This window comes from Aethalodelphis obliquidens, unplaced genomic scaffold, assembly GCF_003676395.1.
Source record: "Aethalodelphis obliquidens isolate GAN/ISIS:26980383/991018 unplaced genomic scaffold, ASM367639v1 scaffold8, whole genome shotgun sequence".
NCBI lineage: Eukaryota > Metazoa > Chordata > Mammalia > Artiodactyla > Delphinidae > Aethalodelphis > Aethalodelphis obliquidens.
The window spans coordinates 58,343,409-58,473,919 of NW_020837952.1; the positions used below are offsets into that span (position 1 = coordinate 58,343,409).

A 130,511-nucleotide genomic window follows, 5' to 3' on the forward strand; every position below is an offset into this window, starting at 1 on the left:
AGTCATCCTTGGTCCTTCCCAAGACTTCTCTAGGCCTGGGTGTGAGAGGTGAGAAAAAGTTGGATTAAACTAGTTAACAGTTATTAAGGGCTTTACATGGACTCATTAGCTTAAATTTCACAACAATCCTATGAGATTATTATCCCATTTTACAGATGCAGACAAAGAGACACTGGTACTGATAACTTACATGTCACAACCATGTAGGTTATCAGCGTCAGAACCAGGATTGAAACCCAAGCATCAGGCCATGGCATCTTAGGTAATAAACAGTTCGTCACACACATTTTTACAAGGTTAGTCCTAGGAAAGGGATAATAGTTCAGGATTCTTAAAAAACCAAAAAACAACCCAACCTCAGATTGATTATTATACCATTTCTTTATATGCTGCATTAATCATTTTTGAAAAACCAATTTCCATTTAATATTTGTGTTCTTGAAAATAGCTTGGGTTTATGAAACCTTCACCACACCGTACTCAACTGTCCACCAATAGGGACCATCATCCGTAAAAGGACAGAGGCAGCTCTGCACAGTTGCTACGGAAGGTGACAAAGGTTGTCCTCCACCAAACTTCAGTCAGGTTCCTCTGAGTCCTCTTCTCCACTAGACCTCAACCTTGGCCTGCAAGAACTGCAGCTTTTAGCGCAATCAATTTCAGCCACCTCCCCACACCAAGAGACTTGAACAAACACTAGCATGTTTCCAGCAGCTCAAGGCTGTCCCTAGGATGGGGACCCCAAGCCCCTTAAAATGTCTGCCTGAGAAAGCTCAGGCGGCCGAAAGAATGTACCTGAAGAATATTCAAGAATATTTTAAAATAAGTTATTTCTCTCATGGACATTTTTATTTTGACTATTATTTCAGAGGTCCAGCTAGTAATAGGGATAATAACAGCTAAGCTGAAGTTGAGCACATACTATATCAAAACTGTGCTAAGTATTACATATTTTATAAAATTATTTATATAAAAATAAAGTTAAATTAAATATAAGTATTTTCTTTAATCCTACAATAAGTTTTAAGTATGTAGCTCAATTTTTTAAAATACTTATGCATTTTAAATCAGTAATGCCAAAATATAAACATTCAAATGAAATGTATGCAGCTTACAATAACTTGACACAGTCTTAAACTTAAAATACATCACACCAAGAAGCTTAAAAAGCAGTTAAAATTGCAACCTTTGAACATTATATGTCAGTTTTCACACAGTAAAACAGAAGAGTTTTGACTGTGTACATAAATTGCATTTCCAATAGGCTAAAAAAGCATTAAGAAGTTTTCTATCTATAGTCTCTTTTCTCACTGAATAAATTTTTCATGCTATTTTTATCTACCATTTATTTTGTGTAGGACGCCGAGCCAGGCACCCTACTGGCATTATCTCATTGATTAAATGATTCAGTGCACAAAGTTCTAAGACCCATGCTGGGCATAGCTAGTGCTCAATAAATGTTGGCCATTATGATCTCACTTAATCTTCACATGCCGCATCATTCCTAACGAGGGAAGGAGTATTGTGCTCCACCACAAATCTGGACACTGTGTTCAGTCCAGAGTGACCCATCTAGTACGTGGCAGAGCCCAGCCTAGGTCAGGTTTGTCCCTTCTTGCACTGCCGCTTCTCACTTCGTACTCGATTTCAGAACATTCTTGGAAAGGATTTGGTGGCTTGTCAAAAAATATAGTCCATTTCGGACACATGGCATAACGTAGATTACATGTGGACTGGAGACTACTGACTCATTCCCTGTGGGAATTGGAGGAGATCCGTGGAAGAGGGAACACAGGGTGCAGAGACTGCCAGAAGAACAAATGAGACCTGGTCCTACCCTGAACACAGCTTCTGAGAGGGCTCTGCCTCTGTGCCAGGCAGAGGACTGATGCTGAGGTGCTGACTGCCCTGGGGAGCTAACTGACTAGCAGCAAAACAGCCCAAAGACAAAGAGAAAATAGCTGCAAACGGGGATGGATGACGAAAGCAAACAGGGTGCTGAGCTGGGGACCAGAGTTACAACTTTAGATGTTCAGGTAGCAGTTTCTTATACTTTTCCTACCAAATGTTTTATAATCAAATGCTATGGACAAGGGAAGCTATATACTCTCCTTCTTCCCTATCCATCTGGCACTTTCCATAATGGTAAACTGAATGGATACGTTTTCTTTTCTTTTTTTTTTGACTTCATAGGACAAAATTCTACTCTTGGGTGACAAGTACCAGAGTATCAAGAAAGTTTTGTATGTGCCTTGACAACGCGAAACGTCTAGAACGGGACAGGGAGGGGGGGAGGCGGCGGTGGCGGCGTGGCATTTGCTAGGTTAAATACCTTTTTTTTTTTTTTCATGTTTGCTTTCAGGATCCTCCAACTGGGAGTTTCTGGGGCAAAGGGTAGATGCCCAGACATTCTTCTTTGGAGCTGTCTCCACAGACAGCGATTGATAAGAGGCAAAGGAAAACACAAAGACCTCAAGGCAGATTTAGACACTGAGTAGGTGTGTGCTGCCCCATGAATTAGTAATGAACTACAAACCTCCCAGGATGAACCAAACAGATGAGGGCTTTTTTTTTTTTTTTTTTTTTTTGGTTTTATAAATTTCAGTTACTCTCCAACTATGTATCTAAAGCATAAGGCTCCAAAAAAACAAAAAAAAAAGCATAAAGCTCCCTTGGGTAAAGCCCACAGCATTTGCCTCATTGTCTTAGTAAAATCCCAAGTGAGGAAAGCAGAGTTTTATTTCAACTGAAGATATTATTTGACCTGAAAACAGTTTTGAGAAACAGCTATATAAACAATATCCAATCTATTTCCAAGCTGAAGGCAGGGGGTAGCGTCGTTGGTGCTGGGAGTGGTTGGGTGGCTATTTCCACATATACTTGGTCTAAAAGTTAGGACTATGAATTCTTCCAATATGAGCTGGTCTCCCACTGTCTCCAAGGATATGAAGACATATATGCAATGTATAAAGATGGCATTTGGGATGCTTAATTTACATATTCTTTGTGAGCATTATTATTATAATTATTATGTATCATTGTACAGTTTCATGTTTGAAGATGGATGAAAAAAGCTGGAGAGAGAAGAGACAGAAAATACATGATATGAAGATAGGTTAAAGACTTTCATTATTTAACCTGGAAGAAAGAAGGTTGAAACGCATACAATTAATAATTGTCTTCAATTATTTGGAAATTTATCATGTAGAAGTTAATGATAAATTGCCCTCCATTTCCAAAAGCAACAAGAGATGGTGTGCTAAAAGTGTAACAGAAAGTGTTTGAGTTAGAACTTCGGAAAAATAAATGTTATGAGACCAAGGAAGAAGATGAAATCTATTTCTTTCTAGCCCTGTATCGATGGACCAATAAGTACGTTCTTCTAAATGATGCAGGTACGGTGGGTCTTATCACTAAATCGGTTACATTCGGAAGCCCTTTCTGTCTTACACTACTTTGATAAACCGTACTCTATCAACCGCTAGCCCAACGTGGGCACAGTTCTAGAATACTCCGAGGTCCCAGAATGTCCCTGGTACCATCGATTCAACCTAAAACAAACTGACGATCCTTACAATTCCTGCCTGGTGAATCAAAAGTATTCTCCAATACTGGTTCTGAGTTGACCCCGAAGGTCCTCCCGGCAGTTTAAGAAGCAACGTTCAAAGAATCAAATCACAAACGAATCAACAATTTGTAAAAACATTATTCTGTTTTCTGTACATATCTGAAACCCCATTCCCAAGTGCCAAATCTAACTTTTCAGTGACTGTCCAATTAAAAGCGCCCTAAGACTTTGTACGGCGGCAGCAGGAGATGTGCTTTAGAATCTTTGACCCCGAAGTGGTCCTTGAACCAAAAACGTCTAGAGAACCCCACCGGAGTGTATGTGTATTCCTCTCCATTTTCTCACACAGGGGTCGGAAGGAAGACCCTTCCTCCCTTTCCTCTTTAAATTAAGGCCAGATCAGTAGCAGCCTAAGCGCGAAGGGACTGCAGGCCTTGGTAGGAAGCTGCTGGACGCTCTCCCGGCGCCTGCCCGGGTCCCCGCGTCCGCCCGGGGAGGACGCGGGCAAGGGCTGCAATAAGGAGGGAGGCCGCCAGGGGGCGCTCCAGTCCCGCCCGGGAAGCGCCGCACGGCTTCCTGGGGGTTGACCCGCGCACGAGGTCCTCACCGCCCGAGGTCCGCGCGGCGCTGCGTGTTTGGCGTCCCGCGGCGGCCGGGGCCTCCATGGACCGTCCAGCGCCCCCTCATGCGTCTCCCCCTTTCTGCTCGCGCTCACCCTAAACCCCGCAGCGCTCACCTGCGTCCTCGCACCGGCCGGGTGCCGGTGCGGCCCGAGCCGCTCTCGAGGGGTCGAATTCCGGGTCTGCAGGAGGCGGGTCTTCTTCGAACTCTATGTCCCGGTAAGGATGAAATGCCTCTCTCCACTTCCATTCGGCCTGTCACCCCACTGCCCGCAATTAAGGAAGCTCTCTTTCTCCAAAAAAGTGTCGCGTAAGTCGCGGCCGGGATGGAGACTCGCCCCGCCCCCGAAGGGGTTCTAGAAGGAAGGAGAACGGGGTGGGGGGCGGTGAGGACCACACACACACACACTCGCTCTCTCCCTCCCTCCTGCACCCCTTCACCCCACCTCCCAGCCACGCAGGCAGCCCCCGGCCCCAGAACGGCTCCTCTGGCCCCCACCCGCCCCCGCTCCCCTCCCCCACGGTACCCGCCCGCGCCCCGCCTTCCCCGCGCCCCTTGCGCACCTGGAAGCAAATTCACGCCTGGAAACCATCCAAAGGGCGGGAGGCGGCTGCTGCTGGGTGGTGAGAGAATCAAATTGAAACGAACCTCTCAGTCGTTGGAAAAGCATTTCCCCACCCGCCTGTCCCGACCTGCAGGATTGGTTAAAATACTTCTGTTTCCTCAGTGGCAATACGAGAGGTTTGGATGAAATTTTTTTTCTGGAGCCCATCTGAGGGCCTCTGAGCGTCTATACCGCCTTCAGCCTGGAGACTTTTCCAGATTTTAAATGGGGACTGAGCTGCTGTCTCACCAGAGGAGGAAATTCCTTGAGACCAGGAACAGGAACCCAAGGGAAAGCACCGTGGTAAAAATGCAGCTGGTGGGAATTAATGCATGTGTGTGTCGCCTACTGCAGGGATCAGAGATGGGACCTGGTCCAGGGCACTGTGATGGCGAGATGGGTAAGGGAAGGAGCCCCGCACCTTGTGGGCCCTCTGTCCTTGTTGAAAGAGAGAAGCCGGCTGGGCTGGGTGAAGCACCTCACATCTCCGCCCTAGGACGGTGGGGGGACCTGATGGGCTGTGTGAGGGAGGTTCAGAAAAAGGATGAAGTGCCAAGGCCAGACTTTACCTCCCTTGCAAAGTTTTCCCCCGGCCTACTCTGCTATGCTGGAGGCTGAAATGATTACCACCCTGACCTCCCTCAAACTATGTTCCATTTAGTAAACATTAATCTAGGAAGACCCAACACTAGAGCCAGCAAGGGAGCAGAGATGCTTATTGGGAGGAACTACTGCATCGTCATAGCAACCATCAGTTATACCACCAGTCCCTTTCAACTATAAGCCTCTTATCTTAGGTTGGGTGCCCTGGGAAACAAAGCTGGAGTCTCTTATTCGTGCATGCAGACAGCTTATTGGGCAGCCTCTGAGTAAATCAGAGAAGCTGCACTGGACAAAAGTTGAACTTCGATGCAGCTGGGAGCCTGACCCAATTCCATAGGGAGCTCAGGAGCTGGGATGGTTCTTTAGAGTTGTCCTGAATCAAGGTAGGGGGCCAGCCCTTTGTACCCCTGCATGGACCAGTCGGTGGTGGTGGACTGCGCGAGGGAGGTCATATCCTTGGTCATGGCTGGTCCCTTCAGTAAAGGGCAAGTCTCAGGGAAGAACTCAGCTGTGAGCTGTCACAGCCGATGGCTGGAGGAATGGCACCCCGGCCCTCGGAGGATCTGGCTGGCACACCACAGCACCCCCTCCACGCCTTGAGGGCATCCTGTTTCATTCTCTGCTGCTCTATGCACATCTGATTTTTTTTTTTTTCCCCACCGCTTAGGTTGCAGGGATAGATGATGGTCATACTACAGCTCCTAATTTTTTTAAAAAATGTGTTCCATTCTGAAGACAGGCCTAGAGTAAGGCTGGAATATCAAACCCAATTCCAGATTTGCGGGACAACTTGGCCCAACTTGGATCAGGTTGCCCACCCCAGTAACTGGTTAGGGACCCGGGTTCGATCCCTGGTCAGGGAACTAAGATCCCACATGCCACGGGGCAACTGAGCCCGCGTGCCGTGACTACTGAGCCTGTGCACTCTGGAGCCCTCACGCCACAACTAGAGAGAAGCGTGTGCGCTGCAACGAAAGATCCCGTGTGCCGCAACTCAGACCTGATGCAGCCAAATAAATAAATATCTTTTAAAAAATAAAATAATGTAGTGTAGGCAGAGTTGACCCTTGTCACAGTTATTGAGCAAAAAGAAAGAAAGAAAACCCCACTTATTCTGTTATATGGTAGGAGTTGAAGAATTCTAGTCTGTGTTGCTCTGGTTGCTTAATCAACTAGGAAGAACCTACCCCCTTTTACTGTAGAGACCATGGCGGGCAGGATGCAGGATTCAGGGCAAGGACGTTCCCTGAAGCTGACTGGGGGGTGCTAACACGTTAGAACTAGGAGACACGGAGACCATACACTGCTTCATTTTACAGCAAGAAAACGTGTTGCATACATGACTTGGAGTCAGAAGAACTAAACGCAGTTGGGCTCCCTGTTCTGTGCTCCTTTCATAACTCAGGGAAGATTTGGGTCCTGGGCTCCTCTGTCTGACTCTGGCAATAACTACATTGACAATCTGTCAGCCCTGCTCACTCCTGTCCCTCTCCCCGAGCTCCCCCCTGTGGCTTGAGGATAATGATATTGCCTATTATTATTGAATGCTGACCGAGTGCCATGCATCGGGCTAGGAGCTTTCTCTGCGTTTTCTAGTCTACCCTATGGATCAGGTGTTAGGGATCTACTGGATTGCTTCTCTTCTCTTCCCCTGCCTCTTATAAGACAATCGATTTAATAAAAGATAATCCATACTATGTGAATTTTTATAACAAGAATTTATTCATTGTGTGATCAGAAAGGTAAAGCAGTTATCCATATGTGTGACCATACGTGAGCCCAAGCTGTAATGACATTTTAAGGAAGGAAGGACAACCTAGAATGCAGTTCCCTTAATTGTAACCTTTGAAAAAAAGAGAAGCCCAAAGTGAGAGAATCTCTGCCTGTCAGGATCGTATTTCCTGGGCAACAGCAAAGGTCTGTGGGTTATGCAGTCCTCGGCAACTCAAGGGTCTATGGCTAATGCCCAGGTGGCAGCAAGGGTCTCTGGGTAATGCCCGGGAGGCAGCAAGGGTCTCTGGGTAATGCCCGGGCGGCAGCAAGGGTCTATGGGTAATGCCCGGGTGGCAGCAAGGGTCTCTGTGTCATTTAGTCCTGGAAAGCGCAAGGGTCTTTGGGGCGTGTGTTTCTGGGTAACAGCCAGTGTCTATAGGTAACGCAGTCTGTCGCTGTTATGTGACGTGAATGACATGGTTTTTCTTAAACACCCAGAACATGTTTCCAGTGCATTTGGCTACACCCCCTCTTCCTCGTGGAAGGACTCTGTTTGGGTCAGCCCCTCACCCACTTTGCACTTGTTCATTGTCAGCATGGGTAACGGGAAGCCCTTCTGGAGGCTCACACCACGTGGACTTCACCGTAGAGGCCCAGGCGGCTATCATCCTGTCCCAAAATGTCCGTGACCAGGCTCCAAAACCAGAGATGCCTATGTATCGTGTTGTGTATCGTTTTTGGTCATTAATTTACTTTTAAACATTCAGTAATTCTCATCCCAGCATTCTTCCGCCTTTGTTTCATTTACGGGGGTACCGTGTTCTTGTGCCAGCCGGGGCCTCACGTCAGAAATCTGAACCTCAGCCTTGTGGAGCCTCGTGCCCTAAGCTTCCCAATCCTTCCTTATTCACGTTTACCTCAGCCCCAGAGGTGCTCGCCTCTGCTGGGTTGCTACCTCAGTTACGCCTTCTCTTTTATTCCACCCACTAGTTAACCATCTTTTACCTCGTTAATAATTCTTTGTATTGAAATTTTCCCTGTTCAAATCACTTGTATGATTTTTGCCCCCTGCCTGGACCCTGACAGATAGATACTGGTAGAAATTCCCTGTTTGACTCACAGACTTAGAGAACAAACTTATGGTTACCAGAGGGGAAGGGATAGTCAGGGAGTTTGGGATTGACGTGTATACACTGCTTTATTTATTTATTTTTGGCTGCATTGGGTCTTCATTGCTGTGCGCGGGCTTTCTCTAGTTGTGGCGAGCGAGGGCTACTCTTCATTGCAGTGCAAGGGCTTCTCATTGCAGTGGCTTCTCTTGTTGCTCAGCACGGGCTCTAGGCGCATGGGCTTCAGTAGTTGCGGCACGCGGGCGTCAGTAGTTGTGGCATGCGGGCTTCAGTAGTTGTGGCTCGCGGGCTCTAGCACTCAGGCTCAGTAGTTGTGGCGCATGGGCTTAGTTGCTCCACGGCACGTGGGATCTTCCTGGACCAGGGCTCGAACCCGTGTCCCCTGCATTAGCAGGTGGATTCTTAACCACTGCGCCACCAGGGAAGTCCCTACATTGCTATATTTAAAACGGTTAACCAACAAGGACCTACTGTATAGCACAGGGAACTCTGCTCAATGTTATGTGGCAGCCTGGATGGGAGGGGAGTTTGGGGGAGAATGGATACATGTATATGTATGGCCGAGTCCTTTTGCTGTGCACCTGAAACTATCACAACATTGCTAATCAGCTATACTCTAATATAAAATAAAATGTTTTTTTTAAAAAAAAGCCTGTTTGAAGTAGGTTCAAGACAGCTGGGCAGAGAGGGGGCAAGTCAGTGGGAGGAGACATCTCTGAAGGAATTTTGATATGAAGCTGAATTGAGAAAGGGGTTGAAAGGGGATGGGGGGGTTGTTTTGTTTTGTTTTGCTTATTTAACATTTTATTATGGAAAATTTCAAACGTATACAAAAGTAGAGAGCATACACCCCATATATAAACAGAGTATAACAAACCCCCATATACCCATGCTATGGGTTGAAATGTGTCCCCCCCAAAAAATATGTTGGCATTCTAATCCTCAGTACCTGTGAATGTGACCTTATTTGGAAATAAGGCCTTTACAGAGATAATCAAGCTAAAATGAAGTCCTAAGTGTGGGTCCTAATCCAATGTGACAGGTGTCCTCATCAAAAGGGGAAATCTGGACACAGAGACAGGCACACACAGAAGAAAGAAGATGTGAAGACACAGAAATCACCATGTGAAGATGGAGGCAGAGATCAGAGGGATGTATCTACAAGCCCAGGAACACCAGAGATCTCCAGCAACCCCCAAAGCTGAGAGAGAGGCCTGAAGAGATTCTCCCTCAGGACCAGCCTTGCTGACACCTTGATCTTGGACTTCTAGCCTCTAGAACTGTGAGACAATAAATGTCTGTTGTTTAAGTCCCCCAGTTTGTGGTACTTTGTCCCGGTGGTACTTTTGTACCCAGGTGGGTTGGGTACAACCCATCACCAAATTTCCTCTCCACCCATACCCACTTCTCCTTCTCAGATGCTTTAAAGGCAACAGTAAGGGGGAGGAGACATCCCAAATGGAAGGCCATCCTGGGCCAGGGCCTATGTTGGGGTGGGGATGGGTGCCATGGTGGTCCCAGGAGCCCTCTGGAAGGAACATGCAGAGGAACTGGAAGCATTCAGTTGTTTCAGTGATGGGGAGACAGGCTTGGACAGGCCTTTCCTTGTGGAGTACGGTCCTCTCCACTGCAGAGGCCAGGCCGAGCCTTACTAACTTTTCCCTGAGCCTTTGCACTCACTCCAGACAGGTGGCCGGGATGTATGAATACATAATTATAACACAAGTATACAAATTCAACAAAGATGCTTCCTCTTCCTTCTCCATTCCAATCTCTAGACAGACCCTAATCAGTTTCAGTTGGCAGGGATGTCACTTCACCCTTTTTTGTGACTCTTGTCTTTCCTCTTCTACTGTTTTGATTTGAGCTTTACTACACTTTTCTTTCAAATACTCCCAGGTGCCTATGTACCTTGTCCTGCCCTTGAGATGGAGCCTGGCCTTGTTGCCTTCCCACCTCACCTTCTGTTCACTCCTCAATGCACTGTATCAGGATACTGACCCCCTCTCACCAGTGAACCGAGTGATAACCATCCCCTAACCTTACACTCCCATTAGCACAGCTCCAGCTTCAGCTTGTGCTGTTCTCTCTGCAGTGCTTGATTCTGTTGACCACTCCTTTTTTTTTTTTTTTTTTTTGGCTCTGTACATTAGACCACTCCCTTCTTGACAGTCTCCTCCTTTGGCTTTCCGGAGATCGCACACTTCCATGGGTGGCAGACCACTTCTCCTCCCAAGGGTCTGACTGCACTGCGTAAGACTCCCTTTGTGGGCCCCCGTCCCCTTGCCTGTCCAGGAAATGCCAGGGCTCCTCAGGATCTCCCAGACCTTTCCCCTTCCTGCACTGCACGCCCTCCAAGTAGACCTCATTCATCTCCATGGCATCACCTGCCAGCTGTAGGCCCATGGTTCCAATTCTATATCTCCGTCGTTAAAGACACTAAACATTGTATTTTAAATTGTATGTCATATATAGAAGAGTATGTAAGATATCTGTAACACTTTGAAGATTTATAAAAATAAGGCAAACACTTATATAACCACCAAACAGTTTTGGAGCTAGAACACTGCCATCATTTTAGATGGTCCCTATGTGTCTCTCCCTGATCACATTCCCAAGACTAACATTCCTCCCCTTGTTATACCTTATAGTTTACCACTATGTATTAATCCGTAAGCTGTATTTTTTAGATATTCCACTTCTATTGAACCAAGCTTCCACAGGTAACAATTGTAAATTCTGGGGAAAAATATAAAAAACAATGACCTGAAGGCACCAGAAAGCAACCGAAACAAGCAGATACTGGATGGGGGTTGACACTTGGAAAAGAAAGGAACCGAGTGAGTTTCCCACTTCTTAAAATAGATTTAGGCTAAAAGCAGGCCCCAATCCTCACAGCTAAAAGAGGTAGACAGACAGCTAAAACCTGAATAGAGCCCCACAGTCTTCCTAGTTTGAAAACTGAAAAACAGATTGTGGCAAAAGCTGGCGAGTTAAGTAGGGGAGTTCCAGAGCAGAGAACGAGAGCTGAGGAGCCCCAATCTGCATATATATCCTGTCCAGACCTCTGATTGACCACCGAGTTATGTAGGCATGGGGTAGACTCCAGGAAGCCCAGCTGAGGCTAAAAGAGCAACACTGAAATTTGAGCTGCTTTTTGCTAAAAGGGAGACCTAATTTGCGGAAGGAGTTCAGCCAAGTTAATTGCTAAAATAGATAAATCAATATTCTGTGGAGGAGCTGTATCCAGACTCCATATCACGTATTATTCACAATAACCAGAACAGAATCCAAATTACTCAACATATAAACAGGAAAATATGACCAAGAGAAAAAAAAAAAAAAAAAAAGCAATGGAAACTGACCCCAAGAGAACCCAGATGTTGGAATTAGCAAAGATATTTAAAGTAGTTGTTATAAGTGTGCTTAAGGACATGAAAGAAAATACACTAATGACTACTGGAAAGACAGTAAATTTGAGCAGAGTAATAGAAGCTAGAAAGAAGACCCAAATGGAAATTCTAGAACTGAAAAGTACAATATCTGAAATTTAAAATTCATTGAATGGGCTTAGCTACAGATTGAAGATGACAGAAGAAATAAAGAACCTGAAGACAGATCAATAAAAATTATCCAATCTGAAAAACAGAAAAAGATTGAACAATATATATGTATTAGTTTCCTATCACTGCTGTAACAAACTTAGTGGCTTAAAAACAACACAAATGTATTATCTCAGAGTTCTGTAGGTCAGAAGCCTGACACAGGTCTCACTGAGCTGAAAATCGATGTGTCCACAGAGCTGTGTTTCTTTCTGAGGCTCTAGAGGAGAATCCATTGCTGGCCCTTTCCAGCGTCTCGAGGACACCCACATTGCTCGGCTCATGACCGCTTCCTTCTTCTTCTAAGCCAGCAACATTTCACATCGCTGTGCCTTTCTTCTGTAATCACATGTTCCGCTCTGACTTTTCTATTTTGCCCCCTTTTCTGCTTTCAAGGACCTTTGTGATTTCTTTGAGCCCACTTAGATAATCCACATTAATCTCCCCATCTCAAGGTCCTTATTATTGCATCTGCAAGGTCTCTTTTGCCACGTGAAGTAACACATTCACAGGTTCCAGGTATTAGGACACGAGCGTCTTTGGGAGGCTTTTTTCTGCCTACTACAATGTACTTTATAGTTTTTCTCCTTTTTGAACTCCTTGTAAAGTGTATTACACTGTCATTCTCTCTCTTTTTTAAAAAAAATAAGTTTATTTATTTATTTTTGGCTGCGTTGGGTCTTCGTTGCTGTGCAGGCTTTCTCTAGTTGTGTCGAGCATGTGCTACTCTTCGTTGCGGTGCACGGGCTTCTCATTGCGGTGGCTTCTCGTTGCGGGGCACGGACTGTAGGCACGCAGGCTTCAGTAGTTGCAGCATGTGGACTCAGTAGTTGTGGCGTACAGGCTTAGTTGCTCTGCGGCATGTGGGATCTTCCTGGACCAGGGCTCGAACCCGTGTCCCCTGCATTGGCAGGCGGATTCTTAACCACTGCTCCACCAGAGAAGTCCCTGTCATTCTCTTTTGTGTACTGCTGCTTTCACTCACCATGATGTTTGTAACTTCCATGTCTGGTAATGTGTGTAGCGCTCATTCATTTTTTTGTCATTGCTATATCGTAGTCCATTGAATTTCATATACCACAATTTATTCATCTTTGTTGATGGACATTTAGATCATTCATCTTTTGGCTTTCACAAGCAATACTACTTGTACATATATCTTAATGCATATGTATACCATTTTCTCTATGTTTTATACCTACAAGATAAACTGTTGGGTCATAGAGTTTCAACTTTAATAGCTGATGTCGAACTGTTTTTCAAAGTGCCTCAATTTATACACACACACACACCCCACCCCTGCCATCAGCAGCTTCAGTTGCTCCACATCCTACCCAATACTTGGTATTATCAAACTTTAAAAATGTTCCCAGACTTCCCTGGTGGTGCAGTGGCTAAGAATATGCCTGCCAATGCAGGGGACACGTGTTCGAGCCCTGGCCCGGGAAGATCCCACATGCCACGGAGCAACTAAGCCCATGCGCCACAACTACTGAGGCTGTGCTCTAGAGCCCGCGAGCCACAGCTACTGAGCCCTCGCACCACTACTACTGAAGCCCACGTGCCTAGAGCCCGTGCTCTGCAATAAGAGAAGCCACCTCACTGAGAAGCACGCACACCGCAATGAAGAGTAGCCCCCACTCGCCGCAACTAGAGAAAGCCCGCACGCAGCAACAAAGACCCAACGCAGCCAAAAATAAATAAATAAATTGATAAAATTAAAAAAAATTTTTTTTTGCTGATCTGGTGGGTATGTAATCACAGCAACCAGTGTCTAGTTAAGTCAACAGAAAAACTAGGTATTTCAACAGAGGGAATTTAATGAGGGAAATTGTTTACAAAAATGTTGATACAGAAGGAAGGGCAAACTAAGAAAGATTACAAGATTAGTAATTGCAAGAAGCTGACACAGCTCCTAGGGCTGATGCAACAGGAGGAAGGTTGACACATCCTCCAACACTGGCTGCTCAGAACTGATAGAGGCGCACTTGACATTCTCTGGGAACACAGAAGGGGCTCCTCCTATGATGCTGTTCCTGCAGTTCTGCAAGGACAGTCACTATTTCTGGTACATTCACTGTAGCTTGTGAGAGCACCTCTTTGTAGCCGATGGCTCAATCCCAGTATCCACCCGGTCACCCTGGTCAGAATCCTTGGAGCCATCCTGATGCCCTCCTCTTCCAGTCTCTTCCCCACTCCTCAGCCACCCCAAACCCTGTCTGTTCTACCTTCCAAATCTCTCTAACCTGGGCTGTCTCCTCCCTCCTGTCATCGCGGACTGCAGGGACTCCTGACACATCTCTCTACTCCAGCTCCCAGTACTGGGTCTGGCGAAAACTGCCTGCCCACAAAATGTTTCTTTGATGATCTGAAAACAGAAGGGTTGGGGGCAGATGAACCATAAGATCCCCTCCAGTTAGACATTCTGGGATAAAGAGAGAAAGCGGCTTCCCTTTCTAACCTGAGTCAACAGGAGGACAGTGGTGGCCACACTGATGGTGCAGCTGGACCAGTTGTTGAGCTACTGAGATGTTCTCACACCTGCTAGTGAGGAGCCTCCGCGAGCCCCTCCAGGGACGCCCTGCAGACCTCCCCAGCACTGAGGGGTTAAGGTGGACCCCAGCCTGGTGAGTGCTTAAACATTTGAACATCACTCTGGAAGGGTGAGTCTGGGAGGAGAGTTAGTTTCACTGAGTCAAGGTCTGTTGGTTTGGGTGAACTCTATTCTGTGACTTTTTACATTAATTGATTAATTATACAGTAGGTCCTTGGTTATCTATTTTAAATATAGCAGTGTGTCTTTTGTGACTTTTTGTTTTGTTTTAATAGAGGTATAACTGACATTCAATAATATTTTTAGTTTCAGTTGTATAACATAGTGATTCAACGTGTGTACACATTGTGAAGTGGTCACTACAATAAGCTTAGTTACCATGTGTCACCTTACAAAGTTAATACAATATTACTGACTATATTCCCCATGCTGTACATTGTATCCCTGTAATTTTATTTTACTAACATCTTTATTGGAGTATAATTGCTTTACAATGTTGTATTAGTTTCTGCTGTATAACAAAGTGAATCAGCTATACATATACATATATCCCCATATCCCCTCCCTCGCACCCTCCCTATCCCACCCCTCTAGGTGGTCACAAAGCACCGAGCTGATCTCCCTGTGCTATGCAGCTGCTTCCCACTAGCTATCTATTTTACATTTGGTAGTGGATATATGTCATTTTGTGACTTTTAAAGTCTAAATGAAATGAGGTGAAAACCCAGACTCCCTGGGCAAAAGGGAAGCTGTGGGTATTCTCAGAAGGGGCTTGCTATTTAGCCCCTCAAAGAAGGGGCTTGGGCTTAGTTGCTCCGTAGCATGTGGGATCTTCCCGGACCAGGGCTTCCCTGGTGGCGCATTGGTTGAGAGTCCGCCTGCCGATGCAGGGGACACGGGTTCGTGCCCCGGTCCGGGAGGGTCCCGCATCCCACGGAGCCGCTGGGCCCGTGAGCCATGGCTGCTGAGCCTGCGCGTCCGGAGCCTGTGCTCCGCAACGGGAGAGGCCACAGCAGTGAGAGGCCCGCGTACTGCAAAAAAAAAAAAAAGTTTCCTTGCCTTGTTTGTGGCAAGGAAACAGAGAGCAGAGTCAATTCCCTCCATCTCATCAGTCACCTTGGGGCTCTAAGGAAACAGGTCAGGCCCTGCCTCAGGGCAGGAAGGCGGGGGGAGGAGGGAACAGCTGGCTTGGCAGACGGTGCTTAGGCCTCTGTGCTTCAGGCCCGTAGGACAGGGCAGGCTGGCAGCCAACTCAGCCTAAGGACAGCAGGGCAGACGCAGCTTTTGTGACTACACGTAGTGGAGTGACAGAGTGTATTAGCAGCCCTGAGCTCAGGTTTCAGCAAAGGCTTTTAATAGCTCCGGAGGGTTTGCCAAGCTGCCCTGGACTATGTCACTTACTCTGAAGCTACTTGCCCAGGGCCAGGCACACCACAGGGACCCAGCATTTCTGTCCATCCCCACCTTCAGGCATTCAAGTAGCCCTCGCCGAGACCCCGGGCACACCAGCCCCTCAGTCCGACCAGGTTGGGCCAACACCCGTCACTGTTTCAGTTGGCTCTGGCTATACCCTATGTCCCCTAAGTTACAACCAGCATCCCTGAATCCGTGCCCAAACCAAAGAGGATCTGCTGTCCTGAAGCCTCAGGAGTGTGCGGGCGCTCCCTCCACGCAGAGCCCCGTCTTCAGGGGGTGGAGGGGGGAACTGCCCTGAGCCCATGAGGGTCACCCTCTGTCAGGGCCCCCGTGACAGGGTGTGTATTTGTGTAGAGTAGGGAACTCCCTAACGTTTTTTTCTAACGGTGTGAAACTACCTGACCCACAGGGGACTGAAAATGAGATATGCGCAACGTCCCACACAGAGACTGACCCACAAAACTGGAGACCAGAGGCCCACTCTCCGGGCACTCTAAGGAACTAAAAAGAAAAATACAATTTTTGAGGTGCACTGGTTTTCCGAGGTTATGTATCATTCCTTATTCTTTCATTTATTAATTCATTTAACAAACAAACTTCCAAGCTCCTTTCACGTGCCATAGCTGTTCCAGTAAACCTACTGCTGTGTAACCATCCACCCAAGACTTAATGACAAAGGCCTTTCTGCGGATGACTCAACTCTACAAGTGAAATAAGAAAAGATGGCTGATTTGACTACATAAAAATTTAAAAACTTCTGTGTGGCAATAGATTCAAATGACAAGCATTTAGGAAAAAAATATGCAACTCATATCACAAAAAAAGAACTAATCTCTCAAATAATTAAGAGTTCTAAGAAATGGGGGGGGGGGGGAATAGCAAAAATAGAGACAGCACATTCTAAAAACACAAATGGCCCTTAAGTTCATAAAGAGATCAAGCCCATTAACCCAAAAAGAGAACTTCTAATTATAAGTACCCTGTGATACAATTTCTCATCTATCAGACTGACATAAATTCAAAAGCTGGATACTGGCCCCCTCTGTCAAGGCCACAGGGGAGTAGGCAGGCTTGTCCAGCACAGGTAGAGGGCAGAATGAGACAGTCTGGCGATGTGGAAGCATCCAGCAACATCACGGTTGTGTTAGCCTTTGCTCCAGTTCTCCCTCCTCTGGGAGATTAACTTACAGTGATCCCTGACCGTGGTATACTATGCAGCATTGCTGTGAAGCAAAAAAATGGGAAACATTTCTTTTGAGAGTCAATTTTCTCTCCGTAAGGGACAGATAAATAAAACTGTGGCTTATTCACACAGTTGAAGACTACATAAGTATAAAAATAGCATGAGGAAACATGTTTTTTTTTAATGAATGTGGACAAAGCTCAAGGATATACTGCTAAGGCACAGAATAGTGAGTATAGCAAGCTATTCCTAGTGCCAGAAAAGTGGGAAGATTTGCCCACACGTACATTACAAACAAAAAACAAAAAACCCCACGGGGCTTCCCTGGTGGCACAGTGGTTGAGAGTCCGCCTGCCGATGCAGGGGACACGGGTTCGTGCCCCGGTCCGGGAAGATCCCACATGCCGCGGAGCCTGCGCGTCCGGAGCCTGTGCTCCGCAACGGGAGAGGCCACAACAGTGAGAGGCCCGCGTACCGCAAAAAAAAAAAAAACCCACGAAGAATACTAAGAAATTAATAGAAGTTTCCTGAAGTGAGTGGTGGGAGTGGGTTGGCCAGGGATGGGGTGAAAACAAGATACCCCACTGCACACCTTCTTGTGTGTTTCTTCTTTGAACTACATGAGTGTGTTATCTCTTTAAAAAATTAAATATGCATAACTCAATGAGAAGGAAATATACCATGTCGAGTTATATGGGACACAGCTAAAATCGTCTTTAGAAGTTTAAAGCTTTAAATACATTGAATAGGATACAAGGGGGAAACTTTTTTTTTAGTTAAAGAAAGTTGGAACAGAGCAAAACAAGCTTGTTAATAATGGCTGTACATTTCACAGTGCAACACACAGGCTATATTATATTTAATCAAATTAAACTATAAGTCAAGTTTCTTGTCAGGGTTGTTTTTTCTTTAATGAAACTCTTAAGTTTTGGTATAATTTTAACTCAGAAAAAGTTGCAGAGGTACTACAGAATTTCCTCTATGCCCTTCACCTAGTTTCCTGTGATGTTAATGCCTTGCATAACCATGATACAAAGCTAGAAATTAACATTGGTACATTACTGTGAACTAAACTCTAGATTTTAGATTTTTCCAAGAATGTCCCTTTCCTGTTCCAGGATCCAATCCAGGATACCACACTGCATTTAGTATCAAGGATTGCTTTTATTTCATAAACTTAGCCGAGGGACTTTCCTCTTGCTGATGAAGGAGGAACTCCTGGGCACATTTCTGGCTCTCACTTATTAATCCCTTCCCACCTCTCTGGATGTGGTCACTATTTTAACCTGAGGAACATAGCAAGGTAGTAAGGACGTAAGACCTTAAGACTTACTCCCTGACTTCCCGCACTGTGTGCTGCTGCTTTGGTGAGCCCAGAGGGACGGGCTGGGAGGGAATGTTCTTTGTAATTCTCAGCCAATTCAGTCGGCAGAAGTTGACTGAGCCTCAAACTGTGTGCAAGGTACTCTGGTAGATGCTAAGGGGGAAAACAGAGTTGAGTAAGACCTTTTCCTAGTTTTAGGAGCTGACCCACCCAGGAAGTGGACCCAGTTGAATACAACACCAGACAGGGGGTCAGAGGCAGCATACCAGCAGCAAAAACAAGAGATGGGGAGATGCATCCCACCTGAGAGGACTGAAGAGGGCTTCCTGGAGCAGGAGACTTTCGAACCATGCCTTGAAAGAAGGGTAGGGTTTCAAGGGTTGGCAAAGGGGAACGGAATTCTGGACCGAAGAGATGGTATAAGCAAAGGTGCAGCAGCGTGAAAATGTGGGCACATGCAGAGAACCAGTAGCCCGGGATTCCTGGTGCTGGATATGTGTGTTAAAAGGAGGGAGACTGACCTCAGGGAGGGCCTCCAGTGCTGGGCAGGAGATCCACCTCCCTCCAGAGGGTAGTGATGCCAAAGGTCAGAGCTGCAGCCATGCTGTAGGGTGAGCTGGTGGCAATGGGATACGTGGGGTGGAGCAGGGGGCCTGGGGGAAGGGATTTCTCTTGTCTTCCTGGGGTGATGGGCACCCAGCCCAGGGGGGGGTCACTGGAATGGAAGGGGGCAGAGGCAGGCAGGGAAAGGCTGCGGTGGGATCACGGTCAGGATGTGAATGTGAGGATGAGGAAGGAGGCGGAGGTGGGTGACTGAGGCGAGCCTGAGGGACAGAGATGAGGCAGCGGATATGGTCTGTGCTGAAGGGGCCGGTTGGGCTGAGGGAATTTGAGGTCAAATGTGCTAGAAGTCCCCACTCAGAGGTCAGGCTGGATCCTGGTGCCAGGTATAAATGTGGCATCATCCATGAAGAGGTGGCAGTGTGTCCCCAGGGCAGAGGAGGAAGGAGCCTCTTCACAGGGGCCATGTCCCCATTACTTCCGTCAGCTAAAAAAATATATTCACAACCTAAAAGTTGAGAGTTATGTTTTATTCGGTGGGAATTTTTTAGGACTTCAAGCCTGGGAGGCAGCATCTCAAGTAACCCTGAGAGAACTGCTCCGAGGAGGTGAGGGGTGGGGGGACCCAGGATAGATGGGAGTTTTGCAACAAAGGGCAGGTAGTCTGAACATCAAAAGATTATTGTTAATTAAAGAAAACCAGGGACTTCCCTGGTGTTCCAGTGGCTAGGGCTCCGCGCTCCCAATGCAGGGGGCCCGGGTTTGATCCCAGGTCGGGGAACTAGATCCCGCATGCCGCAAGGAAGATCGCACATGAGGCAACTTGAAAAAAAAAAAAAAAAGATCCCGCATGCTGCAAGGAAGATCCCGCATGTGGCAACGAAGAGCCCTCGTGCTGCAACTAAGACGCAGCGCAGCCAAATAAATAAATATTAAAAAAAAATAAAATAAAAAATAAAACCAGATATCTCAAGTTAAGGAATTCAGTACTTTCCTGTGTATGGGAAGATGCAAGAGTCTGGGCTCACTGAGATTATTCCTTTGATACACAACCTCAGCTATCTGGGGCCAGTATCCCGTGTTTTCACATTCTGAGTTTCCTCAGGGCTCACCATAGGGAGTGGCTGCAGTCTGATGGCTGCTAGATGGCAGGTGTTCTTTCCTTCCTAAGTCCGCTTAGGACTCACCAGCTCACCACTGGCTGTGGCTGCAACTGCTGATGAACTGTGACATATAGCGGTCAATATTCCATTGATCACTTCTGTCACCTCAGGATCTGTGACCCCCTGCATAACTTGTCAAGGAAGCCAAAGCATTTCTGGAACTCATGGACACCACTGTGCATGTAACCACCTAGAGATGGTCTCGTCAACCCCAGCTCCCAGCCTCCCCAGACCCCCACCACTCAGTAAGGTCCAAAATCCTTAGCTCCACACTCAGACCCATCCTCACCCTTATCCACATTTTCCAGCCACCAACTTTCCCTGCATTGTGACCCGCCCCCCAGCATGTCCACCAGCCCTGTCTTCAGGACCAGGGTCTCTGATCACCTCCCCCCCCGCCCCCGCACACACACACCCCAGGGAGAATTTACTGTACAGCTCTCTCTCCAGCCCTCAGCCGGCTGGATTCTGGTTCCAGTTAGGAGCTCTGCTGGACTGTGACCCCTCAGGGACCACATGGATTCTCTCCTAGGCCTTCCAACTAGCAAATGGTGCTGAGTGAATAGGAAATATTTTCCCTTACTTGTCCTAGACTAGCCACTTTCAGAGACTCAAAGGATGCACACTACAGTGCCTTTATTATAGGATTTAGCACCCCAAACATCCCCTTGGGGTACTTGATCCTCTCCAGGCTCAATCGTCTATAACCCTTCTTCACATGGGGGGTTCCTCATGTTCCCAATTTATACATTCATTCCTTCACCCATACAACAACTATTAAGGCTGGCTCATGCCAGGCAGGGTGAGGACCCCAGGACACAGTGAGAACACGGTGGACGCAACCCCTCCTTCCAGGAGGACATTAAACCACTAAATAAAGAGTCACCCCACCTTTAGGCCTACGGTACTGGTCAGTGAGGACCCACGGGGTGCCCCGCTCGCTGGGGCAGCTCCTGGGCCTTCGCCAGCTCCTGGTCCCGCGCAGGGGCAGGGGTGGCCATGTGGACTGTCCAAGGGTCGCGGTTCCACCACCCACGTGTCAAGCAGGGCCGGCTCCGCTCCCTGCGACGCGGCCCCGGGTGTAGCCCGAGATTTTGAAGGTCGTTTGGCCACAGCCCCAGGGTTCCCCAGCCACTCGGCTCACAGCCTGCGCCGGGCGGGCGGGGACGGCTTTCCCCGCGCGGCGGCGGCGGCGGGAGCTGAAGGTCAAATCCGACCACCTTCGGGATCCAGCCAGCCCGCCGGAAGTCCTGCGGGCGGGGCGGGGCGGGCGGGGCGGGGCGGGGGTCTGGCCGCTGAAGGGCGGAACCCGGAACTCTGGCGTCCCTAGGCTCCGGCGCGTCTTAGCTGGATGGAGAGACGGCCGCCTTGAGACCGCGGGACGCGAGCGATGGGTGAAGGTTCCCAGTCCGGGGCCCCCGAGACCGGAGTGTGATGGGGGAGGCCACGTGGGCGCTTCCATCCGCCCACCCACTTACTTGGGACCGCGGCGGGGAGGGGCTCGCCGCCCTCCTGGCGGTAGCAAGTCCTGCGTCCGCAGCCTCTGGAGCAGGCCGAGCCACACCGGCGGTGGGGGGCGCGGGGGGACGGGGGGGGCGGGGACCTGGCCTCACTTGACCTCCCAGGGTTCCGGGAGCCCCAGGTCAGAGAGGCAAATTCGCGGGCGTCTGGGGGTAGGCAGGTCTCAGGCCCGGCCGGGAGAGCCTGAAGGGCGAAAATGTTAGCTCTGGGCGACGGAGGAAGCAGCCCTGACTTGAGCAGGCCGGAGACAGTGTAGTGCCCGGTGGTCGGGACTGGGGCCTGGGGTCGTGCCGCCCGCGCTAAATCCTCGCTCCGCCCCATTCTCTCTGTGTGACATGGAGAATGGCCTGCACCTCCCTGTGCCTCAGTTTCTGGGTTTGCGAAGGGACAGAAAAGGAAACTGAGGGTTGAGAGGTTTTACTAACTTGCTCAAGGTCACACAGCCAGCAAGTGGCAGAGCCCAGGCCTAGCTAACCCCCCAACCTATTCTAGAAAGTTCTGCTGTGAAGCCCTCCCAAGGTTTTCCTCACCCAGTGGACCCAGCTTAGCTTTCCTCATCTGGCTCTCTCCCCATAACCCCCGGGGGCAGCGCAGGCAGCTGAGCCCCCTGGGTAGTGCCAATGCTCTGGACACACTGGGTGTGGATGAGGGGCTCCGGAAGTGCAGGCTCCATGAATGGTCGCTCTGTGTTTCAGGTCTCATCTCAGAGCTGAAGCTCGCTATGCCCTGGGGCCACATTGCTGCCAAAGCCTGGGGCTCCCATAAGAGCCCCCCAGTTCTCTGCCTTCACGGGTGGCTGGACAATGCCAACTCCTTTGACAGACTCATCCCTCTTCTCCCAAAAGGTGGGCGTGAGGCTGAATGGAAGCCAAGGGGTGAGGCAGTGGGACTGCAGGAGAATCAGGAAGGGGAGGTGGCTGACCTAGACGCCTTCCCCTACCCTTTCCCTCTGTCTCAGACTTTTATTACGTTGCCATGGATTTCGGGGGTCATGGGCTGTCATCCCATTATAGCCCAGGTTTCCCGTATGACCACCAAAACTTTGTGAGTGAGGTCCGAAGGGTCGCAGCAGGTGAGTAAGAGACAGAGCCTGTATGTTCATCTCTGTGTGTTGTGGGGGTGTGTGTGGGGGGGGGTGCTCTGGGACATGCCCTCATCCTTGGAGTTGGTTGTGGCCAGGAAGCAACGCTGGCTTGGGCGTGACTTGAGGTCTGGCCCCAGTTCTGCCAGGAATTCATGGGTGACTTTGGGAAAGCTGGAGAGAGCTGGCAAGAAGAGCACACTTCTTCCTGCGAGTTCCACCCCTGCTGTGGAACTGGGACTCCTTTAAGTGGGTTTCCTGAGTGGGGCATCCCAGATGCTGGGGAGGGATTTCCAGAGCACAGCGACTGCAGGACAGAGGGTGCGGGGAGGCTGAGCCCATCCAGACCTGGCTCCGTGTGTTTTCAGCCCTGAAATGGAACCGTTTTTCCCTCCTGGGCCACAGTTTTGGTGAGTACGCTTTGGCCAAGACCTGACTGGTCTTGGGCTGTGGGGCTGTGAGGAAGGGAGGGGAGTTGGTACACAGGTATCTTTCCCTTGCACTTCTGGAACCGCAAGGGGAGATGGAGGGGGTTCATCAGACATTGACCCTTGGGCACCATGCCCTCTGGCCTCAGGTAGCTCCCCAAGGACACGTGGCCCCGTAGATAGCAGTCTCCGGATCTGACGAGGGAAACAGGGTCATGTCTGATGCAGGGACCCCGTGGCCCCAGAGAGGGAGCCTCAAGTTTGATAGTGAATGCAGAGCCCGGCCTGCTGGTGGGGGCCAGGAGCCTGGCCCCTGGCTCGGGGCTGGCTCGACCCCGGGGAAGGAGTTTTAGAAGGACTTTGAGAGCTGGGGAATATCAGCTAACTACTCTTTCGTCCCCCCAGGTGGCACTGTGGGTGGAATGGTGAGTAGCTTACAGTGACCGTCCCTGCTCGTGCACCAGGTGGGTGGGGAGAGCAGGACGACGAAGGGGAACTTGCCTGGAAAGGGGAGTGCCTCCTCACATCGGGAGTTCCAGGCAGCGTTTTAGTGACTGTGCCAGCTTCCTTTGTAGGCCCTGTGATAATCACTGTTGTGAGGGCATTCCTGATGGAGTTAAGTGTTCCAACAGTGCCCATCTCCTCCGTCACAGAGAACCCTGGAGTCCAGCCCCAGGGTCGGGAGCTTGATGCTGAATGCAGACTGGGAGTAGGGGAGAGAAGGGTGCCCTGAAGGGATAGGAGATTCTTGCTGGCCTCTTGGGCAGCACCCTTTCCCCAGCCTAAAACACCGGTGTCTCCACAGGAAAGTGAGTCCCTTTCCCTGCCTACTCTCCCCTTCATCTTTCCCCTTTTGTGTCACATTATAGTTTTCCTGTATCTTCCCTGAGATGGTGGATAAACTTGTCTTGCTGGAATCCTCGCCATTTATCCTGGAAACTAACGTAAGGACAGGGCTTTTCATGCATGCTGTCGCTGGGGAAGACCTGGGTCCGGTCCCAGGTAGTGCCCTCAGCCCTGCCTCCCTCAGTGGGGCGGGAGGAGGTGGCAGAGGGTAGACAAAGGGCCTCAGGGCCCCCCCCCCCCCAGAGGACAGGGTTATGCTACTTACACCCTAGGAGTGGGCAAGGAACAGGGCGTGTGGGCCTGGGTCATCCTTGGGAACCCTGTGTGTGGCCTGGAGTCTGCAGGATGCCAGGTGGGTCACGAGGCGGCAGGGGTGAGAGAGGGTAGAAGCAGTGGGTTGAGGAAGCTCTGGGGGCGCACGGTTGGGTGCGCCCACCTGCACTTGTGCTCAGTCAAGTACCTTTGAGCTGTGCACACACTGCACAACTGCACACAGTAGACCTGAGTGTGGACCCGTGGGAAAAGTGCTGACCCCTCTCGCCACCACCACCAATGACAACAACCAGTGCTAACTCTGCATCTGAGTGCTGGCTCTGCCGTTTCCCTGCTCTGTGACCCTAGGCAGGTCACTTTGCCTCTCTGGGCCTCAGTTTCCTCACCTGTAAAAGGAGGAGGTTGGAGTAGAGGACTGTGGAGGTGCCCTCCAGCTCTGACAGGTGGTCGTTCTGTTCCCGAGGGCTCAGCCTCACATGGGTCCTTCATCAGTTTCAGTTTTCTTGTCCATAAAATGATCACAGATTCCATAAGGGCAAGAACCGTAGCTGCCTCTTTACCACCACCTGCCGAGTCCCGGCACACAGTGGGTGCTTGATAAACGTGTGTTGCATGAGCAGAGAGCTCGTAGGTTACTGTGAGGATTCACTGAGACAGCGGTGGCTGCCACTCTTGCTGCTTTACCGGTTTTACCCACTGAGTTGACACACACAGTGCCCCCAGGGGCTTCCTCCATCTTCAGCCTGATCGTCCAGCTGTCCCGGGCCTCAGGCAGGGCTGGGATGGCTGTGACCGAGGCAGTCACAGGGCTAACTGGCAGGGACTGATCCCATGCCGCCGCCCGCTGGGCCAGAATGCATCTTGGGCCAGGCGGGTGTGCAGCTGAGGGGCTCTTGAGGGTGGAGGGTGGGGCTGGGCGAGGGAGCAGGCCCCTTTGCGTGCGTGCAGCTGGGAGCCCCGCCCTGCCCACCCAGCAGAACCCATGAATCCTTAGGAACTGGAGAACATGCTGAGCTACAAGCGGAAAGCCATAGAGAACATGCTGCAGGTGGAGGCCTCCAAGAAGCCCTCTCAAGTGGTCAGCCCAGAGGAGATGCTGCAGGGGTGGGTTCCGGCGGGTGAGACCGGTAGCGTCAGAGGCCTGGGGGAGCTCTGGACCACGGAGGGAAGAGATCTCTGGGGCACAGAGGAAGCTTCCTTCTCCTACTGGCAAATCCACAGCAAGCCTGCTTCTCCCTGTGCTCACCTGGCACTCCTTAGCCGCCCCAGCTGGGGCTTGAGCTGCATTCTCCCCACCCCTCCGCATGCTCTCTGCCCCCCTCTCCACACACACACACACACCCACACCGATGCGAACATCCCCATCGGTACAGGCCTGTGTCCTAGTGGGGTAGCCTTTTCCCTGCCCTCCTCTCCTTTCATCTGGCCTCCCCTGCCCCAAGGCATCCAGTGTCCTCCTTGTCTCCCCCAGGTTCCTGAAGAACAACAGTCATGTGGGAGAAGAGTGTGGGAAACTCCTCCTGCAGAGAGGAACCACACAGGTGGCCACAGGTAAGGGACTCGCTGTCCAAGGCCGTTGCTTATTGGCACTGTGCTTACTGAGGAATGATGATGGCTAGGCTTTATGGCTGCTTGCTCTGGCCCAGGCATGATGCTTAGTGCTTTACAAAAAGTATCTGCTTTAGCGCTCCTACTGCCCTATTTTCATCCCGTTTAAAGCAGGGGAAACTGAGGCTCAGAAGGGCCAAGCGGCTTGTGCCAGGTCAGGCGGCTACTGCCTATCCTGGAAAGCCACGTCCTGTGGGGAGCTTGGTCAGGGGTCTTGGGACTCAATGTTGGGGTACAGCACAGCCCTGCTCTGCTGATCCTGTGTGGTGGGTGCCTGGTGTCCGAGGCTAGACTTTGAGGACTCCCGTGGGGCAAGCGACTTTGAAGATGGTTTTCAGAATGGAGAAGCGGAGGTGGGGGCACCTTGGCTTCAGGGCAGCATCAGGCCTGTGTTTTCTACACTTTATCTCCCAACATATTCATTGAAGAAACCTTTTACTCGGAGTCCGCTCTGTGCCCAGCCCCTTGCAAGGCTGCAGGAGCATGGTGAACCAGAACAGACACCCGCCCAGCACAACTCCAGGGGGCGCCACCCACAAGCGCCCTTGCTGGCAGCGACTGCCCCAGGAACTCAGAGATTGTGGGCAAGCTCCTTCCCACAGTCAGACTCCCTGGTCTTCTTAGGTGACTTCAGTTTGTAAAGAACCAAACGAGGCAGGGGTCAAAACCCCAAATGCCTGTGGGAGCTGAACAAGTTGTGAAATTATGCCGGCTGCTGGGAGTGGGGCCGTGAGAAGTGGTGGGGATTGTGGCACTGAGACCGTGCGCCCTGCAGGAGGGCGGCTCCCAGGGCTTATCACATGGGAACTCGGGGCTCCTGTGGCCAGAATTTCTAGCTGCTCAAAAGGAGCCAGAGGTCTGCTGTGCTGTAATATTTTTTTTGGCCGCACCACGTGGCACGCAGGATCTTAGTTCCCCAACCAGGGATCGAACTCGTGCCCCCTGCAGTGGCAGCGCGAAGTCTTAACCACTGGGCCGCCAGGGAAGTCCCTGCTGTGTTGTAATGTTTCTCAGAAGTTGCCAACACACCATTAGGTCAAGTGCAATATACCTAAGGGGGTTGGAGACCCGTTCTTGTCTTGGTTACCGTCTCTGAGCGTTTGTCTGGCCCTTCCTGCAAATCCATCATGGAGGAGGGAGGTCGATGGCAGAGGGCGTGGGCGCCAGCTTCCCTGATGTGCTGGTACAGATGGCGGGCCAGAGGGGCCCCCGTGCAGAAGTGGGCTAATCCAGAATTAGACGTGCACCTGGCCTGGGAAGCCGATTTGGCCAGCCCAGGGTCACATGAAACAGTGAGCAGACGTCCGCTAAGCCACTTGTCAAGGGGGTGGGCAGAGGAGGTGGGAGGGGTGGGCAGTGGGCAGGTGGCTGGATCGTTGTGTCGGGCCCAGCCCCTCCGCAGCAGTGTGGCCCTTTGAGGCCCGGGGTTAACCTAAAAGAAGACCAAGCAGCCTCCCAGACCCAAGTGGGCGGGGTGACAGCGGGGGAGCCGGCATTCCAGGACCCTCCTGAGCCCGTTCCCTCAGGCCCCAGAGCCTCCGAGAGCCCCCATTCCGTTCTGGAGCTGCACACACCTCCGTCATCCAACCCCATACCCCCCAACTCTGAATTCCTTCCCTAGGGCTGCCGTCACAAAGTCCCACAGATGGGGCAGCTTCAACAGCAGACGTTTACGTTTACTGTCTCACTGTTTCAGAGGCCAGAAGCCAAGGCCAGAGTGTTGGCAGGGCTGTGACAGGCTGTCCGTGCCTGTCTCCTGGCTTCTGGTGGCCTCAGGTGTTCCTTGGCTCATGTGTGACCCTCTCCCCACGTCTTCACAGAGTGTGAGGTGAGAGCACTTTGGAAAAAACAGCGGGTAAGGGGCTCAGGATGTTCAGTAGAAGGGCCTGGGTTGGCCTTGTGGAGAAGGTGACTCCTGAACCCCATGGTGCAGATGAGCTGCCGGGAAGGGCTTGGTGCACGAGCTCCATCAGGCTTGTGGGAGAAACGAGGCCGTGAGCCAGGGCGAGGAGGGAGGCCAGCTCCTATCTTATCTACCTCTTATCTGCGTTCCCATCACAGCCCTGGCCCAGGCCTTCGAAATGAGGTCAGCGTGTTAGCGTGAAGGAGGGAAGGTCCAGCTCCGGGTGGGGTTAATGACCAAGGACGGTCTGTTGTCAGCATCCACGGCCTGCAGCCGGCCCACCATGTGGGTGCTCAGACCCTGTCACAGGCTGGGCTGCTCTGGGGCTGTGGGCATGATTTCTTTTGACTCGCGCAGTTTAAACACAACAATTTGGCACGAGGGGGATTTTGAATAGGTTGCTCATATTTAGAATAGAGAGAGTTTATGTAAAAATGGAGATTTCCGGTTTCTTTTGAAAAATGGCAACACCTGGCAGCACATTCTGCCTTCCGCATAGGTAAGAACAGCTGCGCGGAGACCCTGCTGTGTGCGAGTGGGCGCTGCACCCACTCTGCCCAGCCTCTGCGGTGAGTCCGTGACCTTGGCAGGTCCCAGCAGAGGAAGCGGGTGGTGCACCCACCATCCTGATACCTCCCGGTATCCACCAACACAGAGGCTGTCCAAACTCAGAGATTTTTATGGGGGCTTTATCACATAGGCGTGAATGATGGTTAACCCAGGCTCTAGCCGCTCTCCCTTCCCCGAAGGGCCGGGCTGGAAGTTCCACCTTCCTAATCATGGCTTGATCTTTCTGGTGACCAGCCCCCATCCTGAAGCCATCAAGAACCCACCAGGGGTCACCTCATTAGAACAAAAGACACTCCTATCGCTCAGGAAATTCCAAGGGATTTAGGAGCTCTGTGTCAGAGATCAAATGTTCGGACAAAAGATGCTTCTTGCACTTTCACCACTTTAGGAAATAACAACAGTTTTTAGGAGCTCTGGCTAGGAGCCAAGGACCAGGACTAAAATATATGTTTTGTTATATCACAGTGTCACAGTCCCTAACTGTTGGCAGGGAAGTGGGGAGTCTATGGTCCTGATAATATCTCCTGCATTCAAGACCATTTCATTTTTTAAAATTATTTGTTTATTTATTTATTTATTAATTTTTGGCTGCGTTGGGTCTTCGTTGCTGCACACCGGCTTTCTCTAGTTGCGGCTAGCAGGGGCTACTCTTCGTTGCGGTGTGCGGGCTTCTCATTGCGGTGGCTTCTCTTGTCGTGGAGCATGGGCTCTAGGCGCACAGGCTTCAGCAGTTGTGGCGCCAGGGCTCAGTAGTTGTGGCTCGCAGGCTCTAGAGCGCAGGCTCAGTAGTTGTGGTGCACGGGCTTAGTTGTTCCACGGCATGTCGAATCTTCCTGGACCAGGGCTCAAACCCGTGTCCCCTGCATTGGCAAGCGGATTCTTAACCACTGCGCCACCAGGGAAGCCCCTGGACTCCTTATTTAAGTGACATCTGCACTGGCCCACTGGTCTGAGAAACACCATTCCTGCCCTCACAAAGGTCACTGTCACAGGAGAGGCAGACAGAAAAGCAGCCGGCTGCGGGAGTGCCTGGGGCACGTCAGGATGTGTCAGGTGGAAGCAGGCTTGAAAAGAGCTGGAGGACTTGACCACAGGGAGGAGCAATTCTTAGGGCAGAGAAAACAGCACGATGGGGGTCCCCAATACCTGGGGGGTCACCCCACCCCCAAGAAAACCCCCTTTTTAAGTCTTTTCACATCCTCTCAGCACCTGAAACCCAGGCCTGGAGGAAGGAGGAGGGCAGTGAGCCTGGGGGCAGGGGCACCCAGGGGTCACCCCTGGTCCTGCACATGCAGCAGGGCCAGTCATCTGTGCAGGGAGGTCGTGGCCGGAGCTGAAGGCAGCCCAGAAGCCTCAGCCGTGGTTTGATCAGGCTGAGATGATCTAGTAGTGTGGAAACCAGAAAACCTTCCAACGACATGGTCCTTCTAAGTATTTTGAGTCACAGATGCCTAAGAACCTCTATCAACAATTAGCTGTGGGACTTCCCTGGTAGCACAGTGGTTAAGTATCCGCCTGCCAGTGCAGGGGACACGGGTTCGAGCCCTGGTCTGGGAAGATCCCACATGCCGCGGAGCAACTAAGCCCGTGAGCCACAACTACTGAGCCTGTGCTCTAGAGCCCACGAGCCATAACTACTAAGCCCATACGCCACAACTACTGGATCCCACGTGCCTGGTGCCTGTGCTCCACAATAAGAGAAGCCACTGAAACAACGAAGAGTAGCCCCCGCTCGCCGCAACTAGAGAAAGCCCGCGCACAGCAGCAAAGACCCAACACAGCCAAAAATAAATAAATAAAATAAATTAAAAAAAAAAAAACAGCTGTGAATTAAAAAGAGACCAAACCCCTTGTTGTCCTGGAAGATATGATCTAGCAGAGGGTAAATGATAGAGTGCATTAGAAAGTGCCGGAAGGGACTTCCCTGGTGGTCCAGTGGTTAAGAATCCACCTTCCAGTGCAGGGGATGCGGGTTTGATCCCTCGTCGGGGAACTAATATCCTACATGCCATGGGGCAGCTAAGCCTGCGCCACAACTACTGAGCCAACATGCTCTGGAGCCCGTGAGTCACAACTAGAGAGAAGCCTGCGCACCACGATGAAGATCCCAGGTGCAGCAGCTGAGACCCGATGCAGCCAAATAATAAATACTAAAGAAAGAAAGAAAGTGCTGGGAGTTACGGAGAGAAATAAATCAGCGGGGGATGGAGGGGCTCTGGTAAGATGTTTGTGGGTGTAAAGGGGAGGTCCAGGAGGCCTGGCTGGGATGGTGGCATTTGAGCAAAGGTGTGTAGGGAGGAGGGAGCAGCCTTGCTTCTCCTGGCCGGCACGTTCTCCTGGGGTGACCCACGTCACCGTATCATCTCCCTTTCTCACTCCCTGCGCTGCTCACATCAGGCAGCCTCCAGGGTCTGAGATTCTGTGACCTCCCTGAGACCCTGCAGCCCTTTTCTTTGTTTTTTTTTAGTATTTATTTATGCATGCATGCTGCGCCAGCTCTTAGTTGCGGCACATGGGAGTTTCGTTGTGGCACACGGGCTTCTTAGTTGCCGTATGTGGACTCTTAGTTGCGGTACGTGGACTCTTAGTTGCAGCATGCAGACTTTTAGTTGTGGTAGGCATGCGGGATCTAGTTCTCCGACCAGGGATCGAACCCGGGCCCCTTGCATTGGGAGCACGGAGTCTTATCCACTGAACCACCAGGGAAGTCCCCTGGCAGCCCTTCCTTGAGGAGACATTGCCCAGGCGGGAACTGCTGGGTGTCCATCCTCATTAGGTGAGGCCAAGTTGCCCCCACTGGGACCGTGGCAGAGAACCCAGCTGGAGCTGGGACGACCCAGGCCTCTCAACCCCTCCAGCCTTTCTTTTTTGGCTCGATTTCTCTCCAACAAGTGAGGATGCAATCCTTAGCTCTTAGGCACTTCCTGGTGCTTAAAGATCCGAGTGAACATTTTAAGGTTCTCAGAGATGAGACTACGATGCCGGGTGGGTAATTGTCCCACCACCATCATTCTGTGCTGCCCTCTGGGATGGCCGGGGAGGCACCTGCATGGGCTTTCCTGTCCGTGGCAGGGTAGCTGTGGGCAAGCTCTGCTCTGGCTGAACCCCAAGAGGATATTGGGGGTGGTCTCTGCAGGTCCAGGCTGAAGAAATGAGCCCTGGCTGCACGGGGCCCAGGGTCCCAGGGGAGCCGAGCTGAGTTCCCCCCGCCCCCCGCCCCCTGACAGGCGGCGCTGAGGCCATGTCTTCATGCTTCCTTCCAGGTCTGTTTCTGAACAGAGATCGGAGGATCACTAGGGTGAGTGCTGCTGTCTTCCCACCCTTCACAGTGTGCCTGTCAGCTTCTTTCTTTTTCTTTTTTTATGGTAGTAAAATATACACAGTACGATATTTATGCTATATGTAAATTCTGTGCCCAGTAATCCCAGTCCTAGATATGTACCCGGCAACAATGTGTGCTGTGCGCTCCATAAGACATGTATGAGAACATCCCTGGCAGCTTTATTCATCATAGCCCCAAAAGAGGAATCACCCAAATGTCCATCAACAATAGAATGCATAAACTGTTACACATTCATACAATGGAACACCACACAGGAATGAAAAAAGCACAGTTACAGAGCAAAAGAAGCCCAAACCAAAAAAGAACACAATGATTCTATGTATATGAAGTTCAAAAAGTGGCAAAATTGATCTAGGGGGGTGCCCTTGGAGAAAACCCCTGAAGGGAGCCTGCTGGGTGCTGAGGGGTTCCAGGCCTTCATCCGGGTCATGGCTGCACGGCCGTATCCGTATGTCAAAGGCCGTAATGGGCTGACACCCAGGTCTGTGGACTTGGCTGTAAGTTATACTTGAATTAAAAGAAAAATACAGATCTGAGGATGTAAGTGGACTAGGAAAAGGAGGTCAAAGGAGAGATGGAGAGGAAGAGAAAAAAGAAGCCAGAGGGACTTCCCTGGTGGTGCAGTGGTTAAGAATCCACCTGCCAATGCAGAGGACACAGGTTTGAGCCCTGGTCCGGGAAGATCCCACATGCCACGGAGCAACGAAGTCCGTGCACCACAGCTACTGAGCCTGCCCTCTAGAGCCCGCGAGCCACAACTACTGAGCCCACGTGCCACAACAGCTGAAGCCTGCGCGCCTAGAGCCCGTGCTCTGCAGCAAGAGAAGCCACCGCAATGAGAAGCCCGCACACCTCAATGAAGAGTAGCCCCCGCTCGCCGCAACTAGAGAAAGCCCGCGCGCAGCAACGAAGACCCAGTGCAGCCAAAACATAAATAAATTAATTAAAAAAACGAGGCTGAGAAGCTGGGGTAGGAGGAGGTGAGGGGCAGTTCACGCCTGAGCTGAGTCCTGGCACCACCTCCTGTTAGCTGTTGACTGTGACATAGGGACTTAGCGTTTCTGATCCTTCGGGGAGGAGATAATGTGTGACGTGTCTGGGTCCTCAGTAAATGCTCATGCATTGGGCCTCGTGGTTGATAGGGGAGCCTCTGCTTCTGGAAAAGCCCCTGAGGTCACTGTGGCCCGAGGAGCAGGAGGTGGCTGGGAGGGGTTAGTGCAGAACGACGACAGTAAGTGGCTGAGCAGGCAGCTGTGTGCCAGTGTCTTCACAGGAGTCGTAGCTTCATCGTGATGCTGTAGCACAGCGCGACAGTCGGTCCGTATGGGAGCTCTCTTGAATTAACCCGCTCAGTACACGCTCACTGAGCCCCGCCTCTGTCGCGCCGTGTGCCAAGAGCTGTGAACACAGAGAAAATCCTGAGAGCTTCTGCCCTCAGAGGCTTCTTGGCCTAGAGCGGCACAGTCCAATAGAAGTATAATGTGAGCTCGTGTTAATGTCACGTCTTCTAGTGGCCGTATGAACAGTGAAAACAGGTGAAATCAACTTTAATAATATTTTCTAACTCAGTGTATCCAAGGTGTTACCACTTCAGCATGTAATCAACATAAAAAATTATTGAGATATTTGACATTGTTTTCTTATACTAAGTCTTCGAAATCCAGTGTGCAGTTTACACCTACAGTGTGTCTCAGGCTGGACTAGCCCCATTTCAAGCTCTCAGTAGCCACAGATGGCGGATGGTTACCGTGTGGACAGTATAGACCTCTTAAATGGTCGTAAGACGGGGAGGTCAGGGCTGTGATGGAGGCCAGCAGTGGCTGCGGGGACACCAGGGTGCACTCTTTCTGCACTGTGGCCTAAGCAGGTTTCTTTCTCATGGAAACAGTCGGTGGAGGTAAGTGGGCTGTGCTTGCCGAGAGTCCAGAGCCCAGGCTGGCTGGGCAGCGTTACAGGGCAGCCCGTGGACCGGGAAAGGAGGTGTGGAGGGGCCACGCCTCAGTCCCAAACCTAAGCCCAGAAGTAGCCCAGGTCACTTGTCTGCATTTAGTTGCATGGCCACACCTGGCTGAGGGGAGTCTGGGACATGTCTAGCTGGGCAGCCATGAGCCCAGGAAGAGGGAGAACAGATTTGGAGGTGGAGGGGGGGAAGTCTCTGGCCTGAGGGAGTTAAAGCCCTCTGTTGAGGCAGTGATACGGTTGGGCAGTGGGCTTGGTCCTGGTTAGGTGGCCGAAGGGGCCCCCACTGTTCCCAAGAGAGACCGGTTTCTGCCCCCGCAATGCCAGAGCCTTGTGGTGAGAATTCTCTGGGGTTTTGTCTCTGCAGCCAGAGTATTACTTCAATTTCATCAGCAGGGAGCTGTTTGTGCATTCCATCAGGAAGCTGCAGGCCCGCGTCCTGTTCATCAAGTAAGTCTGAACCAAGCGCCCCAGACAGACGTGAGTGCCAGGAATCTCCAGGTCTCCTGGTGTGAGACCTCTCCACCATCTTTCTTGGGCAGCCCCCGGGCTGCTGGTGTGTGGAAGGCAGGCAAGGCAGTGGGAGGGCTTGGGCAGCTGGGGATGGGAAAGGACCGCACCACACTTTTCAGCAGGTGTCTGTATCTGTGGGGGGCACGCCCAGGTAAGGCAAAGAGACTGGCAGACACTGGAGTCTGGCCCTTGCCCTCCCCAGTCCTCCAGCCACCCCAGGTCCCTGACATCCCCAGGCCTACACTGCTCCTGTCTGTCCTCCCTTCCCCCACCTGCTAGCCAGAAGCCATCCACTGCCTCTGGGTGCCACAGCACGGTGAACATCCTTTGGTGTGGCTTAGGTGCCACCACCCACTCCACTGCAGCCATCCTGGACTGGCAGGAACTGTGACTTCCAGGGACACATCTGCCGAGCACAGGGGTTTAGAAGGCATGGACTCGATAGGGGCAGATCCAGACCACAGTGAGATACACTGCACACCCCTAGGATGGCCAGACTCTAAAAGTGAGATAACAAGTGTTGGTGAGGATGCAGAGAAACTAGAACCCTTGCATGCTGCTGTAGGATTGTAAACTTTTTTTTTTTAAATGGCTGCATTGGGTCTTCGTTGCTGCGCATGGGCTTCCTGTAGTTGCGGCGAGCGGGGGCTACTCTTCGTGGCGGTGCGCGGTCTTCTCATTGTGGTGGCTTCTCTTGTTGCAGAGCTCGGGCTCTAGGCGCGGGCTTCAGTAGTTGCGGCGCGTGGGCTCTAGGGCATGCGGGCTTCAGTAGTTGTGGCGCACGGGCTTAGTTGCTCCACGGCATGTAGGATCTTCCCGGACCAGGGCTCAAACCCATGTCCCCTGCATTGGCAGGCGGATTCTTAACCACTGCACCACCAGGGAAGCCCCTGGTATTGTAAAATGGTGCAGCCGCTTTGGAAAAGTCTGGCAGTTTCTCAAGCCATTAAATTACCATGACCCCGCAGTTCCACTCGTAGGTGTTTCCAGCATCTGTGCACACAACAGCTTGTACTGATGGCACACAGCAGCATCTTTCCTAATCGAATGAATAGTGTTGGAGGCAACCCAGATGTCCATCAATGGACAGATGAGCAAAACATGCTCCATCCACACAACGGACTATTGTTCAGTGACAAGCGGAACGCAGCACTGATACACACTGTGACGTGGACGGACCTTGACAACATTAGGCTAATTGAAGGAAGCCAGGCACAGAAGTCCAGGGAGCATATGATTCCATCCACATGCAAGTCCAGATAGGGAAACATACAGAGACAAGGCCGAGCAGTGGTTGTGTAAGACCAGGAGCTCTATGTGGAAACTGTAGGTGCGGGATTTTTTGTTGTTGTTTAGGTGATTAATTATGTTCTAAAATTGACAGTGGTGATGCTTGCACAACTCTGAATATACCAAAATCCACGGAATTGTACACTTTAAATGGGTGAAATTATCTCCAGAAAGCTGCTAAAAGAGAAAGAGAACGCACGGACTCTGAGCCCGTTCAGATCCCAGCTCCGCCATTCAGTGGCTGTGACCATGGCCAGGTCCCCTGAGATAAACCTGAATTGCTTCACTTGAGCAGGCCTCAGTGAGCTGTGAGTGCCTGCGGGGACCGAATAACTCAATCCTGAATTAAACCTGGGCTCCAAGGGACCCAGCTGTGGGAAGATTGGAGGGACGCCCAGGCTGGTCTCAGAGCCTGGAGCCCAGGGCTGGGGGAGAGCATGCAAGGAAGTGGTCCCAGATGAACCTTTCTTCTCGTTTCCCAGAGCAACCCAAGGGTTTTACGATCTGAGGAGAGAGAATGATGCCAACACGGAGCTCGTGCTATTCGTGACCAGCTCACTGAGATCCACCCTGAAAGAGGTGGGTACGTAGGGCTCAGGGCAGCTGGGCTCCAGGAGGGGCTGCCAGGCCGCCCCGGGCTCCAGCTCACCCATCTCTTCTCTTTTCTTGCACTGGGACCTCTGGTCTGGCCCTAGGTCTAACAGGTGACCCCCAGGAGCTACCAGACCTCACTCCCTGCTGCGGTCCCTGGAGACCTGGGGGGTCACGTAGATCAGCACAGAAAGCAGCCTTCTCATTGGCAGCATCTCCTGGCTTTATTGTCCTCACATGTTCCCTGCGCCACACCCAACTCAGCACTGCCACGATTTCCTAGGGTCCCACATGGGAACAGATGACCAGTCTCATCAGTGGGTGCTGGCCTCCCAGTTGGAGGGCTGGGACGTGTGCTGTGACTTTGCCCTTTGCCTGGGTTCCTGGGAGCACCTGGCATTTTATGACCATCATCCACCATAAACACCTGACCCTGGGGCCTGTGCAGACGACTGGGTGTCACTAGAGGGAAGCCCGTGTGGCTGGCTGGCCAGCTGCAGTGCCTTCCTGCCTTGTCAGCCTTTCTCCCGAGCAAGGGCGAGTTTGAAAGGCTGATGGTCTATTCCTTTTGCAAGTGGACCTTATAAGATGCTCAGAACCAGCAGCAGCCCCGACTACCAGCCCCCTCCCCAGCCTAGCTCTACAACTTCAGCTCAGAATGGCCTAGAACCCCAGGGTTTGGGCTCTTCCCTCCCAGACAGGCCTTTCTCACTGGTTTTGAACCAGGCCCTGACACCCCCCAGGGGGTGCTGTGACTGACTGGGGCCCGCGAGGCCACAGGTCAGGCACTGCCAAGGCTCCTGTGGTGGACACTTGGAACCACTGGGAGGCAGCAGGCCGTGGGAAAGCCCCAGTGCGCCAGAGGGGCCCGCAGAGCCCTCCACTGGATCATCTCACCACGTGTCCCCTCCCTTCCCCAGAGGTTCCAGTACGAGCAAGTCCCCGGCAACCACTACGTCCACATGAACCAACCCCAGCACATGGCTGGTATCATCAGCTCCTTTTTACAGAGCAAGGAGAGGATCCCAGCCCACCTGTAGCCCTGGGCCAGGGGCTACAGACGCCTGCTCAGCCCCAGACTCCCAGCTCCCAAGCCCAGGCCAGGCGTGGTGGGGACAGGGCCCCCTGGTCCTGAAGACCAGCGTGGCCGGAAGAGAATCCTGTGGCAGAGCCGGGGCGGGGGGGGACGGGGGAGGGGATACAAGATTCTGACGCTAACATCTGTGACTTCAAGGGGGAGACGGTGTCTGGGTGTGGGAGTTACCTGTTTTGTGACTGGGTAGCAGGCAGAGGGAGGGGCTGGGATAGGCCCACCGGCCTTTTGTAGCCTTCTCTTGGCACCCAGCTGGATGAAAAATAAAATGTTCTTGTATTCTTTCTGCGTTTGAGGCTGTCTCACTGCCCATGGGGCTTCTCCGTTAGGCGGAAGGGGAGAACACAGCAGACACTTAGCCCTAAGAGGAGAGTCCAGAGACAGGCTGGGGACAGAGCCCATGACAGGGAAGGAGCCACTTCCTGGGCCAGTGGCTTCCGGAGTCCAGGTCCTTGCGCCGGGCCCCAGGACTGCCAAAGCACAGGAGCCAAGGGGTGACACTGTCCTGTACCCCACATGACGTGGGCTCAGATCTCTGGGGCTGACGTGTGGTCCCTCAGCCTGGGCACGGCTGCTGAGATGAGTGTTGCAGGCCCTGTGTCCTCGCTGGCCACGCACTGCCACCCAGTCCCCACCCCTCTCCACGGGGCCCGCGGTGGGTGAGGCTCAGTAGGGTCGGAACTTGCGCTGGGCCCGCATCAGCTCGATCCTCTGCTTGTCCTCCTGGAACTTCTTGCGCAGCTGCGCGAGATCTGGGGCGAGAGGGGGTAAGACGAGACAGGGCCGGGATCAGACAGGCCGGGCGGAAGCTGCTCCCGCTGCCCCCTACTCACGAGGGCAGCAGCCCCTCCCTCAGTCCCCACTCCCCGCTGGGGGCGCTCCGCACGGCCGCCCCCCTCCCCCGTCGCCTCTGCGGTGGGAACCGGAACCAGACTGCAGCCCAGTCGGAGGGCAGAGGCTGAAGTGGAGCAGAAGGGACACCAGAGGTTTCAGGCGGAAAATTCACCAGGTCGAAGAGAAAGCAGAGAAAGCCAAAAGGCACTTGCCCCCTTACTACCCCGCCTCCAACACGCCCCCCAAGGTGAAGGAAGAAGGTTCTGGGGCTGCTGGGAGACCCCCGGGACACCTCTCCCAGCCCCTCCTCACGGCAGCTATCAGGCCGGGGGCGCGTGTCAGGAATAAGGGGCCTCCACCTCGAGACTGCCACAGAATACATGCGGCGACTCCGGTCACCGGTCAGGACGCCGGGTGTGGGGTTTTGAGCCCAAGGGCGGGGAGGCTGGTGGAGGCCCGTCAGGCGGGGCCAGAGGAGCGCAGAGCGAAGGAGCGGTGGGCACGGTGTGGGCAGGAGCAGTGAGGCAGGTGAGGGCGTGGTGTGACCAGGCGGCGGGGTCAGGGCCTCCCCCGTGCAAGGCCAGGACCCTCTCCCGGGTCCACGGGGAAGCCGTCCTGCCAGCAGGAGACCAGGCAGCCCGGGCCGCGAGCTCGGCATCATAGCCCCCGAGAGCAGCCACAGGTGGTCAGGGGCTCCCTCTGCGTGTGGCTCCTTGCCGGAGGCTGACAAGGGCCTGGAGGTGGGGCCTATATCCCAGGTGCCTGTGCAGCCTCAATACCCAGAGGCACCCGCAGCTGCCTCGGGAGCAACAGGGAGCCCATGACACGGGGACGCTGCCAGGCTGGGACCATAACCCCAGAGCCTGTTAGGAAGTCTGCGCCCAAGAACGCCCTACCCGCCCGCAGGCCTGGCGCCTGCCGTCAGGAGCTCCGTGTCTGGCCAGGGCTGGCAGAGCGGCCACAAGACCGCGTCCACAGCCTGGGCGCCCAGGGCAGGGGGCCGAAGGACAGGGGCCTGGGGCGCGCCCTTACGCTCCATCTTGGTCTCGCGGTGCTGCCAGGCATAGAAGTTGAGCAGCTCCTTGCGTGCACGCTTCCGCTTCTCCCTCTCCAGCACCCGCAGGCTGGCCGCCTCCGTCCTCGGGAGCACCGGCCGCCGGCCGCGGCGGGTCACCTTCACCCAGCCCTCCTCGTCAGGGACCCCTTCCTCCTCCTTGGCCTTAGCCTCCTCCTGCAAAGAACGTAGCCCTGGGATGGGCAGGTGCCTGGGAGCCGCCCTGCGGCCCCAGGAGCACCTCACCTCCCCCTCTCCGCTCTCCCTCCCGTGCCCAGGACCGCCCTGGCGCCGCTCACAGGCACCCAGCACCGTGTGAGCGGCTGAGTGTGGGGGAAGGGCGGGGGGCAGACGTGCCAACGCTGCCTCCTCCTCCACCCTCGACCGTCCTTTCCCTAGAGACCATTCCTCCTTTCCCTAGAGACCATTCCGAGACTAGATGTTACCCAGCCAGGAGGCCCAGGGCTCAGCAGAGAGAGAGGAGCCTGGACTCCACCAGCTGCCCGTGTGGAAGCCCCACCTCAGCCATCTTCTCGTCGTACGTCTCCATGAACGTGTCCACCTCGACTCTCAGGGCCTCGGGGTCCGGCACGGAGTCTGCGTAGTCTCTGATCCACTCTGAGGGAGGAGGGAGCGAGAGAGACGGATTCCAGGCCCGCCCCTCGGGGCCCCGCCCAGGACCTTGCAGGCCAGGTGGGATCATCTTGCACAGGCCGCGTGGAGGGAGACTCGTGGGCCAGGGTTCGGGGCGTGAGGAAGAGCCTAGTGGTGGCAAGCTGGGCCCTCACCTATGCCCACCCCGAATGCCAAGCTCAAGCCTCCCACACCTGCTCTGAGGGCGAGGGGACACGGCAGACGCCAGCCCACAAAGCTCCCCTCCCCGACCCAGGGCCCAGGGCCCAGGAAGGAGGCACCCGCTGGCACCCGAGGTACTGACTGTGAACGCCGCTCTTCACAGGGTGACTCTCTGTTGAGACCAGCAGAGGGCCCTTCAGGGCCAAGGCAGCTGACACCGCACGTGGCTTCTGGAACACCACGTAGGCCACCTGGAACCCCTGGGAGGGGGAGAGATGTCAGTGCCAGGAGCCTTCCCATCCTCCCAGCCATCCCAGGCCTGGCCCAAGGGCTCCCCCCTGCCCTCAGCCTGACTTGTCGTGGGGCCGGGGGAGATGTGCTGGGCTGTTCCTGAACGTGAAGGTAACCAGGAGGTTGTTCTAATCCAGGGGAGGGGCGGCCACACTCCTAGTTATGCAACTTCTGCTAAAAATGACCTGATCCCACCTCTTCACCAGGGAGAGGTGAGACACTCAGGACTTTTGTTCCAGGTGTGGGAGGGACTCAGGGAAGAGCGTGTCTCCCTGGGCCAGGAGTGGACAGACAGATGGGGCGCTCACTAGTTCAAACTCCACTAAACGGGAGGAGGTGTGGACTCAAGGCACACAGGGAAACGAGGCCCAGGCCACCAAGCCTAAGAAAGAATCGACCTCAATGCGGGACGCAGCGGGTGGCTCAGGGAGGCCCCTTGGGCAGTGAGCAGAGATGCCCCTGAGCTTTCACCCAGGACAATGGAAAGAGCCAGACAGGACACGGCAAATCTGGGAAAGGAGTGGAAGCTGTTTACCTGACAGCCCTCCTAGACCACACAGGCCAGGACTGGCCTGAGCACAGGGAACGCTTGCAAGTCCCACTGCCACCCCTGACACCACCTTCCCCTTACACACTGGGGACACTGCCCTGGCCCGACCCACACCATCCTTCAAGCAGACCCCAGTAGTGGAGGCTCACAGGAACTGGCTTGGGGTGAAAGAACTTTGACTTTGGCTCCTTTGGGCTCTCAGCAAGATCCGGCTTCTCCTGTAACTCCACCGACTGGACAGGGCCGCAGGGGGACAGCAGGCGGGACAGGCACTCCTGCCGTGGCCGGAGAGAAGCACAGTATGAGCGGCTACAGGGCCTTTCTGGAGCCTCCCTCTGCCCTGGGCAGCACTGCCAGGGCACCGGGGCCCAGAAGGTCTCGGAGTCCAACCTGGGGGCCTGCACAGACGGCCTGGGCAAGCCACCACCTCCTCAACACAGAGGTCACAACCCCGGCCCCCCACGGCCCCAGACAGCAACCTTGTGAATTTTCATGTTCAAAGCTGTGGGTAAAAAGTCCACTGGCCGGGGACTCGGGAGGGAGGACACAGAGGTGAGACAAAATTCAGGTATAAGCTTTTTGGCTTTATGACAGGACCCTGCTAGAAGCACGTGCCCAGGATACGCTTGGTCTGTTCCTGAAAGGGATTTCTCCGTTTGAAAGTGAATGATCTGGGACTTCCCTGGTGGCGCAGTGGTTAAGAATCCGCCTGCCAATGCAGGGGACACGGGTTCAAGCCCTGGTTTGGGAAGATCCCACATGCTGCGGAGCAACTAAGCCCGTGCACCACAACTACTGAGCCTGCGCTCTAGAGCCTGTGAGCCACAACTACTGAAGCCCGCGTGCCTAGAGCCCGTGCTCCGCAACAAGAGAAGCCACCGCAATGAGAAGCCCGCTCACTGCAACTAGAGAAAGGCTGCGCGCAGCAACAAAGACCCAACGCAGCCAAAAATAATAAAATAAATTTTTTTAAAAAAAGTGAATGATCCGTAAAGTAGGAGTGGGTTCTCAACTTTTTAAAAAAATTATTACAAGAACAGGTAGGGACATTTTTACTTTTATTCTGAGTACTCTGATTTTATACGAAAACCAACTAAGTTTTACTACCTGAATCAGCCATTTAAAAAGAGTTAAATCTGGGAATTCCCTGGCTGTCTAGTGATTAGGGCTCCATGCGTCCACTGCAGGGGGCACGGGTTCAATCCCTGGTTGGGGAACTAAGATCCCACATGCCGCGAGGCACAGCCGGAAAAAAAAAAAAGAGTTATATCTACTCCGTTGGAATCAGGATGCTGGTTATCCTTGGTGGGGGGAGGGGCATGACGGGACTTCTGGGGGTGCGGGTGATGTTCTGTTTCTCCACCTGGGTACTGATGCCACAGGTTTACTCAGTTTGTGAAATGCAGTGAGTGCTACACTTCGGTCCAGGCCCTTCTCCATACATACACTAGTCTTCAGGAAAGGTTAAAAATGACACCCTCTCCTCTCACTGTTACTTTGTCTCTTTAACTGTAGAGGAATCGTTTAGAAATTAGTATTTCTTTTCTGTAAAAAAAAAACATCGAAAATCCAGCAATTCCCTTAATTTCTCTTCTGTAAAATAATGAAATACCAAATTTAACAGCTTTTGTGAAAAAAAATTTAACAGACATGTCTGCATAGTAGACTCAGAGGTAATTTTATTTTCTTCTACTTTTCCTATTTTTTACTATGGACATGTATCAGATTTTTATTTTTTTTAACATTTATTTATCTATTTGGTTGTGCTGGGTCTTAGCTGCGGCACGAGGGATCTTCGTTGTGGCATGCAGACTCTTAGTTGCAGCATGCGGGATCTAGTTCCCCAACCAGAGATCGAACCTGGGCGCCCTGCACTGGGAGCACGGAGCCTTAACCACTGGACCACCAGGGAAGTCCCGTCCCTCAATTTTTTTAAAAAAAGACAATGATTATGTTGTCAGATGTCACACAAGTAGTTGGCACAACTTTCACAATACTCAAGAAAAATGTTTGAGAACGTGTGTCTCTGTCTTCATATGGAATTATGGTAGACAGAGACAGTTATGCATCGATCGCTTTAAGCAACAGAACATTTCAGCTGTATTATTAACAGTACCTGCAATGGACATAAATCAATTTTATAATCAAGGATAAAAAATACATAACTCAAACAATTCTGGGTAACATACAAAAAGCTCTGGGTTCCCTAGGGAATTATATTTTTTACAACACACCTTTAAAAGGCCAATCTCCTGTCACAAGAGAGGCAGCCTTACAGATACCACCCCTCAGGGCTTCAGTTAGCTGTTTCCACTGCACCACTAAGGACTTGGTGGGGGGCCCGTAGGAGCCCAGTTCTGCCTGGAGCCCCCGCCCCAGGCTCAGGTTCCCTCCCAGACACCAGTTTACCTCTGTGCAGTATGGGGGCACATTGAGGACAAAAAGGGTCCGTTTCTGAGGCCAGGAAGACTTGGTGCCTTCTCGAACTTTGTGCTCTCTCACATAGAGGTAATGAGAAGACTGCTGCTTTTCAGAGAATTTGATGGGAATGGCTGGAAGGAAAATGGGGACGGGGAGGGACAGCATGAAAGTCAGGTTCAGGCTGTCCATTTCCAGTCCTGTGTGTCTGTCTGTCCATCCATCCTTCACTGAGCCCTTCCCCTAGGCAAGGCCTGTGCAGGGTATTATGCAGGCTGGGAGGGTGAACAGATAATCTGCCCAGAAAGGGCTCCCAAGCTTGCGGGAGAGAGAATGTGAACAGGATGCGAAAGGAGAGAAGTTCCAACTCCGCTGCTCTTGGGGTAAACAGCCAAGTCCTTACCGTGGCCGCCTCTGCAGCCTCTTCTCACCCCACCCTCCCCCCTCCACACCACATGCTGGCCCCTCCGGCCTCCTCTCTGTTCCTCCAATAAGCCAGGCCCTCACACACGCTCTCCCCTTCCTGAAACATCAACCCTCGTCCTTCCACCCATCCTTCAGGTTTTCACTTCACTTCCTCAGGAGAGCCTTACACGCCAGGTTAGATCCACCTGCTCTGCGCCTTCTTACCTTCTCTCACGGTCTCTATGTCTCTATTTGTGTGATTTTTTTTTTTGGCCACACCATGGCATGCGGTATCTTAGTTCCGCGACCAGGGATCGAACCCGTGCCCCCTGCAGTGGAAGCACGGAGTCCTAACCACTGGACCGCCAGGGGAGTCCCTTGTGCGATGATCAGGCCGATAGCTGGCATTCCCATAAACTTTAACCCTCATCAAGCTAAGGACTGTTCTGCTTTTCTCACCACCTTCTTCAGAACACAGTGAGGATACAGTTGCAACCCCTGCGCTCAGGAAGCTCACACGGCGAAGGGAGAAAAGGACAACAAGTAAGCATGTAACAAGGTCGATCAAATAGGAAGGAAACACACAGAGTGAAGTAGTGCAGGGTGATGGGTGGCAGAAGCCTGAGGACAGGCCATCGATCGGGACCAGCTCTTCGAGGAAGAAACATTAAAGCTTACACCAGAATGACAGGAAGCCGTGGAACAGCGCAGAGCTGTCTGAGGAAGAAGACCCAGTAAGTTACAAAAACGCTGAGGGTGTAAAGAGCTTGTTGCCTCAGAGGAACAGAAAGACAGAGCTGTAGGTCAGCAGGAGCCAGGCTATGCGGGGCCACGCAGGTCAATGGTGGGAAGTGTGGATCTTGTTTTAGGTGCTAACTTTCGCCTCTGGAGGGAGTTCAGTGGGTATGGGCGTGTGAGGCAAGCTCTGATTTAAATCTGACTTTAGAAAGAACATTCTGGCTCCTGGGTGGAAAACGGAAGGCAGAAGAACCAGTGCGGAGGGCACAGGCCAGGTGAGCGCTGAGGGGGCTGGACTAGGAACTGCAAAGGGGAGCTGGTAAGCGGACGGGCGCACCTCAGGGGGAGAGTGTAGACGGACGCGGGTTCGCCCTGGGAGAGTGTAGACAGAGGTGGCTTCACTCAAGGGAAGCGTTAAGCAAACTAGGCTCGTCCCAGGCGAGTGGAGCCAGATGGGAACAGGGCGCCGCGCGGGTCTTGGGGGGCCCCGGGCCTCACAACCTTCCGGGCCTCATGTCCAACTGTGTGGCTGCTCCTGGGGGCCCAGAGCCACTGCCGACCCCGAGCCTCCTGCCGACGAAGCCTGGCCGTCCCCCGGCCCCGCGTCCCGCAGCCCCTCACCTGAGTAGCCCGGCGGACTCAGAATCCCCTTCTCAGACTCCCGCGCCGCACGCTTCCTCCCGCGCGCCACCATCTTGCCAACCGGAAGCCGCGGCGGCCGCTGGGCGTTGTAGTTCGGCTCAGGGAGCCGTTTCCGTGACGACGGCGCCGCCTGGGGCCCCGCCCCTCGGTTTCAGGCCCGCCTATCCCGGCCCCTACTCCCCGACCCCCCCGCCCACTCCCTCCCGCCGTCCTCCCAGGGCGCCACCTCCATTTGCTCGGATTAAAGTCTGCGCGTGAATGTGGGGGTAAATTCCGTAGAGCTGGGCCGCTCACGGGTGCGACCTCTACTTTCCGTTCATTCATTAATCCATTCCACAAATAGCAGTGGATACTCCTGGCACTGTCCTCAGCGCTAGAGATACAGGGGTGAAATAAAATAGAGCCTTCCCAGAGTTTATTTTCTAACGAGGGAAAGAAACTATGACCACAGGGACTTCTCTGGTGGTTCAGTGAGTAAAACTCTGCGCCCCCAATGCAGCAGGCCCAGGTTCAATCCCTGGTCGGGGAACTAGATCCCGCATGCATGTCACAACTAAAGATCCCGCATGCCGTAATGAAGACCCGGCGCACCCAAAAATAAACAAATAATTTGAAAAATTATAATAATAAAAAAGAAACCAGTAAACATCTAAGAAGCAACATATAAAGCACACGCATCAGTGCAAAGTGCGGGGAGTGTGGTGAGAGAAGGTGTTGTCATTTTAAATAAGACGAAGCCCTCATTGAAGTGACATTGAACAAATACTGAAGGAGGTGGGGGAGCAGGGCGTTCAGGTGAAGAGATTCTGGGCAGAGGGAACTGGCGAGGGGCCCTGAGGCTGGAGCCTACCTGGTGTGGTAGAGAAATAGCAGAGAGCACAGTGAGCCAGAGGAAGAATCGGTCAGGGGGCAGGGGCCTTGGTGGGTCAGGTAGGATCGGGGAGGCCACTGGAAGCACTTTAACTGTTACTCTAAGTGTGATGGGGGCCACTGTGGGATTTTGAGCAGAGAGGAGTCACTGTATTACAGTTAGACTGTGGGGGGCAAGGGCAGCAGCGGGGTTGTTTAGGACACCATTGCAATAATCTGGGGGAAAGATGATGGCTTGGTCACCAAGGAAGTAGTAGTGGAGGTGGTGAGAAGTAGTTGGATTCTGGGTATGTTCTGAATAATTCCAATGGGATTTGATGACCAATCGGGTATGCAGTGTGAGAAAAAAGAGAGATCCAGGACTACTGCCAGGTTTCAGTGTCTGAGCAACTAGAAGAATGGTGTTGTCATTTACTGAGATGGGAAGACTGTAGGAGAGGTGGGCTTGGAGCAGGAAAGGGTGGGCAGATCTGGACTTTGCTGTGGACCACGTTGAGATGCCCATTAGTCATCCCAGGGGAGAGGTCAGGTGGTCAGAGAGATATGAAACTGAAGATCACAGAAGAGGTCTGACTTGGGAAATACATGTGGGAGCTGGTGATGTACAGATGTTACTGAAAGCTATGAGAGAGGGTGTCATCACCCAGGGAGTGAATGTAGACAGAGGAGAGAAGTCCAAGGACTCTATTTATCTGAAGACCAAAGGCCCACTCAGACCATGTACCCAACTCCCCTTGAAATTTCCAGTATTCTCCTTGTCCCAGTGTACAGTTACTTCTTGGAAGTGGCTGTGGGTCCCTTTGGGGAAGGCCTGGTGGAATTGCTACTACAAATGTTTGCTCTGGCATTATAGCATTCTTCTCAAGGGAACCCAGCCTCCCTTTCAATCAGTGACCTCTGGGTCTGAGGACTGACTTGGGCCTGGAAACTGGATGAGGGGTTGAGATTTTTTCCATTAGCAGCGGGCGTTAGCCTCCTGTTTACTTGTTTTCCCCCTTTCTTTGATGATAAAAGTCAAGAAATATCATGGTTGCCATAGTCCCTGGGAATACCATGGTCTGCGAGCCATCAGCACAGAACCCTGCAGGCCCACGCTCCCTGGCTGCCGCTTGGCCTTGCTCCCGTTCTGGTAGTTACATCAACCCCAGCCTCTGCTCTCTGGAATCCTGTCATCCCCACTGACCTCTGGGAGCCCAGCTCCAAGGTACTGTCCACCCCTGTGGCCTCAGAGGCAGCCCCCCGAGCCCCCTGTGGCATCAGTGATCCTCACTCGTGCATCCCTTGTGCTTGAGTGAAGGCAGCTCCTGTGGGCCCTCTGAGCATGCAGCCAGCTGGGTTCTCTGGTCTTACGTCCACCTCTGAGCCTTTTGGTCCCTTCTCAATACCCTGCCAAGATCGTCCTGTTACCTCCCTCTTATTTAGTGGGGCCACCATTTCTTCCACACTTCAAGGAGCCATCTCAGTGGCATATCAGGACTGGCTCCAGGGCTCTTGCCAGATCACATCCTGAGCCTCGGGGGAGTGGCTCCATGTCTGTGAACCCTCCCTCACCCAACCTAATATTCTGCTCTCTTCCCACCGGAGCCCTCAAGACCCACCTTGGACATGGTCTTGTTCTGCTGGCACATCTCGGCCAGTTTCTGCAGCCAGTGTGGGGAATCATCTCAGTTCTCTCATGGCAGGGGCAGGACTTCCCCAGCTGGGCTGTGGGGAGACGCGATCATAATTATTGGTCCAGAAGCAAAGAGGGAATTTAGGGGAGCAGATCTTGAGGAGGGAAAGCATTGCTTCAAGGCTTCTACCTTAGGGGGTGTATTAGTCAGGGCTCTCCAGAGAACCGGAACCAGTAGGATATAGAGATAGATAAATAGATAGATAGATAGATAGAAAGAAGAGATTTATTATAAAAATTGGCTCATGTGATTATGGAGGCCAAGAAGCTCCATGATCGGCTGTCTGCAAGCTGGTGGTTTGGTTAAGTCTGTGTGTGGAGGTCTGAGAACGAGAAGCGCGGATGTCTGAGGGCAGAAGAAGATGGATGTCCCAGCTCAAGCAAAGGGAGCCAATTTACCCTTCCTTTGCCTTTTTGTTCTGTTTGGGCCCCCAACAGACTAGGTGATGCCCACCCACACTGGTGAGGGCCATGTCTTATCCAGGCTACCAATTCAAATGCTGATCTATACTGGACACACCCTCACAGACACACCCAGAAAGAATTTGTTTACCAGTTATCTGGGCTCCCTTATCCCTGTCAAGCTGACAGAATTAACAATCACAGGGAGCTCCCTGCTGGCCTAGTGGTTGGGATTCTGGGCTTTCATTGCTGGGGTCCAGGTTTGGTCCCAGGTCAGGGAACTGAGGTCCCGCAAGCCTCATGGGGAAAAAAAAAAAAAAAAAGAATTAACCATCACAGGGGGGACTTTGCGTGGTCTCCAGGTAAGAGGCTGCTATTCTTAAGCAAGAGGGAATGGGCCACTTCTACTGGCTCAGGGGGTTAATGGGAATCTGGGGTTCAAGATCCTTAAGCCCATCTACCAGATGTCCCCCTGCTAGGTTTCAGTGTCCCACTCCTTCCCTTCTGTGACCATGACTGGAGCACAGGCTTTAGCAGAGTCATCTTTTTGGCCTGCTTCAGAACTCCCCTCTTCTCAGGCAGGTTCTGGGCCTTCACCAGTACAGGCTGCAGTAGACAAGAGTCTTTAAACACTGATATTGAAAACTCCTGGCTTTCACACTGGGCCATGGATTGATAAATGTCTGTCCTGAGCCTGTTATTTTCTCCCTCAGCACATCATTGCCACTTAATAATAATCAAGTTCACTTTCCATATAAATTACCATTGCCCCATGTATCTCAAATGTTAGCGACATTGCCTAAGCCAGTGTACCCCCTTCCCCAATGTGCCCCATCCCAGGGCAGAAGAGATGAGTCTTAGTAATTATGAGATTCAGCATGCCAAGTGTTATCACAACAAGTTTCAGCTAGCTGTTGCTGCATAACAAATTTCCCCACAACTTAACTGCTCAAAACAATAGCTGTTTTATTACCTCTCATGATTTTGTGGGTTAGGAATTTGGGCCAGGTGATTCCTTTGCTCCATATGGCATTGACTGAGGTCATTCAGTTTGCATATGGTCTGGTCTGAAGGGGCCAAGTCAGGTTCACACATATGTGGCATCTTAGCAGGGATGGCTGGAAGGCTGGGCTCACGTGGGACTGTCAGCTAGAGCACCTACCCATGGCTTTCCCAATATATGGTCTCAGTAGTGAGTCTTCATACGTGGTGGCTCAAGGCCACCAGAGGGTGTTCCGGGGGTAGGAAGTGGGGAAGTGGCCAACCTTTCAAAGTCTGGGGCCAGAAGCTGGCTGAGTCATGTCTGGTCAAAACAGTTACAGAGCCTACTCAGATTCAGGAGGGGCACAGACCCCACCTCTTGAAGGGAAGAGTGTCAAATAATTTGCAGCTATCTTTAATCCACCATAATACCTACTCCAGTTACTGTCACCAACTGGATCTTTGTTGCCATCTAGCTGTTGAGCCTTCCAATTCCAGAATCTAATTCTGAGTATCTATTTCTTAGACTCCCTTCTGGTACCAATTGTTCTAGAGTGGGTTCTCCCAGAAGCAGACCTTGGAACAAGGATTCAGGCGCAAGTAGTTTATTTGGTAGGTGATCCCAGGAGACACCACTAGGGAATTTAGTGCATGGCTGTAAGTTCCAACACTCCACCTTGAGTAGACTGATAGCTTTGTCTCCTCTTCCCTCTTTAGCCTTTGAAATCCAGTATTTAAGTCCCTGTATCAACAAATACCTGTAAGGTAGCTATAGCTTCACTGCTAACTTAACATTCCAATATCTAGATTCTTCATTTTTGTGCCTGGAGATATTCCTTATTTTCACAGGTGTACAGCACTGAAAGGAAGGTTGTTATATGAAGAGTTTCTAGGTGTTTTGTAAGGAGAGGGTTTTCCATATAACTTAGTTCTGCTTATTGCTGGAAGCAAAGGTCCTATTTTTTCAGCTTCATATGATCTCTGGGAGATTTTTTCTAAAGATGGCTGCCAACAATTCCTCCCACCCCTGTAAATACCTGCCACTCCTTTCATCAAGAGCTGGAGGCTATGTCCCCACTTGAATCTGGCCAGTCTTGTGACTTGCTTTGACCAACAGATTGTGACAGAAGTCATATACTGGGGTTTTCAAGCCCAGGATTTAAGTTTATAGCCTCCAACCTCCTGGGATCTAGCCATATAAACTTGACCTAGACTTCTGAGAGACCACATGGAGAGAGGGAGGCTGCCAGCTGAGTCGTGTGAATTAAGTTGTATCAGTTGTTCTAGCCCCAGCTGTACTGATGGAATGAAGCTGTAGGAGTGAACCCCACTAACACCATGTGGCGGAGAGACGAGTCATCCCTGCTAAGCCCTGCCCAAGTAGCAGAATACTGAGAACATAAATTATTCTTGCTGCTTTAAGTCACTACGTTTTTCATAACAGCTTTATTGAGATATAATTCACATACCATAAAACTCGCTGTTTCAAAGTATGTAATTCGGTGGGTTTTAGTATATTCACGAGATTGTGCCACCATCACTGCTATCTAATTCTAGAACATTTTGAGAATCCTAAAAAGAAACCCCATATCCATTACCAGCCACCCAGTCTTCTCCTTCTGCCTTCAGCCCCTGGTAACCACTAGTCGCTGTGGACTTGTTTATTCTGGACATTTCATATATATGGAAACGTACAATATGTGGTCTTTTGTGACTGGCTTCCTTTGCTTAGCATAATTTTTTCAAGGTTCATCCATGTTGCAGCATGTATCAGTACTTCATTCCTTTATTTAAAATTGTGGTAAAATAAACATAAAACTTACCATTTTAATCACTTTTAAGTGTACAATGTAGTGGCATTTGGTACATTCACATTGTCGTGCAACTGTCCCCATTATCCACCTCCAGAACTTTCTCACTCTCCCAAATTTAACGTCTGTACCTGCTTTCCCCTTTTCCCAGCCCCTGTTAACCACTATTCTACTTTCTGTTTCTATGAGTTTGACTACATTAGGTACTTCATATAAGGTCTTCTTGCATCTTATTTCACTTGCCATGTTTTCAAGGTTAGTTAATGTTGTAGCATGTATCAGAAGTTCCTGTCTTTTTAAGGCTGAATAATATTTCATTGTATGTATATACCACATTTTCTTTATCCATTCATCTGTCAATGGACATATGGGTGTTCCTACTTTTGGCTGTTATGAATAATGTTGCTATGAATATTCATGTACAAGTTTTGTGCAGACATGTTTTAATTTCTGTTGGGTATATATCTAGGAGTGGAATTTCTTGGTTATATGGTAACTCTATGTTTAACTTTTTGAGGAACAGCCAGACTGTTTTCCAAAGTGACTGTCCCATTTTAAAATCCCACCAGCAATGTATGAGGTTTCCAAGTTCTCCACATCCTTACCATGACTTGTTATTATCTATCTTTCATTAGAAGTATCTTACTGGAAGGTACTGTACTGAAGTGGTATCTTACTGGAGTTTGATTTAATTTCCCTAATGACTAATGAGTTTGAGCATCTTTTCACGTGCTTGTTGGCCATTTGTGTCTCTTTTTTTTTTTCTTTTGAGAAATGTCTATTCAAATCCTTTGCTCATTTTGGGAGGTTATTTGTCCTTCTATTTTTATTTTTTAAACTATATATTTATTTATTTGGCTGTGCTGGGTCTTGGCTGCAGCACGCGGGATCTAGTTCCCTGACCAGGGATCAAACCTGGGCCCCCTGCATTGGGAGCACAGAGTCTTAACCACTGGACCACCAGGGAAATCCCAGTCCTTTTATTGTTGAGCTTCCGTTATTCATCTTTTCTGAATACAATTCCCTCATCAGATATATGATTTGCAAACATCTTCTCCTATCTCCTGAGTTGTCTTTTCACTTTGTCAAAGGTGTCCTTTAAAGCACAGATTTTTAAATTTTGATGAAATTTATTTTTTGTGGATATCCACTTGTCTGCACCATTGTTGAAAAGACTATTCTTTTTCCTCACTGAATTGTCTTGGCACCCTTGTCAAAAATTGATTGACCAGGGGAATTCTCTGGTGGTCCAGTGGTTAGGACTCCACGCTTCCACTACATGGGACACGGGTTCGACCCCTGGTCGGGGAACTAAAATCCTGCAAGCCACCGGACGCAGCCAAAAAAAAAAATTAATTTACCAGATATGTGAGGCTTACTTTTGGACTCTCCACTGCATTCCATTGATCTATATGTCTATTCTTATACTAGTACCATACTATTTTTTTTTTTTAATTTTCTCTTGGGCTTCCCTGGTGGCTCAGTGGTTAAGAATCCGCCTGCCAATGCAGGGGACACAGGTTTGAGCCCTGGTCCGGGAAGATCCCACATGCCACGGAGCAGCTAAGCCCGTGCGTCACAACTACTGAGCCTGCACTCTAGAGCCCGTGAGCCACAACTACTGAGCCCGCGTGCCTAAAGCCTGTGCTCTGCAACAAGAGAAGCCACCTCAGTGAGAAGCCCATGCACCGCAACGAAGACCCAACACAGCCAAAAATAAATAAATAAATTTTTTTTTAAAAAAGAATTTTCTTCCGTTTTCAAGACTTTCTATACTTTAATAGTTGGGGTTTTTTTTTGGGCCACGCCACACGGCACGTGGGATCTTAGTTCCCCGACTAGGGATCAAACCTACATCCCCTGCATTGGTAGTGTGGAGTCTTAACCACTGGACCACCAGGGAAGTCCCATTACCACACTGTCTTGATAGCTTTGTACTTAAATTTTGAAATCAGGAAGTGTGAGTCCTTCAATTCTTTTTCAAGACTCTTTTGGCTACTCAGGGTCCCTTTAAATTCTTTAAAAATATGTTTTATAGTTTTCAGACTATGAGTTTAACCCTTGTTATATTTATGTATAAGTATTCTAACACTTGTTACATTTATGTATAAGTAGTTTATTCTTTTTGATTCTATGCTAAGTGGAATTGTTTATTTTCTTGTGATTTTTAGATTTTTCATTGCAAGTGTATCGATATCCTGCAAGCTTGCTGTGTTTATTAGTTCTAGTTGCCTTTTAGTGGATTACTTAGCATTTTCTATATACAAGACAATGCCATCTACAAATAGAGATGAATTTACTTCTTTCTTTTCAATCTGATGTTTCCCCCCCCCCCCCACTGAACCCCCTGGCTAGAACTTCCAGTACAAAGTTAAATAGAAGTGGTGAAAGTGGACATCCTTGTCTTGCCTTTGATCTTAGAGGGAAAGCTTTCAATCTTTAACCCAGGGATTATTGATTCCACTGTGACCAAGGAGCTTGTATGGTCTCAATTCTTTCACATTTGTTGACTTTTGTTTTATGGGCCAGGATATGGACTATCTTTGTATACATTCCATGGATATTTGAAAAGAATGTGTCTTCTTTTGTTGGGTGAGGTATTCTATATTAATTGGATCATGTTGGTTGATAGTGTTGTTAAGTTCTTCTACATCCTTACTGGTTTTCTGTCCAGTTGTTCTACCTATTGTTAAGAGAGAGGTGTTGAAGTCTCCAGTGGAAGTGTGGATTTGCTATTCTTCTTTCAATTCTATCAGTTTTTGTATCAGTTTTGCAGCTCTGTTGTTTCATAAATACATATTTAGGATTGTACCTTCTTGGTGGGTTGACCCTTTTTTCATTATATAGTGTCCCTCCCTGTCCCTGGTAACTTTTCTTTGCTCTGAAGTCTAATATATCTGATACTAATATACCTACTTCTTTTTTGATTGTTTGCATGATATATTTTTCTATCCTTTTACTTTCAACCTTATAGTTATATTTGAAGTGAGTTTCTTGTAGATAGCATGTAGTTAAGTCACACTTTTTCATCCACTTTGCCAATCTCTGTCTTTCAATAGATATATTTAGACCACTTGCACTTAATAGAATTAGTGATGTTAGGGCTTGAGTCTCCCATCTTTTTTGTTTTCTGTTCTTTTCTTTTTTCTGCCTTCCTGTGGGTTACTTGAATTTTTTTTTTGAATTCCATTTTGATTTATCTATAGTGTTTTGGGGTGTATTATCTTTTTTTAGAAGTTGTTCTAAGAATTACATTAAATACACATAAGTTACCACAGTATACTGTTGACATTTTATCAATGTTGTTGACATTTCTAAGCATAGAAACCTTCCTTCTCTTGATATCCCTTAGTACTTTCCCATTTATAAAGTAATTGTTTTAAATATTTCCTTAAATACATTGAGAACATCAATTTTATAATTTTTGCTTCAACCATCAACCATAATTTAGAAAACATAAAAGGAAAATATTTACCCAAGTTTCACTATTTCTGCTCTTCCTTCTTCCTTCCTTTTTGATGCTCCAAGTTTTCTTCTTTTATTTTCTCCTTTATGTTCAGAGCTCTTCTTTAGCCATTCTTTTTTTAAAATAAATAAATAAATTTATTTATTTATTTTTGGCTGTGTTGGGTCTTCATTGCTGCGCGCGGGCTTTCTCTAGTTGTCGCGAGTGGGGGCTACTCTTTGTTGCAGCGCGCGGCCTTCTCATCGTGGTGGCTTCTCCCGTTGCGGAGCATGGGCTCTAGGCATGCAGGCTTCAGCAGTTGTGGCTCGTGGGCTCAGTAGTTGTGGCTCATGGGCTTCAGTAGTTGAGGTGTGGGCTCTAGAGCACAGGCTCAGCAGTTGTGGCACACGGGCTTAGCTGCTCCGTGGCATGTGGGATCCTCCCGGACCAGGGCTCGAACCCGTGTCCCCTGCATTGGCAGGCAGGTTCTCAACCACTGCGCCACCAGGGAAGCCCTAGCCATTCTTTTAGGGTAGGACTGCTGGCAACAAATTCTCCTAGTTTTCCTACATCTAAGAATGTCTAAGTCCCCTCTACGTTCTGAAGGGTATTTTTCACTCGATATAGAATTCTCAGTTGACGATACTTTCTTTCACTACTTGAAGTGTGCCACTTCCTTCTGGCCTCATGGTTTCTGATGAGGAATCTCCTGTCCCTTTATAGGTAAGATATCATTTCTCTTTTGCTGCTTTTGAGATTCTCTTTAGTTTTCAGTTTAGCTGTGATGTGTCTTGGTGTGCATTTCGTTAGGTTTACCTTGTTTAGGCTTCTCTGAATTTGCAGGGGTATTTTTTCTTTTTTTAATCTTTTGGTCATGCTGCGTGACATGTGGCATCTTATTCCCTAACCAGAGATTGAACCCACGCCCCCTGCCTTGGAAGCGTGGAGTCTTAACCACTGCCAGGGAAGTCCCATGCAGGTTTTCATCTTTTGCCATTTCTGGGAAGCTTACAGCCATTCTTTGTTTTGTTTTTTTTTTTTGCCATTCCACATGGCTTGTGAGATCTTAGCTCCCCAACCAGGAATTGAACCCAGACCACAGCAGTGAAAGCCCAGAATCCTAACCACTAGGCCACCAGGGAACTCCTGACAGCCATTATTTCTTCAACTGCTTTTCAGTCCCACCCTTACTTTTCTCCTTCTGGGACTCTGATGACACAGACTTTAGACTTTTTGTTTTAGTACCATAGGTCCCCATAGTCCTTCATTATTATTTTTTAAGTCTATTTTCTCTGCTGTTCAGGTTGGGTAGTTTCTATTTTTTAACTTCAAGTTCACTGATTCTTCTCCATTGGGGGGGGCGGTAATTGTATTTTTCAACTTTATTTGGCTGCACCGCACAGCTTGTGGGATCCTAGTTCCCTGACCAGTGATAAAACCCACAGCCCCAGCAGTGAGAGAGCTAAGTCCTAACCACTGGACCTCCAGGGCATTCCCTGTTTTTTTTTTTTAAATACATTTAAAAAATTTATTTATTTTTGGCTGTGTTGGGTCTTTGTTGCTGCACACAGGCTTTCTCTAGTCGCCGCGAGCAGGGACTACTCTTTGTTGCGGTGTGCAGGCTTCTCATTATGGTGGCTTCTCTTGTTGCGGAGCAGAGACTCTAGGCACGCAGGCTTCAGTAGTTGTGGCACGTGGGCTCAGTAGTTGTGGCTCACAGGCTCTAGAGCGCAGGCTCAGTAGTTGTGGCGCACGGGCTTAGTTGCTCTGCAGCATGTGGGATCTTCCCAGACCAGGGCTCGTACCTGTGTCCCCTGCATTGGCAGGCGGATTCTTAACCACTGCGCCACCAGGGAAGCCCTGTATTTTTTGACTTTAAATGGTTCTTTACATTTTCTATTTCCTTGCTGAGACTTGTTGCAGTGTTAATTGCTCATCAACACATTTATGATGGCCACTTTTAAATCCCTGTCAATAATTCTAACATCTCTGTCATCGTGGTGTCGATGTCCATTGTCTTTTCTCCTTCAGGGTGTGATTTTCCTGATCTTTGGTATGAGTGACTTTTGACTGAAACATGGACATTTTGGGTATTATGTTAAGAAGACTCTGGATCTTATTTAAATCTTCCTACAGCACACCTCCTCTGACGGGCATGAAAAGGCACTGCTTCATTACTGCCAGGTGTGGGAGGCAGTGAGCTCCATCATCCCACCACACCTCTACTAAAACCCTGGTTGGGAGGGGCTGGGGTGCCCCATTTCTCCTCCCATGGCCTCCACGGACATCAACTTAAAGTCCCAGCTCCCTATCCGGCCTTCTCTTGACTCCACCCCTGCAGAGATTTGGGGGTGCCCCCAGTACAGCCTAGCAAGGATTGGAAGTCTAGGACCCAACTTGGCGTTTACTGGTGAAGGTGGGGCTGCAGTTCTTCCCGTGGTGTTTCACTAGTTTTCTTTCCGTCTTGTTAAGCTAACCCCTTTCCGGTCCTCACTTGGGTTTTTTGGTTGTTGGTCTGCTTCTCTAGCACCCAGCTTGGCTTATATGAAGCAAAAAGAAAACCCAGGGAACTCAATGCCAGTCGTTCATTGGGTCCCAAGGTCCCCAGCCAGTCTTTCTTCTCTCCACCTTCCAGTCTTATGTTTGTTTTATATAAAATATCCAGGGTTGTATTTAGTGGAAAGGATAGGGATAAGTACTTCCATCCCATCTTCCCATATAGGAATGTAAAATGGTGCAGCCACTGTGGAAATCAGAATGCTGATTCTTCAAAATATTAAAGATAGAACTGCCACATGATCCAGCAATTCCACTTCTGGGTATATATCCAAAGAATTGAAAGCAAGGTCTTGAAGGTTTTGAAGAGATATTTGTACACCCATGTTCATAGTATTATTCACAACAGCTAAAACATGGAAGCAACCCAAGTGTCCAACAGATGAATGGATAAGCAAAATGTGGTATATACATACAGTGGAATATTACTCAACCTTAAAAAGGAAATTCTGACACATGCTACAACATGGATGAACCTTAAGGACATTATGCTAAGTGAAATTAGCCAGTCACAAGACGACAAATACTGTCTGACTCCACTTACATGAGTAGTCAAAATCATAAAGACAGAAAATAGAATAGTAGTTGCCAGGGGCAGGGGAGGATCTCAGGAGAGGAATGAGGAGCTGGTGTTTAAGGGAGAATTTCAGCTCCTACAAGATGAAAAAGCTCTGGAAGTGGATGGTGGTGATGGCTGTACAGCAATGTGAACGTATTTAATACCACTGAACTGTACACTTAAACATAGTTAAGATGATAAATTTTGTGTGTATAATTTCTTTTTTTCTAATGCATAGTTGATCTAAGAAGTAAATTTCACCCGTAAGTGTAACTTCCAAGGCAAAGGCTCCCCTGTTCCCTATGAACAGACCTTACTATGTTGGAGCTGACCATGCTTAATACACAGTGAGGCACTTTAGGCCCAGAAGGTACCGAGTTCCTCTGCCAGGTGCTTCCAATACACTGATGCTCACATTCTCTCAGCTGCAGAGACTGCAGTTCAGTGAGTCCTGGGAACAACTGTCCCAAGGTCATAGCTGGTGAGCCGTAAAGCAGAGGTAAATCCTCGTTTCCTTGTGCCAAATTCCATGAGGCCTCTTAGCATAATCTTTTGAGAAATGACAGCTCTAAAGTAGGAATAACAAATGTTTATTCAGAAATGGGTAACACAGTCTCCTCCATCCCTTAATGCCTCTTCCTCTCCTTTTGAACAAAAGAGACACAGATGGGGAATGCAGGGGAGTGGGAGGTGAAGGACACAAGGATTGGCCTACCACCTTCTGTTTCCCACGATACCATCCTGTAGAACAGGGGGGCAAACAGGCTTTGCCCTGCAATGTACCATATGGCCAACCAGAGGACAGGGCCCAGATGGCCAGGCAGCTGCAGGTGGGCTCACTGAAACCCTGTGATAAGCAGAGCAGCCTGGCATGGTACTGGAGGGGAGACAGGAGGATAAAGCCATGCAGTCGGGATACGTACCGTCCCTCCCGAAAGCAGAGTCCACGCAGTGATCTGTCTCCAGTACCTGCGAAACCAGGTCCTAGTGTCTTATGGACATTCTCTGGGGCCAAGGAGGGGAAAGTGTAGGAGGCGTGTCTCCCAGCTGCTGAAGAGAACTAAGTTTGCACCCATTCAAAGAGGGAGAAGGGAACGAAAGCAGCCTTCTTTAAAGTACTAGAAAGTGGAGCAGCAACAGGCAGATTCCTCGGGTTTCCCAGGCCTGGGCAACCTCAGACCTGGAGGACTGAGCTCGGTTCAAACCCTGGGTCCCCCCTGCTTGACAGATTTAACTCTGTGGAAACATGAGTTTCCAGGTTTTTCTTCACTGGACTGGCCCCAAGTAGGTCATGAGAGATCCTTAGTGTCTCAGGTCCCGTTTATACTTTCTAGGCTTGTGCCTTCCATACCACCTGCTACTGATCTGTAGCCCTCCCAGAATCCCGCTCCCCAAAACATGCCAGCTCTGCTAGGCTGGCTTCCCTTTACAGTCCCAACAAACCGGCAGGAAACTGAGAATGCATGTCACTGGAGCAATGCTGTGCTGGTATATTCTGGGGCTGCCCCAGGTTCTACAGTTTTGCCCCAAATGCCTGGAACCATACTGAGGGAACAACTCACCAGCTTGCCTGGAAAGGCTGCTTTGCTCTTTCACCTTCCTCCCCACCACCCATCGCTCCCCTACCCCGACTGCCAAGGCAGGAAAATACCCTCCCGTCAGGGTGGGTCCCTCACAACAGTGGAGCAGTGTCCCCTGGTGGCTGCTGGATATATGCTGCCTCTCAGCATCCCTAACTATTGTCCTGTTCCTGTACCTAAGGCCAGAAGAAAAAATCTAGCAGTAAGTCAACAACTCCTATTCAAATAACCCCCCAGACCCACAGAGTCACAGAACGGGAGGCAGACCCTTTGAAACACCCAACTAGCAGAGAGCTGGCATTTGCACCAAAACCAGGGTGTGACAATGCTGTACTGCATGAGAAATGGCAGGCTAATGATGAAAGCCCCTCCCAGCAGTGACACCCAGAAGGCCAAGAGAGCTGGGGTGGGGCACTCGGCACAACGCAAGGGAAGAGGGGAGTGTGAACTCAAGAATTTACTCTAGGTTGACAGAGACAGTACAGGTCCCCCAAACCAAGAGCCAGCGGTGCACTCTTCCTAGCGAAGCAAGTCTCACCCTGCCCTTGCCACAGGATCCTCTCCAGACCACACTGGTCTGGAGCCAACTGCGGTGAGAGGACAAGGGGCCTGTGACCTGATCCCCACCTAGGCCACCTCCACTGACCAGGAGAGTGAGCGGCAGAGATCTTGAGCTGACCTGGTTCCTATTAGGATGGCAGGGGCTTCCATTCCCCACTTCGAAAAGTTTAAAAAAGAGAAAGGGGAGTCAAACCCTCACCCCTGAAGAAAGAGCAGTGTCCTTCAAACAGCCCCTGGTCTGCATTCCATTGGGCCTCAAGAAGGCCACCCAGAGAATTCAGGGCACCATTTCCAGATAGAAAAAAACAATTTAGGGCTGAGTTTAGGGGGAGACACTCTGAGCAACACAAGCTTACCTTGGTGATGAGGTGGAGAGAGAAGAGACATACTACAGGAAATGTTAACATACAGAAGAGCACAGGGTAGAACACAACACAGAAAGGCGGGTACCATCCAGTGAGGAAGCTCTCTACCCCCGGCGACCCTTCCCACGCTCAGGGGCCTCCAGTCCAATGGCCCATAGGTCACAAGCTTTGTTTTGGGAAACAGAGCCACCCTCCTCTGCCCCCGCTTCTGGCTGTCTCGCTCCCCAGCTCAAAGTTTGATTTTGAATTCTGTGGGCTGTGTGGTCACAGAGGCCCCTGAGGACTTGAAAAGTGCCTTCAGGATGGTGTCAGGGTCCACTTCGGCAGGAGGGTTGGATGAGGCGGCAGAATTCACCCTGCGAGGCAGCTCACTCTCCTTTTTCACTGAGGGGCTGTCGCTCAGCCGTCTGTAGAGAGCAGAGAAAAGTCAAAGTCCTTGTGGGTTTCCCTTACGTAGAGAGCGGTCCCACTGTTAGCTGAGGATCTCTCAAAAGCTGAGCACCAAACATAATGCTTTCCGTACCCTTTTACTCCATTTCTTATAGCAAACCTATCATTTTTTAAATTTGCTGATGAGACAATTGAGATGCAGTCTGCTATGATCTGGGGTTTTAAGTTTAGGAAAACTTAAAGTTTTAAGTTTAAAGTTTAGGAAACACTGCATGTCCCTCAGGGATGGTCAAACACACTTCTGAGAAGTCTTATAGATTTAACTGGGTTTAGCCCAGTGGTTCCCAAACTCACTAGGTCATAAAACGCACATTTTTCAGAATACAACTTAATCCTGGAACACGGTTTAAGAAACTTATGTAAGTCACACGACGCAATATCCAGGGTTCAAAGTGCCATCTTTCGGTATTTCAAAGTCTATTTCAGGCCTGCCCCACACTACCCCTCCCACCTTGGCAAGGCTAACATTCTCCCTGGGTCTGTGTATCCTTGTCTACAAAAGGACTTCCTTCTGAATGTCAGTCTAGACATTTTCTGCATCTCAGGCTTCAAAAAGTCCTCAGTCCTGGACCAGGCAATGTATGCCTGGGTATGTAACAAAACAAGGGGTAGCACCCAGCACTGCCCCCCAGAGTCAATCATGAGGAGGCAGGGTTTTCCGCTCACCCAGACAACGCATACACAGTTATGCAAAGAGGGACACAACTGGCCTGCTCGCCACTTTCTTCTCAGGTGTTTCTAAATTATAAGGCTGGGAACGAGGTCTTAATGTTAGCCCCTGTGGGGTCAATCCCCTGCAGAAATGATGTGACAAGCTACTTTGTACAAATTTAAGCTTCCTGATTGGCTGCCAACTATCAGAGCAGAGGAAATGGAATGGAGCTGTGATACAGGCAGTTTACCCCTCAGAACAGAGAGATGATCATGCAGAGTAGGCAAGCAGAAAAGCTCCACTTGGTCCCCAGCACCCCACCTTTGGAACTTACAGCAGGATGGGCTGGTCTGAGGTGATAACATTCCCATTCATGTGGAGGTTGCATTTCATTGGTTGCCCTGAAAAACCAAAAAAGAAAAGGCTCTGCCATGGGACTTCAGCTCCTCACACAAAAGGACATGGACTGCCATTTTCGTTACCAGGAGTCAAAGCGTACACCACTGGCAGCTCTGGCTGCACAGCTAGGGATGGGGCTGTCAGGTTTTGGCAAAGCCAGAGACTAAGAAAACCCCAGGGTTATGAGGTCCATGAAACCTTGCCAATGATGGCACCAAGAAGCCAGGTGGCAACAGAACTGGCTTCATGCAGGAGGATCAGAGTCAAAGTAAGGGAAAAAGTGGACTCAGCATGAAGCAATCCAAACTTGTTTGTGAAACAAGTAGTAAGGGAAAATGCTTACGGTATAAAATTAAGTGAAAAAAAGATTCAAAGTCTATGTTCAGATGTCTACTTTGTCCATGAAGGATTAACCTTACAAGGACTGGATTCCCACTTTATATAGCATGTGATAAGTGTAACAGTAACAGCACAAAAAAACGGGAAGAGGGAATAGAGCCCTATAGGAGTAATATTTCTAAATCTCACTGCAACTGCGTTAATACTAACCTGAAATAGATTCTGATAACCTACAATGTATACTGTAAACCCTTGAGCAACCATTAAGAAAGTGACTCAAAAAATATAGTGGAAAAAAATCATTAAAAGAACTAAAATGCTGCACTAGATTTTCATATAATGCAAAAGAAAGCCACATAAAGTGTGAACGGATTAAATAATCCAATAAAAAAGCAGAGGCTGAGATAACCAACAAGGATCTACTGTATAGCACTATACTCAATATTTTGTAATGACCTATATGGGAAAAGAATCTGAAAAAGAATGTGTGTGTGTGTGTATCTATCTCTGAATCACTGTGCTGTACATCTGAAACTAACATTGTAATTCAACTATACTTCAATTAAAAACATAACATCTCTGCTTGCTCTTAGTACACAGGTGGCCCCGGAGGGTTTAATGCACCAGGAGGTCAAACCACCCATCTCAGAGGAAGGCCTGCTGTGAGCAGTGAGGAGCAGCAAGGTGAGGTGGCTGCTTTCTCCCTGACTTACCATCCAGACACCGGTTGTTATACTTCTTATATGCAGTGATGGCATCGTCCTTCTTCACGAAGACCACCTCTGCTACCCCAGGATGGACCAGCCGAGCTCGCTTCAGGGCTCCACAAACACAAAAAAGCTCCTGTGAAGAACAAGAGGAGTTAGTTAGGGTTGAGGGAGAATTTTGGGCAGTCATCCTTCCAGCCTGCCATTCACACACTCCAGACAGGGCTCTGGGTTGACTGATGGCCGCACTCTGACTGAACATGCCCAGCAGCCAAGATTTCAGGGAGGCTCCATTTTAGGTGGTCCTGGGACATCCACAGGCCTCAACCTGGGACCAGATGAGGGGAAGAGCTATTCTGGCAGTGAGAACTGAGTCTGGGCTTACAAGCCTTGGAGTCCCTGTGACTCCAAGTCACCCCCAAAGTCCTCCTGCCTCAGTGCCCACTTCCTCAACAAGGGTAATAGTTATGGAATATGGAATTTCTGTCAAGAGTGTCTGTAATGAGAATGGAGACATATAGGCTCATCAAAGACAGTGGCTAATATATCATCTGGAAATCAGTTAGAAACACAAATTCTGGAGTTCTATATAGGGTGACCAATCATCCTGGTTTGGCTAGATTGAGGGGTTTCAACTGAAATCATTTTCAAGGCAGTGCTTTGTACACCTGTGTCATCATCATTTATTCCAACTCCAATCCCTCCTCATTTCACAGACTGAGGCCAGAGAGGGAACCCAATATGGATACAGACTGCAAAGGCCAACTAGCACCCAAGCCATTTCTTCACCTGCAACTGCCTTCACAAGTTGGTTATAGGGACAAAAAGAAGATTTACGAAAAGGTCGTTGAAATGATTTGTTTCTAATGATAAAAGGGAAAATGCTACATATCAAAACCAAGATACGGAACTGAATACTAAGTGTGATTCTAACTCTATTAGTTTTTCTTTTAACATTACCTATTTGGGTAGAAAAGAGGTGAGGATGACTATTATTGGCAGTTCACTATGATTATTGGCAGTTTACTATGAGTAGTAATCATTACAGGTAATTCGTTTTTCATTCCTCTGTAATTTCAAAGATCCTGCATACAAAATGCCTGCCACACAGTAAGTATATAAATAATAATAGCTATAATTAACTCAATAAATAAAAGCTATTATTACTTTTATAATCAGGAAAAAAATTACTTTCTTTCTAATTTGTCAAGTCTTATACAAAGTAGGCAACAATTTCTATTCTCATGTGCACTGTTCACAAAGTGATCACCCAGCACTCACATTTCACAATTAAAACCATTAACAAACGTGGCGGCCAGTGTGGGCTGTTATAGAACCTGGGACTCAGCTGCAGGGAGAGGCTGGAGTCCAGCTGCATTCATTCTGTGATCTAACAGTTGAGTAAAAAGGACACCTGGGTTCTTTAACAGTCTTATTGGTGCCTGAATGAAAATGAGGTTGAAAAGTCCTGGCTGAAAGACAAATACCGTATGCTAACACATATATATGGAATTTAAGGAAAAAAAAATGTCATGAAGAACCTAGGGGTAAGACAGGAATAAAGACACAGACCTACTAGAGAATGGACTTGAGGATATGGGGAGGGGGGAAGGGTAAGCTGTGACAAAGCGAGAGAGAGGCATGGACATATATACACTACCAAACGTAAGGTAGATAGCTAGCGGGAAGCAGCCGCATAGCACAGGGAGATCAGCTTGGTGCTTTGTGACCGCCTGGAGGGGTGGGATAGGGAGGGTGCGAGAGAGGGAGACACAAGAGGGAAGAGATATGGGAACATATGTATATGTATAACTGATTCACTTTGTTATAAAGCAGAAACTAACACACCATTGTAAAGCAATTATACTCCAATATAGATGTAAAAAAAAAAAAAGAAAAGAAAAGTCCTGGCTAAGTCTGGGCCACCCTTCACTAGGTACCTGAATTGGGTTTTGCCCATGACTGCCAAGGGTGGGACAGGATAGACCAGAAGCGCAATCCAGAGGGGCCAACCACTAGGTAATACCAGTCCATTTCATCCCTTTTACTTTGGAGCTATCATGAAAACCCCTAAAGGAGGAAGAAATTCCAAAGACTGAGGAAAATATGAACCACTGGATTTTGTCCAGTGGGACTAAATGATCCCATTCTAGCACAATTCCATGGCCCTGAGATTTAGGTTGGGCACCTGGCTCTGTTTTTGTTGTTTTAGTTTTTTTTGGGGGGGGGCCCATACTGCATGGCTTACAGGATCTTAGTTCCCCGACCAGGGATTGAACCCAGACCCCGGCAGTGAAAGTGCCGAGTCCTAACCACCGGACCACCAGGGAATTCCCCTGGCTCTGGTTTAGAAGCTGTGAGGAAAAGGGTTCACATACCTGGCCTGACTGCTCTCCTTTGGAAGGTCTGCTTCCAAGGCTGGCCCTTGGCTGGCATCTGGGAACTTAAGATTCTGGGAGGGCTCCCATAACCCTAACTGGTAAGAGTGGCGCACTGAGCCTAAATTGTTTGTGCCGACAATGCAGTTTATGCTAAACACTTGCTTTCCTTCTGAGTCTGGAATTTTGGTGTTAGGCAGAGGGTGCCTACATGACTCGTCCCTGATAAAAACCCTGGGCACTGAGTCTCTAATGAGCTTCCCTGGTTTCACACATGTCATTACAACCAACTGCTGGGGGAATAAAGTGTATCCTATGTGGCTCCAATGGGAGAGGACTCCAGAAGTTTGAGTGTGCTTTCCTCCAGCCTTTGCCCCACGAATATTTTCCCTCTGTTGATTTTGCTTTGTTCCTGTAATGAATCTTAGCCCTGATTCAACTCTATGCTAAGTCCTGTGAGTCCTCTTAGAGAATCAGCTAACCGGGGGGTGCTCTTGGGGACCCTTGAAACAGAAGTGGCTTGAGATTTGAAATTCTGGCAGGCCACAGTACTCACAACAATGTCCTCCTCGGTGACTCGAGGGTGCAGATTATTCACGGTCATCTTGGTGCCTTCCAAAGGGCTGAGGACAGGCTGCCACAGACAAAAGAACGTTACCGGAAGTCAGTGAACAGCAGAGCTCACTTCAGGCAAACGACCAGGAAGGCCCAGAGGAAACCCCCATGGACAGCCTGTCACAATTGGGCCCCTCTAATCATGCCCCCATCACCCTATGCCAGGGAATGGAACCTCTCATCATCTCCCAAATACGCCAGGCCCTTTCGGGCCAAGCCTCTGCCTGGAAGGCCATTCACGTTTCACGACCCGCCTGGCTCAGATGGCGCTTTCTCTTTAAAGCCTTCCCGTATCTGTTCAGTTGAATTAGATGCTCTTTCCTCAGTGCTCCTGGCAGCCCTCTGTTGTATCACCAGGCACAGTGCTCTGTCTGCAGCTCTGTTTTCCCTATTTGCCTGTGAGCTCTCTGAGGGCAGGGGCCACTGGATCTTGGTTTGCTCATTTGTAAAACAGGGGTGGCAACGCCCACCTCAAAGGCACTATGAGGACCCAACCGGATGCACACAGCACACTGCCCACCCAGCACAGGCTAACTCTCAACTAGTGTGGTCACTTCCTCTCCTTCACCTTCACCTCACCTCAGCAGGCGGCAGCTCTTTGGGGGGATCCTCCTTGTTCACTAACGTCCGGGACATGTTGGTCAAGGCTTTTGTTCGAACAGAGGAGGGGAGAGCAGGAGCTGTGTATGCATCATTCTGAACCACTTTGGTGAGAGGAAGGGCCTTGGACATGGAAAGCTTGGAACTGCTCACCCCAGCCTAAACAAAGAGGAAGAGAGGAATCTGAAAAGCTAGGGACCCAGACACCCCAGGGGGCTGACAACCCCCAGTATCTCAAGGCCTCCCACCTCCCAGTTCCATTATCGATCTAAAGCCAGAAAGGTGCCAGCTGCCAGGGAAGGGGCAGGAGGAGAGAAAAACGGCCTGCACGTATGTTCACAGAAGCCACTTTCCAGTGTGGGAAGCCCTTTCCAAGAAGCTTCCACGCAGTCCTGAACAGGAGCCACAGGCTCACCCATACCGTTTAGACTTTATAAAAACCCTACAATTTGGAGTTAAGAGGCCAAAAGCTCGGGGTCAGGTTCACTCCTAGATACGCTTCTATCACGGTGGGCTGGCTGGGAATAGGAACTCACTCTTAAGAAGGCCTGGACTCCCAGCTTTTTGGTCCCTGTTCTGCACAGAGGAACAATGTGTAGCCCTGCCTCCTCAGCTCCCAGACTGTCAGGGACATGCTGGCAGAGTCAGTATGTGCAAACCAGCAGAAACAGCTCCATCCCTCACTCCCCTGTTACCCCTAAGTGCGGATGTGATCCCTTGGAAATATAAACCAGTGAACTCCCTGGTTTTAATGTGTCTGAGGAAAAAAAAATGCATGAGGCAGAAGTGGCAGGTGGTCTTGTCGTAGGAAAAAGGAGGAATGCAGCAGTCAGACAGGCAGATGATGGGACAGGGTCAATTCACCAGCTTCTGCCAATCCAGGTGAATCTAGATTCATGCTGGATCCCACATTTCTCAAGCTGTTTTCTGAGTCTCAAGAGCCAGTGAGTGTAGTGGTTAAACACATAGCCTGGGAGCCAGACTGCTTAGGCTTAAATCCTTGATCCACTACTTACAAGCTGAGCAGATTTATTTCACCTCTCTGTGCCTAATTCCTCATCCGTAAAATAGGGGTAATAATAGTACCCATCTCACAGGGTGGGAAGGAAAGGAAGTCTTAAATAAGTTAATATAAACACAGGGTTTTTTCCAGTTAGGGTTAGCCACTAACTGAGTTAGGAAAGGCCCAGCCCCTTTGTAACAAACTGGCATCATTCAGCTTCACACATCACATTAAGAGCTTCAACGGTAACCAGGAAATTAGTCCACATATTCAGTGCAGTGACCAAAACTGAGTCTTTGGGTCTCTGAAGACCAAACAAAGGCACTTAGCTTGGGCACCCACTTGCCTCCCTATGTGTAATCTGGCCGCATGCACTGAGCTGAGCATGATGTTCAGAGGTCCCTGATATTCTGAGGAACTACTTTCTTTCCTTCTCTGCATCAGCATCCTAGTCCATCGAGCTTTCCCTGCACGCAGGCTGCACCTGGTGGAGCCTTCAGGCAAGGCTCAGTTTATTCTTGCTAACACACTGCCAAGGGAATCCAGACTCAAGAATGGAGCCAGAGCTGCTGACCATGGAAGGAAGGGGACCAGGCAGAATGTCCTGCCACAAAGGAAATAAAATGTGATTCTGTCCTGTGGGATCACTCATATTTCCCCTGCAGTGACTCAGACACAGCAATTGGGAGCTGCAGCTCTGCACTTCACTATCTGTGGGATCTTGAACAAGTCAGTGGATGCGCTGTTGGTCTCAGCATTTATAAAAGCCAGGGGTTGGACTAGTTCCGGTTTTGATAATCTCATGACCCAAATGAAGAAATATTTCTGAATTGAAAGGCCCTACTCTCCACCACCTCTCCCATGAACCTGATCAGACACACCCAGAGTGTAGGAAGAAGGTAAGATGTCATACCACGTGGTGGAGAAAGCTGCCTGAGGCTGCAAATTTCATCTGTTTACTAGGAATGGGAGCTATAACATCATCATCTTCATCCAGGTCATATAAATTCTGAAAATAAAGAAATATAAGCTAACGTGGTATGCAGGCTCTCAACAGACATTTGGAGTAAGGACAACAGGGAGATGAGGGCTGGAGTAAGTGAGGTGGGGGGAGAAGTGGGTGCAGGGGGAGTGCCTGGGGAAACTGGTCTGGGAGACTGGGGCTCAAGTCCTGGCAGGCTGCCTCCCTGCCCCCAAGGGCGCAATGAAAGTGCTGCAATTCCAGTTACATCAGAAGTACCTTTCTACAAGTGGGTACCTTGTAGTTACCTATCAAGGGCCCCTAAAATGTCTGTTTATATCCTTTGGCTTACAAAGTCTGTGCCAGGCACTCTGGCCTATAGAAATAAACCCAAACTCTAGAAAAAGCTTTTTTCCTCCAAGATGTTCATAGAAGGATTTCTAACAGTGGAAATTACAGGAAAATGGTTGAAATAAACTCGAATGTCAACTCAATGGATCAAGCAGTTATTAAAATGTTTACAGTAAATGTGAAACAGAAAAACGCTTGAGTTATAAAGTGAAAACAAACAACATGAAACTGGATAATAACATAATCACAACTACAACTACGCATTAAATAAATAATAATCACACACACACACACACGCACAACACAGGAAGGAACCAGGGCAGAATTTCAACAGGGGCTGGCTGTAGAGAGCCAGAGTGTGAGGACTTTTTTATCCCCTTCCTTAACCTTTCTCTGTTTTGCAAAATTTCTGTATAAGCACATACTACTTTTATAAAAAAAATAAAAATAAAAAAATTTCAATTTGCCTCTCTCTCCCTATGCATTTAAGAAATTTCTTTTTAAAACTCATACACTGCAAAAAGTGTCAAATGTAATTAACCCCTCCTCCAACTCTTCAAATTGGAACCTTGGGCCAGGCCTCAGTTAATCCACTTGGAAGGCCACATCAAAACACACAAGTGTGGGGGACTTCGCTGGTGGTCCAGTGGGTAAGACTCCGTACTCCCAATGCAGGGGGCCTGGGTTTGATCCCTGGTCGGAAAGCTGGATCCTGCATGCGTGCCGCAACTAAGAAGTCTGCGTGCCGCAACTAAGAGTCTGCACATCGCAACTAAGAAGTCCGCATGCTGCAACTAAGACCCAGCACAGGCAAAATAAATAAATATTAAAAAATTTAAACAAACAAACAAAACCACACACGTGTGTATACACACACACACAGTCCACCTGTTTGGCCTGGTGGTTATTGACGACGTTGATCTTCATTCCAGCAGGATGGGCATGAGTTGGTGCCATGGCCTTCTGCTGTGGAACCTAGAAATACCCAGTGGTCACAATTCATCCCACAGGGCCTGCATGTGTTCTCTATATGAGTAGAGGATCACTTAACTTAAAATATGGTGGGCACTCAGTTTTGGTCTGTGGTAAAAGGCCCTACAAGACCGCCTTATGCCCAAAGCAGGAAAGCGACAGGAAGACTCATCATCCCAGAGATCATGTGACAATGCATTTGCAGGGCTCAATGAACCTGGCTTAATAAATGTTCACTGCTGCTGCTGTTCCTTTTACCAAAGATGCTGAGAAGATTAAATGATATTGTTTCCATTCCCTTTGGGGCAGCGGCTGTGCAGGTGGCCAAGACCCTGCACTAAGAGGCAGGTCTGATTGGGCTTCTATCCTGGTCCTCCCTCCCACTGACCGGTTGTGTAACTGTGCACAATTACTCACATCTCTGAGACTTAGATTCTTCTTTTATAAAACTGGGTAATAATCCATGGTTGCAGTGAGGAATACATGTTAAGTACCTGCTACATAGCACGCGCTCAATCAATGTTTTGTCCTTTCCTCTCACTTCCCTCTACTACCATCTCACTTAGAAAATCACTTAATTTCTCTGGACTACACCCCACCCTTTTCTTTTACAGAAAAGTGAGATGATATCTTGCCTACCTCATATGGTTACTACACAAATAGCTGGGGGAACTGTCACTTTGCCTAAACACTCCTGGTCCTTGGCCTGAAACTACAGCTGTTACTGGTTTCCAGGAATCTGTGACAGGAGCCACAACCTACCTGGATGGTTTTAGTGAGCTTCAGAGCAGGGGTCACTGTCCCGATGGGTGGGCTCATGAAGGCAGCAGGGGAATTCCGCTTCAAGCTGATCTTCTCCCGGGCATCAGCCACCTGGTGGGGCTTCTGGGGCACCGTGCTCTGCTGCTTGCGGGAATTCAGCATCTCTCTGGCATCTTGCACTTTCCCTTTGATCCGGAACCTGGCATCTTTCTGCAAAAGCTTTTCCCGGGCATCCTTGACTCCCAGCTTGAGCCGGGCATCTGAGAGGCCAATCTTCTGCCGAGCATCAAATCTCTGCTGGAAGGTGGCTGTGCGTGCTGGCTGGCCGAGAAGGCTCTGTTGGATCCCAACACGAGATCGGACACCTCCAACTCCTGGTCTGGCATTGAGCCTGCAAATAAAAACTGCAACATTAAGAGGATCTGGATATCAACAGCAGGCTGTGGAAGTAGAGCCATGGTAATACCGGAAACAAAGAAAGTCCTGGAGAAACCAGAAAGCTGCTCCCTGTCAGAGGAAACAATGAATAGAGACTTCCGTAGTTTTATGACTTTTAACTCTGCACTGTAAACAACGTTAGGAGGGAGGGCCTGCTGGTTTCTATCACTAGGTAAGACTGTTTTTGCTCCCAGACCAGGTGTTTTTAGACAGTATGATAGACACCGCCAAACAATACCACAAAAAATAAGAATATTTCCCAGATATCAAAACCCCACACACCTGAAGAGCAACTTCAGTTTCCAAAGTGCTTCCACATCCTTGCTCTCAATCAGCACTCTCAGCACCCTGTGAAGCAGGCATTATTATGCCCATTTTACAGTAGAAGAAACAGGCTTAGAGAGCTTGAGTGATTAACGAAGGGTGCCCAGCTGGCCTCTGGCAGCCTCCTGCCTCCAGGGCAGGCAGATATCCCCACTGGGCTGGGACCAAGAAAGCCAACACATGGGTCTGGCTTGGAGCCAGAGGACTAACAGACTAAGATATAAAGACTTGGTAGACAGAAAAATAATCACTCTGAACTGTTTCTATTCACAATACTCTGACTCCAAATGTGTACGTTTTTTCCTCACGCCAACTAATTCTCTAAGTCTCTAGACACCAACTGGGTGTCTGACAGCTCAATTCTGACACTAACTACCTAGAGCTGGCATAGACTCCACAGGTTAAAGGCTCAGTCCCACAAGACTGCCCTCAAGTCAGAGGTCAATTCCAAGTCCTGGGCCTCCTGTTCATCTGATCGACGGGCTATAAATGGAGGGTTCACACGACCCCCCCTCCTCAAGTTACATAATTTGCTAGAATACCTTATAGGACTGAGGAAAACAGTTTACTTATTATTACCAGTTTATTACAAAGGATACAATTCAAGAACAGCCAAAGAGAAGATATGTGTAAGGCAAAGTACAGAGAAAGGGTATGGCAACACCACCCTCCTGGCACATGGATGTGTTCACCAACCCAAAGTTTCTCCAAACTCAATTGTATAGGGGTTTCTATGGAGGTTCCATTACCATAATTGATCAAATCACTGGCTACTGATGATAAGCTCAATCTCTAGCCCCTCTTTTCTCCCTGGAGGTCCAGGGTAGGGAGTGGGGTGGAGCTGCAAGTTCCAACCGGCTAATCATGCCTAGGTCTTTCTGGTGACCAGCCCCTGTCCTGAAGCTCCCTAGGGGCCTACCAAGAGCTGCCTCATTAGAACAAAAGATGCTCCTATCACCCTTATCACTCAGGAAATTCCAAGGGTTTTAGAAACTGTGTGCCAGGACAAAGACCAAATATATACTTATCACAGTCTGCAACAACAACAATGTCAATCCAGAAACTGTTAAAACTGGAAAGGAACGAAACTCCATAAAACAAGTCCCATTCTCTTCTGGGGCTCCTTCGTTGGCTCTTCTAATGGCTTGCGAGGAAACAGAAGACGCTTCTAGTCCAATCCTGGAAGTCCTCTCTGGGATCTGTGGGCTTCTGCCCACCCCACCATAAGGCTTCCAGCCACACAAACAGTCCTGTGGCAGGTGCCCTGCCTAGGGACACCAACTCCTATGCCTCCTCTTTGGGAAACCCTCTCTGATTCTTCCAGGACAGCCCTCCTTTGTGTCTATTATCCTTTGTGTTCTTCCTTTCGCTCCCTACCCTGGACTGGGAGGGAAGTGGCGGATGGGGCTCATTCCTGATTCACTGCCCCGTGCTTTGTAAGTGTTGCTGAGCCCTGACTCAGTATCAGAAACATCTAAGGAGCTTCTTAAAAATATAGATAGCTCTAAAAAAAGGAAAGAAAACTAACAAACAAAAAAATACAGCTCTCTAAACCCCACCCCAGAGCTACTGAGTCCAAAATCTGGGTGAAGGCCTGGGCATATGCATTTTTCACTCGACAGGTGATCCTGGAGAACAGCAGTGTTGAAAATCTCTGACCTGGAGTTAGATGGTAAAACTAGTGAATAAACAAGTTCCTATACCATGTCCCACATCACTGCACAGGCCTCCCAGGAGGCATCCTTCATAGTGGGCAAGCCACTGGGTTCTCCTACTGCCTCTTTCTTCCTCAGCCAGCTGGAGTGAGACTGTCCACCAGCTCCTCTGCTAATAGCAGGAGTGCAACCAAAGGTGAGTCTTCCTGGCACCAGTAAAAGAAAACCTGGACCTTCATCTTGTTATTCTAAGCATAGTGGAAAAACACCTGCTGCCACTACTATGCCAGAGCCAGACCTAAGGCAGTGATGCATAACGTCATTTTTCTTTGAAAAATGGCAAATTAGGATTTAAGTACTTTCCAGTGGGTTTATACAAAAAACAGGTGGAAGGGACTTCCCTGGTGGTCCAGTGGTTAAGACTCCGCACTCCCAATGCAGGGGGTCTGGGTTCGATCCCTGGTCAGGGAACTAGATCTCACATGCCACAACTAAAAAAAAGATCCTGCAGGCCACAACTAAAGAAAGATCTCACACGCATCAACGAAGATCCCACATACCACAACTAGGACCTGGAGCAACCAAATAAATAAATATTTAAAAACAACAACAACAAAAACAAAACAGGTGGAAGAGAGAGTGGAAGGGGTCATTTACAGAATCAATCAGATTAGGTTTAAGGTGGGTAGGTGGGACTGCTTGTCCATCCCTGCTCTATTTTCTCATGTAGAGACTCTGGGAGACTGAGGGGACTTCCCTGGTGGCACAGTGGTTAAGAATCTGCCTGCCAATGCAAGGGACACTGATTCAATCCCTAGTCCGGGAAGATCCCACATGCCGTGAAGCAACTAAGCCCGTGCGACACAACTACTGAGCCTGCGCTCTAGAGCCCATGAGCCACAACTACTGAAGCTGCGAGCCTAGAACCTGTGCTCCGTAACAAGAGAAGCCACCGCAAAGAGAAGCATGCACACTGCAACGAAGAGTAGCCCCTGCTCGCCGCAAGTAGAGAAAGCCCACGTGCAGCAACAAAGACCCAATGCAGCCATAAATAAATAAATAAATTTATATATGTTAAAAAAAAAACCCAAAACTGAAATTGAGTTATTTGTAGTGAGGTGGATGGACCTAGAGTCTGTCATACAGAGTGAAGTAAACCAGAAAGAGAAAAACAAATACCGTATGCTAACACATATATATGGAATCCAAAAAAAAAATGGTTCTGAAGAACCTAGAGGCAGGGCAGGAATAAAGATGCAGACATAGAGAATGGACTTGAGGACACGGGGAGGGGGAAGGGTAAGCTGGGACAAAGTGAGAGAGGGGCATGGACATATTTACACTACCAAATGTAAAACAGATAGCTAGTGGGGAGGCAGCCGCAAAGCACAGGGAGATCAGCTCGGTGATTTGTGACCACCTACAGGGGTGGGAGAGGGAGGGTGCAAGGGAGACGCAAGAGAGAGGGGATATGGGGATATATGTATATGTATAGCTTTGTTGTACAGCAGAAACAGAACACTGTAAAGCAATAATACTCCAATAAAGATGTTAAAAACAAAACAAAGTCTGTGGGGCCGTGGGAGGGCTTAGAGGTAGCCCAGGGTTTCTGGAAAGAGTAGTGTCAAAAGGCACCCTAGGCAGACCAAATGTGGAGAGCGGCCCCTACAGCCCACAGCTTGTAGTGTCTTTGCTCTCGCAGAGGGGGAGGGGGAGCTGAGGAGGCGTTTAAGTTCTCCCCATTTCCCCACCCTCAAGAGCATTCCTTCACTTCTCCCATATAACTTCCACAGCTGAAGGCTCTCTCCTTGGAGCCCTCAAAGCACTGAATAAAGCTTCTATTAAAGCACTTACCACGCAGCATCACAATGATTTGTTTACAAGCCTGCATCATCCACAGGATTAAGAGCTTCCCAGGGGGTACATACTACAGCTCCTCCCCTATGTCAACAGTGCCCCAGGGGAATGACAAAGGCTCAGAGAGCTATGTCAGGGATCTTACAGGGCTACTAACTTACATTCTCCTTTTAGGCTCACAATCTCTGAGATCACCTGCCATCACTTCCATTTTACAGAGGAGAAACCAAATCAAAGAGCTAGTGGCATGGCTGGGACTGGACCCCAGACTCCAGACCCTTTCCATTATAACAGATTCCAAGCTTCTCTCTTTCCTACTCCAAGCCCCAGGGGAGGTAAGACGGGAGAAGGGGTGGCTGCCCTGGAAGGGCTTCTCCTAGAGAAAACTGCCCCTGCAAAGCCAGTCCTCCACCCAGCCCTCACCAACTGGTCCAGTGCCCCGCTAGGATCCTGGCCACCAATCGCTCTCCCAGCTGAGAGAGGGGCACCCACACAGCCATGGCACAGGGCCACTCTGGCCCTTACTCCAAAAGTGGGACCCACAAGGATCTTGCCGAGCTGCAGGAGCTTCAGGAAAGGTCTCCCGGAAGAGAAAGCAGCTAGTCTCTTTGTAATGAGTGGACATTACAAAGGGAACCAGGCTGCATACACATTGACAGTGGAATACTTCATTGATGACCAGGTCCACCACACAGTGGAGGTCAGCCACATCCTAACCCAAACCTGAGCCTGGCCTCCTGAATGAAGATTTCCTATCTTCATCTGTCTTCTCCAAATCCCACCTCCTCCCATCACCAGGGTACCCCTACCAAAGGTTCCTGATATTTATAACTACAGGAGGTGGGATGATCTTATCGTGTGATACGCCATGATTTTACAATACCATAAAATTGGGCAAATCTAGACCCAATGGCATAATTATGCTTTCAAAAAGTCAAGTTACCCAATTTCACCAGTCATTCAAGCAATTAAACATTATTGCCAAGAAAAAAAAGAAAAAGCTACTGAAAGCAACTATTTTGAATAATTAAAGGAACAACGAGATTCTTTTTTAAATGGATGTAGGATTATCAGCTTATCTCTCTTTTTTTAAAAAACAATTATTTTATTTGTTTTTGGCTGCGTTGGGTCCTTGTCGCTGCGCAGGCTTTCTCTAGTTGCAGGGCGTGGGCTTCAGTAGTTGTGGCACGTGGGCTCAGTCGTCGTGGCTCACGGGCTCTAGAGCGCAGGCTCAGTCGTTGTGGTGCACGGGCTTAGTTGCTCCGCGGCATGTGGCATCTTCCCAGACCAGGGCTTGAACCCGTGTTCCCTGCATTGGCAGGTGGATTCTTAACCACTGCGCCACCAAGGAAGTCCCAATGATGAGATTCTTGAAAACAAAATTCATATCCTTGAACAGACAATGAAGAAAGGGGCAGATTCGAAAGTTTTCTGGTTCATTCCAATTGGGTCTGAACAGTAAACCTTTGCAGAAGGAAGGGCGGGGGAGATTAGGCTTCTGAAACCTTAATTTATTCATATTCCTCAACAATTTCCCTTCTCTGATAATTTGTAATGGCTGTTTGAAGTGTTGCATTGAGAATTCACAGAAGTCTCTGGTTGATAAGCAATGTCTGCCATGGCCACACAAGGGGCAACTGGCTACCACGGTTTATGAAAGATTTTACAAAGAAGGCACTCTCAACTAACAGTTTTGAGCACTTACTACAGATCCATAAACTCTGACCCACCTCCTTTAACCCTCACAACTCTGAGAATTAGGTTATTATCCACCTTTTATAGATGAGGAAACTGAGATTCAAGGAGAGTAACTATCCCAAATAACAGAGCTATAATGGTGAAAGCTGGATTTGAACTTCACTATACCTAGTTAAAATACCAATAAATCAAGCGTGGGTCAAAAATAAACAACAGGACTCAAGGAGTTAAGGAAGGGTGAATACTGTCCCCAAGCTAAGGAAAAAATTAGGACTCCAGTCACATCCAGGGATATAGCATACCCTCTAGTGACGAGAGGGTGAGCACACACACTGAGGCTGGCGGACAGGGTGCTCACCAGAGACCCACACACCATACTGCTTGTCTAGCAAGGAAGACCACCAAGATGTCCCGTGCTGGTATTTTTATCTATTTGAACAGCACAAAAAGGTACATTTTGGGGAGGGAGGTGATACAGCTGTGGACGCAAGAGCACGAGTAAGCTACTTTCCCTCAATTCCATGTATTCAGTTCCCTGGTTACACCAGTTCTTTCAACTCCTTTCATAAGCAGCTTTAGGGGGTTTCAGTGTTCAGGCTTTTTATAATCATTGCTCCTCTCCCTGCATGAAAAGACAGCCATTCATCCCAGCAAGCAGCAGTACTGCTTATATGGCAGGCATTAGTCATCAGGAATTTTTCAAATAAACACTCCTGCTAGAAGCAGGTCTCTAAAACATAGAACCAGTTATGTTACCCTCCTGCTCCAAGAACTGCTAAGAGTTCTCTAACAAAGCCCAACCCCTCAGTGGAACCACTAGTCTGGCCCCCACTGCCTGCAGCCTCACCTCCCACGGCAGACTATCTGATGTTCCCGAAACACATTCTGCACTTCTGGCCTCAGTAAATGTTCGGGATGGGGAGAGAGGGAGGTTTTGAGCAAGACTCTTAACTGCCTGGCCCCATCACACCTTAAACAGTGCAACTGTACACTGCTTCCAGACGCTCCCCAGGCACGCCACCAGGTCCTAGGAAGAGTGGTGTGGGCGAGAGGGCAAACGCCCTCTGGAGCCTGTGCCCCTCCCCCAGCCCCCTGCTGGAGCCTGGCATCCACATGACCAGGGAGAGTCTGTCTGAGGCTAGGAATGCCTCACCCTCTTGGATCTACCTGTGGAGAGCAGAGTGGCAGCTGGCTCTGGACAGATGTCCAGTCCAAAGGATTCGGGCCCACAAGGGGGACCCTGGACTATTCTAAAGTGGATTTTAATCCATGGGGGTCTCTGGGTTAGAACGTGTGTGTTGAGGTCATCTTAGGGAGGAAACACAGTTTAGTTCTAACAATTACTGAGGGTCAATTCTGAACTATGTGCTTTAGAGACACAAGGAAAAACAAGACATGATCCCCTTACCCTCCAAGAGAGTCTTGTGCAGATGTTTCATTTTAAATTATAATTCTTCCCTTCTAAGCTAATGTAGCAACTCATCTACCTCCTCCTTGTTTTAGATCTAATTTCCTTTACCTTATTTTAATAAGGAAACCAGCAGTGAGTACCAGGACCAGAGCCCTGGCCTGAACTCAAAAGTTCCCTAACCTCCTCTCCCCATGGCTCCAAGGACTCTCACATATGCATCTGGCCCAGAGCTGCTCACCTCCAGCACACTCAAGGCCCAACTTCCCTACTAAGGCTGCCGTGTCACCTTCATCTAACGACATGGAGGGAGTGACAGATAGCTATCCCGTGAGGGGTGAACTGAGCAAACCAAAGACGGGGTGACTTGACTAACCAAATCAGTGATACTCTCACATCTAAAGGAAGAAATCGACAAGAGGGGCAGGCTCACGCCACGGCTGGTGCCCAGTGCTGCCCTGGAAGGACTCATCTATGGGTCTTGAACAACTGGAGCCACTAGAGATGTGCTGTGTGTGGGGAAGGAGAGCACCTCACCATGGCCTGGATAAAGTACCATGAAATCATTCCCCCCTTTCTCTAATTTCATATTAATCAAGGAACCTTTTGATGATTAACTGGGGGCCAGGTAATAACGATGATGATGACACCTTTCTTGACTCACACAATCCGATGAACACAAAACAGAATGGCTGCTCTGAAGAACAAGCAAATTCCATGACCTGTGAAAAGGGGTTATTCACACTTCCACGGGCTCAGTCCTTTGCTATTTCCACTAAGAAGAGGAAAGAAGTTTTCTGAGATGGTCATAGGTTCTTTCTTCCTAAATTATTAAGCACAAAGTTCTTCCTGGGACATCCATGCTACATTAAACCAAAGTTTCCAGTAAGGTGATTTCTTCTAGAAAGCATGTAAAATACCCATTTGTTTACTGTAGGAACTGACGTTTGTTCACTGAAATTTGTTCAGACCTTTCAGTCCTTGCTGGGGACTCCCTCCCCACCCCATCTAGTTTTTCCCTTTGCTGGCTGTGCAAGCAAACTAAAAATGGAGATTCCAGCAGGTTTAACCCAAACACAGCATGCAGTCCAGTTTCTTCTACACTGTCTCTTGGCCTGCACTTCCCCCAATCCAATCTTCACATAAAAGCAAAGCAATATTCTCACACTGAAGACTGGATGTTACTTCTGTACTTAAAAGCCTTCCTTAACGATGATGATAACTAACATCTATTGGGCACTCAGTACCCATCAGATGCTTTCTGATGTACTTTAGATACATTGATTGACTAAGTCCTGACAACACCTAATGAAGTGAATATTATCCATGTTTTATAGATAAGGGAAGAGAGGCATGAAGTGGTTAAGTAATTTTCATAAGATCATATGGAAAGTGGGAGAAGCAGGGATTGAAACTTGGCAGTCTGACTCTAGGACCCCAATGCTTAGCTATTATGTCCCCTGGGGGAAGGGATTTGGGCTTCTACTCTTTATTTATTTATTTTTTTTTGCAGTACGCGGGCCTCTCATTGTTGTGGCCTCTCCCTTTGCAGAGCACAGGCTCCGGACGCACAGGCTCAGCAGCCATGGCTCACGGGCCCAGCCGCTCCACGGCATGTGGGACCTTCCCGGACTGGGGCACGAACCCGTGTCCCCTGCATCGGCAGGCGGACTCTCAACCACTGCGCCACCAGGGAAGCCCTGGGCTTCTACTCTTTTAAAGTCATTTGCTAAACCCTTACTATCTGGTACAAACTTTAAAATATACATTCTTACATTCTCATTTAATTCTCTCAACCACCTACCAGGAACCATTATTACAAATGAGGAAACTGCCCAGCTCAGAAGTCACCTGGCCAGGGAGGCACAGACCCAACAATGGGCCTTGCCAAGCGACCAGGTCTGCCTGGCGGCACAGTCTCTGCTCTTCCCAGGGGTCCACATATCCTCCCTTCCCTGCATGCCCACCCAATGCCCAACACAAGACTGCACACATCAACACCAAAAAAAGTACAGACGGCCTGCAGTCAGGAACTGAGGGAAGTGACTGCAGGAAGCGCAGGTCCTGGGAAGCTGGCCCATTCGGCAACTGTCGAGCAAACCTGTGAAACCTGGATGGGCTTAGAAGTGGCCCAAGGACCCAGCACCAATTCCACACCAGTTACTAGAGGGAAGACCTAGGAGAGAACCACTCACACGTAATGGTAGAGTAAATTAATGCTGGGTGCCTGTCATGAACCAGAAGCCAGGTGAAGTGCTGGCTGGTGAATTCCGTGGTGGCGGGCGCAGTGGCTATGTGTGCAGAGGTGAGGGTGGGGGGATACCTTTCAGAGAGTAGAAGAATCCGTTTTCTAGCCACAGGCACGCAGGCAGTGTTAATAAATTCACGTCTGCTGAATGAATGACTATCTGAGAAAACTACACCTACCTTTACAGCCCGGCTGTTTACAGGACATGTGAACTAATTTAACGCGTGCTGGAAAACTACTGGCCTAAGTTCCCACTCTTTCATACAGGTGAACTGGAGCGCACAAAGGCTGGAAATGACTAACAACATTTGAAGGTCCAGAGGAAGTCCGGAGCACCTAACTGCGAACCATCCCCGCGACTCCTCACCCAGATACAGAACAGTCTTCTCTGCGAACCATCGAGAAACAGCCGGCCTCCAGCCCCGTCCCACCTGTTTCTCTGCCCAAGCCTGAGGCCAACTCAGCCAGCTCATAAAGTGCACTCGGCACCGATCTCAGCTCTCCGTGGCTTCGGGCAACTCACTCCGCCTCCAGCTCCTCATCTGGAAAATGGGGAAAACATTAAGAGCGGGCCAGCAGGGCTGCGAAAAGAGCAAAGACCGCCTGGGCAGCAAAGCGCTTAGAGAACCTGAAATGCCGCACAAAAGGAGTCGAGTGTTAGAGAACAAGCAGGCGCAAGATTTGGAAATTAAAGGTCTGGGTGTGGATCTCGGCTTCGGCACTAACAGACCGGCAGAGTCTGAGCAAATCACTTGCCCGCGCAACTCCAGTCGTCCTAACTCTGAGGCCGCGCTGAGACCGTGGGGCAGCGTCCGGCTCCTCAGACGAGGGGCTTTGCCGGAGAGACCCTCTGGGCCGCGGACAGCGCGTCCCCTCCACAACCGCAGCTCCGCCCCCCGCGGGGCGCCCCTCGGGCCGCTCCCACAAGCCCCGCAGTCCGGCCCCTCCGCCGTCAGCGGTCCGACCGGCCTCTCCCCGGCCCGCCGGAGCGACGGCGCCTGCAGCCAGTGGGCAGCCGGGCGGCCGGGCCCGCGGCGGCGGCGGCGGCCGGGCCAATGGGGAGCGCGGCTGTGGCAGGGGGCGGGAGCAGACGGCCCTCCGCGTCGCGCCCAGACCGTTCCCTCCTCCGCCCCGAGCCCCGCTAAGACTCGGGCCGTACACCCCGAAAGGAGAAAAGGCCGCTCACCGCCCCTTCGCCGCAGCCCCTCGCTTCCGGATGAGCTCGTCCAGGGAGATGTCCGCCATCTTGCACCGCCGCGCGAGCCGCGAGCAGCTAATCGTCCCTCAGCCCTGGAGCCCGCCCCTTCGGCCGCTACGGAGCAACTAGCGGCTTCCGGCGTTCGGCTGACGAAGTCTCGCGACAGATCAAACCGAGCAAGAACCGGAAGGGGCGGGGCTCTCCCCGTGAGCCTTTGCGACGTCCGCTGCTTATCTGCATACGGCGGGTCGTAGCCCTACCGTTCCCTCTTTCTCCAGACGAGCAAATAAAATGAAAAGCAACAGAAAAGAATTAAATGAGTAAGACAATCTTCAGAGGAAAGAGGTTCTCGGTTCGACGGTCAACTTTGCCACTCACCGTAGGGCTAATGAGAATGGGATTCATTACCTAGGAAGTAAGCGTTAGTAGAGGTTTATGCCTTAAACTTATGAGTAAGGAAAATAACGATTCGGGGTGACGCCCGAATCCTCACTGCTAATGTGAGACGAATTTTTGAGCGGGTAAAGGTTGCCCCTACGGTGACCCGCCTACTTTGCGGGATGCCTGGGTGTTGCGATCTGCCCGTACCCCTTGCATTTAAAAGGTAGAATTTAGAAATAAACCCAATTGAGGAAAGTTAAAAACGAACTAAGGAATTACGTTGTCGATTAACGGTGGTGGTCAAACCTCACGCCCCTATCCGGGGTTGTTAACCCGTAAAAGGGTTAATATTGGGTTAAAATAATATAGTCAGTTCTTTGGAGCTTACTAGCGGCGTCGGCTGGGAGTGTTACCAGTTAATTGTTAGGGGGAGACAACGTGCAGTACACGGGAGCCTCGTTGTGTGGGTTATAATGCAGTGCTTACGTACCACGGCTCACACTTCTGGGCCGTAGGACGTTTACAACCGAATGTTTTTGCCAGCCTGACCGTTGTCTTCCTGATCTGCACAATGGGGCACATGAACTACGTCGCTGCGAGGGCCAAATGAAGTGTTCCGAATCTGTATTTTTTTTTTTAATTTATGTAATCTCAGTCTCCAGCACTGATCCCGGTGGGAGGTTCAGTATGTCGAACCAGTGAATGAAAAATACAACAACAGCAGGAAACGGAATTCCTTGGCGATCCAGTGGTGAGGACTGCGCGGTTCTGCTGCAGCGAGCCCGGGGTTAGATCCCTGATCGCGGAAGTAAAACCCCCGCATGCAGCGCGGTGTGGCCGAAACACCACAAACAGAAACATAAAACAAAGACTAAACGTGCAACGCGTTTTAGACGAGCGCCGAACAAAGATTAAGTGCCCTATGAATCACTGCTGTAAGTACAACGGGTGAGTGGAGTTTTGTGTTCTCGACAGAACATCACACCGCAGATGAAAACCTGGCATCAGAAAGAAGGTCCGTGGAGAGACGAGCTGGTGAAGATTGGGCACTGGAGGAGGGAAATCCAGGTCCCCGCCTTCGCAGCCGTGATTGGCTGCTGGCTGGCCCTCCTTTTCTCAGTCGTGAAACAGGACCATTAACTCCTCCCTCCGCGAGGTGCCGGGAAAGAACGCGGAAACCAGGAACCAACCCTTGGCCGGCTGCACAGCGAAGGGCAGGCAGGTGCGCAGGATTAGGAAAGGGCCAGAGGAGCGCGGGAGTTAAGGCCCTTTCGCACCTCCACGCGAAGAAAGCGAAGTGTAAAAATAGCGCTTAAATAATTTCCTTAAACTACCCCAATAGTGGAGTCATTGATGTCATGTAATTCTGTGACTGCCGGATTGCCCTCCTCCAGAAGCGTTTCGGAACTTCGTGGGGTCTTATTTGGGTGTCGGGACGGCAGGGATCCGGTCACGTGGAGGCGGGGACGGGATGGGACGTCCCACTGGGTCTCCCAACGCTCGGGACATTCCCGGGGCGGAGGCGCCGGTTACGATTCTTTGATCCTGGGTTTCGCTCCATTTCTTGTATGAACACGCAGGACTTTTTTCCTGGTGTAAACAAATATGGGATTGCCAGCAACGCACTTGCGCTGTAGCCAAAGGAACTGGGTCCTGCCTTACTTGGAGACTAACCAACAATTGTGACCCGCCTGGGAAAACCGCACCCCTGTCGGCAGAGCGGGGAAGGCGGGCGGCATTAGAGGCTGCGCCAGTGCGGGGACCATGCGTCCATGCAGACTCCTGATGCTTCCGTCCACGGGCCTTGGGGCCACCAGCATTTACATGCTGAAATGTGCATCATTTTATGAAGTCCTTTCCTTTTTTGCTTTTATAGTATGTTTGGGTTTTGCATTTTTGTTTTTAATATTCATTTATTCGGCTGCGTTGGGTCGTAGTTGTGTTGTGTAGGCTCTTCGTTGTGGCGCTCAGGGCTTCCTCTCCAGTTGTGGAGCGCGGGCTCCAGAGAGCGTGGGGTCAGTAGTTGCACGCAGGCTCTACAGTGCGTACGGTTAGTTACCCCGCGGCATGTGGGCTCTTAGTTCCCTGACCAGGGATCAAACCTGCGTCCCCTGCATTGGAAGGTAGATTCTTAACCGCTGGACCACCAGGGAAGTCCCCTTTGTGTTGATTTTTTAAAAAATTCTGTATAGGTGGGTGGTATCAGCGGTGACTTCAGGAGCGTAAAGCGGCTGTTATAAATGTTGTTTTTAAATGGTGTCACGTCTGAGAGGGTGGAGAATCACTGGCTTATTCACTCACCCATTTTACAGGTGGGGAGACAGACTTACAAGAGGGTAGGGACCAGGTCCAATTTACGTCCTTCTTCCTAGCTTCAGCAGACAGCCTCTTGTGGGCTCAGGCAGTGTGCAGCAAGTCTCAACGCTCAGGCCCGTTTTCTTATCCTCCAGATGGGGACAGGCACCAGGAGATCTAATGTGTGTCAAGCGCTCAGCAGAGTCCTCAGCAGACGGTAGGTGTAGAGAAGAGCCATCAGGGCCTGAGAGGCCCAGGCTGAGTCCTTCCCCTGCCCACTGAGGAGTCCCAGCCCTGCTCCAGGATGTGTGAGGGCCAGAGACAGAATGGAAGGTGAGAGATGAAAGGGGAGAGTGGCTCTCTAGCCCCGAGGCCTCCTGTGAACTCCCCCGTCTTCTCCTCTTCCCCACTCCACTCCAGCCACACTGGCCCTCACTGTGTCCCAGGGCCTCCGCACTTGCTGGTCACTCCCGCTGGAGTACCCCTCTAGCCCTGCCTCCCTCTCCAGTCTCATCCTCACTGTCCCCTCAGCCACCTGCCTTCCTTGATCTGTTTCTGGAAGTTTCTTCCACAAGCTTGTTCTAGCCACAAGGCCTTCACGCTTGCTGTTCCGCCTTGAACACCTACCCCAGTGGGGCCAGCTCCTTCCCTTCACGTCGCAGCACAAAGGTCACCTCCTCAGAGGGAGTTCCTGCTGCCCAACTCTGAGAACAGCCCTCATTCCCACACTGTCCTGCCTTTTTTTGTTTTTTTAATTTTATTTTTATTTTTGGTTGCGATGGGTCTTTGTTGCTGCACAGGGACTTTCTCTAGTTGCGGTGAGCGGGGGCTATTCTTCATTGCAGTGCGCGGGCTTCTCATTGTGGTGGCTTCTCTTGTGGAGCATGGGCTCTAGGCACGTGGGCTCAGCAGTTGTGGCTTGCAGACTCTAGAGCGCAGGCTCAGTAGTTGTGGCACACAGGCTTAGTTGCTCCGAGGCATGTGGGATCTTCCCAGACCAGGCCTTGAACCCGTGTCCCCTGCATTGACAGGTGGATTCTTAACCAGCGTGCCACCAGAGAAGCCCCACACTGTCCCATCTTTAACTTCCATCTTGGCATTTCCCATCACCAGTTACTTGTCTAGTGTCTTTCTTGTGAACACCCCAGGAGCAGGGAAGGGTGTGTCTGGAGCAGCCTTGGCCCTGGCCCTGGCCCTGGAAGAGTGCCTGAATGAATGAAGACACTCCCTTCCTCACCTGTAGCTTCCCCAGGACAGGGCGACACCTGCCTTGCCTCAGGCCTGACCTCCACCCTGAAAGCCATTCACTGCCCTGAGCCTCAGTCTCTCTGTTGGAAATAGGTGCTACTGACTTCTCTCTACTTCTCTCAGGGCTCTCCAGAGGACAGAGTAAAAAGGAAAACACTGGGGACACACGGGGTTGTCCAAAGTTGGGACTGGGGACACCTTTTAACACGGCTGAGATGATGTGAATAAGGCTGGGTGTAAGGGGAGGGTTAAAAGTTGGACCCCCACTGTCCACACTCCATCTATTCCCAGGAATCTACCCTAAAAGAAGTCATAAGAAAGGAGGGTGAAGGACTGCCCTACTGGCGCAGTGCCTAAGAATCCGCCTACCAGTGCAGGGGCCACGGGTTCGAGCCCTGGCTTGGGAAGAGCCCACATGCCGTGGAGCAACTAAGCCCGTGTGCCACGACTACTGAGCCTGCGCTCTGGAGCCCGCGAGCCACAACTACTGAGTCTGCGTGCCACAACTACTGAAGCCTGCGTGCCTAGAGTCTGTGCTCCACGACAAGAGAAGCCACCGCAATGAGAAGCCCACGAACCGCAACGAAGCGTAGCCCCCGCTCGCCACAACTAGAGAAAGCCCGCAAGCAGCAACGAGGACCCAACGCAGCCAAAAATAAAAATAAATTTTAAATAAATTTTTAAAAAAAAGGAGGGTGAACATGGCCACTGTTATTTACAAAACCTGCAAACTGGAAACAGCCTAACTGTCCAACAACAGGGATTTGCTACATAAGAAAATCATGATCCATGTGGGCCTACGGCGAGTTTCTGACCACAGCGGGAAAGCACATCTGACATTAGGGGAAAGCAGAGGCCACACAGTGGATGTCGTGGTGTCATCCAAGTTCTAAGTGCTGGCCTCTAGCTTCCGGCATTTTTTCCCCTGTGTATACTCTTCTGAACTCTCCCAATATATATATATATATTTTTAGGCTGCACCACATTAGCTTGTGGGATCTTAGTTCTCCGACCAGGGCTCAAACCCAGGCCCCCTGCAGCGGAAGCATGGAGTCCTAACCACTGGACTGCCAGGGAAGTCCCCAAGTTTTCTACTATAAACACAAACGTCAGAAATAAATGCCAGGCCTTACACAGCCCCTTCCTCTCCCCCTCCCTCCCCCACAAGGACATAGGTCACAGAGCCTCCAGGAGCTACAAAAGTGTTCAGATTAGCAAAGTTTTACTTCAACGTTATGTGTGCTCATAAATGACTCTGAAAAGCCGATATGCAAGAGGATGACACGCTGTGGTCTAAAGGCAACGTCGAGGCCACTGAGAATGTCCCTCAGACAAGAGGCTCTGCTCAAAATCTCCCCCACCTGGGGTGAGGGCAGCAGGAGGGGGGTCTGGGACAGAGGGATAAACACATCATCTCAGCTCTCCCATCAGGACTGGCGGCCCGGGACCCCAAGCTGGTCGATCAGAGGTCAACTGCTTGGAACTCCCAAAGCTGCCCGAACGTTCTGGTGTTTCAGGGAAATGCGAAGGCTCCCGGAGGGCCCGTGTGCCGGATGGAAGGGCCCTTGGTCAGCCCCCTCCTAGTCCAGCCCCAGGGGGAGCCCAACTCCCTGCTGGCCGGGCCTGCTGTGCCCTGGGGTCAGGGCAGCCTCTCACCCCAGCAGCCCCGTCAACAGGACGTGTTGGTGTTACCTACCACGTAGTGTCAGGTGCCGAGGCCTGGCTGTGGCCCTGAAGCAGGCAGTGGGTAGGGGCCTGGCACCTGCAGCTATGGGCTGCCCGTATATTTATGTTTATTTCCAGAGTGTGGTATGCTCTGGGGAGGGTGGGCAGCATGGTGCTGGCAGCCTTGGCCCAGTAGTGTGTGTGTTTTGTGTGGGGGGGACATCTCCAGTGAGGCCCAGACAGAAATCTGCCCTAAAGGTGGCCGACAGCAGCCACCTGTAACAGAGCCCTGCTCCCAAAGGGGCCCCTCGGGGGCCAGCCCAGCGGGGTGACCTCCCAGGCACGGGCAGGCCAGGCTGAACCCGGCTGCAGCAGGAGACGTGGGGGAGAGTGGTGTTAACAAACGACAGCAGGAGGAGTGGGTACGGACAGGGCGACAGGGCGCGGTGAGTGTGGGGCGGAGCCACTGGCCAGGGCCCGCCCATCAGAAGGCGAAGCAGCGCTCCTTGGGGTGGCCCACGCGGTCCAGGTTGGGCAGGCAGGCGTACTGGATCATGGGCGGGGGTCCGCACATCAGCACCAGCGGCTCCTCCTCTGGGGGCGGAAGGTGGTCCCGGATCATCTCCTCGTTCACGAAGCCCTGGCTGTAGTCCCAGGCTGCGGGGTGGGAGACCAGGTGAGCCCGAGTATGGCTGTGTGACCAACTGCCAACTGCCCACCCGCCCAGCACCCTCTCCTCCGTGACGAAGTTCCTGTGCCATGAATTCCTCCCTTCTTTCCACAAACACTGAAGAATGAAGAGGCTGAGCCAAGTAAACCCTCAGCCCGATCCCCTGCCCCCAAGCCTGGCTCACCTGTGCCACAAAGGCAAGCCCATCAACTTTCCCCCACCACGCTTCACAGCGTGCAATGCATTTCATTTCCACTGGCCTCTCATGTGGCCCTCAGAAACGCCCTGTGGGCGGACAGGGCAGGGGTTACTGATCCCGTTTTACAGATGTGGGAACTGAGGCCAAGAGGACCCAGAGTTGAGTTGTCCCAGGTCACACAAAAAGGCATGGACAGGGCTGGGACGTTAGCCCCAGGTCCCAGAGGTCCCCCAGCCAGTGCCAGGCTGGTCAGGGTGACATTTCCTGCCCCACCACCCTCCATGCTACCTACTGGCCCTGTGCCCACTGTCTGACTCTTTCCTCTACTGCATGTCGGTCCACGAGGAGCTGTGTCTGGTCCACAGCTGTAGTCCCAGTGCCCAGACAGCCCCATACACAGTAGTTACGCAATAAATGATGAGTAACGGAATGCGTCCCAAATAAGCAATCGGTGAGCCTGAAAACAGCAAGGCCAGGACCCAGGCTGAAGCTCCAGATGCAGGACCCTCGTGGCAGCAACAGCTCCTCTAGGTCCTGCCGGCCTCCCTGTCTCGCACACGCACGTGTACATGCGCAGTGTGTCTCCAGGTTTCACCTGAGATCCAGAGCCACCTTTTATTCCTACAAGTCACTGCTGGTGCCCGTGGCAAGAACCTGGTGCCCCGAGGCTGGCAGGGCTCTCGTCCCACCCAGGCCCTCAGGACTGACCTGCCAGCAGGGGCTGCTCAGGGAGGGGAACCAGCCAGTTCCAGGAGCACGGTGGGCCCACGGGGACGGCAGGCTGGCAGGGCTCCGCCAGGAGAATGGGGCTCTGATGACTGGGGCCCGAGGAGAGGCGGAGGAGGCGACACCCAGCCCGGCTCCACTCTGGCTCCGATCTACGCCTTGGCTTCCACATCTGCGCTCAGGGCCGTAACTCCCCCATCACGGCAGACAATGCTCTCTGCATCACATCATGTACACTCCATGGCGGGGTTCCCTTGCGAGGGGCCAAGCCAGTCCCAGCTGGTCTTGGGATGAGGAAGAGTCTGCTGTGCTGAGCAACGGGGTATTCTTTACCTCATGGACACTGAGCTGAGTAACTGACCCCATCTCCCTTTTCACTTTGGCTGCTGGGAAGCTCAGAGTGATATACATGGCCACCCACAGCAAGTGTGCATCACAGCCCATGCTTCTGTACAAACCTCATTCCCAATTCCATTCTACGGCCCTGCCCTTGTTTTTCTTTCACTCCCACTTTCCATTTATACCACTCCGACTCACTCTATGAGTCTTTGTAAGGTGCCTAAAATCCCTCTGGAACAAGGCGGGACATAGGTAGGTAGATAACATTTTATTAACAGATCTAAAATTACTTTGAAAAAACCTGCATGGGACTAAACCATATTTGCTAGTGTAATGAATGTACAGGTATGTAAGACACATCTCAATTTCACAAGGACGTTTTTAGATAGTGTATTTTTCTTTACTTGTATACTGAAGGTGACTTTGTAGGGGAAACAGAGTCAGCTGGCCCCTCTCCCCTGTTCTTTTGCTTAGCTCCACAACTGCCTGCTGGCCTGGTACCATTTTCCTCCTCAGCGTCTACCCTTTTCAGCTTATACCTAATGTTACGGCAATACCCGAACTACTCTCGAACTGTGGTCAGGGTAATAATAAACGTAAGTGTAGAATACCAGGAGACTACCCAACTGCATTTCTCCTTGGCCAGTAACTGGTTACTCTTAAAACTGTCCCCAGGAGGCACGTCGATTTGGCGTTGCCAGGTGTCACCACCAGAGGGCAGTGTCCACTCCTCCTGTGGCCAGGCCGTGTGCAGGCAACCGGAGTAGAGACCCCTGCAAGGACACTCCCATCGTGGCCAATGAGCCTACCTGACCACACTCTAGAACCTGCAACCAGAAGGGAGCTAAACCAGCTTTCATTTCCCTCTTTTGAATGAGACGTGGGTACAAGATAAATATTCCTTTCTTGGGCTTCCCGGGTGATGCAGGGGACACGGGTTCGTGCCCCGGTCCGGGAGGATCCCACATGCCGCGGAGCGGCTGGGCCCGTGAGCCATGGCTGCTGAGCTGGATGGGAGAGGCCACAGCAGTGAGAGGCCCGCGTATCGCAAAAAAAAAAAAAAAAAAAAAAAATCCTTTCTTTACTGGAAGCTCGGACTCCCAGAACCAGTGCCTCCTGTGCAACCTCCAGTCTCTATGACTCCACTTTGTCTTTTCTGGGTCTCACTAATCACCTGCTACTGTACTTTATAATTTACTAATAAACCTGTTTCCTGTTCATCCTCCCCAGCTAGAACATCAGCATCAGCTCGGGCCAGGCTGGTTTCGGGAACACACAGAGTGAGGGGTCCGACCAGGAGGAGACCCACTGAGACACGGGTGGGCCCAGGACGGCTGGTCCAGCCAGAAGCCCTGGAACAAGACTGTCAGGTCCATGGATCCACCAGGGGCCCAGGATCCGATTTGGTCAACCCAGGAGGGTGGCTCCTCTCTCAGGGATGGACCCTGTTGAGATGGGTACCCCCAGAGCCCGCCTGCTCATTTCTGGGGGAAGCAGAGGGTGGCCTGTTCCCCACACTGTGGTGGTTGAGTCCCAGGGGACCGGGTGGCTGTGTGAGGAGGAGGAGGCAAAGCAAGGGCAGTGTGGCAGCAAGCTGGTGCCCACGTGGGTGCTTTGAAAATGTCCAGTTTCTAATATTTAAAAATTTCCCATGAAAATGCAGGCCCCCAGCTTCCCCTGAAAAATGGAAAGGCTGGCCTCCAGGGCGGTACTCCTGCACAGCAGGGCTGCCCGCAGCTGGGAGGGGGCTGCCCCTCTGCACAGGCAGATGCTCTCCAATTCGTCACAGTCCCCACCACTCCCTATAGTCTCCTAACCCTGAAGCCAAACATCACTGGTGTTATCTACCAAGAAGCCTCAGCTGCTCCTTTTCTTACAACAGAGAAGAAGTTAAGATATTTTTTGTAACCACATCTACCTAAGGCATGAGAATGGAGTACAGTTTAGCTCCCAGAGGGCAACCTTGTTTCAGGTTTTAGGGGCAGCCCTCATTCACCGCCTCCTATGTGACCTTGGCAAACAGCTTAAACACCTGGATAAGTAGAATGAAGGTAACTGTACATCAGCCCAGCCCACACTCCAGGGCTGATGATTAGAGAGAAAATGGGTGTAAAGTGCCTTACAGGGTATACACTGCAACGTGGAAACACTCACCCTCACCCCAGCACTGGCCCTGGAGACCTGCCCCACAGTGAGCCCCGGCCCAAGGGGAGAACGCTGGCCTTGTTTGTCCAGCTGAGAGCAGGGCAGGCAGGGGAAGGTCTGGGGCTCTGGAGGAGGCGGGTGTGAATTCAAGCCCTAGCTCTGGGGTTTTCCCACTGTGTTCCCTCTCTAATCCCTCTTTCCTCATCACCTTCCTCTCACAGGGCCACAGTGAGCACCAAAGGAGACCATGCAAGCAGAAGCCTCCACAACGGCAGAGGGCTCCGCCAGGTGAGCATGGGCCGGCACCTCCACCCAGCCCACCCGCCTGGACGCTCTCACCTTCAGGGGCTTTGTCCACTGTGTACCAGAGCTTGAAGCGCGCAGAATGTTCGTTCCTCAGTTCCTCCAGCTCGGGCCGCAGCAGGATGTCCTTCTCAGTCTGCAGGGGGACAGGACCCAGCGGTCAGGAGGGACAGCGACAGGGACTGCCTTTGGAGACCCTCGTCATCCTGCCCACCCATGGGCCGCACACTTGGCAAAGCTTCCAGGGAAAGTCCAAGTCTTTCTATGTTCTGGCGTCTCAGCTTGTACGTCCACAGTCTAGGAAATACAGATACTACTTCCCCAGATCACACCTGGCCCTCCGCAGCCTTGCCCACGCCAATCCCTCTGCTTGGCCTGCAGCTCCCCACTTTCCGTCCCCACTGATTTCGTTTAGCCAGCCCCACGTGGCCCTGTAGAGTTCAGCTTGTCACCTCCTCCAGGAAGCCTTCTCAGACCCCCAGGGAGCATCAGCAATCTGCTCCTGAAACAGCCCCTCTTTCCATTCCTAACCACAGACTTTGCCCTGTATGTCTGCAGGTCACTCACAGACGGACAGGGCTCCTCAGGCCAGTGGGTGGCGTGACTGATCTCATAAGACTGTTGTGAAACTGGGGGCCAAAGAGCCCTGTTGATCAGAAAAGGTCACAAACCTCTCCTGAGCCCCAGGCTGGGTGAGGGAGACCACGGGAGAGGCGTGGAGATTGTTCTGAGTGACCTCTTTTCCTTTTTTTTTTTTTTTAACATCTTTATTGGAGTATTAATTGCTTTATAATGGTGTGTTAGTTTCTGCTTTATAACAAAATGAATCAGCTGTACATATACATATGTTCCCATATCCCCTCCCTCTTGCGTCTCTGAGCATCCTCTTTATGAACAATGCCTCTCTGACCGCCCTCACTGCCCTGTTCCTGAGGATAAACTCGAGGGAGCGGAGTTCAGGGTAGAAAATTCCACATGGTTAGGGCGTTCAACACAGCAGCTGCTTTACAATCCCCGGGTAGGTTACACCAAGGCGCACACCAGCAGCGTGCCCAGGAGTGTCCACCTCCCTACGCCTCTACCAGCACTGGGTAATGATCCTTTAAGCTTTGGCAATCAGGTTAATGGAAAGTAAAGCTTATGTTTTATTTTTTATTATTAATAAGTTTGTCACTGGTCTAGTAATATCTTATTAGTTTGTAAAAACTTTTTATATGAAGGATATTAATTTTCATTGGTGATGCATTATGTCTCATCCCCAGTTACTTATCTTTCTACCTTATTTATAGTTTGTGTTTTTCCCCAGGGGAGCTTTTCATTTTTAAGCAGATGGTTCCATCAATCTTCTCCTTGACGGGCTCTCCCTGGTGTCTTGCTTAGACTGACCATCCTTGTTCACTCATTCATCAATACTTCCTGTAAAAATGCTCACCTTCTACTTTTTTTTTTTTCTAAGAAAAGGGCATATGTTGAACTCATACTTTATTTATTTTTTAATTAATTAATTTATTTATGGCTGTGTTGGGTCTTCGTTTCTCTGCGAGGGCTTTCTCCAGTTGTGGCAAGCGGGGGCCACTCTTCATCGCGGTGTGCGGGCCTCTCATTATCGCGGCCTCTCTCGTTGCAGAGCACAAGCTCCAGACGCGCAGGCTCAGTAGTTGTGGCTGACGGGCCTAGTTGCTCCGCGGCATGTGGGATCCTCCCAGACCAGGGCTCGAACCCGTGTCCCCTGCATTGGCAGGCGGATTCTCAAACACTGCGCCACCAGGGAAGCCCTCACCTTCTACTTTTTTTTTTTTTTTTGTGGTACGCGGGCCTCTCGCTGTTTTGGCCTCTCCCGTATGCGGAGCACAGGCTCCAGACGCGCAGGCTCCGCGGCATGTGGGATCTTCCCGGACCGGGGCACGAACCCGCGTCCCCTGCATCGGCAGGCGGACTCTCAACCACTGCGCCACCAGGGAAGCCCTCACCTTCTACTTTTAAAGCTTCAATTTTTTACATGTGTATCTTTAACCTAAACTTCATTTTTGTACAAGGTAAGGTAGGGATCTACTTCGTTTTTTCCAAGTGCATAGCAACTAACTCAACACTCCTTTTCCTTTCTCTTTGCACGTTTGGTATGTCACCTGCATCAGATACAAAGTCTCTCCTACACTTGGGTCTGTTTCTAGGCCAGGGCTGTTCAACGGAGTTTTCTACAATGATGGGAACGTTCTACAATAGATCTGTGTTATCCAACAGGGTAACCACTGGCCACATGTGGCTATGAAACCAATGAAATGTGGCTAGTGAGACTGGGAGAGCGAGTTTTTAACTTTGTTCAATCTTAACTAATTTAAGTGTAACTAGCCACATGTCCCAGCACAGTCTAGATTTCCTGTTGTGCCATCCAGACGTGCAGTTAAGTCCAGTAAGCCCAGGTCTCACGTGTGGCTCCAGAACCATGCCATTTTTCTCACCGACACTTTCCAGCATGTTCTAACATCCAGTGCGCTAAGTTCTGCCTTGTCACTCTTCTTTTTCAAAACTTTCTTGGCTGTGCATGTGTACTTTGTCTTCCAGGCCATACTGCATCATTTTGTCATATTAAAGGGGAGAAAATATCCCCACTGGGACTTCGAGTATTACTTGATGAAGAACTGACACCTTCGGAATATCTGTCCCCCTGTCCAAGAACCAGGTCGCCCCGCTGTTTATTAACACTCCCTAATGCCCTTCTGAAAAGTCGTGCTTCCCTTAGGCTGGGGGCAGAGCCCCGGCCTCCCCTGGACTCAGGATGCCGTCCTCAACCTGCCTCCCCACCAGCCTCCACTCCCATCACTAGGTCACTCCAGGAAGAATGCACACGTCTGCAACGTTAAACGCTCCTATCCAAGGCCATCTCAACCCTCACAACCGTCCCGAGAGGTGGGTCCCCCGTTATCCTACATTACGGATGGGCAAATGGAGGGGCTGCGGCCCCCGTCCAAGCCAAGCACGGAGGTCACTGAGGACGGGGGAGGGAGGGGCAACGACTCAACTGGAGCAAAGCAGCAGTTCCCACAGTGTGGCCTGCAGACCCCTGGGGTCCCCGAGACCCTTCAGAGGGACCTTGAGGTCAGAACGATTTTCATATGATACTTAGTTGCATGCTTCACTCTCCTCCCTCACGGCTTCCAGAGGCTACAGGACTTGTGACACTGCACTGACTAAAGTGCAGAGAGAGATACAGAATCCACCGCCCCTGCTAACGGGCACAAAGATGCCCGTCCAGGCGACAGAGGGCTGATGGCCTCCACAGAGACTGCCCCAGCACTACCAAGCTGAACGCTGCCCACCCTCTCAACCCCACCAGCCAGCTTGGAATTTCTGGCTGCTTCCACCCACCCCTAGTCAAGGCCACCTCAGTTGGCCTCAGAGCAGTTTTCTGCAGCTGTGTGGGACCTCAGTCCGGCCCCCCCGCCTCCAGGCTCGATGTCTTCACAGATGACACGGAGTGGAGCCTGGGCCAGATGGACCCAGGGGCAAACTGACCTGAACCACATCTGAGAGGCGCAGGGGGCCTGGGGACGGCCCCCACACAGGCAGGGGGTGCCTCGTCTTAGCTTCCCCCAAAAGGGGCATCACTGTAAGATCCACGTATTCAGTCATGAAACACTGAACCTAGAAAGACCCTTGTGATGACCTTGCTTCATCATCTCATTCCACAGCGAGGGAGCAAAGCCCAGAAAGAGAGAGTGGCTTGTCCAAGGCCGCACAGCAGGCCGGGGCGGGCAGGCGGCGGGTGTGGGGAGGAGGACATGCATTCAGGAGCCGGGGAGCCCAGGTCCAAACCCTGTCCCAACTCCCCCAGCTCAGGGACCTCGCGCGGGTGGGACCTTGGCACGTCATCTGTGAAAACGGCCCTTCGGGCTCCTCCCACTTCACTGGTGGGTTCCAAACTCTGTGTGCGGTGAAGGGAACCCTGAGGTGCCAAGGAAGCAGCCAGAGGAGCTGTGGGTGCTCCAGGGGCCTCACCCCTCCACCAAAGCAGCCCCACTCGGGTGAGCCGCTCTGAGCTCCGCACTGAAAAGCCTGACCCCACCAGCCCCTGTGAGGGCTGCTGTGCACAGAACGTTCAGAGCACCCCTCACATTTCAGCCTCCCTGAGCATCTCCGCAAGGCTGTGCAGACCCCTGAGCAGTGCCTGCTGGGCCTCGCCCCCTCTCAGCAGGAGTCGGGTTTGCAGACCTCAGGTCCACCCACTGACCTGGTTGGCAAAGAGCAGATGGCACACGGTCGGATCATCCGGGTCCTTCATGATCGCACGGATCACCTGCAGCATTGGGGTGATTCCTGCAACACAGCCACCCCCCACACACCGCGTGAGCGCCTGCTGCATACGCGCAGGCCCAGTGCCAGGCAGATGCCCAGAGCTGCCAGGACAACTGGGACCTTGGGAAGCTCCCAGTCACTTGTAATCTGTGCCACATCCCACACCCTGGCCCCGAACCATGACATCCGCCCGCTAGGGACTCAGTGAGGGGCTCCGGGTCCACATACCCGTTCCTCCTGCAATCATGCCCACAGACTTCACCGTTGTGATGACAGGGCTGGATTTCTTGTCCGGACGGATGGCAAACGTTCCTGGGGAGAGGAGAAGGGGTGAGGCCCAGTTCTCAGACATGCTGTGCCTGGGGGTCGGAAGGGCTGGAGAAGCTGCCCCCGCCTCAGGGGTTCGGGCGCGGCGGCCACCACAGCCCCCAGCCAGTCAGGGTGAGGGGGATGGGAAGGCAGCACCGGGACCAGCTCAAATGCAAAGAGGAGCTCGAGGACGAGTTCCTCACTGTGCATGGCTGGGGAGCAGGGAGGCTGGAGAATCAGGGGCGGCCCAGCTCAGCCGTACCCCTTGTTTGTTCTCAGCCAAGCAAAGCGGGTCTGTGGGCCGCATCTGGCCCCCAGAGGCAGCTGGTCTGCAACCCCTGTGCCGGCCACCTTGATTCCTAACAGCCAGGGAAACGGAGGCCCCAGAGAGGAGATGGCTTGCCCTGCGAGAGTCACCCATCCAGACAGCAGCAGAGTCGGGACCTGCACCCAGCATCCACCACCCCCACTGGGTCCTCGGGGAGTCTAACCCGGATCACCTTTGCCCTGGTAGACCAGCAGCCCATTTGGGCCTCGGAACTCAATGGTGTCTCCAATCTTCATGCTTTCCAGGTACTGGGACATCTTCCCTCCAGCGGGAAACTTGGGGTGGGTGTCTTTGAAGTAAACCTGCAAGACACCCACAGTCCTCAGCTCCCCGTTCCCAGGGCTGCCGGGGTGAGCTCTGGGCCACAGTGGGAAGATGCTCTTCTGGGGTCTTCTGTGGCCGTGTGTGGCCTTCTCACACGATGCCCCTTCCACCCATCAAAACTTACCCGTCTGTGTCCCGTTCCCCGCAGTGGTCTGCCCTCCCCATAACATCCCCTTGGAGGGCAAAGCATCAGCCTGGTGTCCAAGGCAGCGACCCGAGGGCCTGCTGCATAATGTTCTGCCAGGAAGCATCTCTGTGACCACCCCCCGCCCCCTCCCCCGGCAGGATATCCCCATGGCTGTCAGCTCAGTAAAGGCTCTGGGAAGCCGGCCCTCCTGGTGGATGTTCAATTCTTTCCACTTCGTGCTGCCATAAAAACATCACTCTTGGAACAATTTCCTTCCCTGTGCCTTTTGGGATTTCAGCTCTAGAAAAAGGGATGTGCTACAACGTTCGTACAGAGAGATGGGCAGACAGGGGAGGAGCTCCAGGGCTGGGATGGCTGCACCACGGGGCATTTCTGCTGGGCTTTGAAGGGCAAGCAGGAGTGATGAGCAGAGAAGGGGGAGAGGCAGTGGGGGAGGGACAGCATGGGCAAAGGCCAGGGCGTCTAATAGGGCTTGGGGCCTCGGGGGTGGGGTGGGGAGAAGAGCTTGCGGCTCCAGCACAGGGGATGTGTCTGTGTGTCTGGGGTGCGGGGCAGGGAGAGTGGAGGGAGAGTGGGCAGAGCCCACTGCATGCCAGGCTGGGGGCCTGACCTTTAGCCAGGGCCAAGGGGGCCAGTGAGGTCTCCAAGCCAGGAAGGGCCTGGTCCTGGTGAGTATTCCATCTCTACTTGAATCCCCTCAACACCTCCTCCACATCTGGCTCGAGAGACTTCAGCAAGAACAGATGCTTGAACTCTCACCACCTTCCCTTTCCTTCCGGACAAAGCCCCAGACTACCAGGGCCTCCAAGGATCTGCCTGGCCCTGCTGACCTCTCCCTTTTCGGTCCCTCAAGTCCTCAAGCCTCCTCCTGACCTCAGGGCCTTTGCACCTGGAAGGTCCTTTTCCTCCGTCTCCACCTGGCTGCCGCCTCCTCAGCCGCCAGACCTTGCCTCACTGTTGCCTGCTCAGGGGGGCAGCTCTCATCACCCCACCCCCGCCCCAGCTCTGGTGCCCATTCTAGGTGCTCAGTCTCTTGTGCTTGTCCCCTGAACAAACACTGACCTCTGTGTGACCACCTGTTCAGTGTCCATTCTCCAGCCAAAGACAAGATACCGAGGCCGGTGGGCCTGGGCACCCAGCACAGGGTCTAAATGACACCAAGCGAAGAGGAGATCCAGGCCAGAGCCAGGACTGACAGGCCCAGCTCCCTTCCTGCCCTCACAGACACAGCGCCCAGCCCAGGACCCTGTAAGACCCAGGGCTGAAGCTGAGGCCCAGCGGGGGTCTCTGCTCCTGTCCCCCCACCCAAGGGTCCAGTGAGGGGGCCCTGGGGCCTGCACAGTGGAGTTGAGAGAGCAAGCCTGATCCCCGGGGGTGCTGAGCCAGGGCGGCCATGGAGGTTTGGGCCTTGACTAGGGAGGGTCTCTAACATCCAGCCCACCGGCCTGGGCTGGTTCACACTTTTGGGTGGGTGTGTAATCAGAGAACACGGATCACTGCTGGAAAGTTTGTGTTTCTAATTTCCATAAACATGTACCGGGCTCTAGTTGTCATTTCTCCTTCTGTTCAGCATCTTGTTTTTTAAGATCCTTGCTGGTTGTTCTACGTCTCTCTGGTCTGTTGCCTCTAATCGCTACATCTTCCCACAGCGCACACCCAGCCCCCGACCGGTGATGGATCCCAGAAAGCCCCTCACCCCGGCTCCCGGACACGGTCCCATGAGCTCCTCATACTGCACCCCCAGCGGGCCCGTGGGATGCTTCCCAGGGGAAGGGCAGGTGCCCAGCTCACTGGGCTTCGCCAGTCCGAGAGCAGGAAGGTGAGCCCTCCACGGGCTGGTGGGCCTGCCTGGTTCCTCTTCTGCAGATGCTCAGCCTGAGCCCGACCCCTGCCCTCTGCCGAGACCCCAAAGCTTGGCTTGTGCTAAGAACTATGATCTGCTGTTCCCTCGGGAACCAGGCACAGCGAGCACAGGGCCTTCAGAGATCAGACTGTGGGGCCTTGGCTGCGAGGTGGTCACCCCCGCGCCAAGCAGCTGTGGCCCCAAGACCTCACCTTGATGACCAGGTCCACGAAGCCCTTGTCGTCATCGCTGGAGACGGGCGTGTAGGGCCGAATGACTAGGTTCCCATCGATTCGAGCCGAGAGGTAGATGTGCTGGCCTGCAGGACAGCAGGGGTGAGTGTGGGCTGACTACCCCTGCAGGGCCCCCTGGGTCTTGTCAGCCCACTTCGCTGCACCCCGTCCAGCATTCAAAGCCTAGCCTGACCTCGGCTCCCACTGCTCCCTTCGCCACCCCCAGGGACTCCCATCACGTCCCATCTCTTTGCCTTTGCTCGTGCTCGTGCCACTGCCGGGGACACTGAAGCAACTGGCCTCTTATCCTGACACTCACCCTTGAAGGCCCAGGGTGGCTGTCACCTCCTCCCTGAAGCCTTCCCTGCACTAACTGAAATGCAAAGCCCCCACCTCTCTGTCCCAGCACCGGCTCCACGTGTGCTGGGTTGGGGCCGCACTCACCGACGGGGAGGCCCAGGATGTGCTGGGGTGACGGCAGAGCAAAGCGGAACCGGCGGGTATCATGGCTGATGACCTGCAACGAAGCGTGAGCTGCTGCATGGCACCCAGGGCAGAGGGGCCCCCAGACTCAGAGTGCCCACCCCTCCCCAGCACCTGCACACGCGTGTGCAAGGGCACAGAGGTCAGGTGCACACTGGGTGTGCCTCTGCTCTCACTGGCCCAGAGAAGGGCACTGACCCACCCAGGGCCACAGGGCAAGGTGGTCGGAGCAGGGAGTGAGCTCAAGATCCCAAAGGGAGGGACTTCCCTGGTGGCGCAGTGGTTAAGAATCCGCCTGCCAATGCAGGGGACACAGGTTCGAGCCCTGGTCCGGGAAGATCCCACATGCTGTGGAGCAACTAAGCCTGTGCGCCACAGCTACTGAGCCTGCGCTCTAGAGCCCATGAGCCACAACTACTGAGCCCTCGTGCCACAACTACTGAAGCCTGCGCGCCTAGAGCCTGTGCTTTAAAAAAAAAAAGATCCCAAAGGGAGGCTGCCAGCCAGCCCAGAAAATTCCAGGGACAGGAGGAAAGGATCCACCTCCACCACAGCTTGAGAAGTGTCCTGGGGTGGCAGAAACAGCTCAGGGACTGGGCCAGCAGTGGGGCAGAGCTGAGACAAGGCCCCATGTGCCCAGGCCTGGGACTCAAGAGAGGGGCTCTAGAAGCCACTACACTAACAGCCGCCCCCCGCCCCGAGAAGTGGGACAGCATGACCGTGGCTGGGCTGCAGAGGGCAGGAGGCATGGCAGCCTTGCTGCCCAGGAGGTCACTGGGGCTGGCCATGGCCAAGACAGGGTGTGCACCCAGGGTGTGGTCAATGGGTGAAGGCCATTCCCCCTCCAGGGTGGGCAAGAGGCTGCTTAAGAGTGAGGCTGGGCTGAGGAAGGAGCCCAGTCCTGACTGGGGCCAGGGAGGCGAGCATCCCACAGTGAGCTGTGTCAGAGCTGGGAACCGAACCCAGTGCCCGGACTCCGACCTGGGCTCCGGAAGGCCCCTGTGAGGTCTCCCCTGCACCAGGTGCAGCAGGATGGTGGGTGTCGAGGGGCCGTCTGGAAGGCAGGCAGCTAGCTGTCCAGCACATGTTGACGCCCACACGAGGCAAGGTCCAGTGATGGAGAGTGTTACCACCCGGAGGGGAGACGCCAGGCCTCTCCAAAGGGACAGAGCGTCACTCTAAGCATCACTGAAGCGTGTGAGCCAAGGCAGGTGGCCTGGATCTCAGGAGAGACGGTGCCCAGCCACCACTTAGGACGCAGTGCTTGTTGGCGGCCAGTGGGCCTCTCTGCCCCACAGTCCGGGCCTGAAGCTGCAAACGGAGCCTCAGGGCCTCCCGCAAGTGGATCCCAGGACTATCAACTGGTCCTGGGGCTCAAGGTCAGAAACCCACGTGCCAGATGTTTTTGGAGGAAGAAGAGAAATGAGAGAAAGACACTGATGATTACTAGCCCAGCACAGCAAAAGTCATGAGGCTAACGTGTGTGAGGGCTCGGCACGGTGCTGGCCGTGATGGCCCGAGCAGTAGACTCACAGAGCTGTGGGCAACCTTGCTGATCGCCTGGTCCAGTCCCGTTCAGAGAGGGGAAGGGCCGACAGCCGGGACCCCTCCCTGGGCCACGGCAAAATAACGAAGAGCAGGCCCACCTGCTGGCCCACCACTAGGCTACAATGGGGGAGGGGAACTGCTAGCACGTGTGCCTCCTGACCAATCCAAGGGGCCTGGAGGGTCCACCGTGTGACATCCTGTGACAAAATACCAGATAGTTATCAAAAATAATGAATCAGGGCTTCCCTGGCGGCTCAGTGGTTGAGAGTCCACCTGCCGATGCAGGGGATGTGGGTTCGTGCTCCGGTCCGGGAGGATCCCACATGCCGTGGAGCAGCTGGGCCCGTGAGCCATGGCCGCTGAGCCTGCACGTCCAGAGCCTGTGCTCCGCAACGGGAGAGGCCACAACAGTGAGAGGCCCGCGTACCGCAAAAAAAAAAAAAAAAATAATGAATCAGCTTTGGGTTAGACATGTAAAGGCGTCCATATTGTACAGCTGGGTAAAAACTCAAGTTATTAAAAAAGAGAAACTAAGTATACACACACCTGAACCTCCACACATCATGTACACAGGAATGTACTACCAGAACGGCTCACGGTGACCCGTGAAGGGGACCCTCTGCAAAGGGGTTATGGAGGAGGGGAACGTTCACACCTCATGAACAGAGCACATATAAACATGTGCTTTTATTTTATAAAAATAAAATTTTTATAGCGAGCACATATAAATCATACATTACTTTGGGAATTAAAAAACAACAACAGACAAAAAGAACTTTATAAAAGGAAAAGCTTTTAAAACATTGTTATTTCATTTTAGTAAGAAAAAATTGTGTATAAGATATATTGAGAGGATAAGTGTGGTCTCATCTGGGAAGCAGTAATTTTTTTTTCTTTTTCTTTTCTTTTTGCCTCTCTCTGGTTTTCAACTTCTATGAAATCCTGTTACAAGTACAGTCACAGGAGCCCCAGCTCTCATGGGGAGCCCGGGTGCAGACTAGAGCCCAGGACTCAGGCTTCCGGCAAGTGACTGACTTTCTCTGCCCCATGACTCAGTTTTCCCTGTCACACCCCTCCTGAGGCAGCTGTGGTGGCCAGAAATAGCACATGGGAGGGGCTCTGATGAGAGAGAGTAAGGAGGGAAACAGCCTTACAGGGTGGGCGGCTGGGCAAAGGAGGGAGAGGATGGTTTTAAATCACGATCAGAGGTCTGAAAAGGAAAAGCATCAAGTGGGGAGGGCAGGAGCAAGCCTGTGGGAGGAGCAGATGGAGCCGCCCCGCCCGCCCGCAGGGAATCCGACAGATGCAAAAGACTCTAGGGGCCCTGAGTGGGTGACCCTGCGGGCGGGGAAGGAGGAGGGGAGAAGACCTTATCTTTAAGGAAGGGGCACTGGGATGGGAGCCGCGAGGCCTAGGCCTAAGTCCTGGTCCTGCCCCTAACTCACAGTGTGACCTGAGTTTCTCCTCTCTTGTCCTCTGTTTTCACAGCCATTAAATGGTTACTTGGACCCAAGAGTCCTTACAGGGTCCCTCCCACTCTGACCTTCTGGGGAATAGTGAGTGTGGTTCAAAGAACCAGCTCTGTGGGCAAAGATCTGAGTTCAAAGCCCTCTGTCGCTTACTGGTAGCCTTAGAAAGGGACCACCTTGCTTTCCCCATCTGTAAAATGGGCAGATAATGGGACCTACTTCACAAGGGGCCATGCCCCGAGCACATAGTAGGTGCCTGTGAAATGCTGTGATGCTGACAAGGACAGAGAGGTGCCCATGCCCCACGACCCCCTCAGGCCCCACACTGACCTCCTTGTCAATCAGCCGCAGCGGGTACTTGATGTCCGGGTTCTCGAGGGTGATGGCTGGGGTGGAGCGCTGGAATAGCTTCATGAACAGGCTATACAGGAACCAGACTGGGGAGAGGACCACGTGGCCCAACTGAAACGACAGGACAGACCCACGAGGTCAGCCTGCCCCCTGCCCTTCCTCCAAACACACCTCCGGGCCTCTCCCCTACCAGAAACGCCCTCTCCCCATCATGTTCATTCAGGGAACCCCAGCTCCATTTTGGTGCCAGCTAGGAGAAGTTACAAACATCAGACTCATGAAACCTATCACTGTGTTACTGAGTCGTTGGGAAAGCTCCATTTTCCCTGAGGAATGGGGACAAAGAAAGCTACATAACTGAGCATGTAGCCCTTTTCACTTTGGCTGCCAGGAAGCTCAGCATAAAGTTCCCAAGTACCTGTGCTTAATCTTGAGCACTGTGTATCTGTGCTCCCTCCCTCCCTCCCTCCCTTTAGTCAATTTCCCTGGCCCTATTAAGTGATGTCAAGTGCTAGTTCTATTTAGACAAACAGACAAACCCCTGAGCCCTGGGGTTCTGCCTTCAGATGCGGGGGCAGCCGAGGCACTGAGCTAGACACTAGGAAGCTCTGCTCCTTGCTGGCTGTGTGACTCTGCACAAGTCCCTTCCCCTCTCTGAACTGAACTGGACCAGGTGATCTGCAAGGTCCCCTGAAGCTCTGAGAGTCTACTCCTAGCATCATGCAGAGCCCTGCACAGGGGTTAACCTCATGACAACCCTATGGGGTAGGCACTGTCATCACCACCACTTTACAGATGAGGAAACAGCTCAGAGAGGTGAAGCAACTCACCCACAGTCACACAGCAGGCAGGTGGGGAGCTGCAACTCAAACCTGAGTCCACCTGCCTCCCCAATCACACTCTTAAACATCAGGCCTCACCCTCATCATCACTCACCCTCTTGCGTGGCTCTGAGAACCTCTTCCTTGCCCGCCCCCTGCCCCCCATATCGCAGCCTCACAAAGACCCTAGAGGCGGTTTGGATTTTTTAAAAACAGAGAAAGCCCACATCCCATGGCCAAATAAAACTGCTTAGGTTTACCTGGAGAGGACACCCTTGCAAGGAAAGTCAACCAGCCTGCTGCTCTTTCTAGCTATTTTTGTCCCTGGGAAAAGCACTTAGCCTCTCTGCCCTGTTTCTCCATCTGTGAAATGGGAGTCATAAGCTACACTCTCTGGCTGTGAAGATGGAGATCGGCTAACCCAGGCCGTCCCCCAGCAGGCACTTGACCTCACTGGGTATCTGTGTGCAGCAGCTACCCTTGGCCATCCGGAAGTCGAGTCCTGGGCAGCCTCCACTATCTGGACCACAAGTGAGACTCAGGAAGAGAACAACAGCAGCCTCAAGACCGCTCAGACCAACCCTACAGTGGAGAACCTGGCAGACCCCACCCTAACCAGGGAGCAGCACAGGAAAGGGGCCAGCTGACACCGTGCACCTCCTGACACGAAGCAAGAAGGGCCCAGCACCGCGCTGTGCCTTCCTTCAGGAGCACACAGCCTGCCTCTGACACAAGGAAACACCGAGGGCCTTTCGCCGCGAGAACTGGCACCACTCTTCAAAAACGTCAAAGCCAGGGCTTCCCTGCTGGCGCAGTGGTTGAGAGTCCGTCTGCCAATGCAGGAGATGCGGGTTCGTGCCCCGGTCCGGGAAGATCCCACATGCCGCGGAGCAACTAAGCCCGTGCGCCATGGCCGCTGAGCCTGCGCGTCCGGAGCCTGTGCTCCGCAACGGGAGAGGCCACAACAGTGAGAGGCCTGCGTACCGCAAAAAAAAAAAAAAAAAAAAGAGAAACGAAGGCCGAGGAATGGGTCCAGATTAAAGGAGGCTCTGGTGGGTCGGAGGGTGCTCCCCTAAAACTCATGTCCACCCAGATCCTGGGGATGGAAAAGGGTTTTTGCACGTGTAATTAAACTAAGGATCTTGAGATGAGATCTTCTTGGATCCCCCTGGTGGGCCCCAGATCCCACGACAAGTGTCCTTCTAAGACAGAGGAGAAGACTCAGAGGAGAAGGTTGTGTGAAGACAGAGACTGGAGTGATGTGGTGACACGCCAAGGAGGCCAAGGACTGCTGGAAGCCACCAGAAGCAGGATGAGGAGGCAGGCCCCTCCCCTAGGCCTCCAGAGAGCACACCCTGCCAAAACCTTGATTTCACACTTCTGGCCTCCAGACTATGCAAGAATGGATTTCCATTGTTTTATGCTACCTAGTTTGTGGTAATTTACATGCAGCCGTAGGAAACGAATACAGTAAGTCCCCTACATATGAACGAGTTCTGATCTGAGAGCACGTTCGTAAGTCCAATTTGTTTGTTAAGTCCAACAAAGTTGGACCCAACTAACACAATCAGCTATACAGTACTGTACTGTAATAGGTTTATAATACTTTTCACACAAATAATACACAAAAAAAAACACACAAAAAAATAAAGAAAACATTTTAAATCTTGCAGTACAGTACCTTGAAAAGTTCAGTAGTACAGTACAACAGCTAGCATATAGGGGCTGGCATCGAGTGAACAGGCAAGAAGAGTTACTGACTGGAGGAGGGAGAGGAGGTGGGAGACGGTAGAGCTGAAGGATCGTCAGCCATAGGAGACGGAGGGCAAGCTGCCATTTCACTCACGCCTGACGTTGGTGTCTTTCACTCACACACGTTCGCACCTTTGAAAGTTTGCAACTTGTAGGGGACTTACTGTACAGAGGCCAAAGGGACAGAACAACTGAATACAATGTGTGGTTCTGAATTTGATTCTGGGCCAGGGGGAAAAAAAACAGTTGTAAAAGACAATCCTGAGACAATAGGTGGCATATGCGTGAAGGCCCATAGATTAGACAATAGCACCGTATCAGTGTTACAGTCCTGATTTGATCATCGTCCTGTGATTATGCAAAAGAATGTCCTTGTTCTTAGGAGATAGATGCTGAAGTATTTAGGGGCAAAGAACCATCATATCTGTCTTTTTTTTACTCTCAAATAGTTTAAAATACACACACACACAATAAGGTAAATATAGCAAATGTTAATATCTGGTGTATCTTGATGAAGAGTATATAAGGGCTCTTTATACATCCTTTCAACTTTACTGTAAGTCTGAAATTATTTCAAAATAAAAAGTGAAGAAGGAAGTCCACACTAGTGGTTCATATAGTGGGGTCAACAACCAAAAGTTCTCCCAAAATACTGGTTCTCAAGAAAATTGTTTCACAGCTTGTTCACTCACCCTCCCTAGTGTACCTCCCTGACTTTAGTTCTCACAGCAGATGACCCTGTGTATTCTTCTTATCATAACACTACAAATTCCCCTTTTTGCCTTGGCTGCCAGGAAGCTCAGAGTCAAGTTCCTTGCTTGCATGGAGGCCTCTTTGCTTCCTCTGCAGGCCTCTTGAGGTAGCATGTTCTACAGAGAACAGACCTGGAATGGGCCCCTGCCCTACTGAGGGTCAGGTGAGAAGATTCTCACCTCTCAAGGCCCAGCCTCACTGCTCCCTCCCTTCCCAGAAGCCCTGCCAGGACCCCCCACTCTATCAACTAGGGAGGACACTCTGGCTGAGTACCTGAGGCCTCTCTGAGCCTCGGTATTCTTGGCTATAGAAGGAAAGTGAGGGCCACTGCCTGGCCAACAGCCCAAGGGAGCTGGGATATGAGATGAGATGGGGGGCTGAGGTCACCGAAGGGTCTATAACCTGTGGAATGTGGGCATGCACACAGGTTTTTCTACCACCCTCATGGGGCCACCATCACCCAGGAGACGGAATACCCAAATGAAGGAAGGGCAGAGGCACCAAGATCCCACACCGGGCCTGGCCCTGCCCCCAAACCGGCCCAGCTGCTTCAAGTTGCCCAGCCGAAGCTTTGGTTACAGGCCTTTTGTTGGGCTCAAAACACCGTGCCTCTCCCGCAGACAGAGCCTCCAGGCTGGCTGCAGCCACGGCCTTGCCCCACGGGGCCCCTCGTCTGTTAACCAATGGGTCTAAACAGAAGGCCTGAGGGAGCTGGCCCCAGAGCACCCCTCCGGCCCGCACAGGGCCACACAAAGGGTCTCTGGCCACCTGCCCACTTAACCCGCACCTACCATGTCCTGGCTACCAAGTGGTATTTCACCCACCCTGGGTCGCATTTAAGGCCCGTTGGCAGCCCTGGGCTCTGGGGTCAGGAGACTTGGGTTTGAGACCCAGCTCAGGACTTCAGGAGAGAATCTTCACCTCTCCAGGCTCCATCTTCCTCAAGTTCATGAGGACAGTCCCACCTAGGGCTGGGGAGGAATCGAGGCTGCAACAGGCCATGTTAGAGCAAACTGGCCAGTGTCCCCGAGCTGGCGCTGCTCCAAGAGTGGGACGTGAATTCTCCGGCATAATCCTCACTTCAATCCTAGGCTGTAGGTACTGTGATTATCATCAAGTTCCAGATCAGGAAAGCCAGTCCTCAGAGGACTCACACCCATTTCTCAGAGAGATTAAGTGACTCACCCATGGCCACGCAACCCAGGCCTGTCCAGCCCTAAGTGTGGCTCTTCCCAAGCCGCCTCCCAGGACAGATGCCCTGGAGCCCACAGCCCAAGTCCCCTTGCTCCAGCACAGTCCAATCTCCCGGCTCTTGCAGTGAAGCCCCAGCCGCCCAGACTAACAGGCTGCTCTGCCACCCCCAAACGCCCACCACGGCTCCCCACTGCCAACACTCAAGGTCCCCACTATCCGGTCACAAGCCTGTCTTGCCTCAGGCCTTTGCACACTCTCCCTTCTGCCCTGAATGCCCTTTCTCTTCCCTCATCCAACAACTCCTATCCCACTTCCAGAGCCCAGCTCAAACGTCAACTCTTACCCTCTAGCTAAGCAAGCCCTCAGCAGACATCCGGAGCCCCCCCCCCACCCCAGCCTCTGCAAACTCCACGGGGATGAGGGTGACTGATGATTCCTCTGCTCCAGGCCTCTCCCACATCAGTCAGGGAAGCCATATCCATGGAGAACATTGTTTAGGGAAAAAGTTGAGCGAAGCTACGTTTGCAGGAAATCACCATTGTTGGGAGTCCTGGAAATAAACTTAAACGACATTAAGAGCCCAAGTGGAGTTATGTTTGGTGCTCTCTGGAGTTTTATTTCCCCCCAGCACAGCCGTTTAAGTGGTCAGCCAAGTTTAATAACTAAGACCCCCCTGGCCTGCAGCTCGCTTCACAGTCTGCAAAGCACCTTCCCTTCCATTTCCTCACTGACCCTCCGCACTGGGAGACAGGCCAACTGCATTCTTCATTTGACAAACGAGGAAACTGTGGCTCAGGGAGGCCCAGGGTGGAGTCTGGGCTTCGGTTCCCAATTTTCTGTCGTTCACCCCAAATCTCTCACCTGCCCCAAATGCCAGCCCATGGTTACGTGCTGAGCCGTGAAAATGACTCATTTGTCAACAGTTCTGAAGATGAGTCCTCAACACTGGCCTTGGCCCTTACACCGAACTTGCGGATCCCAGGCGCCAGCTTCGTGTGCCCTGGCTGCCAGCCCTGGGCTCCCACGGCTGGGCCAGGTTCCCACGTGAGGTCACAGACAATGTGCGACGGCAGACCCAGGAAGGCGGGGGACCTGGTGTCTCATCTCTAGCACTCAGAGCAGAGACACTCAGTAAATATTCGTGGATAAATTCACGAAGGGACAAGAACAAGCCCCTGCACTGCAGTCTCTCTCTGACTTTTCTTACTTTGTCTGAAAGTTTCCGCAACCAGGACAAGGGACCAGATGCCTCCAGGGGGAGGGTGGGGCTCGGCCCTCCACGGAGCACAGGGCTGAGGGGTTGGATCCTGAACTCCTGGCTGTTTCTACACCTGCCTCCCAGAGGTGTGGTGGGACTGCAGCCGCTGCTGGAAGGAGCTGTGCCAGTGAGCGGTGGATAATGTGAGCGGCCTTCCTTCCAGTCCCCGTGCCCAGACGCGACACTCTCGTATCTCGCACAGTCCTTGAGCCCGGGACGCGGGCGCTATGGCCACTGCACTTCAGTGAGGACACTAAGACAGGGTGAGAACTGGCACCCAGCTCGGTCCGAGCACTGAGCCCCAGCCCTGCACAGTCCCTCTGCGTCTGCGGACAGTCGGGCCACTGAGAGAGCAAGGGTGGACTTTGTACAAATTCCTCTCTGGAGGCAGCTGTGAGCCGACCCTCACTGTCAGTCAGTCCTCAGGTCACAAACCCCAGTGGGCACAGCTGTCAGGACCCATGTGGGATGCGGCGGACACAGGTCAGGGGACCGCGTCCCTGGGGAGCTCAAGCCAGTGTGGGAGATGGACACGGGCAGAGAGAAGGGTGCCGTGGAAAGGCGAAGCTTCGTCTCTGGAAAACTGGAGGCTTTACCAGACTCACAAGGGGCTGGGATGCCCTGTTCCCCGTCCAAGGCACCACTCCCACCCCTGCAAGCAGTGGGCAGAGTAAACAGGAGGCAGGCGGCCAAAGCCAAGGTCCCACCCCAGCTCCTCCTCAGCTGTGCTGCTCACACACACACACACACACCACGTCACCCCAGCTCCCCAGGGGAGCTAGGGGACAGCTGCTTCGCCAGGCCTTGACCTGGTGCCCCATAGGCCACACAGTGCCCACCAGGGAACCCACCACCTGCCTTTCCCCACCTCTGCTAACACAGGAAGGGGAGAGGGAAACGGGGTGCCAGAGTCCCAGGATGCCTCCAGGGAGCCCCCAGCTCACCCACCACAGCCGAGGAGCTGGGGAGCCCTAGTACCCCCGTGTGGCACCCAGTCAGCTGCTCACCCCCTGGAACTCCCCACAGGGACCCTGCCATCCGCTCTACCCAGGTCAGGTCTGGGTGGGCAAAGGGACCTGCCAGGACCCCCCAGCTGCCAGCCCCCTGTGCTGAGGCTTCCCTGCCCGCTGCCCGCCAGCTGTCCAGCTGGGATCTGCATGTCCACCTCCCTCATGGCCCCCTTCTCGGGAAGCAGGAGCAAGTGGGAGGGAGTGGAGGAAGCTCTGCAGCGAGGGGCTCCTGGCTCTGCAATTCTGGGAAAGGGAACCCAGGAGGAGGGGCAGGTGGACAGTGGAGCTGCCCTCCACAGGGGAGACCCAGCCCTGCTTCCCAGGGGCTGGGTGTCTGGACCACAGACTAGGCACAGAGCTGCCAGGGGCAGGGGAAAAGCCTTGGACTCTACCTGTGGTGGCGGCCTGTCAGGGTCCACTGAGCACTCACAACTGTGCTGGGGGAAGGGGAGCCAGAGTCGGGGACGGCAGGCTAAGCCCCCAACATACCCCCAGGTGGCTGGCAGGTTCAAGTGCCAACCCCTCGGCGTCCCCACTTCCGGTGTGTGGGAGGAGGCCTCTCTCAGGGCCTGCACGTCTCAGATAAGACGCCTGGTGCCCAGAGCCCGTGCTGGCCTCCCGCAGACGGCGTGGAGCCGCTGTGCCAGGAGGCCTGCCTGGGGTCTGCTCCGGGTATTTGGGCTCAAGTGGGGACCCCGGCAGGGCCCACGAGGAAAGGGCAACCCTGCCACCCTTTGGATAGAGGAGGCTTAGGAGTTGGTGAAGGTCTCCTGACGCTCAGACGGGGCTCTGCCCCTCATAGAGGGGCTCCGAGGGGTCCTTGGCTCCTCGGCACAAACACTGAGCAGCCAGATCTTGGGGACACAGAGACAAACCCAACCAACACGGCTAGAAGGTGAGAAGCACTGTGGGAAAACAGCAGGGGCGGGGGTCTGGGTTCCGGTCCGGAGGCTGAGCAGTGAGGGAGGAAGGGGATTGCTGGGAACACGGTCAGGACGTTACGCTGAGCTGGGGTGATGCCCCCAGGCTAGCCCTGGGCAAAGCCGCCCCCTGGGCTGAACGCCACCCAGAGTCCTGGGCTGGGCCACACATTCACAAGCCAACACCCAGGCCAAGAGGCCTTCTGCCGAGTCCCCAAGGGGGAGCCCCACAGAGCCAGAGGGAGGAGGTGGAGGAGGACGCCAGGCAAGAGGCTCTGGGCCTAATCCTCCCAGTGGCAGCCCTGCCCAAGTGCCCCCAGCCAGCGCCCAGGCACCCGCATGTGTGGGTGGGGACTGCCCTCTGGCCACAGCCTCAAAGTGGAGCGCAAGCCACGCACCACCACTGTGGCTTCTGAGAAATTCGAAAGGCCCGAGGGCGAGGGAGGGTGGCCCTGGGCCGAACCAAAGTGACAGCATGACGATGGACTTTGCAGCTCCACAAGTTCAGACTCCGCCAGCCGGCCCGTGGCCAAGTCTTGAGTGGCATTTCTTCATCTGTAAAATGGGGCCAACGGCTGGGGCCTCTCATGTTTGCTGGGTTAAGAGAGACCAGAGCCTAGCTTGCAGCCCACGGAGAGGGTTCAGGGGCTGTTGTCGGTAAAAACTGCGATCCAGCAACACCGCACGTGTGCGCGCACACACGCACACACACTCATTCCACACGCACACACTCCACGTGCACACACCCACTCCACATACACTCACTCCACACACACACACACACACCTCACACCCACTCCACACGCACACACTCGCAGGTACTCACGGTCACACTCCCGCACACCTGCTCACTCTTTCACTGTCACTCACCCCCATACACACTCCTGCACACGCACACGTCACACCCACACACCCGGTCACACACACGCCCTCACAAACTCACACTCACACATACGCGCTCCCTCCTTCACACTTCACACGTGTTCAGTCGCACTCACACTAACTCACACACGGGGGCACCGGCCACGTTCACCCCCGCACTCGCTCAGCACTAGCGCACACATCCGTACTCATCGGCCGTCCGGGCTGAGGGGGGCGGCGGCGGCGGGCGGGGCGCCCCGAACGCGTGGCCGCCCGCCTCCGGGTGACGCCCCTTGACCGGGAGTGCTGGGCCCGGGTGCAGAGGCCCGGGCGTGAATCACGGCCGCACGGGGACGACCGGGGCGCGGCGGGCTGGGTGGGGCGGGGCCGGGTGGGGTCCTGCGCCCCGCGTCCGAGCCCGGACCCCCCGCCCCTAGCGGCCGGGCGCAGTCGGCGCTGCCCGAGACGGGGGTCCGGCGCCCGCCGGTCCGCAGCGACGCCCCGGGCCCGCGGCAGCCGGCGTCCCCTCCCCGCCTACCGTGCTCAGCTGGGCCCCCATGGTGGCGCCGCTCTGCACTCGCTCCGCCGCCGCCGCCGCCGAGACCGCCGCGCCCCGAGCCAGCCCCCCGGCCGCGTCACCGAGGAGGAGGGGCGGGCCCGAGCGCGGCCCAGTCGGGGCGCGGGGGCGGGAGGCCGAGCTAGAGGCCCGGCTCCGCCCCGCCCCGCCCGCTTCCGTCCGCGGGAAGAGGGTTGAAGGGAGAGGATCCGTTAGAACGCGAGGCCGGGCGCGGGGGTAGTCGCCCCGGTAGCCTGCGGCGGGGCTCTGACCCGCTGAGTGGCCTCGGGTGGGACGCTGGCAGTCTCTGGGCCTCGTTTGCCATCCTAAAGGGGAGAAGATGGCGCCCCCTATTGATGGGATCTAAAATAAAATCCGGAAACTCCACCGCGGCCTCCAAGGCCTGCAGGAGGAAGCCCCGCTTGGCCTGACCTCAGCCTGCGCCCCTGAGCACGTTGCTGGGCCTCACAGGCCTTCTTGTTCCTCAAACTGCTCGGCTTGGTCCCGCCTCCAGGCCTTTCCCTCTCTGGAACACCATCCCTAACTGCCTCAGGGTCAGCCCTGGCTTCTTGCTTGGGCATCAGGTGAGATGTTCCGTCCTCAGCAAGGCCTGCCCTGACTCCCTCTCCAGGCAACCTCTGTGGTCTTCCTGGCACTTAGCATTAAGCTAAAGTCACCCTTTGTGTTTCTTCAGGGATGGTCTGCCCGCAGCCCCACCCCATCACAGTGGACTGTGGGCTTCCTGAGAGCAGGACTCTGCTTTGAAGTCCCCTGCCTGCCTGGAACCCAGCACAGAACATAGAGTAGCATATAGTAGGTGCTCAATAAATACTTGTTGAATGAGTGAATTCAACAGACAGTGGGCAGGTGCCTGCTCTGTGTAGGCCCATGCTGGCCCGCCGGGGCTCTCTGGCCTTGATTGCAAAGGAAGTAATCAAATAGGAAAGCTTTACTTGAGCGTGTGCAGCCAGTAAGTTCTCACGACTAGGTGCTTCCTAGGCCACCCACGGCACAGGTGCCCTCTCCAGAGACACCTTCCACAGAGGCCAGGGGAGCCACAGGCCACCCCGAACCTTAGCATTTCCCCCAGTCACTTCTCGTTTTCTCCGTGTTCTTTGTTACACCTGGACTGGTGATGGTTATCACGAATGTGGATGTCTGATGTTGGATTTTCTTCTCGTGAAATTTGGAGGTGACGAAGTTGCCTTTCTCCTTTATTTTATTTTATTTTTTTGCGGTACGCGGGCCCCTCACCGCCGCGGCCTCTCCCCTTGCGGAGCACAGGTTCTGGACGCGCAGGCCCAGCGGCCATGGCCCACGGGCCCAGCCGCTCCGCGGCACGCGGGATCCTCCCGGACCGGGGCACGAACCCGTGTCCCCTGCATCGGCAGGCGGACTCTCACCCGCTGCGCCACCAGGGAAGCCCGCCTTTCTCCTTTTAATCATCACCTAAATGGCCTTAAATAAACAAAACTTAAATACTATTTAGACTAAAGCTATAAATGCTAGTCCAACAAACAGTCCTAAAAAATCACAATTAGGATGGAATCTATTTTTTTGTCTTGTCATTTAAATTATTACATGCACTTGTAGACTCAAAAAGGAAATAGCTTTCCTCCTAAAGTTATCACTGCTGTTGTTGCCTCTCTTAAGATCATATTAACTGTCTATTTCTTTTCTTATTTATCTGTCTGAACCTTTTCATAATTGTTGTAGTATACATGATTAACATTATAACAATATAAATTATTGAAGCATTTTGCTCTCACTACAGTAAAAGCTGTTGTGTTTACACCTTACCCCACTGAAACACTCCAGTGTGTAAAGCACAAAAGGAGATTTCACTCCTGGTTACATCTGGAAGCTTCCCTAGAAAGTATCCCGCCTGCCAGGCTTGGCCTCGCATGAAGGAGTTGTGGTCCAGTTTCTTTGGGAGGGGCAGGGCAGAGTTCTCCCCAGACTCCGGGAGCTGCTCATCTCCCATATAACTGTAGGGTGGCCCCAGGGGCAGAGCGTTGGCGGGTGAGGGAGAGCGGGGAGAAGAACCAGAGGTGACATTGGTTAGGTGGCCCATTCCTGCTCTTGGAACTCAGTCCAAGTGGGGAGGGTTCAGCTGCCATTCACTGTGTGAGCACAGGCCAAGGCCTTCCCCTCTCTGGGAAAGGGTCAGGGAACAAGGTCTTTAAGACCCCTTCTACTTCTGATATTTTATTCTGGGTGGGTGTTCCTTCAGACTTTTTATTTGGAAAAATGTCCAATGTACAGAGAAGTTGCAAGCATAGTACAATGAACCACCGGATTCACCAGCTGTTAGCCTTTGAGCCCTTTTCCCCTTCCTCCCTATCTACCGTTTACTTTGGCTGCACCGTGGAGAGTTAGTTGCAGATATGTAGCCCTTCACCTCTACACACTTCACCACACGTCTCCCAAGAACAAGGCCATTCTCCTACATACCACTGTGCAGTATCAAATTCAGGGAATTTAACATTGAAACAACACAGGTGTCTAATCCCCAGTCCACATTCCACTTGTCCCGGTTGTCCCATAATGTCCTTTCTAGCCATTATTTTTTGCGGTCCAGGCTCTAATCCCAGGTCAGGCATGGCCTTTACTTGGCCAGGGGTCTTTAGTCTCCTTTAGCCTGGAGACAGATGGGATCAAAGGGCAGGTGATGGGTCACCTGCCTGTTGGCGCCTGCCTGGTCTCCCTATTGTAAAGGTAACTTTTACTTTGATACCCTGTGAATGTCCTAATTCCCAACAAACTTTCATCCAATGCTTTTAGTTGATGATCATGTCTGAATCAATTATCATTGAGGTAGTTTAACTAACTGGTTTAGAGGTACTTTGGGAAAAAACAAGCCAAAAAGGACCTTTTGTCTTAATTATTCCTCAAGGCCCTTTGGTGAGCCAGAGAACAGAAACTCTCACAAGCCTGTTTGCCTTCTGCAAAGGCAAACATCCGGTCAGCTGAGAATCCCCTACTCTACTGAGGTGTTTGATCCTTGGGAGAGGTTGGGAAACGGGACAGAGAAACCATGAGTTTCATTTTATAGAGAAGGAAACTAGGCCCAGAGAGAGGAGAGAAGTGGGCAGCAGTGGAATAATTCCTCCCAAGGAGTCTCTGGGCTCCCGCCCCTTCCAGGTACCAGGGCAGAGGTTTGGAAAGGAGGCTTTCAGGCTGACTGCGGGGCAGAGTTTTCAGGGTCCAGGTTGGGGCTGTCCGACCCTTGCCAGTCCCCCTGGTCCCTATTACCTATGTAGGACCTAGGTTGCCAGATTTAGCAAATAAAAATTCAGGATGCCCAATTAGATTTGAATTTCAGATAAACAATGAATCAGTTTTTTGGTACAAGTATGTCCAAGATATTGCACTTAAATGTAGCTATACTAAAAAATTAAAAGGGGACTTCCCTGGAGGTCCAGTGGTTAAGACTCTGTGCTTCCAATGCAGGGGGCGCAGGTTCGATCCCTGGTGCGGGAGCTAAGATCCCACATGCCTCATGGCGCAGCTGAAAAAAAAAAAAAAAAATTAAGCTAAAAAAACCCTCATGATGTTGTCCAGGGTGTTTGGACTGACATTAGGTTGCCAGGTAAAATATAGAACACCCAGTTCAATTTTAATTTCAGGGAAACAATGAATAATTTTTTCTCCCTGCTGTGGGGAATTAAAAAATGCATGGCACGTGTTATCAGATATAGGAAATAAGGCAGGTAAAGTCAGTGGGGCCTTGAATGCTGGGATGAGCTGTCCTTCTGAGAGTAGCTGACAGCATTGAAAGAAGGGACTTAAGTTTGGAGGCCCTTTGCCAGACAGTTCTAGAAAGGGACCAGTCGGGGGAGACTGCAGTGGCTGGTGACATGCCATGAGGCTCAGGCCAGGGGTCAGGGGATGAAAAGAGCATTCAGGAGGCAGGACTGATGGGGCCTGAGGCCCACCAGCTGGTGTGAGTGGGCAGGAGGCTTCTGGCCTGGCATGGGAGGGGGCGGGGAAAGCCTGAGGAGCAATGGAGTCTAGTGTCTAGAGTTCAGCAGGGGCTGGGGCCGAGGAGGAGAGAGTGGCCCTGAGTCAGGGAAGGAGGGACTCAGAGGTAGGGCAGTGTGATGGGTGGTGGAGTAACCTCCTAGGAGGCATTTCTGCCATAGGAGGAGCTGGCTGGACCTCTGGGCCCTGGGAGGGGAGGGCTGGGTCTCCCCACTCCTGGAGGTGGACGGAGGTGAGGGGCCCAACCAGCCAGGCCACCTGCCCACCCCCTCTCATAGCTGAGTGTCAGGAGAGGCCAGTGAAATGATTCATTGCAAGCTAAGGTATTAACCCCCTCGGGCATTTACAATTTGAAGAGAGAGCTTGTTTAAAAAAAGCAGCAGCAGCAGCAGCAGGGACTGGAATAGCTTTTTAGCCGGTGACTGAGGCATTACTGGTAGAATCAGGCACCTGCTCAGGCTGTGAACGGGCTTCAGCAGGGAGGGGGTGCTGGGACCGGAGGTTGGCTCCACTGTCACCAAGCCTGTCCTGCAGAGGCCTTTCTGGAAGCCACAGTCTGCTCTGGTGCAATCTCTGTGCCAGCAGAACTGGGAGGTTGATGAAACAGGAATGGGTGCCGCGCGTGCGCTGTGGCAACCGCATCAGAGTTCTCCAGAAGTATTCACAGCACAGTCCCAGCCTGCAGGATCCAAAACCCATGGAGCCAGTGGAGTCTGGCCTGCACCCCTGGACCAGCCGAGCCTGAGAGTGAGTCATCGCTTACCCAGGGCATCCTGTCTCCATCTCATAGCGGAGAGGCCGTGGCTCAGAAAGGGAAGGGCCTGGCCCAAGGTCACACAGCTGGTGAGGGTTGCGGCTGGAGTTTGAACCCAGTTCTCCTTGCTTCTGAAACTCAGCTCTCCCCACGGCCACTTGCCCCCAGAATCAGGCATCTGTTTTCCTTTTCCTTGTTGGCTTGAGCCACCTTACAGAGAATGTCAGGGACTGACTCGGGGGTGAGGGTTCTGTGTTACTGCCCCCATATCTTGCCTTCTCCAGACCAGAGATTTTCAAATCTTGGCTCTTGCTGTGTGACCTTGGGCAAATTACTCCCCTTTCTGGGTCTCAGTTTTCTCGGCTGTAAAATGGAGGATCATCTAGAACCTAGTAGAATCCAATAGAGCAAAGGTTGCAAACTGTTGGCCAAAGGTCAGCATCCAGCCCTCGGAAGAGTCTGTTCTGGGTTTTGGCTTCATTTGAACCAGTTGCCAAGTGAGTATTTCTGGCTGCTTGTGACAAATCTGAGACTCTTGCTGTACCAGCTCCCAAAGGCAGGCCCTGCAGGTGCCGGGTTTGCAGCCTCTGGTGGAGCTGATTCTACGACCTTCCCAAGGTGCCCCCATAGAGTGTAATTTTCACACTCTTTGCTCCCTGGGAAGCAGGAGATGGGTTCTAGGTGTGGCTCTGCCCCCAACCAGCTGTCTGACCTTGGGCCAGCCATCATTCCTCTCCAGGTCACATCTATAAACAGGGGCGACACACCCATCTCAGAAGGCTGTGGTGAGGATGAATCGAGATGCCAGGTGTAAAACTGCTTTACAAAGCTGGGTGTGTGGAGAGGTGGATATTAGACCTAGCAGCACCATTACCTGAGTGTCTGTGGTATGCTGAGGGCTAGGCCGGGGAATCACAAATGAATGCGACTCAGTCCCCAGAGACAGGCAGAAGCACCAAGCTGAAAACAGTGGGTCCAGGCCATTCACTTGTGAGTGAAGACAACGGAGACCTCATCAAGGTGACATTTGAGTTGCTACCACCCGATTCATTCATTCACTCCTCATATCTTTACTGAGCCCCTACTTTGTTCCAGGCACTATTCTAGATGCTGGGGGTATAGCAGTGAGAAAGACAGTCAAAAATGCCTTTGAGGGCTTCCCTGGTGGCGCAGTGGTTGAGAGTCTGCCTGCCGACGCAGGGGACACGGGTTCGTGCCCCGGTCCGGGAAGATCCCACATGCCATGGAGCGGCTGGGCCCGTGAGCCGTGGCCGCTGAGCCTACGCGTCCGGAGCCTGTGCTCCACAACGGAAGAGGCCACAGCAGTGAGAGGCCCGCGTACCGCAAAAAAAATAAATAAATAAAGCCTTTGAAAAGCTGACATTCTAGTGGGGATGGGGTGTGGAGAATAAACAAGAAACGATTTTTTAAAAACAGACATGTAACTTCGCTGAGAAAAGGAAAGACAGAGCAGGGTCAGAGGGTACAGGTAGTAGTGGGAGTTGCTGTTTTATGTAAGGGCCAGGGAGGCCTTCCTGAGGTGATGCTAGCAGAGACCTAAAGAAAGTCAGTGAGCAAGCCCTGTGGGTAACTGGGGAAAGAGGGTTCCAGGAAGTAAGAGCAGCAAGTGCAAAGACTCTGAAGCAGGAGTATGCTTGGCTTCTTTTTTTTTTAATTAATTAATTAATTAATTATTTTTTTTTGGCTGCATTGAGTCTTCACTGCTGCGCATGGGCTTTCTCTAGTTGCGGCGAGCATGGGCTACTCTTCGTCGCAGTGCATGGGCTTCTCACTGCAGTGGCTTCTCTTGTTGCGGAGCACAGGCTCTAGCCACGTGGGCTCAGTAGTTGTGGTGCTCGGGCTTAGTTGCTCCGTGGCATGTGGGATCTTCCCGGACCAGGGCTCAAACCCGTGTCCCCCGCACTGGCAGGCGGATTCTTAACCACTGCACCACCAGGGAAGCCCACTTGGCTTCTTTAAGAAGCAGCAATGATGTCAGTGTGTTCCATTACTGTGAGGCTAGATTTGACCGCTTGGCCAAGCCATGTCTGCCAGGCTTCTCCCTGTAAAGGTCTCTATTTAATAAGTCATCCATGGGATGGTCCTTTGAGACTGTGATTATATGATTTGACTTAATCCTCACAGCAACCCTAAAGCAGTTTTAAAACATATCTGTAAATTCTTTGATATCCCATCCATTGGGAGATGGGGGTCTGTGTCCCCTCCCCTTGAATCTGGGTTCTGTAACTTCTTGACCAATAGAAGCTCTGTGACACTGCCATTTTGGTGGGAGCCAGACCATAAGAAATTGGTGGCTTCCACTTCCTGTCTTTTGGGATGCTAGCTCTTGAAACCCAGCCACCATGCTATGAGGAAGCCCAAGCAGCCCACAGAGAGGCCCACGTGGAGAGGAGCCAAGGTCTCTGACCCTCAGCTTGGCTGAGCTCCCCAGCCAACAGCCGACACCAATTTGCTGGCCATGTGAGTATACGACCTTGGAAGTAGGTCCTCCAGCCCCCAGTTAAGCACCCCAGCTGACACCCTGTGGAGAGATGACCCACCCCCCACAAGCCCTGCTCAAATTTCACATCCGTAGGCAAATTTAAAGACTATTGTTTTGTTTTATACCGCTAAGTTTTAGAGCAGTTGGTCACACGATAATAGTTGACTGGAGCAAACCTCATGAAGAAAACCTCCCCATTTTACAGACGAGAAACTGAGGCAGAGAGGGTTGGAACATCTACCCAAGTTCTCACAGCCAGTTAGTGGGGGAACCAGCATTTGAAATCAGCTTCTTCATGTTATATTTTGGTGAACGGAGGTTTTTTTATCTTAGCGAAGTCCAATTTACCCATATTTTCTTTATGATTAATATGTTTTGTGCAGATATACTATTTTGAAACTTTTTTTCCACATATGACTATGTAACGTCTTTTGATGTTAAACACATAATGGTGTTTGACAGTTGCCCGATGTTCTGTTACATGGGATGCTATCATTTATTTGACCAAGCTCCATTGATAGGTATTTAGTTCTTTCCTAACTTTTCACTGCATTGAACAACACTGTGGGGAACACCTTGCACATATATCCCTGCATTGTTCCAATTATTTCATAAAAATAAGTGCTCAGACATGGAATTGCTTGGGCAAAGAGTGAGCAAAGTTTTAAAGCTTCCTAGTAATATAGCCACACTGCCAGTGGGTACATTATGTAAGTGGGAATGGGTTTTCTGAGGCTGTCATAACAGATTACAACAAACTTACTGGCTTCAATAAACAGAAATTTATTCTCTCACAGTTCAGGAGCTCAGAAGTCTGAAATCAAGGGTGGTTCTCTCTGGAGGCCCTGAGGGAGAAACCTTTCTGTGCCTCTCTCCTAGCTTCTGGTGGTTGCCAGCCATCTTGGTGTTGCTTGTGGCAGCATAACTCCAATCTCTGCCTCTGTTTTTTTTTTTTTTTTTTTTTCAGTATGTGGGCCTCTCACTGTTGTGGCCTCTCCTGTTGCAGAGCACAGGCTCCAGACGCGCAGGCTCAGTGGCCATGGCTCACGGGCCCAGCCGCTCCGCGGCATGTGGGATCTTCCCGGACCGGGGCACGAACCCGTGTCCCCTGCATCGGCAGGCGGATTCTCAACCACTGCACCACCAGGGAAGCCCTCTGCCTCTGTTTTCATGTGGCCTTCTTCTCTCTGTGTCTGTGTCCTCTCCTCTTCTTCTTTTTATTTATTTATTTATTATTTATTTATTTAGCTGTGTTGGGTCTTAGTTGTGGCACTTGGGATCTTCGTTGGGGTGTATGGGCTTCTCTAGTTGCGGCGCGTGGGCTTCTCTCTCTAGCTGTGGCGCACAGGCTTTCTAGTCGTGGCACGTGGGCTCCAGAGTGTGTGGGCTCAGTAGTTGCGGGGTGTGTGCTTAGTTGCCCCGTGGCATGTGGGATCTTATTTCCCTGACCAGGGATGGAACCCATATCCCCTGCATTGGAAGGCGGATTCTTAACCACTGGACCACAAGGGAAGTCCCTCTCCTCTTCTTTTAAGGACACCAGTCACTGGATTTAGGGCCCCCTAAATCCAGGATGATTTATTCTTGAAATCTTTATATAATTGCATCTGTGAAGACCTTTTTCCCAATAAGGTCACAGTCTGAGGTTCCATGTGGAACCCACTACAACCCACTACAAACCTGGTCTTTCTTTGTCCCTCGGTTAGAAAGGTTGTTGGGGGTAGAAAGGATATCCCCAGGGCTTCCCTGGTGGCACAGTGGTTAAGAATCCGCCTGCTAATGCAGGGGACACAGGTTCGAGCCCTGGTCCAGGAAGATCCCACATGTCGCGGAGCAACTAATGCCGTGTGCCACAAATACTGAGCCTGCGCTCTAGAGCCCGTGAGTCACAACTACTGAGCCCGCGTGTCACAACTACTGAGCCCGCACCACTAGAGTCCATGCTCGACAACAAGAGAAGCCACAGCAACAAGAAGCCCGCGCACCGCAACGAAGAGTAGCCCCTGCTCGCTGCAACTAGAGAAAGTCTGCGCAGCAATGAAGACCCAATGTAGCCAAAAATAAAAATAAATAAATAAATTTTAAAAAAGAAAGAAAAAAAGGAAAGGATATCCCCAACTTGAGCTCAAGCTAGGGCTCAGACAGATCTGTGCAGATCTGGGCAGGTCTGGATGGAAGTCCCTGATGGTGATGGGGCAAGCCTGGCTCATAGCTGTTTGTGTGAGGGGCTGAGCAGCCCCCTGGGAGGGCAGCTATCCTTGGGAGCAGGGAGCTGGGCGCCTCATATGACACTACCTGCACCTCCTGAGCACCTCCCAGCACTGTCCAGGCACTTCCTCGGGTGCCATGTGAGGTGAGCTGGGCCCCAAAACAAAGTTAACCACCGAGGGAAGGGGCAATTCTGAGTCTCTCTCATGGTGTCCATCACTGGCATTGGTCTCTAAGCCATCCCTGGGGCTGGGCTGCCTGCCATCTTGCCACTACCCATGTGAAAACAAGAGCCCGAGCAGGCCAGTGAAAGAAGGGCTGCCCACTGCAGCCTGATCATCAAGGAGAGTCCGTGTGCAGGCTTCAGCAAGAAGGAAGCAAACCATACCCAGGTATTCTGATGGACAGACGGAACGACTATGGGTACCACATGGGAGGGGTCAAGGGCCCGAGAAGGCGTAGGACCCAGAGCACTCCTGGTTGAAGAGCTGGTGTTATTGAGGGCTTCCTGTAGTAACTCATTCAATCCCCCCATATGCTGAGGAAACTGAAGCACCGAGCTATTCAGTAACATGACAAAGGCGACACACTAGTGATGCTGGAAGGGACTCAAAGCCAAGGCTGGCTTGCTCCAGGGTCCATGTTCTTAACGTGATCGCAACTGCCTGGGATGGAAACCCGATTCAAACCACCTGCGCAAGAAGGAGTTTACTGAAGGCCCCTGCCAGGTCTCCCTGCCCCACTTCTTTGCCTCTTTTTGCCAACAGTAGGTGTCTTCCCAGGGGGTGGACCTCCTGCCCCACAGCTGGGTCTGAGTAGAGACATCCTAGAGAAGGACCTTGATTGGTCTGTTTTGCCACGTGCCCATCTTTGGACCAATGAGTGATGCCAAAGGGCTGGCACTCTCCAATTGGCCCAGTTTGGGTCAGGTGCCTACCCCTTAGCCAATCACTCTGGTGAGGGAGGCGGAGTCAAGTGGGGAGTTGGTAACTCCCCTCGGGATGGAAGGGGTGGTGCAAGGTGGGTGCAGGGAGGGTTCCCAGGATAAAGGGCAAGCAGGCCTGTGACCACGGTGGGGTGGTGCTGGTGGTTAAAGTGAGCTGTGAGCTGGGTGGCACCCAATGGGAGTCACCACTGGATCCTAGAGCTAGAAAAGGCTCCATCCCTGACTTGGCTTGGGCGAGGGGAGGATCGGAAGGTGCTCTGAGAACCTCAAAACACTGTGTGATTTTGTCCAAGGAGGAAGGGAGCCAGCCCCACACGAGCTGCCCTGTGCGTGTGGCAGCGGCCAGGGGCTTTTCCTGCGTGGAGAGATCGGATCAGAGGTGTTGATCTGGGCTCTGCTTTCTCTTGTTTTCCCCTGTATTTTCCTCCTTCCCTTTCCCTGTGCTCACTGCCCCAGGGGAAGGGTGAGGCAGAGCAGAAAGCCAGCAGCCTGCCTGGGGCAGGGGGAGGACTCCCAGCATGGACAGAGCTCCTTGAGGACACACGGAGGAGGAAAGTCTCCCAGCCCTGACTGGACGGGTGGACCCAGGGCTGGAGCAAGTGGGGAGCAGCTAAGGGACAGTGTAGATCCTGGAGCCAAGGCGTCTGCCCCCAGCGCTACTGCCGGCTAATAGGATGGCTTGTGTGAGTTAGAGGAAGATGCCCCCACCTCTGCCCCATGCTGGGATCCAGGGCGTGGTGAGTGACCACACTGCGTGTCAAGCTGGGTTTCCACTCCCACCTCTGCTGGGTTCTTGCACAACAGGACAAGATGGTTCTAACTGCACCTGCTTCCTGGGTGGGCTACACTGCCAGAGAGCAGGGGCCTTCCTGGTGTATCTGGGCCACTGGGACCCAGGCAGTATCCCCAGAGAAGCCTCTTGAACGCCACAGGGATGAAGAGGAAACAGGGAGCTGCTCAGTTTCAGCCATCCTATGCCGATTTGTGAAGATGGGTGACCAGCAGAAACCTGTGAGGACCGGTGACCAAGGACCAGCCCCACCCAGTCCCTCCTCTGAAACTCCTGCTCTGAAACTCCCCTCCCTCCTCCTCTGAAACTCCCCTCCCTCCCTCCCTCCCTTGTTTCCTTCCTTCCTTCCTTCCTTCCTTCCTCTCTTCTTTCAGATTGTTCAACCTTTGCCTATTGGGAGCTCTTTCAGTTGGCCTGTGTCCCCTTAAGGTAGTGTATGTGTGTATGTGTGTGTGTTTGAGCCCTTCCTTAGTTTCTGGCACTGCAAGGTGCTCCAGGCTCATTTTGTATAATCCCTGCCCTAGTTCTAGAACCAGGCATTTCTCCAAGGAGACTGGGTTCCTTTTAGTGGAGAACGGCATTGGAAACCAAGGTCTGGCTGCGTAATGTTCCACCGTGTGGATCTATACGTATCCATCCATCTAGTTACGGATGTTTAGGCTCTTTCCACTTTTTGGCTATTACGAATAATGCTGCTATGAACAGCACTTGTGTACAAAGTTTTGTGTGGGCACATGTCTTCATTTCTCCTGGTGATAGACCTAGAAGTGGAGGTCATACGACTCTATGTTTACGTGGCTGAGGAACCGCCAGTTTTCCAAAGTGGCTGCGTTATTTTACAGAACCACCAGCAGTGCATGAACTTGCAGCTTCTCCACATTCAAACCAGTGCTTGTCATTGTCTGTCTTTTTGATGACAGCCATGCTAGTGGGTGAGAAACGGTATTGACTTGTATTTCCCTAAGAGCTAATGGTGTCAAGAGCATCTTTTCGCTTGTTTGGCCATTTGTGTATCTTCTTCAGAGAAATGTCCATTCAGACCCTATGCCCACTGTTAATTGGGTTGTCTTGATTACTGCTTTTTGGTGCCCCTTCCATTTGGGCCTGAGGAGATAGCCTCTCTGGCTTCTTCCAGTCCCGACCTTGATTTTAAAGAAATGAATGGGGCACAGTGGGCCTTGGTAGGGGGCCGCCTCATCAATTCCCGGAGGTTTTGGCGACCAGGTGTGTGATGAGAATGTGGCAGCCGTGAGGATGAGGGGCCCTAACTCCGTGAAGCAGGGAGGGGGCTGGAGGGCATGCTTTGTCCCTGTAGAACTGTAGGAGTTGGGGACCACTGGGGCATCTGTTCTTGAACAGCTGACACAAAACAGAGGCAGAACTTGCTCCCTTCTCTGGCACCCCATCCCTCCATGCCCATAGGAGCCCTGCTGGGCTCCTCCCCAGGCCACCCGCACCTGAATGAGATCCAGGACGTTTGTCCCCAAACTGGTTTGTGCCTGTTGAGTCTTTGCTATTGTAATCCCTGAAGTAATTCAGTGTTATGTAAGCTGCTGAAACTTGAGGGCAAACAGAAAAATTGTGGAGGTTTCTGTGAAAATAAACTTGAATCCCATGGAAAAGTTTGATATAGGTAAGTTGCTTGACAGTATTCTGCGGAATGGGGAAATTCCACGGCGATCCAGTGGTTAGGACTCTGCGCTGCCACTGCAGGCTGCACAGGTTCCATCCCCGGTCGGGGAACTAAAATCCCATGTGCTGCGCAGCGCAGCCCAAAAAACAACAAAAAAAGAAATCTGCAAATTAGGTGAGTGAAATGACTGTTTAACATTGAGAAGAAATCATCAAAATCTAGACAGGCTCTGTACTTGGATGGCTTCTCGAGCCTCTGAAGGTTTGACCTCTACCTGGGAGCCAAGCCTAGAAGCCCCAGATGCTGCCTGATGGGGGTGGGTCAGGCCAAAAGCATGATCCTGTCTCCAGGCAGCAGCCCCAGCCTCTAGAAAGGTCTGGGGTCCTCATCGACAGATTCCAAGGGGATGTCCACTTAACACCAGTTAAAGCAAACTGTTTAAGGCACGTGTGTGCCGGGACTTCCCTGGTGATCCAGTGGGTAAGACTCTGCGTTCCCCATGCAGGGGGCCTGGGTTCGATCCCTGGTCGGGGAACTAGATCCCACATGTGTGCTGCACTAAGAGTCTGCATGCCGCAACTAAGAAGTCCACATGCCACAACTCAGTCCACATGCTTCAACAAAGAAGTCCACATGCCTACAACTAAAAGATCCTGCATGCCACAACTAAAGATCCTGCGTGCTGCAACTGAGACGCGGCGCGGCCAAAATAAATAGACAGATAGATAGATATTAAGGCACAAGTGTGCGTCTAAGTCATGGGCTTCTTCACTAACTGACCATCCATGTCCCAGCTGGGGAGAACGAGACAGCTCGACTATATGACAGCACCCTGTGTGGGGGGATGGATGAGAGAGACCCAGTGTCAGGGAGAGGAGGGAAGCACAGTGAGGGCCAGGTTTCAGTTTCAGCTTGCCTGCCACCTCCCTGGTCCCGCACTGCAGCCCTGTGTGGGATACGGGCAGAGATTTCCCAGAGGCCGGGACTGGGGCCCACAGCAGCGCGGGAGCTGCCCGTGGCTGATTGGTGGACTGGCGGTGCGGGGCTCTTTCATGCTTCTGGCTCTGGCCCCAATAAAGAGCATCATGGGAACAAACAGGCAAAAAGAGCTGAGTCCAGAGAGAGCCCTGGGGTGGGTCCCTGAGGAGTCGGCCTCCAGGATTCAGTCTCAGTGCAGCTGGTTGGGCACAGGAAAGAACACAGGTCTGGTGTCCAACAGACCCGGGTTCAAGGCCCAGCCCCTCCATCCACTGGCTGCGTGACTTGTGCACGTGGCTAGGCGGGAGTCTGTTTCCCCATTTGCAGCGTGGAGATGATGACACACACGTCCTCTGTGTGACATACACCCCTTCTGTGGGTCTGTGCTCTCTCCTCCACAAGGGGGCGCTTCTCAGGAACACGAGGGCCAGTGGCGAGTGCTTTGGAGACAGAACTGCTGCTCAGGCCTCTGACACTCCAGGGCTTTGCCATCCCAGCCCCCAAACCCAGCTGCCAGCCAAGGTGTGGGCTCCTGGCCCTGTGAGAAGGGGTCCAGGCTCTGAGACACCAGGCGTGGGTATGGGAGTGGGGGGAGGCAGATTCCCACTCAGTCAAGAGGCTTTCACTGTCATGGTCACTTCCCCGCTCGGGGCCTCAGTTTCCTCATCTGCGCAAAGGGATGACACCACCTACCAGGTGTCTGGGACGCTCAGAAGAGCACACGCTCCATTTCCCAAACTCCAGCCATTCCAGGGCCTGCGAGAGGTTTGTTCCACTGAGCCCCACCTCTTTTGTTAAGTCTTTAAATGGATTCACTTTTTTCCTTAAAAAAGAAACTATGTCAGGGACTTCCCTGGTGGCGCAATGGTTAAGAATCCGCCTGCCAATGCAGTGGACACAGGTTCGAGCCCTGGTCCGGGAGGATCCCACATGCCCTGGAGCAACTAAGCCCCTGCACCACAACTACTGAACCTGTGCTCCAGAGTCCACGCGCCACAACTTCTGAGCCCGCACACCTAGAGCCCATGCTCTGCAACAAGAGAAACCACCGCAATGGGAAAGAAGCCCGCGCACTGCAATGAAGAGTAGCCCCCGCTCGCCCCAACTAGAGAAAGCCATGTGCAGCAATGAAGACCCAACATAAAAAAAAAAAGAAAGAAAGAAAGAAACTATGTCATCACAAGCAGAGAACAAGTATCACTTGCCAGAAATAGAAAGTAACCATAAAGATAAGCCCAGTGGAAATACTGTGACTACATTTTAACTGCCTGCTGTGGTTGGCCAGAGGCCTGAGCAGGGCCTGCTCTCCTCTGGATATAAAGAAAGGGTGCTCAGCCCGAGTCACAGAGGTGGACAGGTGTCCTCACACTGAACCAAGCTTTCTCTCCTACCCAGACAGAAGGCTGGAAAGAGACTTGGAAAGGTAGGAGGTTTCTCTCCATGGAAGTCCACGTTAGTTAATGCCACATCCATGTAGCACTAAATGACCTAAGGACGCCCTGGCCCCAGCGGGACGTGCCCACACTCAGGGGAGCTGGGCAGGTCACCCCACAGGTGTGTCCTTCTGTGTAAACTAGGACCTGGCCGCTCTGGGTTCTTGGTCAGTTTCTTAGGGTCCGGTTAACAGAAAGTCAAGTCCCACAGTCCATTCCTGCTGGGAAGGCCAGGGGCAGAGGACCCCACGGCAGCGCCCCTGAGGTCCTGTTCCGCAGAGCCCCTGTCCTGTCTGGACACACCTCTCTACCCACAAGGGGATCCTGTGCTGTTGGTGCACTCAGCACATTGCATGGAGGCCCCTGTGGGCCTGCCTTCAGGAGTGGCAGGCATGTGGGCTCAGGCCCAGAAACAGGTGGTGACGGAGAGGTAGATGGGGGTGGGCATCAAGGGAGGGAAGGCCAGACTTCTCCCGTGAGCCTGTGAGCAGCCCCGTGAGGTCACAGCCACCTGTCTGGGCCCTCGGCTTTAGGGCGAAGATGGAGAAGGAAAAGGAGGAGTTCTGGTGATGGAAGAGGTGAGGGAGCAGGGCCCAGGGCCTGGCTGGCCAGCTGAGAGGCCAGAGGTGTAGGGCCAGACCGCCCTTGTCCTGATCTAGGCCGGCTGTGTGATCTTGGTCAGCACAGGCCCGGCCTCTCACACTCAGGGCTCTGGAGGGTGAGCAAAAGATGCCACCTGGTCGTCTGCCCGGGCCCCTGGGCAGGTGCTGGGGAGGAGCAGGTGAGCAGCTGCAGGAGGGAACAGTGCGGCGCAGAGGGGAGGCGTCCTAGGCCAGTCGGCGCGCAGATCTCTCTGCAGAGCTCCCGCCGCAGCCTTGTTATCCAGCGCCCCCAGGTGGACAATATGAGAATGACTGAAAACCCTGAAGAGACAGGAAACTGGCATTGCCCTCACTTCCCACGCAGAGCAGCGCCAGGCAACCCCATCTGAATCTCTTACCTGCTCCGGGGCCTCAGGGAGGCCACTGGAATTCTCAGTTTTGTCATTTGTAAAGAGGGGTTCAATCCCAGGAGGCCCTCAGCTAATTGGCAGTCCCTTCCTGCCCCTCACACCGTTTGTTTTCACTGGTGTGGCCAAGTGGTGACAGGATGACGGAGCCCCGCGGTGACCTTGCAGGTCTCAGAAAGTCTACAGAAGGCTGGAATACTAACATCCCTGCCACCACCCCCCTGAACAACCCTGGGTAAGTTGCTTTCCCTCCCTGCGCCTCAATCTCCTCCTCTGTAAAATGGGGTAAATGACATGGTACGTAAAACACTCAACACTGAGAAGACCTCGTCATCTTCCAGGTGGGACTATTCTGAGGATTTAATTGCAATAAGTTAATTTAAATCAAATGCGACAATGCATGCAAAAAATATATATTTTAAAAATATATATATTCCTAGGGCAGAGTCACCATAATAAATGCTCGTCCTGCTGGGGCTCTGAGACACCTCCAGGCTCAGCTGTTCCAGGTGGGGGTGGGCAGGCAGCGCCTGGCGGTGGCACCCAGAGCAGAAAGCAAAGTGGGCCAGCTCCTCCCATGCCGCCTACCTCATGTCCCAGCCCGGACCCCCAAGGGGCCTCCTCATGGGTCTCTGTGCCTCAGTCAGCACACAGAGGCTGGGGCCCTGTCCAGATCACATAGCAAAGCCGGGGCAGAGACCTGGGATGACCAGGGTACACTTGATATAAAGCCTGAGGTTCTTCGTCTGAGCCCACATGCCCACCGGAACCTGCTCTCTCTGCCCCCTTTAGATCCTGCCTCTGCCTGGAGGGCAGCGGCCTTCTCCTCCCTCTTTATCAAACCCGGTGGAAAGGAGGGAAACGTCTTTTTCTCTTACCCTCCTACTTGTGACCCGGGGCCTGCTCGACACCTCTCCACTCACCAAGGCTAGTCTCCTGTGTTAAGCTGTGTTCACAGGTGACACACGGGTGGCTGCTGAGCTGGGCCAGCTTCTCCTGCAGGAGAGCAGGGCCGTGGGCGCCACGGAAGCTGTGGACTGTGCCAGCAAAGGGTGGGTAAGGCCTGGCAGGCGACCAGGGGTGCGGGTGTCCCAGGAGCTGGCAAGGTCACAGGCATTCAGAGCAGGCAGCATTGGGCTCAAAGAAAGAGACCCTAGCTCTGCCACCTGCCCCTTGTGTGACCCTGGGCAGGTGACCTGACCTCTGTGAGCCTCATGTGCTGAATTGTAGAGAATCCTATCTTTCACCAAATATATTGATTATGGGAGAAACACCAAATAAGCATCTCAGTAGATGCTAAGGTGGTATTTGATAAAGTCCAACATCCATTCTTAATTTTAGAAAATGACTTTATTGATATAGGAACAGATTTTATGCCTTAACATGATAAAAATATGTAAATATATGACACTAAAAACCAGTATTATATTCACTGGTGAAGCAGTAGATGCATTTCCATTAACTTCTGGAATAAGGCAAGGACTTCCTGTCACCACTACCATTTAATGCTGTTCTGGGGGAGCTAACCCAGGCAATTAGGACACACAAATAAAATAGATTAAGTGTTGGAAATACAGATGCCAAATTTCACTGTGTTTAGATTATTACCTGGAAAAGCTAAGAGAATCAATTAGAAAAACTATTAGAAACTTTAAGGAGATTAGAAAAAATTAATACTTAAAAATCAAGTGAAACTACTCTGTGTGAGATTATAATGGTGGACACATGTCATTACACATTTGTCCAAACCCATGCAATGTACACCTAGAATGAACCCTAATGGACTTTGGGTGACAATGATGTGTCAGTGTAGCTTCATCAATTGTCATAAATGTACCACTCTGGCAGGGAACATTGATATGGGACAGGCTGTGCACGTGTGGCACAGGGGGTATATGGGAAATCTCTGTACCTTTCCACTCAGTTTTGCTGTGAACCTAAAACTGCTCCAAAATATAGTCTATTAAAACAATCAATTGTCAAAAAGAACTTAAAAAAATGGAAAAAAATCAATTGTCTATTTATAAATATATAGTAATTGATTAGAATGTCTCTGAAGAAAAGACCTCATTCATCATGGCATTTAAGAAAACACCCTTTAGCAAGGATCGTGTACGTTCTATGTGAAGAAAGGGGTATAAAGACTTAAATTAAAAGACAGGCTTTAGGGACTTCCCTGGTGGCGTAGTGGTTAAGAATCCACCTGCCAATACAGGGGACATGGGTTCGAGCCCTGGTCCGGCAAGACCCCACATGCCGCAGAGCAACTAAGCCCATGCGCCACAACTACTGAGCCCACACGCCTAGAGCCCATGAGCCACAACTACTGAAGCCCGCATGCCTAGAGCCCGTGCTCTGCAACAAGAGAAGCCACTGCAATGAGAAGCCCACGCACCGCAATGAAAAGTATTCCCCGCTTGCCGCAACTAGAGAAAGCCCGCATGCAGCAACGAAGACCCAACGCAGCCTAAATAAATAACCCAGTGTCATTAAAATGTCCATTTTTTCTAAATTACTTATTCATTTAATAAAATTCGAACAGGATATTTAAAAATTAATCAAACGATTCATCTAGAAGAGTAAATGTGTGAGAATAGCTGTAGGAAAATTCTGAAAAGGAAGAGTAATGACGAAGGACTGACTCCATTAGCTATTAAAAGAGATAATGCTTGTTATTATAATTATCTAAGGTAATTGAACATATATTATATTCCAGGCCCTGTTCCAAGGGCTTTATAAAGACCACACCATTTGATCTTCATTACAACACTTGCAGGAGTAGGGATTAGGGTTTTAGGGCCATGGCTCATGGGCCCAGCCGCTCCGCGGCATGTGGGATCTTCCCGGACCGGGGCACGAACCCGTGTCCCCTGCATCGGCAGGCGGACTCCCAACCACTGCGCCACCAAGGAAGCCCAACAATGGGCTTTTTAAAGTAGAACTCAATAGAATGAAAAGACAAGTCACAGACTGTGAGAAAATACTTTTAAAAACACATATCTGATAAAGAACTTGTATCCAAAATACACAAAGAACTCTTCTAACTCAGCAATAAGAAAACCCAGTTTAAAACAGGCAGAAGATCCAAACAGACACCTCACCAAAGAAGATACACAGATGGCTCATAAGCACAGGAAAAGATGGCCAATGTCATATACATTCAGCAATTGTAAATTAAAACAACAGTGAGATACCACTACAGACCTGTTAAAATCCAAACAGCTAAAACCCAAAAAACTGAAA

The 130,511-nt window shown here is 51.6% G+C and overlaps 4 protein-coding genes, 3 long non-coding RNA genes and 1 other non-coding gene across 12 annotated transcripts; 4 read left to right on the forward strand and 4 right to left on the reverse strand.

Annotated features, from left to right (window-relative positions):
• The first annotated feature begins 4,138 nt into the window (after positions 1–4,138).
• LOC113621109 (uncharacterized) lies at positions 4,139–9,552 on the forward strand. Its single transcript, XR_003433028.1, has 2 exons — positions 4,139–4,407; positions 9,282–9,552. It is a non-coding gene; the product is annotated as an uncharacterized LOC113621109 (long non-coding RNA).
• An 11,781-nt stretch (positions 9,553–21,333) lies between these two features.
• Positions 21,334–37,345, forward strand: SERHL2 (serine hydrolase like 2). Of its 2 annotated transcripts, none has more exons than XM_027107873.1 (12): positions 21,334–21,436; positions 22,259–22,408; positions 22,522–22,635; positions 23,013–23,054; positions 23,478–23,497; positions 23,942–24,016; positions 25,186–25,295; positions 25,663–25,742; positions 31,536–31,570; positions 33,942–34,024; positions 35,860–35,956; positions 36,889–37,345. In XM_027107873.1, exons 1-12 carry the CDS (start codon positions 21,433–21,435, stop codon positions 37,006–37,008), a joined length of 930 nt encoding a protein of 309 aa, XP_026963674.1. In that variant the 5' UTR covers positions 21,334–21,432; the 3' UTR covers positions 37,009–37,345. The 2 variants fall into 2 exon arrangements, with proteins under 2 accessions (XP_026963674.1, XP_026963672.1); XM_027107871.1 differs by having other exon boundaries at positions 21,341–21,442.
• Positions 37,217–44,899, reverse strand: RRP7A (ribosomal RNA processing 7 homolog A). Its single transcript, XM_027107876.1, has 7 exons — positions 44,768–44,899; positions 42,995–43,137; positions 40,735–40,860; positions 39,887–40,004; positions 39,470–39,567; positions 38,928–39,126; positions 37,217–37,813 (listed from the first exon to the last, which is right to left on the reverse strand). The coding sequence occupies exons 1-7, from the start codon at positions 44,838–44,840 to the stop codon at positions 37,728–37,730; spliced, it is 843 nt and encodes a 280-aa protein (XP_026963677.1). The 5' UTR covers positions 44,841–44,899; the 3' UTR covers positions 37,217–37,727.
• An 86-nt stretch (positions 44,900–44,985) lies between these two features.
• LOC113621116 (uncharacterized) lies at positions 44,986–50,438 on the reverse strand. The gene is made up of 3 exons (XR_003433034.1): positions 47,884–50,438; positions 47,257–47,362; positions 44,986–45,161 (listed from the first exon to the last, which is right to left on the reverse strand). It is a non-coding gene; the product is annotated as an uncharacterized LOC113621116 (long non-coding RNA).
• Positions 50,439–57,658: 7,220 nt separating this feature from the next.
• POLDIP3 (DNA polymerase delta interacting protein 3) lies at positions 57,659–80,741 on the reverse strand. 3 transcript variants are annotated; one of them, XM_027107868.1, is made up of 9 exons: positions 80,594–80,741; positions 69,780–70,170; positions 68,934–69,020; positions 67,647–67,742; positions 65,710–65,889; positions 65,072–65,149; positions 62,144–62,273; positions 61,027–61,093; positions 57,659–59,997 (listed from the first exon to the last, which is right to left on the reverse strand). In XM_027107868.1, exons 1-9 carry the CDS (start codon positions 80,650–80,652, stop codon positions 59,820–59,822), a joined length of 1,266 nt encoding a protein of 421 aa, XP_026963669.1. In that variant the 5' UTR covers positions 80,653–80,741; the 3' UTR covers positions 57,659–59,819. The 3 variants fall into 3 exon arrangements, with proteins under 3 accessions (XP_026963669.1, XP_026963670.1, XP_026963671.1); XM_027107869.1 differs by lacking the exon at positions 68,934–69,020 and having other exon boundaries at positions 80,594–80,726; XM_027107870.1 differs by lacking the exon at positions 61,027–61,093 and having other exon boundaries at positions 80,594–80,726.
• Positions 80,742–80,772: 31 nt separating this feature from the next.
• On the forward strand, positions 80,773–84,116 carry LOC113621114 (uncharacterized). Its single transcript, XR_003433029.1, has 3 exons — positions 80,773–81,209; positions 81,642–82,285; positions 83,437–84,116. It is a non-coding gene; the product is annotated as an uncharacterized LOC113621114 (long non-coding RNA).
• LOC113621381 (U12 minor spliceosomal RNA) lies at positions 81,041–81,190 on the forward strand. Its single transcript, XR_003433167.1, has one exon. It is a non-coding gene; the product is annotated as a U12 minor spliceosomal RNA (small nuclear RNA).
• Positions 84,117–86,492: 2,376 nt separating the features above from the next.
• Positions 86,493–111,135, reverse strand: CYB5R3 (cytochrome b5 reductase 3). Of its 2 annotated transcripts, none has more exons than XM_027107874.1 (9): positions 111,013–111,135; positions 101,885–102,016; positions 98,499–98,571; positions 98,034–98,140; positions 95,679–95,808; positions 95,098–95,181; positions 94,805–94,890; positions 90,613–90,712; positions 86,493–86,851 (listed from the first exon to the last, which is right to left on the reverse strand). In XM_027107874.1, exons 1-9 carry the CDS (start codon positions 111,031–111,033, stop codon positions 86,679–86,681), a joined length of 906 nt encoding a protein of 301 aa, XP_026963675.1. In that variant the 5' UTR covers positions 111,034–111,135; the 3' UTR covers positions 86,493–86,678. The 2 variants fall into 2 exon arrangements, with proteins under 2 accessions (XP_026963675.1, XP_026963676.1); XM_027107875.1 differs by lacking the exon at positions 111,013–111,135 and adding an exon at positions 109,086–109,171 and having other exon boundaries at positions 86,634–86,851.
• Positions 111,136–130,511: the final 19,376 nt, after the last annotated feature.

Coding starts and splice junctions, on each gene's coding strand:
- RRP7A (XM_027107876.1), bottom strand. CDS start 44,840: ATGGTGGCGCGCGGGAGGAAGCGTGCGGCGCGGGAGTCTGAGAAGGGG. Junction 40,005..40,734: donor TTCACCCCAAGCCAGTTCCT/GTGAGCCTCCAC, acceptor TCCCCCTCCCAG/GGGTTCCAGGTGGCCTACGT. Junction 39,127..39,469: donor ACGACGAGAAGATGGCTGAG/GTGGGGCTTCCA, acceptor CGTTCTTTGCAG/GAGGAGGCTAAGGCCAAGGA.
- SERHL2 (XM_027107871.1), top strand. Junction 23,055..23,477: donor CCTCCTGGGCCACAGTTTTG/GTGAGTACGCTT, acceptor TCGTCCCCCCAG/GTGGCACTGTGGGTGGAATG. Junction 34,025..35,859: donor GCCCGCGTCCTGTTCATCAA/GTAAGTCTGAAC, acceptor CTCGTTTCCCAG/AGCAACCCAAGGGTTTTACG.
- CYB5R3 (XM_027107874.1), bottom strand. CDS start 111,033: ATGGGGGCCCAGCTGAGCACG. Junction 95,809..98,033: donor TCGTGGACCTGGTCATCAAG/GTGAGGTCTTGG, acceptor GGTGTCTTGCAG/GTTTACTTCAAAGACACCCA. Junction 86,852..90,612: donor AGTGGACAAAGCCCCTGAAG/GTGAGAGCGTCC, acceptor CCCACCCCGCAG/CCTGGGACTACAGCCAGGGC.
- POLDIP3 (XM_027107868.1), bottom strand. CDS start 80,652: ATGGCGGACATCTCCCTGGACGAGCTCATCCGGAAGCGAGGGGCTGCG. Junction 65,890..67,646: donor GCAGCTTTCTCCACCACGTG/GTATGACATCTT, acceptor CTCTTTGTTTAG/GCTGGGGTGAGCAGTTCCAA. Junction 61,094..62,143: donor TAACAACCGGTGTCTGGATG/GTAAGTCAGGGA, acceptor TTGGTTTTTCAG/GGCAACCAATGAAATGCAAC.